The sequence below is a fragment of the Balaenoptera acutorostrata genome, chromosome 17, assembly GCF_949987535.1.
Source record: "Balaenoptera acutorostrata chromosome 17, mBalAcu1.1, whole genome shotgun sequence".
Lineage (NCBI taxonomy): Eukaryota > Metazoa > Chordata > Mammalia > Artiodactyla > Balaenopteridae > Balaenoptera > Balaenoptera acutorostrata.
In genome coordinates this window covers 376,379-481,439 of record NC_080080.1, presented here as the reverse complement: position 1 = coordinate 481,439, position 105,061 = coordinate 376,379, and the positions used below count along the sequence as shown (strand labels likewise).

Sequence of the window (105,061 nt, the reverse complement as noted above, 5' to 3'; positions counted from 1 at the left end):
CATGGGTGCAAAGCAGCCTCAGAGTCACATGGTCCCATGTAGTGGCACACAGGCAGGCACACACTCATACAGGGTCACACACAAGCGCACACAGTCACATGGCCACACGCAGTCACATGGGCACACACAGGCTCGCACACAGGCTTATGCTTCTTCAGGTCACACTTGTTTTACCACCCCAGGCTGCTGGCACTCTCAGGACCCTTGCCTGCATGCTAACAGTTGTCCTTGAATTTGGGCGCCCTTACACAAAGAGCCTCCCCCTGCCTCCAGCACTTTGGACTTCCCTGCCCACAGCCCACCTGCCCCACACCCTTCTCCCTGACCCTGGATTCAGGGAAGAAGACACTGCTGCTGCCTCGGCTGGGACCTTTGCCCTGACAGGTGGGCCGCCCCCACTGAACCACATGGCCAGTCCCTGGAGCTCATAGCACTTCCCTGATGGCCCTAGCAGGGGGTCCTGGAGGTGTAGCCAAAGAAGAGAAGAGGGCTCTGAAGCAGGCTCAGTTTTCTGAGTGTGGGTTTGCATGCATCGCTAAGTCCTGTCATGTCAGCAGGTGTCCATGCTGTGTTGGTCAGGGTGTGGGTCAGTGTGTACCTTCAAGTACCTCCTGTTCCTGACCCCTGTTCCCCACATTCTCTCCTGCATTGACACTCTTCCTGCCCAGCCTTGGCTCCGTTCTGGCCTACCTCTGCCTTCCCCTCTCCCTACCCCCCATCTCCATCCCCTCCAAGTCCCGCTCCAGCCACTGCCTCCTGCTGGTTCTGGTTCCCTCGGGTCTATTTCCTGGGGCTCCTGCTCCCTGCAGCCCCACACTCTGGCCCTCTACCCTTTCCGGCCCTGCCCTGGGCCCCTCGCCGCCCCCAGCCTCATCCCAGCTCACACCTTTCTCCTGCAGTCGCTCGCCGAGGTCGCTTCGGGGCGCGCCCGTAGGAGCTCTCGAGGTCTGCCGAGGAGAACGTGTCAAGTTTGACCTTCTTGACCAGGAAGGATCTGGGCATGATTCCTGCGGGCTCCGGCGCTGTGGGCCTGCGGAGCCGGGACGCGGGGGGGCTGCGGCCGCGGCGGGGCCCCGTCACCATCCGAGGAGCGGCGGAAGCAGCGCGGGTCCCCACTCTGGCCTTTGGATGCCGCCGCACGAGTGCCGTCCTCTCTTCTGCCCGCCTGTCCTGCGTTTCCTCCTCTGCTCCTCCGGATCCCTCTTCGTCTCCTTCCTTCCTTCTCTCTCTTCTTCTATTCTCTTCTCCTCTCTTCTCCTCTTCTCTTCTCTCTTCTCTTCCTTCCTTCCTTCCTTTCCTCCTCTGGTCCCGGCTTCCCAGCCCGCAGTGCCGCCCCTGGACAGGCGGGGGAGGAGGCTGGGAGGGCGGGGAGGGGGGGAGCGGCTCCGTCCCGGGCCCGGAGGCTGCGAGTGGGTGCAGGGCTGGCCCGGCTCCGCGGCCCCCTTCCCCTCCCCCCCGCCACCGCGGCGGAGCCTCAGTCAGCGACCCCCCATGCCCCCGGAGGTGGCGGCGCCGGGCCCGGAGAACGGGGCGGCGGCGGGAGTGCCGGCAGCTTCAGCACCGCGGCCAGCGCCGGCCCGGCCAGCACCTCGGCCAGCGACCGGGCGGGTAAAGCCGGCGCGAGCTGCGAGGGGCGGGCCGCGGGGGCTCGGCCGCCGGGCGGGGGTCCTCGGCGGGGGTCTCTGGGAGGCTTGCTTTATTGTTCTGCAGCCGGAGCGAGCGGCGGCGGCGGCGGCGGCGGGCGGCGGGCGGCGGGCGGCGGGCGGGGGTCCTCGGGGGGAGGGGTGCGCTGGGAGGGCGGGCCGAGGGAAGGTGGGAGGGAGGGACGGGGGCTCCGGGGGCGGGGCTCGGCCCTCCGACAGTTCCTGGGCCCGGCCTCCTGCACCCGCGGCCGCCTCTGCCTGCGGCCCGGCCCAGCCTCCGGCTTTTAAAGCCCAGGAGCTGCGGGAGGGGGTGGGAGGAGTTGGGGAGAGAGGACGGCGGAAATGGCTGCGCTGGACCGGGCCCCCGCCAGGATCTCCTGGGAGGGGTCTTGGGGATGCCGCGGCCCCGCTTGTGTGGAGTTCCCCCGAGAGACTCCAGGAACGGAGGCCCAGCTGTCCGCAGCATTGTGGGGCGTGGGGGGAGAGGTGGAAACAGGCCTGGGACCCACGAGCCCGGACTTGGGATCTTTGGGGGAGGAACGCAGGGCGGACCCCAGAATGGTCCGGCCAGTCTAGCTCTCGGGTGTGGAGGCGAGGGATCTGCGGGGGCAGGTGGGGGAGGCGGGAGGCGAAGGAGCGAATGCTGAGGCAGCGAAAGTGCAGTGTGGAAGTGCTGCGCGCGCCCTGTGCCGCAGTGGCTCCCTGCCACTCGGTCACCCGGGCTGACCCCGCGCCCGCTGGAGAGGCCTCCTCCACCCCCGCCTTCCTCCCAAGGGGCGGAGGTCGAGCGCAGCGGCGACGCAGCGAGCGGGATGTGAAGGGGGAGAGGGGCTGCTTTGCCCTTGCTCCAGAAATTCGGTTTCACTGGTGGTTTTCCGCCCTCCCGCGCGCCTGCAGCTCCTCCACGCGGCCCCGCAACCAGGCGGATAACCCTTCCCCCGGCCGCCCGCCCCGAGTTTGCAGCCCCCATGACGTCAGGCCCAGCAGCCAATGGCTGGCGCCGGGGTGCGGGGAGTTCCGGGCCGCACAATGGCCGCGCGCGAGGACATATGTCCCCAATTAGGGCCCGGCGCCGCCATTGTCCCCTCAGCCTCCCCCGCCCGGAGGTTCGGGTCTCCACGCTCCGAGCGCTCCCCAACGCGGCCCTCCGTCTCTGGGGACCAAGGTCGCAGGGGTGGCTTCGGGAGTATCCGGGCGCGTCCGAGCCGGGAGCGCGTGCGCCCCCGTCGCAGAGAGCGGTGACCTTGTGCGGGGCGGCACGGCGGTCCCGCGGACACCTGCCGGGAGCGCGCGGCGGGAGGGCCGCACCGGGGGCGCGCGTTCGGGGGCGTGCCGGGCGTGCTGAGCTCAGCGCCCCGCCGCCTGCCCGGCTCTCCGGTTCCTCCCGCATCTCAGCCCAGGAGCCGAGTGAGCGTGGCTGTGAGCGGGCCAGCCCGGCGCGGGGGCGCGGCGGAGACCACAGGCCCGCTTTGTGGCGGCGGCCCAGGCCGCGGCAGTGGCGGGATATTCATCTTGCGTGGCAGTTGCTCCCAAGGGGCGGGGGCGGGGCGCGGCTGCCCCCTTATCGCAGAGCCGCAGCCGGCGGGGCCCGCAGTGGGGGCGGGGACGGGGATCCCCCTCGGCCGAGCCGGCCGAGCCGCTTGTCCCTGCCCCCTCCCAGGGGGGCCAGGCAGAGGCGCAGCCGGAGGCGCGGGCCCAATTAGCATTTTGATTGCGGGACTGGGGGGCCCATCTGGACCGAGGCCTAATTACCGGGCTAACCCTCGGGGCGCCAGCGGGACGGGCCAGGCGCACTCCCTCCACCCTGGGCTCCCCGCCTCCCGCACAGTCCGCCCCAATACTGCTCTCGGACCGTGTCCCTGTCCCCCTCCGTTATCCCAGTCGCCCTGTCGCTCTGTCCGTGTACTTTTGCTCCTCCACCCCTTCCCTCATTCTTCCACTCCCCTACCCCGTCCTTTGTCCCTCCCTCTGCACCTGTTTCCTCAGTCCCATTCCTCCATCGCCCCTCGCTTTTCCCACATTTCTGTTCCTTCATCCAGCTTCTCGATCTTCCATTCCTGGCTCGCTGTCCCAGTCCCTGCCTGTCTGTCAATTTCCCCGTCCCCGAGGCTCCCAACCCTCTTGACCGACCGGGCGTCAGAGCACCGACACATGTGTCCTACGGCCCGGGCGCTCCCGAGGGGATCATTTAGGCCGCCCTCGCTCGCACTCGCTCGGGGTAGAGCCTGCAGCCCCTCGGGGCGCCCAGCGGGGAGGGGCAGCTGGACCTAGGCCTTGGCCATCAGTCCGAAAAGGCCAGGTTGCTGAGCACACATGCGGCTCGGAAGCAATTACTTAGTCCTCTCCACCCCACCTCCTTTCAAGCACCCTGAGGTCGAGGTCACTGTGTTGCAGGAAAGGGGACGCCTCCCAGGGCCTGAGAGCGGGCTCTTGTCTAACACTCAGAAATGAACTGTCCTAGGAGACACACGTGCTGACAAAGCAAGAGACTTTATTGGGAAGGGGCGCCGGGCGGAGAGCAGGAGAGTGAGGGACCCCAGGAGGACTGGTCTGCCGCGTGGTTCACAGTCTTGGGTTTTATGGTGATGGGGTTACTTTCTGCGTTACTTTCTGGCTGATCATTTTGACTCAGGGAACTTTCTGGTGGCACATGCAACCGCTCAGCCAAGATGGATTCCAGCGAGGAGGATTCTGGGAGGTTGGTAGGACATGTGGACTGGCGTCTCCTCTCTCCTTTTGACCTTTCCTGTATTCTTCCGGTCAGTGGTGGCTTGTTAGTTCCTGGTGTTCCTTACCAGGATCTCCTGTCGTAAAATAACTCATGCAAACTGTTACTGTCTTTGCCTGGCCAGGGCAGGCGGTTTCAGTCAGTGTTTCCCCTAACAACTCCCCCCTGAGAGACTTTGTACTCAAGATACTTCTTGGGAATTGGGGCAGAGCTCTCTTTCTTCTGTAACTACTTCCTGCTGAGAGTGGGCATAGTCCTGCCTCATAGAGTAGAAGTCTCTCTCCACCTGATCAAAATTTGGGGTGAGGGCTGCAGGATGTGTGACTTTCAGCAATACAAGGACTTGTCTGAAATCACACCCATAGTGTCACCTAGTTATTTCCTTGGATGTCTGAACCATAGCTACTCCATTTTGACTTTTTTTTTTTAATCCATTTTGACTTTTAATTGTAATTTTCTCCTTACTAGCCAAAGCAGATGTCACCATTAATGATGTTAGTGTTTCTCTAGGTATGAGAAGATGCAAGAGTTTGGACTCATAAAATCTTCTCCTGAAAATATCTCACTATCTGAAAGCCTGTCCTGCCAGGTTTTCTCAGAGCACAGAGTGCCTCATTCCTGATCTCCAGCCTGAATTCCTTTCAGGGGGTGTTGAAGCTCAGTGGCTGTAGTGGCCATTGACTTAATTCTTGCAGAGGCAGACGGCAATTTTCAGTTGGCAGAGCCCCTTCAGGGTCATAAATTTCAGCATGGTTTGGGGGGCATTTCGTGACCATTTCATCCCACGGTGCTAGGAATGCTTATTCCCAGATCCGGTGAAGATTTCACTGACAGGCCACTCAGTGTGCTGTTATTATTGGACTAGGCCTTACGAGTAGCCAAAAAGTCTCTGGACCACCTGTCTAGTCTAGTCTCTTATGGTGCAGGACAATATTTCCTCTTGTTGCTTCTTCCCATATCTAGACTTACACTATTACCGTCATTGATCTTATGTGGAACTATATATTATCATTTTGTCAGAGGCTCAGTCACACATTTGGTAATGCAAGAAACAACAATTTTGTAAAACAGGCAATATACAAAAATTATATAGCTAGCAGATTAGTAAGGTCATAAGCAAGAATATAAGTCAAGAACTTCCATCAGGTGCAGCCCAGTATATCCCAGGTCGTCTGACTCAGCCTGTTCTGTACCAGTCCTTATCTTTAAGGGAAGTTATATATTGGCATTGTCCATAAGGCACCCAGGACAGTTTCCTAGTGTTACTAGACTGATTATCCTTCGTATGATTTAATTGTTCCCAACATAGAGAAGCCTTTAAACTTAAATTACCATAGCCTGGTGTTAGCTACATAAATCCATCCCATGATTGTGGGAGGTCTTATTCCTTGGCTGAAACTGCTTGTTGCTCTGATTGAGCTTGAGTAATAGAAGAAAACTCATGTTTATGGCCAGGGTCAGAGCAGGCATTATTAATTGGCCAGGTGAAGGGATTCTACCTAGTAATATCAATAGTTACCTGAACATGACTATAATTTTTCTTCTAAAGTAAATGTCCGGGCTTCCCTGGTGGCGCAGTGGTTAAGAATCCGCCTGCCAATTCAGGGGACATGGGTTCGAGCCCTGGTCTGGGAAGATCCCACATGCCGTAGAGCAAATAAGCCCATGTGCCACAACTACTGAGCTACTGAGCCTGCACTCTAGAGCCCGCAAGCCACAACTACTGAGCCCCTGTGCCACAACTACTGAAGGCCACGCGCCTAGAGCCCGTGCTCCGCAACAAGAGAAGCCACTGCAATGAGAAGCCTGCGCACCGCAACAAAGAGTAGCCCCCGCTCACCACAACCAGAGAAAAGCCTGCACACAGCAACGAAGACCCCCACGCAGCCAAAAATAAAAATAAATAAAAATAAAATAAAATAAATTTTTAAAAATTAAAAAAAAAATAAAGTAAATTTCCTCAGGGCCAACCAATGGTCCTTGGAGTGGAGAAATTCACTAAGGTAACCCAGAAGTACTAGACACAGGTAATTGGTCACAAACCCAACAATTGGACTGATTTTTAAAGCTAGCATAGGATCGTGCCCATGATAGGAAAACATTTGATTCATATCCAAGGGTCCAAGAAGTCAGGAAAACATTATAAATGATCATACGAGTCAGGTCAAGGATTTTGGGCAATCTGTCTACTTCTGATGTTGTCTTCTTGTCCTAGCGTGAGTGTAGTTTCTCCTCTGAGCATTGTTTTAAGGTGAGTTTGAGGTCAGCCGTCCTCTCTATAGGCCAGTCCAGTGCAGGGACCCTTTATGAGTGGAAATTAATCGGAGTCAATTCCCTTCAGTTTCACTGTGCATGAGCTAGTTAAGAGTACCTGCTAAGGGTCCTTCCGTCCAGGTTGGAGATAGTTTTTTAAATTATGTCTTTTCCAGTATGCATAATCCCCCAGTTGCAGGTCGTGGTGCATCTGCTCTTCATCCAACGATAGATTACTGAGATATGCTTCAGAAACAAACTTAGAGTGTCCTTCAATTAAATTTTACATTAATATAACCTAACAGCAAAGAACTATCTGGGAGGTGAGTCTTAGTAAATACAGATCTCCATTAACAAAACTGGGATTTAACATTCATTGAAACATAATCTTTTTCTCTCTAAAATTACCCTGTTTTCTACCAAATGTAACCAAATTCAGACTAATTTGTTTGCAGAATAAGTCTGGTCTCAATACTTGGCCTGATGATTTATATAACTGTAATTGATCACATAGACTTGCTGAAATTTTTATAAGGAGTCTCAGACTGGACTTTTAAAAGACCTCTCAGGGCTAGGAAAGTCATGCCAAGGGCTTATCACAGATTTTTGCCTAACAAATATAGGTGAATTCCTCCCTTTTCGAGGTCTCCAAAATACCTTGGGATTTCTGTACCTGCTAGTGAGGTAGCCTTCCTAATTTATCTGACAAAGCTGCTGGGAACCTAAGAGTTTCCAATCTCTGGAGGGAGCAGATAGAGAGAAAAAGATAAATGTTTCAATTCTGCTTACAAAAGTATAATTTACCAAATTTCTGTAAGTCATAATGAGTTTGAGGGGAAGGTTTCTGTATACCTGGAAAACACAGATTTAAACCAGTAATTTTTCAGATAAAAACCATAAAAATTAAACCATATTCACCAGTTCACTCAGTTCCATGTAACTAATCCTTTTCGTTAACAGCTTTATGAAGCCATCAGGTTTTTCATTAGAATTCTTCAATTTCTTACCCAGTTCAGCATTATGGTCTGAAAGTCAGAAACCTGTATTTATCCAAAAGTCCTTCCTATAAATCTTCTTGAAGAGGAAGCATTTTTGCAAAGGCATTCGAGTGAAACCGTAACTGTCTATAATGACAAAAGACTTAAGAAGGCACGTTTAAATCTGATTACAATGCAATTGACAAAGAAACTTGGTTACTGCTGTGACATACAACACTTTAGGATAATAACTAGAATGATGACTGGTAACATTTTACCAGGACATATCAGAATTTTAGGAACTGCCTATAATGTCTAGGATATCTATATTAGTAACATTTACCATACAATATAACCTAAGAAGATTTATTACTCATTTGACAATACTTCCCATGTAACTTAACATACCAGATGAACTTAATTAGTTTAATATTTTTCTTTGGGATGTTTCAAGGGCCCTTTGAAGCATCCCAAAGTTAGCTAGAGGTAAAAAAAGGACTTCATTAGAATTTGATTTAGGAAGTTTTGTCAAAAAAAAATTAAAAAGGGTTTAGAACACTCAGTCACAAAGGATGAAAGGTCACTGTGAAACAATAGTTATTCTCTTAGCCAAAGTAACAATAAAGATTTCAAAGGCAAATACAGAACAGATCACTTAAAAGGTAAAGAAACTTGAAATCTGTTATCAAACGCAGTTCAACATTTTAAGAAATCTTGTCCTCTTAAGAGAGAGAAAAGCCAAATTCAAGTTTTGCACCCACTTACATTTAAAATTCATTTACTCAATTTATTTTAAACTTAGTCAATCCTGACCATGCACAGAACTCTTTTCTTGGGGTCCACTTTCCACAAAGCTTTTTACCACTTTCTGTGTCTATCACTTTATTTTCCCATCCAGAAACAGCTACCTGTAAGTCAGACCTACTTCCTTTTCCCTTAATAAAATGCAATTCCATTCCTCATCCCTTCTTTACTAAAAACACACATCCTATTTTCCTTAAGCAACCATGAACTATCCTTTATATCAACACTCTGTAGATTGGTAAACATAAATCCCAATAATTTCTTGAAAAATGTGCTTTCTTATAGAAAATTTCTCAGTGTGGCACTAAACGTATCTATTGATAGTCCTAAACTTTCTGTTTCTCTGTAAAAGAAAGCCAATGTTCAGTAATTAATGTTTCAGTATCTTATTTTATTCCTAAAAAGTTCATCCAAAGCTCTTATCTCATTGGAATTTTCTTTCCTTAAAAGTTTCTTCACATTGAGTTACTTTCCTTGCTGACAAATTTGCAACACATATAATAAGAACTTTTTTTTTAATGATGTTGATGTTAGTATGTATGTATGTATTTATTTATTTAGCTGTTTGTTTATTTATTTATGGCTGTGTTGGGTCTTCGTTTCTGTGCGAGGGCTTTCTCTAGTTGCGGCAAGTGGGGGCCACTCTTCATCGCGGTGCGCGGGCCTCTCACCATCGCGGCCTCTCTTGTCGCGGAGCACAGGCTCCAGACGCGCAGGCTCAGTAGTTGTGGCTCACGGGCCTAGTTGCTCCGCAGCATGTGGGATCTTCCCAGACCAGGGCTCGAACCCGTGTCCCCTGCATTGGCAGGCAGATTCTCAACCACTGCGCCACCAGGGAAGCCCAATAAGATCTTATTTAACTCCTATTAAACCTAGGTGCAATAAAAGTATTATACTTAATGTTGGTAACGCTAAAGACATGTCTATATTAATTAGATCAACAAACTTAAACATTAACACCAGGTATTAATTTAATACTGAATATTTCCCAGTTCAGTTACCTTAATTTCTCTTGTGTTTAGAATTGTTTGATTTGTAAGCTCTTACTTTTCTTTTTTTTTTTTTTTTTTTCCTTACTTTTCTTTAAGCCAATTAAATAGAGCTCATTTACAAATTAACCTCAGCAATATTATCCAAAGACAGAGACACACACTGAGACATACATATATCCAGCCAGATACAATGAGAAATCTAGCTTCATTTTCTAAACTTAGTCATGAATCAGATATCACAATATAAAATTCACTAGTTTATAAATAACAGTTGGAATAAGTAAAATTTTTAAAGGCTTCTTCCCGTTTTTCCCTTGACCTCAGGACTTAGAGATGGTCTAGATAAGATAAGTGTTCCTGAGAGCCCTGGTCTCGAGGCACAGGGAGAGAAAATCAAGTTCTCCTAGTAGGATGTGTTCCCTCAGACTCAGAATTCTGAAAAGACGTCTGATCAAGCTTTTTTTACTAAATGTATATGCAAAAAGAACCAGTTTTGGAACCAGTTTTCAAGAGTTTTACCTAAACCAACTTTCTCTGGAGTCTAAACAATATGGTGGCCACACAAGGTTATCCCATTTCACAAGGCAGAATGGCCATCACACATCACAGCACAGAACACAAAGTATAAACCACACACAGGCCCGGCCATTCTAATCAGACACTCCCTTAAATACAAGATTGAAGACTCTCAGAAAACCTCCTGTGGAGACACAGAACTTCAGATCCGAGTACTAACAGAGTAAATGGAAATATCTCCGCTCTTCAAAGATTTCAAAGGGAGGAAAGGAGGCCAGGTTGAAAGAGGAGGGGAAGGAGGGGGGACAAAAGGGGTGGCCTTACAGACGTCTCCTGCCACCTGCAGACATCCAAGCATTACGGGACTTTTCCCTGGGCTTCCAGGAAGGGAAGACGGGAACTTGGCCCTACCCGAAACGAGAGACCAGACCACACCAGAGCCAGAATTCGAGTTCTCTGCCCACCAGAGGTGATCGGGCTCCGACATTCAGATCAGGCTGAGGCCCCTCAACCAGACTCCTGCGTCCAGGACCAGGACAGAAGGAAAAAGGGTAGGATAGGAGGGGTTGAAAGAGGAAAGAGAGGGGGTAGGGGAAAGAGGTCAGTAAGGTCTGTTGCTCCTTACCCGGTCGGAGCACTCTGGCCAGTAGTCCGCATCAGGAGGAGACCAGGAACAAAAGGGTCCCAGTTGCGGCCGCTGGGTCTGGTCCATCTGCAGGCGAGCTGGTCCCCGAGTACCCCGAGTGGTCAGGATGTCAGTCGTAGCGAAGAAGGGATCCCACCAGAGTTGCCATTTGTTGCAGGAAGGGGGACCCCTCCCAGGGCCCGAGAGCGGGCTCTTGTCTAACACTCAGAAATGAACTGTCCGAGGAGACACACGTGCTGACAGAGCAAGAGACTTTATTGGGAAGGGCCGCCCAGGTGGGGAGCAGGAGGGTAACGGACCCCAGGAGGACTGGTCTGCCATGTGGCTCGCAGTCTTGGGTTTTATGGTGATGGGGTTACTTTCTGGGTTGTTTCTGGCCAATCATTCTGACTCAGGGAACTTTCTGGTGTCACATGCAACCGCTCAGCCAAGATGGATTCCAGCGAGGAGGATTCTGGGAGGTTGGTAGGACACGTGGACTGGCGTCTCCTCTCTCCTTTTAAACTTTCCTGTATTCTTCCGGTTGGTGGTGGCTTGTTAGTTCCGTGTTCCTTACCAGGATCTCCTGTTATAAAATAACTCATGCAAACTGTTACTGTTTTTGCCTGGCCAGGGCAGGCGGTTTCAGTCAGTGTTTCCCCTAACAACCGTGCTCCATGGTGGGGTCCAGCTAGGACAGGCTGGGAAAGGACAGCTGGAGATACTAGCCCCTTTGGAAAGTTTCAGCCCTCTTGCACCGGAGGCCACCATGAGTCTCTCCCACTGAGAGCTGAGGTATAGGGGGCTTTGTTGCAGGAGAGGAGAGTGGGTCCCAAGGCAAGGCCACTTTGGCCTCCAGCGGACCCAGTGGGTTGCAGGGCACTGCAGCACTCGAGGCCCTTGCAGGGACCGTACCCCGAAGAGCCTCTTGGCCTCAGGGCCTCTGTCCACCAGCCCCACCCTGCCCAGTTTCACACTGCAGCAGCTGGGCCCAGCCCCTTATCCATGTCGAACGGGAAGGATTTGGTGTTGGTTCTATGTTGCTCTGCCTTCCTCTGCTTCTGTGTGTGCCACTTCCAGGCCTGGCAGGTCTCATGTTACTGAAGAGCCAGACTTTAAGCGGGGACTCCCAGTGTTGTATCCCTAGCACCGTGCCCCGAGCAGAGCCAGGAGCCCTGTGTGTGCCCACCCATGGGCCCGTGGTCACCTTCTCACCCCCCTCTGCCCTACTCTCTGCCCCAGTGGGTGTATCTGGAACCACTTCTGCCTTCACCCCACTAACCTATATTGAACGTCAATCTGTGCTCTGAAGCAGGGGCAGCAGGCACTGATCTCTGTGCTCCTAGAGCCCACAGTGCAGCCCAGGAAACAGAGGCGAACCAGTGAAAGCTTGGACGATGAGAGCAGGACGGGGAAGGACTGGGAGGAGACAAGCAGTGGAGGGCTACTGAGACTGAATAGTACTGGGGGAAACAACCCGTGCAAAGGTCCTGAGGCCACAGTGGGAGGAGTGTGGGCAGAAACCCTAGGCCAGAGAAGGGCAGGTGCATGAGGGAGAGCAGTAACAAGTTGAAGACGGAGAGGAAGGGGGCAGAGACTAAGCCTGTGAGGTGGTTATGGGCTTTGGCCTCTATTCCAGAGGTGATGGGATTCTGTGTCTTTCAGGAACAGCAGGGAGGCCAGTGAGGGTAAGCAGAGGGGTTGAGTTTATCCAGGTGAGCTACTACTGAGAGAGGCATGTGAATCAAGGGGCGTGCAAGGGAGGGGTGGCAGTGATTGTGGAATCTAAACCAGATGAGGAGAGGGTGAGGACACATCATCCTGGGGCTCTGGGGCGCTGGAGTCAGCAGCGAGCTGGGAGGGGTGATGGGCAGGGAACCGGGTGTTGAACCGAGATGCCGGGGCAGGGTTGGGGGGTTACTGGAGGTGACAGGGTCCAGGGTGTCATTGAGGCAGAGGATGAGGTCACTGGCAGGAAGAAGAGGTCAACACCGAGGGGCAGGGAGTTGAAGGGTGGTCCACGGGAATATCGAGACCACCAGGAATTCAGGCCTGATGCAGCGATGCGGCGACGCCCTCGGCAAGGGCTGGGGTGGGTGGTCGGTGTGGCCGATGGACGATGGACGCGTCAGGACTCTTAGGGGGAGGAGGGGGAAGGGGCTGCAGGCTGCAGCAGGAAGAGGGGTCGTGGCACTTCCAGGCCTGGGGGCGAGGTGGGGAGAGAAAAAGCAGCCCCCGGAGAAGGCTGGCGGGAAGGGGGCAGGGTGGAGGGGCCGCGGTCTGGGGGAGAGCAAAGGCTGAGTGACGGGGCTGAGAGCATGGGGGGTTGCTGGAGCCTGGCCCCGGGGGAGGGTGTCAGGACTGGGGGGCTTTACTCCTAAACAAGTGCTGTGTGCTGGGAGGGGCTCATGGGAACAAGGGCTTGAGGCAGACCTGCTGGGGCGGGAGGTCAGAGCCGCAGCAGGGAGGCCAGACCACGAGGCAACTGAAACCGGCTGCCTGAAAAAGACCAGGAAAAACAAAGGGTGAACATCAAGGTAGTAGAAAACGAGTGCAGTAAATATAGCAATGGTTACTATTCTGATAGCAGGAACAAGTAGTATTAGGTGAACTTGTACAGAACGGAAATGCTGATACTCCCAAGGGGTTAACAGGAGATTTACTACACAAGAAATGAGGCCTTGCCAGAAAAGTCATGCAAATTAAATAATGAAAATGTAAATTCAGGGTTTTCGGGGTTTTTTTTACATTTTATTATAGAAAATATCAGACATGCACAAAAGTGTAGAGAGTCAGACCATGTGACTGTCACCACCACCACCTAAGACCAGTTCATGGCCAGACTGGTTTCCTTTTTGCCCTCCCCCCATCACAAAGCGCCACTCTTCTCTTAGGAGCTAAACAAAGACAGCAGAGCAGGTGGCCTGGCTGTGGTGTGAGGCAGCCCCAGCCTCCTGCTCTGAGCCCGGCCAGCCCTACCTGGGGGCGCCTGAGGTATGACTGGGGGGGCCCTGCCCCCTTCTGGTTTGGGGCAGGGTGTCCCCTTAGCCTCCTGCGTCCAGGGTCTCCAGCTGGCTCTCTGAGAGGCCAGCTGCCCCAAAGTGGCCCAGATCCCTCCTCAGTCCAAGGGATCCAACTGCCCGACTTGCTCACAGCCTTGGTCTCATTCAGCCTGAGCCTGAGCTGGAACTCCCATAGGCTTCAGACACCTCCGTGTTCCCCGTGTCAACACAGGCGTCTGCCCTATCCAGACACAGGCCACTAGTGTCCCCTACAGGACTGTTCTTTGGGGACTTTTAAAGGAGACACGGTGGGGGGGGGGCAGGAGGGTGAGCTCTGGGGAGGAGGAGGAAGGGGGGAGAAGGTGACCAGAGGGACGGCAGGGCAGGGCTGCCTGGGCCACCAAGGGGTAGGCTCTGGCAGCAGGCAGTGGACTGCCATCCCTCTGACGCTCCACAGAAGCTTGGCATGTGGTGGCCTGGCAGTCCCGCACTTCCTGATACAGTGTGGCCCTCCGTACCCTCACTTCCCTGACCTCTCCATGGGGTTGCCACTTTCATTCAACCTTTCCTCTGGAACATCACGCCCCCACGGCTCCCTCCCCAACACCCCCATCCCAGCTCTGCCCCAGAGAGAGGACCATGCTCACTACATCCTCTCTGCTGTCCGTCCACCGTCCACCTTCTCACTCTCACAGCAGCCTGGCCCCCTGAGGACCACACTTCCTCAGCAAGGGCAGCGGGTCATTCTTCTAAACACTAGCTGGCTTACTTCCCGTCCCGTTGCCACTCCTAGGACTTTTCTCTGTGGTGCACACGTGACGCATTGCCCTGATTGTCTTCCCAGGAAGGACTCTGGCCCCATTGCCTGCAGGCGACACCTTCAGCTGTCAGAGGCTCCAGGGGTTGCCCCTGGCCTCATGTCCCAGCCCCTCTGGTCACCAGAGCTGTATGCTCTAGGGCTGCCCTCTGTATGGGCTGCAAGGGTCCTTCTGTTGTGGCAGGGCCTGCTACGGTGGGCACATTGGTAGATGGGGCTGGCCCCTGGCCCAGTTGGCTGCCAGACCTTGCCTCATGCAGAGGGTGCAGGCTCACTGGTGGGTGGGGCTGGCTGTGGGGCACAGGGGATCCCAGGTCTGGTGCCAACCTGCTGGTGGGTGGGGCTGGATCCCTACACAGCTGGCTGTTCAGCCTACTGGCTGGTGGGCAGGTAAGCCCCCGGCATTAATAGGCCAGAGGGAGGACTTCAGAGTGGTGCTTGTCAGTACCTGTGTCCTTGTTGTAGAATGAGCTCCCCAGAATGGCTGCCACCAGCATCTATGTCCCCAGGGGGAATCCCAGTGGTCTCCTGACTCTCCAGTATGCTAAGATGAGCAAATGGGTCTAATTAAGGCTCCTTTCAAATAACTGCCTCTGCATTGGGTCTTGGAGCATGTGCGATTTTGTGCACAGCTGTTAGTAGTGGAGACTGTTTCCTACAGCCCTCTGGCTCTCTCATATGAAAGCCCCACTGGTCTTCAAAGCCAGCCATCTTGGTGGCTCATCTTCCTGGTGCAGAACCCCCGTGCTGGGGAGCCTGATGTGGGGCTCAGGCCCTTTATTACTTGGGGACAATCTCTGCAATTGTGATTATCCTTCCATGTGTGGGTCGCCCACCTCGGAGTGTGGGTCTTGACTATACTGTATCTCTGCCCCACGTACCCATCTTGTTGTGGTTCCTTCTTTATATCTTTAGTTGTAGATCTTTTCTGCTAGTCTTCAGGTCATTCTCATCAATAGCTGCCCTGTAAATAGTTGGAATTTTGGTGCGCCTGAGGGAGGAGGTGAGCTCGGGTTCTTCCTGCTCTGCCATCTTGGCCACACCCCCTCTGTCTACACAAGATGATTCTTATATTGCATTGGCTAGGATTTAGTCTCAAGCAATTATCTATCTGAACCAGAGTCTGAGAAATGCAGTCCTTATTCTATGGGATCATATGCCTAGCTAAACACCAGGGGGCTCTTTTCTAAAGAACAAGTGGAGGATGGGCAAGAGATCCTGCTCCCCATCCCAACTGTGTCCCCAATCCCCTCCTCTCTGCCCAACCAAGAATGTTTTTCCGGCAAATGTCCCTTGTCACCTGCTTCCTAATAAACATCTCTCGGTTGGGCCATTCCCACTTGCAGAGCAATATGCCTTTAAAAGTGTACAAGGAGGGGGGTTTCCCTGGTGGTGCAGTGGTTGAGAATCCGCCTGCCAATGCAGGGGACACGGGTTCGAGCCCTGGTCTGGGAAGATCCCACATGCCGCGGAGCAACTGGGTCCGTGAGCCACAACTACTGAGCCTGCGTGTCTGGAGCCTGTGCTCCGCAACAAGAGAGGCCGTGACAGTGAGAGGCCCACGCACAGCGATGAAGAGTGGCCCCCGCTTGCCACAACTAGAGAAAGCCCTCGCACAGAAACAAAGACCCAACACAGCCATAAATAAATAAATAAATAAATTTATAAAAAAAAAAAAAAGTGTACAAGAAGGGACTTCTCTGGTGGTCCAGTGGTTAAGACTCAGCACTCCCAATACAGGGGGCTCGGGTTCAATCCCTGGTCAGGGAACTAGATCCTGCATGCTGCAACTAAAGATCCTGCACGCTGCAAGAAAGATCTCGCACGTGGCAACAAAGATCCTGCATGCAGCAACCAAGACCTGGTGCAGCTTAATTAATTAATTAATTAATTATAAAAATGAAGGGCTTCGCTGGTGGCGCAGTGGTTAAAAATCCACCTGCCAATGCAAGGGACACGGCTTCGAGCCCTGGTCTGGGAAGATCCCACATACCACGAAGCAACTAAGCCCATGTGCCACAACTACTGAGCCTGCGAGCCACAACTCCTGAGCCCGTGTGCCACAATTACTGAAGCCTGCACGCCTAGAGCCCGTGCTCTGCAACAAGAGAAGCCACCGCAGTGAGAAGCCCGCACACCGCAACGAAGAGTAGCCCTCACTTGCCGCAACTAGAGAAAGCCCGCACGCAGCAACGAAAACCCAACGCAGCCAAAAATAATTAATTAATTAATTTTTTAAAAACTAGTGAACAAGACCTCCCTCCCATACGCAGCCTTCTTGCCTCTCTGCCCGTGGCAGTGACACTCCCTGTGTGACCTCTCCCTGCCTCCCTCCTCCCTCCTCATCCTACCCACCCCCACCCCCACCCCCACTCCTGCAGTGCTGCTCAGCCCCCTCCCTGAGGCTGTTCCTGGGGGGTCCTCCCACCCCTGGTGAGCCCTCATCTCAGTGGACATGGGTTTCGCCCCTTCCCTCTCCAATTGTCTTGTCCCTCTCCCTCTGTGGGCCTGTTCTCTGCCCATCCTTTGTGTGTCAGGTGCCAGGGTTCCATCCTCAGGGTCTTGCCCTTCTCTAACCACTGTTCTGCCAGGGAACATAAGGGCCTTGGCCTGAGGCACCTCCTGCGGGATGATGGCTATAGATCTATGCTTCCTGCTCCTCTCCTTTCTCCCCTGGGCCTCCCTGCCTTCTCAAATCTGCCCTAGCTCAGAACCCCTGATTCCTCGATCTCTCCTCCCCATGATCCCCCAGCACCAATGCCCAGGCCAGAAACCCTGTAGTCCTTTCCAGCCTGCGTCCAGCCTGCCAGCAAATCCTGTCCGCTGTGCCCTCAAAAGGGAGCTCAGACCTGCCCATGATCCTCTCTGTTCCCCTCTGCCCCATCAGGGTCCCAGCTGCCCTTCCTTCCTTGCACAGTGCCTGCAACCTCCCAGCCCTTCCCCACTCCCTCCTCGGATTGTAGTGCATCTGTGCTTACAACTCCCAAGCGGTTTCCCGCTCCCTGGTCCTCTTCCTCTGCTCGGCCCATCTCCTTGTGGCTTCTCCATCACGTCCAGCTCAGTCCTGCATCGCACCCTCACACACAGGAAGCATCGCCCTGCTTCCCAGAAATCTCTCCCCCTAGACCTCATTATGACCTCGGCTCCTCGTATCAGCTCAAATGCTGAATCCTTGGAAAGCCCTGACCCCCTAGCTGGAGGGACCCCACACCCTTCCAGCCACTTTGCCAGCAAAGAAGTCAGCACTTCAATCTGGGTCACCCTTAGGTCATCAGCTCCAGGAGGGCAGAGGCCTTGCCTGCCTTGCCTGCCTGGCTGGAACCGAAGCCCACCCTGAAGCCTTGCTGACCGACCGAGCAGCCTCCTGGAGCCCAAGCGGCTGGCGTGCCCTTCCAACTCCTGCCTACGCCCAACAGGCAGCCTGGCCACTCCTCACCTCCCCCCGCTGCACTGACCCCCAACCTATCCCAGGCCCTCCACTGCCGGGTTCTGCCCGCCCCCTTGAGCCCTTCCCCTGGTAGAAGCTGGGCACTGTCACTCTGAGGACAACTTGGGCCCCATCTTCCGAGGAGCAGGGACCCCTGCCCTTGTGCCATGAGCAACAGTTGCTCCCTGGGATTGCCTAAAGCAGTCCCCGCAGCCTCTGGACCCTGCTCCAACCGTGAGTGACGATGAGCCAGGGCTCCAGGCAGGGCCAGCGTCACGGGCATGTGACCTGAGCAGTTGCACTGGGCCCCAAGGTCCGAGAACCTGCACTTGGTTTAATGTTCTAGTGCTGCCATCTGGAAATTCTTAACACCTTTTTAACAAGGACCTCTGCATTTTCAGTTTGCATGGGGCCCTGCAAATTATGCAGCTGGTCCTGGTTCCAGGGACACTCAGCTGATACAATGCACAAAGACCTGGGTCGTGAGCATGGCCCTGAGGAAAAATGCTGACGGGGAGACCCAGGTGCCTTCTCTGCTCCCACAGCAGCTTCCAGCACCCAGGAAGCAAGAACACCCGCTGGACAGGGAACATGGGACTGGGGTTCCAGCAGGCAGGCAGGAGCACGCTCTAGGGATATGGTGGGTCTACTCCCCTGCAGGCCTTGAGCTCTGGCCTAGAGCTCCGCAGGAGCAACTCCACTAGTGTCCAGTGCGGGATCCACCCCTAGGCACAGTGCTGGACCTTCGGCGGTGCCCCCATCCCATTGCTGATTGGACTAGGACAGCACCTGACCCAGCCTGGACCAATCAGATTCTGACTCCTGGATTCTGCTCATTGGTCAGCACTTCTGAAGCCTGGCAGGACCAGTTCAGTGCTACTGACCAAGAGAGGCAGTGTGTCCCACACGTGTTCTAGAGGCCTGGCTACTAGTCACCCTCAGTCCCACTGCGACCCCCATCTTCCAACCCAAACTCCGGGATTGCGCCCTGAAAGGTTCCCTGAGGCCCTGCGAGGTGTGCACCACGGGAGGGCCCTGGGGCGGCAGCCCCCACCGCGCGGAGGAAATGAGCAGGCTTGAAGCAGGAGGTCGCTTTATTGAGAAGGCCAGTGGTCGGGTGGAGGTGGGAGATTGGAGGGGAAGGGAGAATGCAGTCCCGGGGTGGGGGAGGGGTGGGCGCCAGCTGGCAGCATCACAGGTCCTGGGCGGACTGAGAGTTCCGCTTGTCCTAGGCACCGGTCTCGCACAGCAGGATGCCCGGGCTGACGGCGGCCCCCGGCGGCCAGTGGCGGACCACGTGCCGGTACGACGTGGCCAGGCAGTCGAAGTAGTTAATGTTGAGCTTCCGGGCAATATGACGGCCGAGGTATTCCATTTGCTGTGCGAGCGGGTGGTGGTCAGCTCTTGCCCGAACAAGAGCTGCGCCGGAGGCGTCCCCTCCCCTTGGCCAGACCGCACCTCCAGCCCTGCCCGTCAGCCCCGGCGCCCTCTCCGCCGGCTCCCAGCTTGAGGGCCTGGGCCAGGACCCCGTTGTATGAACTCTCCACCTGCGAAATGGCCCTGTCTTAAGACCCTAAACAGTGGCTGGCGTCATGTTGAACCAAGGAGGGGAAGGGAGCGTGTCTGGAACCCCATGGTGGGCTGGGCGGGACCCACCTCGTAGCGCTCCGACAGCTGCACCAGCACCAGCGGCTCCAGCTTGTGGCCGCACAGAACCAGCTGGAAGAAGCACCTTCCGTAGGCTGGCAAGGGGCAAGCCGCTCAGCCCCAGGTCTCTGGAGAGCCGGGGGCGGGGGCTCCGGGGGCGGGGGCTTGGGCCAGTTGTCCGCTCCACCCCTCTCCACATGGCTTCCCCTTCCCCTGCACGCCATCCCCCAGTCCGCGGCCCGCCCCGTGCGTCACCGTCGGAGCTGAGCGCCATGCGCACGTAGACCAGGTGCATGGGGCCCTGACACACGGTGCGGCCCTGGATGGAGAAGTGGTACACGCCGCGCACGTGGTTCAGCACCAGGCGGCGCCGCGGCAGCGACGAGATCATGAGCCACAGGCCCACGCCCACGCCGTAGGCTGGGACGCCCCAAGTCTCCTGCTTCTGCACCTGTGGGCGCCGCGGGGACTTCCTGAGCCGCCGCGGGACCCGGGGGCGGGGCACCGAGTGGGGGTCCGGCCCCCAGGGTAGGGAGGCCGTGGGGGGCGGGCCCAGGAGCTCAGACCTCGCTCACAAGCCCGAAGCTGACGAGGAAGAAGCAGACGATGAAGAGCAGCGTCCCCTTCCACAGCGTGTCCAGGTAGTACTCGAGCACGAAGACTGGGGGCGGCGCGGCGGGGGCGCGTGAGGATACCGGGCCCCTGCTTGCAGCCCGAGGTGGAAGTGCCAGGGCTTGGGCCCGGAACAGCCCGCCGCCCGCAGGGCCCGGGGCCGCCGTCCGGGCCCAGCCGGCGGTTCCAGCGCCCACGCAGGCCGCCCACGCAGGCCGCAGCCGGCCCGGCCCCGCCCCGTTCAGATTCCAGTCCCCGCCCCGCGTCCCCGCTCCGCCGGGTTCTGGTCCCCTCGCAACTGAGTGTCGCCCTCACCGTTGGGCTGCTGCTGCGTGAACGGGTAGAAACTGTTGTTCTTGAGGCGCTTGGCCAGGTTGCGCTCGGTGCAGAAGAGTCCTTGGGCCCAGAGCTGGAAGGGCTTGCTGCCGGAGGTCGCAGGCAGGCCGCTGAGCCGGCCCTTGGGGGCCTGGGTCGGGTACAGACCGTCAGTTGTGCGGCTCGTCCGTTGCCACTGCCCACTGCCCACTGCTCACAGCCACATTCATACCTGGGAGAATAAAGCCCTCAGGGTTGCGGTCCAGGAAGGAGCAGTTCTCAGGCGAAAGCGGGGGAGCGACACCAAGTGGCGGTCTAGGCTGGGCTACGCCGGGTTCTAGAAGCTCTGGGCGGCGGGTTCTAGAAGGGACCGTCCTGTTGATCATCCCTTCTCCAGGGAGTCGCCCGGCCCGGCCCTGCGGTGGGCGTGCACTTCCCCGCTAGGCCCCACCCCACTGGAGGCCCCCTGTACAGCCTGGTTCACAGTCCTCACCTGAAGGGTGGGGTAGTGGGACATCCCAGGCCTGAGCTGGAGAGGAATCTGTAGGCAGGTGCCCCACCACGAGCCCCGTGGCTGAGCGTGGCCTCCTCTTCTCCATTGCCGCGTCTGCCCGGGTCGGAGCCTCATATACAATCACAGACAGCTCGCCTTAGTGTCCCTGAGGGTGGAAAGCACCCCCACAAACACACTCACTCACTCACACTCACACTCAGTCCAAGATTTGAGCCCAGGATTGAGCAGAAAAGGCACGGCCACAGGCTGACTCAGGAGCCCTGGGGGGGGCTGCCCCCAACGCCACAACACACAGGTTCTGGGCCAGTTCTAGCCCCAAGTAGTTCCCTCAGAGACAACCCCTAGCCTCTCACTGGGATCCCAAAGACCACACACGAGTTCCTAAAAATGTTTTATTGTAACAAAATGCTCAAACATCCAAAAATGGGAAAGGGGTCAGGGCAGGGCTGGCTGGCTGGAGCTGCCTAGCTGGGAGGCGGGGGGCAGGCTGGTGAGCAGCTGCTGCAGACACCGCTGGACTTCCTCTGGGCCCCTGTAGGCCCGCTTCAGGCCCCGGGGAAGGCAGCGGCAGGACTCCAGGTTGAGGTACAGCAGACCTGGGCAGTTGCTGATCACAGAGCTGTGGGAGCAGTGCAGGCCATGGGAGGCTGAGCCACTGGCCCCAAGAAGACCCAGGCACAGCATGGCTGAGCCAGTCTAAGGAGCCCTCTCTACCCTTGCACCGCAGCTGGCTTTGCCACCTACAGCCATCAAGGCCCAAGCCCAGTACCCTTGGTGTCCCTAAGGCCAACCCCAAGCAGGGGCTGGGCCAGTATGGGCTCCGTTTTCAGACCCCTGGAGCTGGCAAGTCAGGCAGGACAGGGGATCAAGCCATACTGGCTCCAAGGACCTGGCGGGGGTGGGGATGCTGACCTGACCGTGCCTGGTGTGACCCGGGTGCCCCGGAGGTTGAGGGAGCACAGTGCCAGGTGCGAGCCCCCAGGGGTGCCTGAGAAGGCAGCTAAGGCCTGTTCCAGGTCCTTCTCGCTGAAGCCCTGGCCACTCAAGTCCAGCTCCTGCAGAGTGTGGCACCACTTCTGCGTTAACAGAAGGCTGCCCTCCTTGGCTAGAGTCAGCCGGTCCGACATGCCATACAGGCCCAAGTGAAGCTGCTCCAGCTCTGGAGGTGAGAGGAATGGGCATGAGCTGTGGGGTGGGCAAGAATCCCCACCTCCCACCTGCCCAGCCACCACCCGGGCAGTGCTGACCCTGACATGGCAGATCATGCAGGCCAGCAGGTGTGATTCGAGCACAGCCACGGAGATCCAGCAAGCGCAGGTGAGGGGAGCCGTGGAGCAGGCGGTCCAGGACCTCGTTGCTCACAAAGTTGCAGGTGGAGCTGGCGAGGCAGAGCTCCTCGAGGCGGGGGAAGCCCGGGCCGGGAGTCATCGCCCGCCCGGAAGGCTTGGGCAGCCACGTCAGGTTCAGCAGCCGCAGCACCTGGGAGCAAGGCCCGGGCTGCAGGTGGGGAGGGGGGTGACCGGTGAAAGAGGTGGGGCGGCAGGTACCTGCAGCTGGGGGCAGCCTTTCTGCAGGGCCTCGACGGGCAGCTGGAGGGGAGTGCTGTTGTGGTTGAGGCCAGTGCTCACCTCCAGGAGCTGGAGCTGCGGGCAGCAGCTGCCCTGGAGAGGTGGCGGAGAACACAGGGTCGGAGGCCTGGCAGTCCCTGGCTCGGCACCCAGCTCTGCTCCTGCCCATCCGTGACCAACCTACCAGCAGTGCACCCAAGACAGCTGTCGTCTGGGAGCTGTAGGTCAGCCACAGCTTCCGCATTCGGGGCCCCGCCTCCTCCAAGAAGCTTACCACAGCCGTGGACTCCACCTGGAGACCCAGCACGGAGGCACCGGTCAACTCAGCCCAGGCTTCCTTGGGGCCCCTGGGGACTCCGGGGCTCACCATGGAGTGCTGTATGTCCAGGCTGTGGAGCTGGGGGCAGGCTTTGGCTAGCATGATCAGAGTGTCAGGGGTCACACCGTGACAATCGGAAAGCTTGAGGAAGGTGAGCCGGGGACAGGACTCGCTAACCAGCTGTGGAAGACAGAGAGGCAGTTGGGGTTGGGGGAGGGCAGGCTGTGGTCCACAAGGGAAAGAGACCAAAGGCTGGTGCCAACCGCACTTTACTGCCTCAGCAATGGTCTCCTTTCTGGCCACGCCAGGCCTGGGTGCTCCCACCTCTCACACCTCCCTGCTGGAAGACACGCCAGGAAAAGAGAACCAAGCAGGCATCTTCATGGGGCATCGTTGGGCCCCACGGTACCTGACTCACTCCCTGGAAGTACTGGGTAACCCCAGAGTGTCATGGCTGGCGTGCAGGGCAGCCTCGAGCTCTCACCTTCAACACAGGGTGTACCTGGGACTTCCAGTGGATGAGAGTCAGCCTCTGGAGCTGTGAGAACCTGGGCCGACAGCAGAGGCAGAGCTGCACAGTGTTCCCACGCTGCCCCTTCTGCCAGCCTTCTCCCCACCCATCAGCTTCGTGCAGGGATGCAGGAGGGGGCCTGGGGCTTATCACACAGCACACAAATGGAGTGAGGGGATAAGAAACAAATGGAACTGCTCACCGACTGGGCATAAGCCACTCCAGGGAAGCAAGGAGCTTCTTCTCAGTCTTGGTCCCACTCTTGGCGGGGCGGCCAGCCAGCGGGGGTGACAGGGTGAGAGTGTGCCAGAGCGCGGGCTGGGAGGCGGCCTCGTGCCAGCGGCGGCACACGCGTGCAGCCCTGGGAGAAAACCTCTGCTGAGGGGCCGGGCCATTTGTGGTCGATCGCTATGGGGTTTTGTAAGAGGAGGGACCTGCCCCCCGCCAACTCTCACAACGCTGCGGACCCCTCAGTTCAAAGTCGGGCCCCTGGGGTTCCAACTGGACGCCCTGAGAGACTGCGCTCTCTGGGACGCGTGTGTGGGCGCTCAGCCACCCGCTGAGTGCCTAAGAGGTCAGCCTGAGACCCGGCGCTGTACGCGATGGTCCTGGGGTACCTGCCAAGGAAGGGTATAGGCCCATCCGCCGCCACCAGCAGCCCGAAAATCTGCAGCAGGATTTCCAAGGGAATGCGGTCGCCCCAACCCGGGTCGGGCTCCTGCTGCGGTGCGGGCGCGGGTGCGGGTGCGGGTGCGGTCCTGGGCTTGGCCTTGGCCTCAGCGGCGCGGGCCCCGCGGAGCCGCAGCAGCTGAGCACGGCGGGAGGCGCGCCTCTGCGCGCGGGGGCGGGCGGGCCCCGGGCCTGGCAACACCAGCAGCATGCTGTCCGACTGCAGCAGGTGGTAACCGGAGCCGCTCGGCGCCAGCCGATCCCACCACCAGTCTTCCGCCGAGCGGCTCCGCGCCCCGGCCAGCGGCAAGATCCGGACCCTTTGCCGGGCCCGCCGGCGGGCCACAACCGGCGCCATAGCCACTCGCTGCGTTCCGAGTTCCGCCCAGGGAGAGCGGAAAAGGCGGCTCCTGTGGCGGAAGGGGTGGGGCCGGCGGAGGCGCGGCTTGCCTCGGGGGGCGGGGTCAGGGCCACGGGCAGGCCCTCCCGGCCTCCGAACTCCCCACTCGATTTCCGGAGCGGGATATCAGGCGCTGGGGCGCGTCGGCGGGTGGTTTCTCCGAGTCCCGGCGGGTGAGTTGGAGTCCTCGCTCCCTCTCGGCTGCGTTTTCCGGCCCCACCGGTTCTGGGCTGGAGCCTCGACCCTGGGCCGGAGGCGGCGCCCTCGAAGTGTGGCGGGACGGCCGGTCGCCAGGTCAGGGAGCGCGCGGGTTCAGGACCGGGAGGCGCAGGCAGCCCAGAGCACCGGTCGGCTCTCCGCCCCCCCGCTGACGCAGCGAGGGGCGGTGCCCGCCGCGGCCACACCCCCAGCCCCGACTTGGCTTCGCTGTCCGGGGTCTCGCAGAAGCCGCAGAGGTGTGCTTGGCGCCTGAGAGGTGGACCTGTCTAGGAGTCCTTGTCCCGTATCCGTGGGGGTGAGTGCTCTGGCGGCCTCGGTGACTCACACCCGAAGATCATCTCCCTCTTTCGTCATCCTTCCCTGGGCTTCGGCGCCTTCTTGCTTCCCTGCTTGCCGGCCTTTGCTGTGTCGTGATCCCGGCACACGCTGCCTGTGTGCTTGGTCCCTTCTCCTCCCCATCCCCCACCCCCGGCATCCCCCCAGCTTCCCTGGTCTTGGCCGTCTGGTCCTCTCCTGACAATGGTTCTGTGTCTCTCCCTTGTAATTCTGCATGCATGTCTCTTTCCTTCAAGCTAGATGAAGTCTTCAGTTCCCGGAGGAGCTGAAGCGTCTTTTTTGGACCTAGGTGGGGAAAGAAGAGCTGGCTGTGACCTTTGCCCTGTCTTGGAGGCTCCAGCCTTGGGCTAAATGGCAGCACCCCCGCTGGGCCGTCTGGTGCTGACCCACGTGCTGGTAGCCCTCTTTGGCATGGGCTCATGGGCTACCATCAACGGAATCTGGGTGGAGCTGCCTGTGGTGGTGAAAGACCTCCCCGAGGGTGAGTCGATGTGGGCAGGGGGCGAGGCTGCGTGCTGGGGAGATGGGCTGCAGCTGCTCTCTGGTCCTGCGCATCCTGCCCCTGACACGGCTGCCTCCTTTTTTCCCTTGCAGGTTGGAGTCTCCCCTCCTACCTCTCTGTGCTTGTGGCGTTGGGGAACCTGGGTCTGCTGGTGGTGACCCTGTGGAGGCGGCTGGCCCCGGACAAGGGCGAGCGGGCCCCCATCCAAGTGGTGCAGGCGCTGAGCGTGGTGGGCACGGCCCTGTTGGCCCCTCTGTGGCCCCACGTGGCGACAGTGGCGGGGCAGGAGCACTCCGTGGCCTTCCTTGCTCTCTCCTTCGTGCTGGCGCTGGCCTGTTGTGCTTCGAATGTCACTTTCCTGCCCTTCCTGAGCCGCTTGCCGCCTTCCTTCTTGCGGTCCTTCTTCCTGGGTCAGGGCCTCAGTGCCCTGCTGCCCTGTGTGCTGGCCCTAGTGCAGGGTGTGGGTCGCCTCGAGTGCCCACCAACCCCCACCAATGGCACTCCTGGGCCCCCCATTGACTTCCCAGAGCGTTTTCCTGCCAGCACTTTTTTTGGAGTCTTGTCCGCCTTATTAGTCGTTTCAGCTGCCGCCTTTCAGGGTCTTCTGGTGCTATTGCCGTCACCACCGTCTGTACCTACAGGAGGCCCAGGGCCTGGCCTGCAGGTGGGAGCCCCAGCAGTGGAGGAAGAGGAAGAGGCCTCACCCCTGCAGGAGTCTTCCAGCAAGGCGGCAGGCACCACCCGCAGCCCAGAACCTGTGGCCCATCGGCTGCTCTCCACCCGTGGTGTCTGCCTGCTGGGCCTGCTGGCCGTCACCAACGCTCTGACCAATGGCGTGTTGCCTGCTGTGCAGAGCTATTCCTGCTTGCCCTATGGGCGCCCAGCCTACCACTTGGCTGTGGTGCTGGGCAGTGCCGCCAATCCCCTCGCCTGCTTCCTGGCCATGGGTGTTCTATGCAGGTATATGCAGGCAGCCCAGGCCACTCAGGGTGGGACTTAGGGGTGAGAGCCTGGGCCTGGCTCAGGCCTGGCTCAGAGCCTGGGCCTGAGCCCTGAGTTTTTGCTCACCCCTGGCAGGTCCCTGGCAGGGCTGGGCAGTCTCTCCTTGCTGGGCATGCTCTTTGGGGCCTACTTGATGGCGCTGGCAATCCTGAGCCCCTGCCCACCTCTGGTGGGCACCTCTGCAGGGGTGGTCCTTGTGGTAAGTATGTCGGGGGACAGTGAAGCAAAGAGGGTGGCAGTAGGGAGGGGGTTCGCCCTAGAGCAGGGGCATCTCACGCTCAGCCTGCTACTGTGTCCACCTTCCCAGGTGGTGTCGTGGGTTCTGTGTCTCGGCGTGTTCTCATACGTGAAGGTGGCTTCCAGCTCCCTGCTGCATGGGGGCGGCCAGCAGTCGTTGCTGGCAGCTGGCGTGGCCATCCAGGTGGGCTCTCTGCTCGGCGCCATGGCCATGTTCCCTCCCACCAGCATCTACCATGTGTTCCGCAGCGGGAAGGACTGTGTGGACCCCTGTGGCCCCTAAGCCTGAGCAGGTGGGGACTCCGCTCCACTCCACTTGTCTTCAGGTTGGGGTTGCCACAGTGCCTGCGTGCCCACAGCCCAGGGAGGCCCACCCCACAAGCACCTTGCTCACGGATGCCTGCGTACTCCCCCGGAGAACCTGGCACTGCGGGCCAGGGTTGGGACCACAGAGCAGGCTCAGAGCCAGGGCTCGGCTGGGGATGTGGATTTGGCCCAGGCCCAGGGCCTGTGTGGGATTTGTACAATAAAGCATGTTTATTCCATGAGTTGGAGCTAATCCCAGGAACAACTCTTGCTGTGTAGATAGACCTCCTCTGAGCTAGAGCGGTAGCCTGACCTGTCCCACTCCCTGGGGCACTCTCACAGATCCGGGGGGTTACGGAACCTGCTCCTAAACCCAGATACACATACAAAACTGCCCGGAGGGAGGGTGACGGCCAGCCCCCGGAGCCTGGAGTGTAGGCCAAGGACCCACACAGGCTACGGCAGTCGGAGGTGGTGTGGTGGGCCGAGCCAGCCAGGCACGAGGGTCAGGCCGCATGGGCTGCCGCGTAGTCGCTGCCTTTGTGGCCTGGGTCTGGCACACTTACCCGCTGCTTTATGGGAGGATCCTACCGGGGGATTTGTGCCAGGGGCTTGTTGCCAGGTCCTGGCACAGAAAGGGCTCAGCGAGTGGGACTTAGAAGAGATTGGGGTGTGAGGGTCCAGCCAATCTTGGGATTCTTCTGCCCAAGGACGTGGTCCCCTCCTCCAAACCACCAGCCTCGTTTGTAGCTCCAGTGATCAAACCTGCAAAGGCCCCAAACCCTTTAGTCACACAGATGCGACAGTGGCTGCCTTCTCCTGGGGCTGCTGGCAGATGGCCCTGGCTCTGAGCAGCCCATGCTCTGTCCCCACCCTGGGACAGCAGTCCAGGCCTTTGCTTGTTGGTGTCTGCAGGGAGCTCAGCACCAAACAGGCTGTCCTGCACCGGGGGCCCCCACGCACGGGGCTGCTGGGGACTGGAGTGCGCCCGAGCCAGGAGGGCCGGGAGGGTCTGAGGGGATTCAGACGGAGGCTGCCGCGGGGCCGGGGCCTGGGCTTCTGTTGCCTCATCTGTGCCTCCTGGGCAGGTGGGGAGCAGAGGCCTGGGGGGGACACAGGCTCCCCGGGGGGCAGGACACCTGAGCCGTGAGCCGGTGTGTCTGGCGTGGTACTGAGAGCCCATCCTCACAGACAAGGTGCCCTGCTTCCACAGAGGGCCCTGCAGCCCCCAGGGGCCGGGCGTGGGCAGTGGTCGGAGCGGCTCCTGCCCTGCCGGCCAGCCCTCTCCGGATGCCCTTTCTAAGCTTCTGAAGCCTGTCCTTGACTCGAGCTGCGCGGAGCCTTCTCAAGGTCTTCCTCCCCGGCCTGGTCCTGCCAGGACGGCTGAGCTGAGGGACTTCCTGGCGGGAGGGAGAGATCCCCAGGCCTTGACCCGCCATCAGGCATGTGGTGGGACCAGGCTCCCACGTGGCCCAGACACAGCCCAGCCCTTAAGGCAGAACGCCACCGCCCTCCAGGGTGCTAACCACCCGGGCCCCTGGCCTGATAGGGCTGGGGAGGGGGCGCCGGCAGGCGGGTGTGAGCTGTGGAAGCCACCCCTGGAGAGTCGGAGGGGGGAGGCCGAGGGCGTGACGGGGGTGGTGCGGCCCCCGGCCTCCGCCTGCCCTCCCCTCGCCTCTGACGCTGCCCTCACCCCGCCCCTGCCCACCCTGGGGCCGGAGGCTGGGGGAGCCCCTCCCAGTTCCTTCCTGCCTCCCCTCACGCTGGGCATCCGTGGGGCCTCCCTGCCGGCGTGTGTCTGCGCCACGTGCGCCAGGCGCCAGGGCCCCGGGAAGCAAGGCACAGTCTCCCGAAGCAGGTGGGTGGCCTTGAGCCCCGGAGGCCAGGACTGCAGGGGTGGCTTGAGGGAGCCCCTGCCCTTTGGCGTCTCCAGGGCGTCCGGTCAGCTCCCCGAAGGGGACAAGGCGGGAGCCCAAACAACCAGGGGAGGAAGACGCCTCGGGGCCACGTCCTGGAGAGCCGCTCGGCACACCCTTCCCGTCGCGGCATCCAGGCGTGCGGCCAGTGGCCGGGAAGCAGGGCGGCCCACCACGCCAGCCCCTCAGAGCTGAGCGTCCCCCCAGGGCCCTATCCGGGCACCCACGCCTCCAGCTGGACGGCAGGTGGCCAGCCGCTCAAGCTCACAGCCCTGCCCAGAGGGTCTCTCAGGCCCGGGGCGGTGAGGAACTTGAAGGAGACCCCAGAAGGGAGGCGGTGTCCAAGGCAGGACTGAAGGCACCGTCCCCTGTGTGAGAACAGAGCTGAGCCACGGGCCCTCTGTGGTCTGTGGCTCAGGTTCTCTCGAAACCAGAGAAGAGCCAGCCACGGTGTGTCCTACCACACCAGCCCCTCCGCGGGTGTGCGGCCGCTCCCCCAAGGCGGAGAGGGGCGAGGCTCACCGGCTCTGGTAGAGCAGGTAGAGGTGGGGCCTTCACCTTCCTTCAGTCCTGGGTTCGTCAGCCCACCGGGGTCCCTAGGCAGGTGTGGGTTCCGACGCGAGCATGAGTGTGACAACACCTGGGTGAGGGGAAGGTCACACCCCTCATCTGCGCCAGCTCAGAGGCCCACTGCCTGACTTGGGGACAAGGGATGAGTCTTTTCAGGGGCTCCCTCCCCTCCATGGATTCAGAGGGATCTCCTCGCTTCCGTGGGGAATGGGGCCAGTGGATGGGAGTGTGGGAGTGACTGGGCCTCTGGTGAGGGAGCGGGTGCAGGTCATCAGCAATTCCAGAATCGGCCACTCTCGGACCAGGCCCACACTGTCTTGGGGTGCTGCCCACCTAAGTGGGGCCACGTGCTCTCCACTGCACTTTGCAGGGGCTCAGAGGCCCCTGTCGTTCTAGTGGGCTGTCAGTCCCAGGCCCCTGCCTTCCACCGTTTGGCTGGGTGGGTGCCCCGGCTAATCCAGCTGTGGTGCCCATCCTCCTGCCCGTGGTGATGGAACTGGGAGCCCTGGCCCTGTGGAGCAAGTCAGGATCCAATAGAGATTTGTCTCGGCGGTGTCAGTCATCCCAAGAGCTATAAAAAATACCCAAACTACTCAGGGTGCACACCAGAGAATGAAGGCATCCCAGAGGCAAGCAGAGCGAGGGGGAGCTATAAAAAATACCCAAACTACTCAGGGTGCACACCAGAGAATGAAGGCATCCCAGAGGCAAGCAGAGCGAGGGGTGGAGAGAGGCAGAACTCCGAGAGCACTCTGGGATCTCCTGGATCCAGCTGTACCCGAAACTAAACCCCTTGGACTTGCAAGTTATGTGGGCCCACAGTTTCTTGCTTAAGTTGAGTTGGTTCTTGTCTGTCACAGCTGCAGGCGTTGTGAAATCCTCTTTCGTCTTCTCTCTGAAGCATTTAGGACTGTTCAGACTTTGCACGCACAGCACTGGTTAATCTTTCCTTGCCTGGGGGAGAGTCGGTCATTCTCTTGGAGACTCTCCCTGTCGTACTCCCCATGACCCTTCCGTCTCCCAGGCCCCCACCTCCAGCTCCTGAGCAGGGTGCTTCCCTGACCCACTTCCAATCTGCGTAGAAGAGTCTCCTGGACGTCTGACCCTCTCAGAAAACCTCAAGCCAGGCCAGCGGGGGAAGAAGGCAGGACCTTCCTCGGCAGGACCACCCAGGAGGAGGTAGGTTTCTGTCTGCGTAACTGTATGAGCTAAATGAAAGGCAGGTGGCAAACCAGCCTGGAAATTCCCCTCGTTTTGCAAGAGAGGCAGGAAAGCCGAGCTCTTTAGAAAGCAGATTGCAAAAGATTCCCTACCTGATCCCTCGTTGACACCCCCGAGCCAGCCCTTGATATTCCCTTTGAAAAACATTCTGTGGACAGCACCCTCTGAGAGCGCTGAGCCGGAGCACTGAGCGGGTACGTGTTGTGGCTGGGAGACCAGGGCGCCAATTCTCTAAAGGCAAGTCGTGGGGAAGGCAGCTCCGCAGCGCCCCGCCCCCCCACTGCCGGTGTCCATGCCGCCCATGCCCCCCGCTACCCCACCCCCACGCTGACTTAAGCCAGAGGGATGCGAAGAGATGCTGAGGCCAGGGTGCTCGGGCTCCAGGGCCAGTTAGCACGCGGCCTTGAACATCCAGAGAGGAAAAGCAGGCAGATCCACAAACGAAGGTGTCTGCTCTCTATTGCACTGCAGGTCCTGGCAAGGGTAATTAGGCAGGAAGAAGAAATAAAAGGCATCCAGATTGGAAAAGGAGTAAAACTATCTCTATTCTCAGATGATGTGATTTTTTTTTTAACTGATTTTCTTTTTCTTTTTCTTTTTTTTATATTTATTTATTTATTTGGCTGCACCGGGTCTTAGTTGTGGCACGCGAACTCTTAGTTTCGGCACATGGGATCTAGTTCCCTGACCAGGGATCGAACCTGGGCCCCCTGCATTCATTGGGAGGGCGGAGTCTTAGGCACTGAACCACCAGGGAAGTTCCTCAGATGACACAATTCTATGTTTAGAAACTCATAAGGAGGGACTTCCCCAGTGGCGCAGTGGTTAAGACTCCACATGCCCAGTGCAGGGGACCCAGGTTCGATCCCTGGTCAAGGAACGAGATCCCACACTCACACCACAACTAAGAGTTTGCATGCCACAACTAAGGAGCCCATGTGCCGCAACTAAGGAGCCTACTTGCCTCAACTAAGACCCAGCAGAACCAAATAAATAAATAAATAAATAAATAAATGTTTTAGAAAAGGAAAGAAAGAAACTCATAAGGAATCCACAAAAAACTATCAGGACTAAAAAATTCAACCAAATTTTGCAGATTACAACATCGATATACAGAAATCAGTTGTATCTTTATATACTAGAAGCAAAAAATCTGAAAATGAAATTAAGAAAAAATTTTCATTTACAATAGCATCAAAAGAATAAAATACTTAGAAATAAGTTTAACAAAAGAAAAGCAAGCCTTTTACATGGAAAACTACAAAACTGTTGAAAAAAATTAAAGATGCGAGTAAATATTCATGGATCAGAAGACTTAGGTTGTTAATGTGGCAGAACTCTGCGCACTGATCCAGAGATTCAAGTGATGCCTATCAAATTCCAGCTGGCCTTTTGCAAAAGCTTAACAAACGAATCCTAATATTCATAACAAAATGCAGGAGACCCAGAATAGCCAAAACAATCCTTTTTTTTTTTGACCACGCTGCTTTTGGGATCTTAGTTCCCCAACGAGGGATTGAACCCGGGCCCTCGGCAGTGAAAGCGCTGAGTCCTAACCACTGGACCGCCAGTTCCCCAAAACAATCTTTAAAAAGAATAAAATTGGCTACAAAGCTACAGTAATCAAGACAGACACATAGATCAGTGGAACAGAATAGAGAGCCCAGAAATAAACCCACACACTTATGGTCAATTAATCTACAACAAAAGAGGTGAGAATATACAAAGGGGAAAAGACAGCCTCTTCAATACATGGTGTTGGGAAAACTGGACAGCTACATGCATAAGAATTACACTGGACTACTTCCTCACACCATATACAAAAATAAACTAAAAATGGATTAAAGACTTACATGTAAGACCTGAAGCCATAAATCTCCTAGAAGAAAACATTGGCAGTACACTCTTTGTCATCAGTCTTAGCAATTTTTTTTTTTTTTTGGCTATGTCTCCTCAGGCAAGAGAAACAAAAGCAAAAATAAATAAATGGGACTACATCAACCTAAAAAGTTGTTGCACTTTTATTTGATAGTAAAGGAAACTATCAACAAAATGAAAAAGCAGCCTATTGAATGGAAGAAGATATGTGCAAAGGTTATATCCAACAAGGGATTAATATCCAAAATATTCAAAGAACTCATATGATGCAACCTCAGGAAAACAAACAACCCAGTTAAAAAAATGGGTAGGGGCTTCCCTGGTGGCGCAGTGGTTGAGAATCTGCCTGCCAATGCAGGGGACGCGGGTTCGAGCCCTGGTCTGGGAAGATCCCACATGCCGCGGAGCAACTGGGCCCGTGAGCCACAACTACTGAGCCTGCGCGTCTGGAGCCTGTGCTCCGCAACAGGAGAGGCCGCGATAGTGAGAGGCCCGCGCACCGCAATGAAGAGTGGCCCCCGCTCGCCGCAACTAGAGAAAGCCCTCGCACAGAAACGGAGACCCAACACAGCCAAAAAATAAAATAAAATAAATTTATTTAAAAAAATGGGTAGAAGACCTAAATAGACATTTTTCTAAAGAAGACATACATCCAGCCAGCAGACGCGTGAAAAGATGCTCAGCATCATTAATCATAAGAGAAATGCAAATCAAAACCACAATGAGATAGCACCTCACACCTGTCAGAATGGCTATCATAAAAAGGCAACAAATAACAAGTGTTGGTGAGGATGTGGAGAAAAGCAAATCCTCGTGCACTGTTGGTGGGAGTGTAGATTGGTTCAGCCACTATGGGAAACAGTATGGAGGTTCCTCAAAAAATTAAAATAGAGCTACCATATGATCCAGCAATTTCACTTCTGAGTATTTGTCTGAAAAAAACAATACTAATTAGAAAAGATATATGCACCCCTATGTTTATTACAGCATTATTTACGATAGCCAAGATATGGAAACAACCTATCGGCAGATGAATGGATAAAGAAGATGTGCTACATATATACAATGGAGTATTAGCCATAGAAAAGAATGAAATCTTGCCATTTGTGACAACATGGATGGATTTTTTTTTTTTTCTTTTTTTGCTGTGTTGGGTCTTCGTTGCTGCGTGCGGGCTTTCTCTAGTTGCAGCGAGCGGGGGCTACTCTTCATTGCAGTGTGTGGGCTTATTGTGGTGGCTCCTCTTGTTGTGGGGCACGGGCTCTAGGCGCATGGGCTTCAGTAGTTGCAGCACGCGGACTCAGTAGTTGCGGCACATGGGCCCTGGAGGGCACGGGCTTCAGTGGTTGTGGCACATGGGCTCAGTAGTTGTGGCTCGTGGCCTCTAGAACGAGGCTCAACAGTTGTGGCTCATGGGCTTAGTTGCTCCGCGGCATGTGGGATCTTCCCAGACCAGGGCTCGAACCCGTGTCCCTTGCATTGGCAGGCGGATTCTTAACCACTGCGTCACCAGGGAAGTCCCGACTTTTTTTTTTTGTTTTTAGATTTTATTATTTTGGGCTGTGTTGAGTCTTAATTGCGGCACGCGGGATCTTCGTTGAGGCATGTGAGATCTTTTGTTGCGGCATGCAGGCTTCTCTCTAGTTGTGGCGTGCGGGTTTTCTCTCTCTAGTTGTGGCGCATGGGGTCCAGGGAGCATGGGCTCTCTAGTTGAGGCGGGCAAGCTCAGTAATTGTGGCACGTGGGCTTAGTTGCCCCACGGCATGTGGGATCTTAGTTCCCTGACCAGGGATCGAACCCACGTCCCCTGCATTGCAAGGTGGATTCCTTACCACTGGACCACCAGGGAAGTCCCAACATGGATGGACTTAGAGGTTATTATGCTGAGTGGAATAAGTCAGACAGTGAAAGACAAATACTGTGCGATTTCACTTATATGTGGAATAAAAAGCAAAACAAACGAACAAACATATCGAAGCAGAAACAGACTCATAGATGCAGAGAACAAACTGGTGGTGGCCAGAGAGGAGAGGGGTGGGGGATGAGTGAAATAGGTGAGGGAGATTAAGAGGTACAAACGTCCAGTTACAAAATAAATGAGTCACAGGTATGAAATATACAGTGTTGGGAATATAGTCAATAATATTGTAATAACTTTGTGTGGTGATGAAACGGAGCACGACCCTATGGTCCTTGCCCCCTGTGTCCTCAGCCTGCCTTTTGTCTGTGGAAAAACTTTAGCCAAAGAATAAGTTTAATCAGAGAGAAGTGAGAAAATGCAGAAAAAAAGGAAACAGTCAAAGGAGACCAAATAATAATAGTTTAGTCATTAAGCAGAGTCAAATTCCTGTAGTTCCTTCTCAAGGGCTATAGATCATATTCTGAGCCGTATCCTGTGAGCTGTCTTGTTGATACTGAAACCCCCGCCAGGTGGAAGAAGTTAACTGCATGATGACCAGGCTGTAGCCATGACAGAAGCTGCCTCAATTCCAAGAACTGGCCTCAAAGAAAAGGGAACAAACAGACCCTGGAACTGAAGATTAACTGTACTTAAAACAATCAAGATGATGCTGGTCAGACCACCAAAGACCAATTTCAAGATGACTGTCAGAGTTGACTGTGCTGTTTCTACACGTAGCCCCCTCCGTCTGTCTATAAAAGCTCTTGCCCCCGATTGCGGGGGGCGGGGGCAGTTGACCTTTGGACAGGTGTCACCCCCCCACCAGTTGCTGGCATCCAAAATAAAGAAACTTTCCTTTCCACAACGTTGCCTCTTTATTGGCTTTTGAGCAGGGTGCAGCTGGACCCCACTTTCGGTTACAGTGACCAATGGTAACTAGACTTATCTTGGGGATCATTTTGTAATGTATAGAAATACTGAATCACTATGTTGTTCACCTGGAACTAACCTAGTGTTGTAGGTCAATTATACATCAAAACCAAACTCACAAGACGGGAATAAAGACACAGACCTACTAGAGAATGGACTTGAGGATATGGGGAGGGGGTGGGGTGAGATGTGACAGGGTAAGAGAGTGTCATGGACATATATACACTACCAAATGTAAAATAGATAGCTAGTGGGAAGCAGCCGCATAGCACAGGGAGATCAGCTCGGTGCTTTGTGACCACCTAGAGGGGTGGGATGGGGAGGGTGGGAGGGAGGGAGATGCAAGAGGGAAGAGAAATGGGAACATATTGTATATGTATAACTGATTCACTTTGTTATAAAGCAGATGCTAACACACTATTGTAAGGCAATTATACTTCAATAAAGATGTTTGAAAAAAAAAAAAAAACCAAACTCATAGGAAAAGATCAGATTTGTGGTCACCAGAGGCAAGGGGTGGGGGGAGGGGGAATTGGATGAAGGTGGTCAAAAGGTACAAACTTCCAGTTATAAGTACTAGGGATGTAATGTACAACATGATTAATATAATTAACTGCTGAATGTTATATATGAAAGTTGTTAAGAGTAAATCCTAAGAGTTCTCAGTATAAGGAAAAAAACTTTTTTTCCTTTTTTTATTTTGTATCTATGTGAGATGATGGATGTTCAATAAACGTAGTGCGGTCATCATTTCACGTTGTATGAGAGTCTAATCATTATGCTGCACTCCTTACACTTACACAGTGCAAACATCAATTACATCTCAATAAAACCGGAAGAAAAGAAGAGCATTTGCTTTCAAAGCATATATGTATGTATGATAATATAAAAATATGTGGTCATATATCTCATATATAGAGATGCAATAAAATATGAAACGCACCAAAAAAAAAAAAGAAAAAAGTTGGAGGAATCTCTCACAGTTCCCAATTACAAAACTTATTACAAAGCTACGCTAATTGAGGCAAGGTGTTGCTGGATGTTCAAGACACATGGATCAATGGAATAGAATCACGGGTTCAGGATGAAACTCTTACATTTATGGTTAATGGGTTTTTGGCAAGGTGCCAAGACAATTCAATGTTGAAAGAATAATCTTTTATACAACTGAATATCCACATGCAAAAGAATGATGTTTGACCCCTACATCACACCATATACAAAAATTAACTCAAAAGTGGATCATAGACAAATTTAAGAGTTAAAACTATGAAATTCTTGGAAATTTAGGATTTCCAAGAATAGGATTTCCAAAACATAGGATTAAATCTTAACAATCTAAAAGCATAAGCAACAAAAGGAAAACTAGATAAATTGGACTTTATCAAAGTTAAAGACTTCTGTGCTTCAAAGGACATTATCAGGAAACTGAAAGGACAATCCATGGAATGGGGGAAAATGTTTGCAAATCATCTATCTGATAAGGGACTTGTATCCAGAATATATAAAGCACTCTTATAGCTTTACAATAAAGTGACAAATAACCCAATTAAAAATGGGCAAAATATTGAGTAGACATTTTGTAACCGAGCAGGACCCTACAGGATCTTCTTGGAACAGACCCCCGCCACACACACACACTTATGTCCTCTGCCTGCCTCTTGTCTGTAGAAAAACTTTAGCCTCCTAATCCTTCCCTGAGTTCTAAAGAGTAAATTTAATCAGAGAAGTGATAAAATGCAGAAAGAAAGGAAAACAGTCAAGCAAGACAATAATAGTTTAGCCATTAAAGTCAAGGACCTTTAGTTCCTCCTCAAGGGCTAGAGAGACTATTCTGAGCCATGTCCTTGAGCTGATCTGCAGATGCTGAAACCCACACCAACTGGAAGAAGTTAACTGTCTGCTGCCCACAAGCCCGTAGACCTCAGACCGGTTGGAACCAGAAAGTTGATGATGTTGACTCCCAGTTACCTCACCACTAGCCAATCAGGAGAATGTCCACAGCTGACCAGTCACCACACAACCCTGTCCCTCACCCTGTTTTTAAAAACCTTTCCCTGAAAACCTTCGGGGAGTTTGGGCCTTTTAAGCACTAGCTGCCTGGACTCTTTGCTTGGCGCCTGCATGAACTCTTTGTCTAAGTTTTTTAAAAATTGGTTTTACTGGGGACTTCCCTGGCAGTCCAGTGGTTGAGACTCCGCGCTTCCGATGCAGGGGGTGTGGGTTCGATCCCTGGTCAGGGAACTAAGATTGCATGTGCCACACAGCCAAAAACATTTTTTTAATTTGTTTTACTATCTTTGCATGTCACAGAAACAACCAATTTTTTTGGTCAGTTGCATCATTCTTATTTTGACTCTCATCAGACCTCTTACATTTGAAAATGTTAGGTAGTAAATTAGCCACACCCACTGAGTCTCTCATCTTTTGTTTCACCTGAGGCTCTGCCATCAGCCACAGGAGGGAGACTGAGCCTTCAATGGAGGATAGCCCCAGAGTCCCTGAGAAAAGATTGGGACCATGTCCTTCAAACTATTGACCTATCTGAGGATGGACATTCGGATGGCCTTTGGATACCTCGAGGTGGGTTCCCCATTTCCAGCCTCTCATGGAGAAGAAGCCCATGCCTTGGACTGCTCACCCCAAACCCAGCTAACCAGAAACTGACAAGACAGCATGAGCAGGTGAGGGAAATCCTTCCGTGGTCATTTGCCTGAACACCATTGATGTTGTTTCAATGCTCTGTTTCCTGGTATTAAAAAACAAAAATTCAGGGGCTTCCCTGGTGGCGCAGTGGTTGAGAATCTGCCTGCCAATGCAGGGGACGCGGGTTCGAGCCCTGGTCTGGGAAGATCCCACATGCCGCAGAGCAACTAAGCCCGTGAGCCACAATTACTGAGCCTGCGCATCTGGAGCCTGTGCTCCGCGACAAGAGAGGCCGCGATAGTGAGAGGCCCGCGCACCGCGATGAAGAGTGGCCCCCGCTTGCCACAACTAGAGAAAGCTCTCGCATAGAAACGAAGACCCAACACAGCCATAAATAAATAAATAAATAAAATTTTAAAAAAAATTTGAAAAAAACACAAAAACAATAATTCAACCAGCTAAAATTTGAAGGTCTAATTGGTGTTACTGACCAATTAACAAATTGGGCAGCATGCCATCCAGCAAGTATAGGGGAGTTCCAAAGGGCTCCAGAAAGGGGAAGATTTTTAAAAGCAAGACAAAAAACTCATAAACAAAAAAGACGATGGCAGGCTTAGGTCACCCACTTATGGGGGATAGAAGGGGTCATTGTGGCAGATGACTTCCTCTTCCTCTGTGGGTGGAGAGGGCCCATGTGGCAGGTAACCTCATTGGTGCCGACCAGAGAATTCCTGACTGACCAGTTAAGACTGCATTTCTGGGGGAGGTTGAAGCTTCAGTGAGGGTTGGTGTTAAGCCCTGGTTTAGTGGCCTGGCCGAGCATAAGTGATTCCCTTTGGGGGCTGTGGCTTTCTTTTTAACACTGGGTACATAAAGAAGCCCTTTCTCTCTCCTCAAGCTATCTGTAGCCCACAGTCATTTAGTAGACTCTTCTTGTAAACTGAAACGCAGCCTTTTAAAATGACACCTGCGGGCTTCCCTGGTGATGCAGTGGTTAAGAATCCGCCTGCCAATGCAGGGGACACGGGTTCGAGCCCTGGTCAGGGAAGATCCCACATGCCGCGGAGCAACTAAGCCCGTGTGCCACAACTACTGAGCCTGCGTGCCACAACTACTGAAGCCTGTGCGCCTAGAGCCCGTGCTCCGCAACAGGAGAGGCCACCGCAATGAGAGGCCAGCGCACCTCAACAAAGAGTAGCCCCCGCTCGCCACAGCTAGAGAAAGCCCGCACACAGCAACAAAGACCCAACGCAGCCAAAAATAAATAAATAAAATATATTAAAAAAAAACAAAAACAAAATAAGCAATACAGAAATGTCTTACTTAAAAAAAAAAAAAAAAGTATCTTGCTGGTATCTCCAATGTTGTTTAGAGCATGCCCTTCCGGGTTATCTGATTCTGACTTCATCAGATCCCTGCCTTTCACTGTCTGTGAGCTATTTTACAGCTCTATAAATTGCCAGTGACCAACAGCAATGAAAATACTTCCTTTTTATAGACATGCAAATACATTTGGTCCAGTAGAGTTTCACTTGTATTTTTCCTGTGAAAAAAGCCAATCGCCATCTATTTTAAAGTTTATTTTAGCATTCCTTTACTCCATATAAATTTGTGGTTTTCGAACCTCTTTTTTTGAATTTGTAACCCCTTTCCTGGTTCTCTCATTAGTTAATGAGTTAAGTAAACCTTTGACACACTGTACTAGTTTTCTAGGACTGTTGGAACAAATTACCACAAATCTGGTGTCTTAAAACAACAGAAATTTATTCTATCACAGTGCTAGAGGTCAGAAGTCTGGAATCAAGATGTTGGCAGGGTTGGTTCCTTCTGAGGGCTGTCGGGAGGATCTGTTCCAGGCTCCCGTCCAGCTTCTGGTGGTGTCAGCCAACCTCGGTGTCCCTTGGCTTGTGGCCACATCCGCAATCTTTGCCTCTGTCTTCACATGGACTTTTCCTCTGTGTCTCAGATCTCCTCCCTTCTCATGTAAGTACACCAGTCATTGGATTTAGAGCCCGTCCTCATTCACGATGATCTCAACTAGGGAGCCTTAACTTAATTACATCTGTAACAACCCTATTTCCAAAGAAAGTCACATCACAGATTCCAGAGGTTAGAACTTGGACAAACCTTTTGGGGGAATGTTGTTCCCATCATGTCTGTGTGTCATGCTTCTTAATATACACCTGCACTCTTTTTCTTTAAGAGCAGCTTGAAGATTCAAGGCCCTGGAAACACAGGGTGCTGGGAGATTGCGCAGATATGCTTGGGGGTGGGGGACCCACTGGGGGGTACTGGAGGAGACTGTGTCTGGGGTGTGAGTGGAACGGGAGTGGTGGTCACTACGGGAAGGTTTCCTTGGTGCTCCTGGGGCCCAGCAGTCCCAGTCTGAGGGAACTGACCCCATACAGCATACACCAGGGGTGGGGTACCCCCGATTCAGTCCAGGGGCTTGTGTCCTGCCATGCAGAGGGAGGACCTGCAGCCCTCAGCCCTGGTGGGAGCCCAGGCCAGTACCAGGGTCCTTTGATGTGGAAATAGGTCAGAGTTCATTCCTTTGTTCATCTGGGGACTGGGAAACAGCTATAAACCCTCCTCCCCCCCCCCATTCCCAGCCCCAGGGCAGCTGATGGCCCAGGCTTCCAGTGCCATCTGTACCTGAGTACCCAGTCAGCTCATCCTGCTACCTTGTACCTTGCTTTTGTCCCTTCTCAGATGTCCTGGAGGCATTCCCGTGTCAGCTACACCTACCCTATCTCCTGGAACTGGTTCATTAAATGTTATGGGGTTAGGTGGGGAGGTCAAATGTGTACAATGGGAACTTTCCTGAAAGCCTGGCCCTGGGAGGGGCTCCAGATCCACTCTGTCAGGCCCTGGCCTGGACACTAGGACACAGCAGTGAAGACGAGAGGCCACACCCCTGTCCTCCTGGCAAGGCAGGCAAAAAATCAGTGAGGACAGCCATCTGTATTCAGCCAGGGTATGGAGCCCAGCATTTGTTCCACTGGGGACAATGGGAACGAGGTGATTCGGGACACTGAGGTACATTGTAGCAGAAGAGAAGGAAGGAGGCACAGGCCTGCCTGGGCCCAGGGATACCCAAACGAGCAGGCACCATTGGGAGGAGGAGCCATGTGAGAGGGGGAGGGATCATGTGGGAGGGGAGGGGCCCCGTGGGAGAGGGAGGGGCCACGTGGGAGGAGAAGGGGCTGACAGGAGAGCCGCTAGGTGGGACCAGACTTCAAGGAGAAAACTTCCTGAGGCATCAGTGTGAAGGTGGGGTCCTAGTATGTGTGGGGTAGGGGACACGAGGCCCAGGGCATCCACTGCAGAATGGCTAGGCCACAGGAGCACTGGGGCCAGACCCCTCTCCCCGACCCCAAGGGTGTGAGCTTCGCCGAGGTTAGCACGTGGCTGGCTGGTGGATCTGCCCTTGAAGAAGTTATGCGGAGTGGGAGCAGGGGCTGGTGGAACCGCGGAAAGGGGGCTGTGACGGCCAGAGGAGAGAACCTGAGCGAGTGGGTGCTACCTGTCAGGGTGACGGGGAAGCAGGCGAGGGGAGGGAAGAGAAGATTTGGCATCAGCTGGGAGGGCCATTGAGCAGAGAGGACGGGTCCTGCCCTCCCAGAGGGCGGCAGGAGAGGAGGGGCGGGAGAGGCTGTCAGGGCAGTGAGGGAGGCAGAAGCTTTCTCCGCGGGCCTTGCCTCCCCTGTGTTCACTGTTCACGGCGTGGTTACTGAGTGTCCACCTCCCCGGCCGCCCACCCGCACACAGCAGGTGCTCGCATCAGTGGCTTAGATCCAGGTGAACAGCAGGCATTGCATGGATAGGGAGCTCTATTAGCTTGTGAGTTATGACCTCATTTTGCAGCAAGGAAAATGAGGCTTGAGCAGTTAGAGAGGTTCACCCTAATCCGTGGCACGGAAGTGCTGGGCCGGACTGGCCGTCCCCCACCCCTCCCCAGGTCCAGCTCCAGCCCTCGGCGCTGACCTCCTAGTGTGGTCCCTTCTCTCTCTCAGCTTCCGCCCGTTCTGTGAGCTCCTGGGCAACAGGTGAGCTGACCTCCCCGAGCCTCAGCTTCTATCAGGGGGTCGAAAAGACACCAGCGGCAGGAACCGATGGCGTGCCTGCCGGAGGGACTCACCGCGGTCCTCAGCCTTCACGAGGGCCGGTCCTTGCCCTAAAGCTAGGTCGCCGGGGGCCGCCAGGGGGTGCTGCTCGGCCGCGGCCGCGGGCCCGCTCGGGGCGTGGCCTCCGGTTCCCGCCCACTGGGGCGGTGCGCGCGTGCGCACTGCGCCCCGCCCGCAGGGACTGCTGGGCCGGCGACACGAGCGTGCGGCGAGCGGGAGTGGAGTTTCGGTCCCGAAGATGTGGAGACCTGTGAGCCCCCTGCGCGCCCGCGCCCCTCCCGCGGCCCGGCCGGGACCCGCAGGGCCCCGAGACCCTGCCCCCAGAGATCCTCTCGCCCTGCAGGGACCCTCAGGGCTCTAGAAGGAGCCCGTCACAGCGCTCAGGCGCCCTGTCCTTCGGGCCCCCACTTCAGCCCCCAGGCCCTGTGGGGAGATGCCGGGAGCCACTTAGGGGCCCACTGGAGAGGCTGCCTTCCCGACGCACCCCACAGCCTCCCTTCTCCTCAGAAGCACGTTCTCCGTGGTGGAGCCTTGTCTCAGAGGCGGCCTCTCCAAAGCCTCTCCATCCCCGCGAGGGATGACCCTCTAGTCCCCTCACGGGCGCCCCTCCCCAGGGAGACACTCTGTCCCGAGGCGACTGCCCAGCGCCTGACCCCTCCTCCCGCCCCGTGTCTCCCTTAGACTCGTCGCTGCTGCAGATTCTGCCAGAATCCCAGACCGGATCCCCCGTCTTTCCTTTTACCTGCTCCCTTGGGCACCCTTTTCGCCTGGTCACCAACCCCCCCGCCCTGGGTCATCCTGGGCTGACAGCTGCCCCCCTGCTTCTGGGGAGACAGAGGACTTTGGGGGCTGGGAGGGGCGGCAGGTGGGCTGACAGCTGCCCCAGCCCGGCGCAGAGCCACCTCTCCTCCCACCCTGTCTCCGAAAGCCCCTCCTCTCAGGCCTTCCTAGGCTTCTGCCTGGCCCTGGGCTGCCCTCCCAACTCACGCTTCTTTTGATCCTGAACGTGGCAGCTGACTTTCCAGTCTTTTTCCTGGTCGGGCCTCCCCGTTTTATTGCGTCTCTGCAGTTTGGCTTAGCACCTTTCAAACCGGCTGTCATAGTCACTGACCCAGGTCTCAGCCACTCCCTCCCCAGGAATCTAGCCCTTTTCTCCTGCGGTTGGTTTACAGCTGAAGAGACTGAGGGGGGCTCATCAGCGTTTTCAAATTGGAATTTTCTGTAGACGTTGTCTTTTTCTAATAAGCCTAGCCTTGTGGGTTTAGGTATTAATACAGATAAACGTCCATTGCCTTTTGTGGCTTGCAGTGAACGGCTCCGTCACATAGGGGTGTTTTATGGGCTGAGATGGTGAAGCAGTCTGAGGGTCAGGCAGAGAGACACTGAGTTGGTCTTTTATAGTTTATTTATTTATCTTTGTATAGTTTATAAAGCTGCTTCACACAGTCAGGTCACTCAGTCCTCCAGGCAGCTTTAGCCCCTGATGAGGTGCTCATGACCAGTAAGTGGAGCGGGGCCCAGTAGCCTTCGAAGTCCTGACTGGTGTTGAGAGGGTCACAGACCCTTGGAAAAGAAAAGGACGGGGCATTCATGGTCATCTCCACCACCTCTTCTGGGCCCAGATTGCCAGTCTCTCTCTTCCTAACCATGAGAACGTTTCTGTGCTTTGGTTTCCTCTCCTGGTATGAGCGTAGGGCTGTTGACCTCACCATTAAACTGGCCAGGTTCTTGTCACCTCTTTGTAGTTTCTCTGTTTCAGGCCTCAGGAGACTCAGCAGTTGCTTCTTACTGCTGGGGGCCGGTTTATCCTGCAGTGACCTTTCACCTTCCTTCTAATCGGCTGTGTCTAATCAATAGGGTGTTAGAAAAACAGGCAGCTCGGCTTGTGCCTAAAACACGAGCGCTGTGTTAGAGTGCACACAAAGTCTGTGAGGGTTGTAGTATCCACCTGAGTGTTACTGCTCAAGCTCTTTTTGCTGCTTTGCAGATTGTTAGCTGAGCTCCAGATGAGCGCTCTGTTTCTGCTGACAGGCCGTGCAGGCACTCTGAAGGAAGCACTAGAGGCTGCGGTAGAGGAGGCCCATCTCGTCCTGTCCCAGCTGGGAGGCTTTTGGAGTGAGAGGGGTGCTGGGACAACCAGTGTAAGCCAGGACCGCCCCAGGAAAGCCGCGTGCGTGGTCATCCTGGTGAGAAGGCACGGTGTGCAGGAGCGTGTCCTGGGGACCCAAAGCCCTCTCTATACATGTTTCCTGCTGCGCTCTGGTGCCTGAGCTCTGGGTGTGGTTTGGGTTACATGGGATGTGGTGGAAATTGTGCCGGACTGGTTCTTGGAAGGTCTGGCTGCGGGCTCTGCCCCACGTTTATAGCTACATGACCTCGTTGGGCTTCAGGGATGTCTCCTATGTGATGGGGACATTCGGGGAGTCGCTGGGCATCCCAGCTGGAATGAGCCAGGCACACTGGGGGCTCTGGGGGCGCTCTGGCGTCGTCAGCAGGAGGCCTCATCCTTGGAGGCCGGCCCAGGGCCAGGCTGCGGTCGGGGCTGGGGCTGTCTCTCGCCTGACCGTGGCCTTCGCCCTGTTGCTCAGTGACATCCTCGCTTGGGCCATGTGGGGTTCTGGCTCATTCACCGTTTATCTTAATTCAGCGAGCATTCATGGAGTTTCTGCTTTATCTTAGAAAGCACAGGGCTAGTCGGAGCACAGACATGATTGGTGGGCCCTTGTCAGGCTGGTGGGGAGAGAGACGGCCAACTACCAGGCACAGTCCTGCGTGATAAGGACAGTGGGAGAGGGATGGGGGGGGTGGTAACCGTGGTGAATCAGGGTGGGGGAAGGGCCTTCTAGGCAGAAGGGCAGCCTGGAGAGCAGGCCTGGGCCAGGCTCTGCGCGGCTATCCGAGGTCTGCCAGAGGGATGTTTATCCCAGGAGAGGGAGTGAGGAGTCAGCGCTGGGAATGATGAGCTGCAGCCAGAGCTCCTGCTGCACTGCTGGCTCCTCAGAGAACAACAGAAAACTGTTACGGGGACTGTGGTGAGGGGCGGTTACTTCTCTGGCCGTGCCCCCTCTGCTTCGGCCGTGTGTGCGGAGGCTGTGGGCTCTGGTCCTCAGCTTCCCTCCCAGAGCCCCTGCTGGTGGGGGACAGCGGTTAGGGGGCTGCGGGCGCAGCTGGGGCCTCGTGCCTTGAATGATTCAGGTTCAGCATCCTCTCGTAAAAGAACTGTATGTTTTAATGTGATCATGATGTGTAAACTTATCTGTCAGCTAGGTGACTTGACTTTCCTCACCAGACCCTTCCTACTAATGGCTCAGGGGACAGTGGGCTCCGCCCTGTGGCTGTCAGGACCTGCCACCTGGGGAAGGAAAGGGTGACGACTGGGGAAGCGGTTTGACTTGGGCTCCACCCCCAGATTCGCCAGGCGTTTCTGCTGTGGACCATGTGAGGAAATATGTGTGAAACTCCCACCGTCAGAAATGCCCACCTTTTGTTGAACACCTGTTAGGTGCCAGACCCTGAGCAAGGTACTTTATTTCTACCATGTTTCACCTTTACAGCCTGGCAAGGTGTCAGCGGGGAGTCGCCCCCAGGCAGAGGGTAAAGGTTGGTGAGGCGGGCAGGCTGGGCCTGTGTTGCTGCAGCGCAGCGCTCGGCCCTCGTGGGCTCTGCCCCGCTGCGCGGCACCCCGTCAGCACGAGGGAGCTGAGTTATGTGCCGTCTGTACGCCGTTCTGTGCCATTCCACTGGGGTCGCCAGAAAGCCGGCTGGGGCTGCGCACACTTCTCCTCTGGGCTGTCCTCATCGTGTGCCCCTCAGGGTCTCCCTGATGGACTCTGGTCCTTCCCCAGGGGGCAGGGCTTGGAGGATGAGCCCTCTCTCAGGGGCGCTCTCCTTGCCCGCAGTCTTCTGCTGCTTCTAAGTCAGACATACGCAGACCATGCGTGCGGGGCCTCTGGGGGAGGAGGTGTGGTGCTGGGTTCAGCCGCGGGCTTGGAGCAGCTGTGCCGGGCTCTGGGTGTGGCAGCCCCTGCCAGCCCTCGCCTCAGTGTTGGCGCCCGCAGCCTCTTGACTCTGCCCCTCCAGGTCGTTGGCACGTTGGCTAGAATAACTCATGGATCTGTCCTTTCTTTCCTTCTGAATGTTAACATCTCAGGATAATCATTATCAGTCAGCTTTGGCCATTTTCCTTCCCTGTTTCAGGGTGCAGTCCCCATGGGACTTTGCAGCGAGGCCCACTCTGGTGCCCGGCCGCCCCGGTAGCTGAGCGTTTCTTCATATCTGTATATAATCCACTCCAAGCTTTTCATAAGTTGGTCCCTGACTCATGATGGTTTGACTTACGATTTTTCAACTTTATGATGCTGCAAAAGTGATACACATTCAGGAGAAACCATGCTTCGAGTTTTGAATGTTGATCTTTTCCTGGACCAGCGATGCAGGGCGGACACTCTCTCCTGATGCTGGGCCGCGCCCCAGCAGCCCCGAGGTCACGGGGGTGCACAGCCTGTCAGGGTGCCCTGACAGCCGTTCTGTATTCGCTTTCAATCAATTACATGAGATAATCCACATTTTAGTATAAAACAGGCTTTGTGCTAGATGGTTTCGCCCACTTGTAGGCTAATGTGAGTGTTGTGAGCACGTTTCAGGAAAGCCAGGCTAAGCTGTGACCTTCGGTAGGTTCAGTGTATTAAATGCATTTTCGACTTATGATATTCTCAACTTACAATGGGTTTAACCCTAACCCTAACCCCATCGTAAGTCGAGGAGGATCTGTAGTCTCTCTTCTGGGCTAAACAAACCCTTTTTTCCTTCTGAAAAAGCAGGGGGCAGCTGACGATCTTTCAATATAAATAGTTTAGTTCAGCCCAGCAAATACGTCCTTCTTGTTAGGTGGGGTGGTCTGCAGAGCAAGGGGGGCAGGGTTGTTGGGAGGAGGGTTAGGGCATTGGGGACCAGCGGGCAGCTTAGTGCAGTGAGGAGGGCCTGGCGGCAGGTAGCCTCAGCGTGTGCCTCCGCCTGCCCTGCACGCTGGGCTGGGCGTTGCTCGAGGGCTTTGCAGGTGTGTCAGCTCACTCACCCTCACTTCAGCAGTACAGCAGTCCCCACCTTACAGACAGGGAAACCGAGGCACGGAGGGAAGGCACTTACCCACGCCGCATGGCTGGTAAGTGCTGGAGCCCAGATTCCAACTCCAGCCCCGGAAGTCTGGCTCCAGGTTCTACTTGAGTCTCTGGGGCGGGGCCTTCCAGTGCCTGGTGTTGAGTGGTGTCCCTGGCCTGTACCCCCTCAATGCCAGGAGCACCCCTCCCCCGAATTGTGACGACTAGGAGTGTCTCCAGACAGGGCCGGGTCTGCCTGTCCTGCACCAGCTACCTCGCCTTCCCCATGCCGCCTTCCTGACTGGACTCTGAGAGTATAGCAGACGCATTGCACCTTTGGCCATGAAAACATTTACACATGGGACAAGCTGACAGCGTGGTCCCAGAGAGTTCATTACCCAGATGCCACCACCTAGATCGACCCATTATTAACATCTTGCCCTAGTGGATCTATTTCTATTTGAAAATATATATTTTGTTGTCATTAGATCATTTGAAAGTAAGTCACAGACATTTTGACACATGATCTCTGAATACTTCAGTGTGCATCCCCTAAACAAGGATATTATGTAACCACAGTAACCGTCATGCCTAAAAATCCTAATTTTTGTGCTCCCTGGTGTCTGGGGTCCCTCAGATGTTTCATAGGTGCTTTCTTTAAGATTGAGGTTTAGTCAGGGTTCATGCTTTGCACTTGGTGCAAAGTCCTCCCACGTTTTTTCTCGTGACTTTTTTTTCTACCTTCTAAGGAAAAATTGCAAATATTTACAGAAGTAGAGAGAACTGATAAATGACGGTGCCGGGCACCAGTAGTTCTCAAGGCGTGGATGCTAATGGCTTTCTGGAGAGAGACACCCCACGCTCGGGAATTCTCAGGGTCACTGATAACGAACGAGAAGCCCCAAGGCTGGCAGTTGCTGGCTGTTGTCATTTCTTATTCCGTGGGCTTGTAATCTCGCTGAGAAGACCAGAATCGCAGCAGAACGCTCGCTGGCCAGAGGAGCAGGCAGCTGGTGTGCGGGGTGTCCCGGCTTCGCCTCGCCGTCTTGCACGCCGGCCCTGGACCTACCCCACCCCCCACCGCCGCCCCCAGGCCACAGCTCCGCCTCGGGCTCCAGCCCCCCCTTGGTGGGTATGTGGCCCGGCCTCCTCCCAGGCTGACCACTCCAGCGCACGCCCCCTCCCTGCATGAAAACCCTGGGATCCCCCCCCGCCCCCGCTACAGCTCACTTTGCTGCCCACCCTCTTCTATCTGGGCGCCCCTCCCCACCTCTGACATGGGCCTGTCTCCTCCCCAGCAACGCCCTTACTCTCCTGGCTCCCTCTGCCCCAGCGTCCGGGTGGAGACCCACTTGCTGCCAGGCCGCGGGATCCCCGACGCCCTCTCACCTGGTGTGGCCCCCGTGTGCGGTGCGCGGGCCCCCCACCACTGGGGTCTGGCCTGGGACACAGCCAGGGCTGTGGGCTCCAAGAGTGGGGCCGGGCGGGCCTGCTGGAGACGGGGCCAGAGCCGGAGGAGGGCAGCAGGGGTGCGGGCAGGAGGGCTCTGGCTGTGGTCCTCGGTCGCACGTGGCCCCTCACAGGCAGGGTGTGTTTGGTGGGCGTGTGCGGTCGCAGACGCGGACTCGGGTGAGGGGCACAGGGAGAGGTCTGCACACCTCGCAGAGAGCAGGCGGGGCTGCCTGCGGGGGAGGCCCGGTGTGCGGGCGGGCGGGCCTCCCCTCCTCCCACGCCTGCTGGCACCACAAACCCTTGTCATCCGTGTCATCCGTGAGGTGGGAGGTGACGGGGGCCCCGCCTGCAGCCACCGTGTGTGCCACGCCCCAGGCCAGGTCGGGTCGCGCGGGCCAGGTAGGGGGGCGGCGGGGTGGACAGCGGGCTGGGCCGCCCTCTGGCACAGAAAGCCTGGGGCTCTGCATGCCCGAGTCTGCCCGCCACTGCCTCTCTTGCCTTTGCGGGGTTTTCCTTGAGGATCTGCACTTGCTGTGTGTGGCCTTGTGGAGTGGAACTTTCTGTCCTGTTCTCCTCTTGGGACGGTAGGTCATGGACCTTTTCCTTTGACTTTTGTGTTGTTTTGCATCCTTGAAATTGTCTTCAGGGCTGTGTGCTTTGGCCAGAAAGTGGTTGGAAAGTCAGTTCTCTATTTGGCCCATAATAATAATAATAATGTTCATAATAATAGTGTTAACATCTGTGTTGTGGGCTATGACTTACTTTGCACAATCTTTTTTTTCCCTAAAAACTGAGAATTTAGAGTTGGGGCATCTGTGGTTGAGGAGCTCTTTAAGGTCTTATTCAAATAAGATTGGGAGACCAAGGCTGCCAGTGAGCGTAGGAGAGCCACGATGTTTCTTCCGTGGCCCCTGAGACAGGGCAGCATGTTGGCCTGTGTCCCTGGCACTTTGCTTCCCTACCTGTCCCTCGGCTGTGGCACCTCCAGCCTTCGCCTCCCTCCTCCAGGCAGACGCTTTCCAGGTCTGACCGCTGGGGGCTCAGCAAGCACAGGTTCCTTGTGCCCTCGCTTGCCTTCGGAGCAGGCACCACCCCAAGGCCCTCTGCCTCCTTTCCGATCGTGTGGTGAAGCATTCTCGACCCTTCCTTGGGAGGCCGCTGGTCTCAGCAGCGGGAAATAGGAAACGAGGGCTCTCAGGGCCCAGCAGAGTGTTAGGGGCAGGGACCGAGGGGCATTGCCAGTGGCCTGTGGAGGGGCTTCCGAGGGGGACGCCCCGTGTGCAGATGCACGTAGCCTTCCCTTCCCTCGCGTGGTACTTGGCCCTCAGCCTTGCTCTTAACCCGGCGGAGTCTCTGCCTCCCCGTGTCAGACACGCGAGGGCCCAGGAAGCACCAGCGCGCTTCAGTGACGTGTCGGGGAGTGTGGGGAGCTCCTGCCTGTGTAAGGCTGGGGCGCACGTTCCCATGTCAGGGGGCGTGGGGAGCCCCTGCCTGTGTAAGGCCGGGGGGCGCGTTCCCATGTCGGGGGGCGTGGGGAGCCCCTGCCTGTGTAAGGCCGGGGGGCGCGTTCCCGCCGCCAACCCCGTGCCCCCTGCTCACTTCGCAGCCCCAGCTCTGCCGCTTCCACTTGGCCCTGCTGCAGGGCAGGCCGAAGCCCTGGCCATCCCCCACTGCCTTCTTCAGGAGAAACCTCGGGGCACCGCCTGCAAGGTGGTGAGTTGGCCACGGGCACCCTCCAGGGCACGTGCCCCTCGTCAGGCAGGGGCGGCCTCCGCTGGGGGACCGTGCCTTCTCTGTACGCCGCCCGCAAGACGGGACGCGCCTGCTCCCATGGGCGGTGCACCGGCTGCCCCGCCGCCAGGGTCCTGGCCTGGGACTCGGCCGGGGCTGTGGGCTCAGAGAGTGGGGGAGGGCGGGCCAGAGCAAGAGCGGGGAGCAAGGGGTTGGAGGGCCGAGTGGGCAGTGGGCAGGATGGAGCCCGCTTGGAGCCCTGGGGTCTGGGGGTCTGTGGGGCTCAGGCGAGGTGACTCGGACCCGGAGGTCACAGAGCACTGCGGTGACCACACAGGCGTCCGGAGTCGGTGCTGCCTGCCGAGGTCCTGGTGAGGCTGCAGCGGCCGTGGGCTGGGCCTGGAGAGCCAAGGCCGGAGGGGCCGGGGCAGACGGGAAGTAACCCAGGCCATGCGCCTGTCGTCTTCCAGGCCCTCGAGACCGCAGCCCCTGTGGAAGAAGGCACTCTCCGCCACAGTGCTGGGGGTGCCCCTGCTCTTCGGGGCGAGGTACCTCACGGCTGAGCCACAGGAGAGGAGGCGGATGCGGCTTGTGGTGGACGGCGTCGGGCGCTTCAGCAGGTAGGGGGCCGGCAAGGGGGCGGCTTCTCCCCGCTGCGTCCCATCCTCAGGCGTGCGGGGCCTTGTGCGGGGGCTGGGAGGGGCAGCAGGGTTTTGCTGGGAACTCTGAAGCTGCCTTCCAGGGATCTCTTGTGCTGCCCGGTGGGGCAGCCGAGCGCCGCGGGGCCCACGCCATCCACGCTGGGCACGGCCTCCACAGACCCCACCTCAGGCCTCTGCCTCATCTCCCTTCGGGCCGCCCCAGCACTCCCAAGGAGAGTTGGCATCCAGACGGAGAGTTTGGGGCTCACGGGGGAGGACTGCCTCTCGCCTCCACTCCCAGTGTCCTGGACTAGCGACGGGCCTTGTTGGTCATTGGCGTCCAGGGCGCCTTAAGCTGCAGGGTCTCTCGTACTCCTGTATCTCCCGGGGCAGGTTTCTGGGGGTGTGGGGCGGTCTTCCCATTGGAGCAGCTTGGACAGGCATTCCTGCTCCAGTCAGATCCAGGAATTCCTACAGCCACAGGGTCTTGAGAGCCAGCTCTTGGCATTGAGTGAAACTTCAGCTTACCCAAACCCATGGTTGGACTGGGGGTGCACGATTGCCTGGGGAGGGGCCTCACATGAGACCTTGGTTGAGGAGGCCGCTGCAGGTGTCCTGCTCTGCCAGCTCTGAGCTCCTGCTGCCCTTTGGGAGCCTGGGTCGGTTTCCCAGGGCAGGCTCAGGATGTCAAGGACTTGGGGCCCTTGGCCGAAGCTTTGTTGAAATTTACCCCAGTGGCAGCCATAGGTGGGCAGATGGCCAAACGCTTTACCTCATTCCATCTTCAGGAAGAAACAAGGCGCTCTGTCCTCAGCTCGCTGGCAGCGGCTGCACCCACGCCATCTTCCAGGGTGGTTGTTTGATGGGTTTGCCTGGAGCTCCTAGTTGCCCTCCTGGGCAGGTTCTAGGCAGTGGCCTCTGTGTTCTGCAGGGTTTCCCAGTCTCCACAGCCTACAGATTGATGAGGGCAGAGCCTGGGGTTGGCTCTCCTGTGGCTTTCCACCATGAGGGACCGCACAGGAGCGGAGGGGACTGTCCCCAAGCAGCCTGGCTCTGAAGATCACACTGAGCAGGTCTGGGCCATCTCACCTGCTGCTGCATACACGCTGCTGTTTCCCAGCATTAGATACCCCGTGGCAGACTCGATATACCCCTGCCTTCTCCACTTCCCTCCTGAAAAGGGTATTTTCACAGCTTGCTTTCAGAGACTGAGCTAGAACTATTTTCCCAACAATCTGTGTGATCTCGTCAGCTCTCAGCCCTAACAGTTGCCAGGACAGGCAGGCCTGACGGAGCATCCCTGGCTGGGCGCAGGGTGACCACGGGGCCTCTGGAGACCTCGGGGCCCACAGCGCGTCCTGGGTAACAGGGCAACGTACGTGCAGGAGCCCAAGGAAGGAGCGTGGGTGGTGAGTAATTCAGGACCAGCTCGCCCGAGGGCAGCGGGGCTCATCCTGCTGTGGGAGGGGAGACCAGAACGTACCGCATGCGCCCAGGCTCACTCGCAGGGGCTGGGGTGGTGGAGGGTGGCATCGGGGTCCATTTCTGCCCCCACCACTTACTTAATTTTAACTTTTAAAAATCCTGTGGGCTTTTGACACAATTTCAAATGTCCAAAGAAGTTGGACTGATAACATAAAAGAACTTTTTTCTTTTTGAAACATGGACAAATAAGTTGTCAACATGCCCCATTACCCCGAAACCTTGAGTTATTTCCTAAACAAGGACATTCTCCTCCACAGCCGCCATCGGGAAACTGATACATTGTGACCCTCTAACCCTCAGACCCTGTGTTACCAGGTGCCCCAGTAACAACCTTTTCAGCACAAGGATCCCACCTGGGCCCATGTCTGGTCTCCAGCCTGGAAGAGTCCTCATTGTCTCCTCAGCTCTCATGGCTAAACTCGAGGTCAGGGCATGGCCCCCCAGACCCCCGCTTGCCCAGGGCATCTGACACCAGCTGCAGGTTCCAGCGTCCCCATGGGTTCCCTCACCTCAAACCACTGGCTACAAATTGGGGGGTCCCCACAGACTCCCTCAGTTTTGATAGTTCCCTAGGGCAACTCAGGAAATACTGTATTTATGATTATGGTGTTATTATAGCAGAAAGATAAAGTCGGAATCAGCAAAAGGAAGAGATGAGGTCTGGGAGGGTCCTAGCCTCAGAACTTCCATGTCCTCAGACACATCCCCCGCCTCTCATCCCCCTGTGACAGTACACGTGGGTCACCCCCAAGCTTTGGTGTCCAGAGTTTCATCTCATGGCCCTGCTTGATTGAAGACCCCGAACTCTAATCCCGTGGTTGTCCTTTCTGGCTGTCAGAGCCCCTCACTGGTGCGAACCGTCAAGGCTGTTATTGCGGCTCAGATGCTGCCATCGCTCAGGAAATCTCATGGGTTTAGAGGCACCTCCCAGGAGCTGGGTGACGTTAATTCTTCGTCACATGATGACCTTGACATATTTGTGGGCAGATAGGCCATAATACTGTACAACAGGGGTCAGCAAACTCTGGCCCTGTGCCAAATACAAGGGTCGGAGGCGCTGCCTGTTGTGTAAAGAGAGCTCCTGGGAGCGGCGGCCACGCCCCCCTCACCCTCCTGAGGCTGCCCCTAAGACCCAAAGTATTTATTGTCTAACGTTTCCAAGAAAAACTTGGCCGAGCCCTGATGTGGGTTTGTCTGATGTTTACTCCCAGTTTGTCCCATTGTTTCGCTCTTTGCTTCCCTTGTCCTTTGATGTGGGTGCCTGTGCCCCTCGCCCCTCCGTCGCTAGCTTAGCACCCCCGGTACTTCTTGGGTGAACTCATTCCTACCGGCTCAGCCGTCCCATCCACCCTGAGGGCTTGTGTTCTACCATAAGGGAAAACTCTGTCCTCCCACGTGTTCCTTCCTCTTGCTTGCATCAGTCTGGACGGGGACGTTTTACTCCAAGGGCTGCTCTCACTCAGCGTCAGTGCTGTGTTGTTGCTGAGACTGGGTTTGGCTCATAGGAGGAGCCCCTCCACCTGGCTTTTAGGACCCTTCTCTCACTTTTTTTATTTAATATTTAAAAAAATATTAAATATTTAATATTAAATATTAAATATTTATTTAGGCTGCACCGGGTCTTAGTTGCAGCACACAGGATCTTTAGGTGCGGCACACAGACTCTTAGCTGTGGCATGCACGCGGGATCTAGTTCCCTGACCAGGGATGGAACCCGGGCCCCCTGCATTGGGAGCGTGGAGTCTTAACCGCTGCAGCACCAGGGAAGTCCCCCTCACCCTTCTCTCTTTTTAAAAAAATTTATTTATTTTTGGCTGTGTTGGGTCTTCATTGCTGTGCGCGGGCTTTTCTATAGTTGCAGCAAGCGGGGGCTACTCTTCGTTGCGCTGTGCGGGCTTCTCATTGCGGTGGCTTCTCGTTGCGGAGCACAGGCTCTAGGCGCGTGGGTTCAGTAGTTGCAGCACGTGGGCTCAGTAGTTGTGGCTCGCGGGCTCTAGAGTGCCGGCTCAGTAGTTGTGGCACACGGGCTTAGTTGCTCCGCGGCATGTGGGATCTTCCCAGACCAGGGCTCGAACCCGTGTCCCCTGCATTGGCAGGCGGATTCTTAACCGCTGAGCCACCAGGGAAGCCCCTGACCCTTCTCTTTTAATCTCCAGCATCTGACTGTAAATTGTTTCAAACGTACAGCAGAGCTGGTGAGTCTGGCTTTTATCAATAGCATCTCGGAACCCTTCCAACGCCCTCCGTCCTTTGAGCATTTTACTCCTGCTGGCAGCACAGTCACTCCAGGCTCAGCCTTGGAAGCAGCCTGTCTCCCCATGGTTCTTCGGGATGGAGCAGGGGCTCAGGGGCCACGGTGAGGACGCCGGTGTGCTCGCCGCTCTGGGCTGTGTCTGCCCCAGGCTCCTCCATGGACAAGGGCTGCGGGCGTGCGCGCGTGTGTGGCTGTGAACACACACGCCCAGGGCCATATGTTTGCTTCTGTAGCCAGCCATCGACGGCAAACCCGCTGTTCCATTTCCCACACGGGTCATTCTGGTTTTCTCCCTTTCTGTGTCTGTAACTCCTTCTCCAACTGGGAGAAGTCCGGCTCCCCTTGTCCCTAATTTACTGACTTATTAGCTAGGCCACCCCGAGTATAGCCATCACCCCACCGCCCTCACCTGAACCCCTACCCTCACCCCTGTGCAGACCTCACATTAGCTTTTGGATGAATTATTCAGGAAGGAGGGCAGCTCCTCTTTGGGTCTCGGGGAGCTCAGAGAAATCCTGTCTCCTTGCTCACCCTGCCTCACAGACAGCCCTGTTTGCTTCCTGTGTCAGGCTGGGGTGGGTGGGACAGACCCGGTTCCTGGCACTCAGTCTGGGCTGACCTCATTGCTCTAAGACACCGGTCTCCACGGCTGCTGGGAGGGCAGGAAGCCTGTGCAGGATCTGGCAGCCTCTTCCTTCCCACCTTTTCATCCTGGCCCCTCGTGGCAGAGGGGCTGGAACAGGACATGCTGGGGCGGGCGGAGGCTCGGCCTGCACCAGGGCCCCGAGAAGCAGGAGCCCCACACCCTGCTCATGACGGTTTGAGGGGCTGGGGTCTGCGGCACTGGAGGCCTGGATTCTGGTCCTGGATCCTCCCCTCTCCAGACCCAGGGCTGCCTTGTCCATAGCCTGGGGCGTGGGAGTGAGCGAGGACCCCTGCGCACACCAGAAGGCCTGGGCCTGCGGGCCTGCCCGGGGCGTGCCCTCAGCCGGGAGAGCAGGCCCCAGCTCCGGCGTTTGAGCCCCAGGGGCTCGTGTCCACTCCAGTCGGGGTGCAGAGGAGACAGGACCAGTGGTGCAGGGGGCGCCTGAGTGAGGGCATGTCCGCAGACGGAGCAGCCATTGCAGCTGTGCGAGCTCGTGGATGGATTTTCATGTGTAGCAAGTGTTATCAAAGAATGAAAAGAGCACGCCTGCTTGTTAGGGCCCGAGGCCCCCGTTCCTGTCCCAGGCGCCCCCGGGTGCACGTTCAGGGGCTGAGGGGTGGTGTGGATGCAGGCTGCCCAGCCCACAGCCCAGCGGCTGAGACTGACCTGCTGGCCACGCAGTCCCGAGAGCCCAGCAGCCCTGCCAGGTGCTCACAGTGGTCCGGGGTGCTGGCAGGCATCTGAGGCGAGTGCCCGCTGGGGCTGAGGGCAGCCTCTGCCCACAGGTCTTTGAGGGTCGGCCTGCAGATCTCCCTGGACTACTGGTGGTGCACAAATGTCGTCCTGCGAGGGGTGGAGGAGGTTTGTTCCTGCGTCCTGGCCTGGCTGGGCCTGGCCTGTGGCCTGCGGGGATGGGGGTGCCCAGGTGGAGGTGCCCGCCCGCCCCCATCCCTTCCCTCTATACCTATGGTCAGAACAGCCCGGGGTACTTGGAGGTGATGTCTGCATGTCACCAGCGGGCGGCCGACGCCCTGGTGGCTGGGGCCATCAGCAACGGGGGCCTCTACGTGAAGCTGGGCCAGGGGCTGTGCTCCTTCAACCACCTGCTGCCCCCCGAGTACATCAAGACACTGCGGGTGCTGGAGGACCGGGCTCTCACGCAGGGCTTCCGGGAGGTGAGCCCTTCTCGCGGGAGCGCGGAGGCGGGGAGCGGCCGCACACTGCTCCAAGCCACGCCCCCACCCCGCCCCCCACCCCACCCCCCTGTCCTGCCAGGTGGACGAGCTGTTCCTCGAAGACTTCCGGGCCCTGCCCCACGAGCTCTTCCAGGAGTTTGACTACCAGCCCATCGCGGCGGCAAGCCTGGCCCAGGTGCACCGCGCCAGGCTGCACGACGGCACTGTGGTGGCCGTGAAGGTACGCGGGGCGCCGCGGGGCGCCGCGGGGGGCACCCGGGCGCCGGTGGCCAGTCCTCCCTGCAGCCTCCCGTGCAGGTGCAGTACATCGACCTGCGGGACCGCTTCGAGGGCGACATCTACACCCTGGAGCTCCTGCTGCAGCTCGTTGAGCTCATGCACCCCAGCTTCGGCTTCAGCTGGGTCCTCCAGGTACCCGTGGGGGCCCGAGGGGGCCGGGGGTGGGCCGCCTCCTGAGCTGGACCTCCAGCTGCCCATGTGGCCCCCAGGACCTGAAGGGGACCCTGGCCCAGGAGCTGGACTTTGAGAACGAGGGCCGCAATGCCGAGCGCTGTGCACGGGAGCTGCAGCACTTCCGCTATGTCGTGGTGCCACGCGTACACTGGGATGTGTCCAGCAAGGTGGGCTGGGTCCCTTCCTGGGCGGGGGTGTGCAGGCCTGCTGAGCTGAGGCGCCTGTCCTCTCCCAGCGCGTGCTGACGGCGGAATTCTGTGAGGGCTGCAAGGTCAACGACGTGGAGGCCATCAAGACCATGGGGCTGGCGGTGCGGGATGTGAGTGCCGTGTGCCCGGGGCGGGCGAGGGTACATGTGCCGTGGGCCCAGAACGATGGCCTGTGGCCTGTCCTCTCCCCAGATAGCGGAGAAACTGATCAAGGCCTTTGCCGAGCAGATATTTTACACAGGCTTCGTCCACTCTGACCCCCACCCTGGCAATGGTAGGAGAAGGCCTGAGGGGGTGGGAGTCGGGTCTGGGCTCAGGGTGGGGCGGTGTGAGACGGCACGCCCTGTCCCTAGTTCTGGTGCGGAAAGGCCCCGATGGGAAGGGACAGCTGGTGCTGCTGGACCATGGGCTGTACCAGTTCCTGGATGAGAAGTAAGCTGGGGGTGCGGGGGCTGGGTGGGCAACCCTGCCCCGCGGGCCGGCCTTCCCCCACCCCCCGCTCATTGCTGGGCCCCCCAGGGACCGGTCAGCCCTGTGCCAGCTGTGGCGGGCCATCATCCTGAGGGACGAGGCTGCCATGAAGGCGCACGCAGCTGCGCTCGGGGTGCAAGGTGAGGCCGGGGTGTGGGTGCGAGGCGGGGAGGGCGCACAGCCCTGGCTCAGGCCCCCCCAGACTACTTCCTGTTCTCCGAGGTGCTCATGCAGCGGCCTGTGCGCCTGCGGCAGCTGTGGCACTCGCGCCTGCTGAGCCGTGAGGAGGCGGCCTACATGCAGGACATGGCGCGGGAGCACTTCGAGGAGGTCATGGCCGTGCTCAAGGCCCTGCCACGGCCCATGCTGCTTGTGCTGCGCAACCTCAACACCGTGCGCGCCATCAACACCGCCCTGGGCGCCCCAGTGGACCGCTACTTCCTCATGGCCAAGAGGTGGGGCCCCGGGCCCCCCCACCCCAGCCCCGCGCAGCAGGAGGGGCGGGGCCGGGACCAGGAGGGGCGGGGCCAGGAGGCGGGGCTGACCGCCGGTCGGTGGTCTCCGTGCAGCGCAGTCCGGGGCTGGAGCCGCCTGGCGGGCGCCACGTGCCAGAACGTCTATGGCGCCAGCCTCCTGCGCCACATCAGGGTCATCTGGGAGTCGTTCAAGTTTGAAGTGGCCCTGAGGTGAGCAGGCGCGCGGGGTCCGAAGGGCGGGTAGCCAGGGCCCGCCCCCCACCAACCTGCAACGCCTTGACTCCCCCACCCCAGGATGGAGACCCTGTCGATGCGGATCACCGCCCTCCTGGTCCGAGTCCTGGTCCACCTGGGCCTCGTGCCCAAGACCAAGGGGCTGTACGAGTTCCTGGAGACCTAGGGCCCCCCGCACGAGGATCACAGAGCTCGCGCCACCGCAGGCTGACGGGCCGGCCAGGGCCAAGGCACAGATGCCTAAGAAAGACCTGGGGGCACTGGAGTGACTGTGGCCTGGAGTCGGGCCTGCAATGACCACACGCTCTTCTCAAATCAAATGTTTTTCATCGTGTTTTGTACAAAAGGGGGGTGGGGGAAGTGGCATTATCCAGGGGTCTAGAAGTGGGCAGTGACTCGGTCCGTCTCCAACAGGTCGTCCAGGATCTGCGGGGAGAGAGGTGGGTGAGGGCAGGGGGCAGGAGTTGGGGGGTGGCTGGGGGCACGTGGAGGGGCAGGGCGGCTCACGATGTCGGGCGTGGTGCCAATCTTCTTGGCCAGCTCCCCGCGCTCCATGGTGCTCAGGTACAGGTAGCGGTTGAGCAGCTCCCCATCCAGGACGTTGCGCACCGCATTCTGTAGGACGCGCCGGTCCACGTGCAGCATCCTGGGGGTAGGCACGGAGGCAGTGAAGAGTCGGGACAGATGCGGGGTGCTGGGACAGGGGGGCGGGGGGCGGCAGGCTCACCGGAAGGCACGCGGGTTGAGGCCGGCATGGTGGGGCAGCATGGTGGTCAGTGCGTTCTGCAGCATCAGCAGCCGCCGGTAGGTCTTCTCCTGCATGGGCAGCAGGAGGCCAATGCCGCCGTCCAGTGTGGCTAAAGCAGACACGGCATGAGCCCCGTGGAGCCCCACCATACCCCACTGCCACCTTGACCCACTCTGCCCCACACTCACCAAACCACGTGATGTGCTTGTTCTCCCACACAACGGACTTCTTGCTGGGCCCTTCGGCAGCCCCCCGGCAGGGGGTCCTCCAGAACGTGTTCACGTGGGCGCCCACGTGGAAGTCTGCCCGGCGCAGCAGCCGCATGCCCCCGAAGCTCTCCTTGGCTGGGCCAGAGGGACCTCAGGTCACTGCCTGCCCGGCCCCATGCCCGACCCCCTGCCCAGGAGAGGGTGGAGGGAGCACTCACCCTCTGGCAGGTACATGTAGACCATGAGGTTGCGGTCACGGTCGGACACTAGGGAACAGAGCCCACGGTCAGCCCCAGCCCCAGCGAGGTCCCGGGGCCCCCAGCCCCCGCGCTCACCCAGGAAGCCCAGCTGGGCATTGTCCACCATGAAGTCCACGCTGTACACTTCCAGGGGCTTGGCGTCCTGAGGACGGGAGGGGAGGGGAGAGGGGGACGGACGTCAGGGTGGGCCTGGGGCAGCACCCACCCACCTGCTGTGCAGCCCAGCCCCTCGGTACCCGGGACACAAGGCTCAGCGTCTTGCTCTCCTCCTGGTAGCGCAGCAGCGAGATGCTCTTCATGACGTCCGCGGCCAGGATGAAGTTCTTGACGCTGATCATCTGGTGGATGTAGAGTTGTGTGTCGATGAAGGCCATGCCTGTCAGCTCGCTGGCCCGCAGGCTCCACAGGAAGATCTGGGGGGTGGGAGGGGTGGGTGGTGAGTGGTGGGCAGTGAGTGGTGGGCGCTGGGGTGGGCGGAGAGGGGCACACCTTCTGGCCGATGGCTGACACCAGGTGGCCATTGCAGTGGCACAGGGCGGTCACGGGCCCCTTCTGCTCCTTCTCGTACAAGACCTTGAACTTGTTCTTGGTCAGGGGCTGGCCGGGCTCGGGCACCACCTCGATCACGTCCATGATCAGGATCTGTCAGGGAAGGCGGGATCTGTCAGAGGGGTGATTCACAGAGGATGCGTGCAGGCCACTGGGCACTGCCTGCCTCCCACCCCCTGCCGGCCACTTACCCGCCCTCGGCAAGTGACCTCCTCCCCTTGCATGAGGCAGGTCCCGGCGGCTACGTAGCCCTTGAGGCCCGACACGGTTTCCTCACTGCGCAGTGACACCGTCTTCATGCAGGTCACATGCTCCCACTCCTCCAGCTCGATCCTGCATCAGCCCAGGTCAGGACACCAGCCCAGGCCAGGACACCAGCCCAGGCCAGCCACCAGCCCTGACCTGGGCCCAGCCTCACCTGGCGTTGGGGATGGCCTCCCAGCTGACCGGGGAGATGAGCTGGATGGAGAAGGCCTCCTGCTGAGGGTGGATGTAACGGTCATCTGCACGGACAAAGGGATGACAGTCAGGGAGGGTGGCCCCGAGAACGGGCCCAGCCTGGGGCACCTCGCACCTCTCTCAATGGTCTCAAACTCCTTCTCCTCGCCCGTCATGCGCGGGATGCGGGTGCACGGCGTGTTGGTGCTGGTGGCAACAGCATACACCTGGGGGGGCGGGTGGAGGGTGTCACATGCCAGAGGCCGGGCCCCCAGGCCCCAAAGGTCCCTGGCGTGGTGGGGCAGGGGGCGGTGTCAGACCTTGGACTCCACATGGTAGGCCACATAGTGGGCCGTGCAGCGCAGTGGGATCTTCCTGACAGGCCACGGGGCATCGTAGGACAAGTAGGCAGGCAAGACACTGATCCTCAGCTCGCCCTGGGTGGGGCAGGGGGTTAGCGAGGGCTGGCACTCCCCAAAGGCCAAGCTGATGAACCCAGGCCTCCAAGGGCTCCCTTGGGTCAGCCCTCAGCTCTGCTGGAATGGGTGGCGAGGGACCGCAGCGTCCAGGCAAGGCCTTGAAGAGACCATGGCCCACTGTCCTGTGCTTCATGGGCTTCCCATCCCTTCAGGCAAGCTCACCCAGAGCTGGGACACTGGCCACAGCTGTGGTCTAGGCCGGGACAAGGGAGGAGCCAGGCTCAGGGGGTGCTGGAGGCCGCAGGCAAAGGGTGGGCGGCACACACACAGGCCACGCCAGGGTCTGCACAAACAAGCACGGCTGCCCCGCCGGGGCCCTGAGCCGGTTTCCTCCGCCCACGGTTGTAAGCGCGCCAGCACCTACAGAGCACCTACCACGTCACCATCACTGAGTCCTCGGAGTGCTGACACCTTGGTGACAGGTGAGGAAACTCAGGTTCAGAGAGGGTGAGCATCTCACCCAGTCACACAGCTTCTAAGGGGCAGAGCTGGGGTCCAAGCCAGCAGAGCAGTGACTGGACCCTGGTTGCCCAGGCGGGTGCCCTTGTGGGCCACAGCCTCCAGTCCCGACTTCCCCAACTCGGCCTTGGCTCCCACCACCCTCTGGACACCCCCTGACTCTCCATTCCAGGGTGCCCCCATCCCGAGCCACTGAGGGCCTCTTTTCTGGGGCCCCAGCACCTGGTCCTGCTTGGGCAGCATCGGCGAGTGTCAGAGAGCCAGGCTGGGCCGCATGGGGCCTCCCTACCTGTCTGTTGAAGTACAGGAAGCCGCGGGGGCAGTTGACGTTGTGGAATGGGGCGAAGGAGTCAATGGGGCCATCGATGCCCATGGGGTGCAGCCGCAGGGCCCCCCGGCCAGTCACCAGGAGCCAGTGGGGCGAGGGGCCGCAGATGAACACCTGGGGGCAGGCAGCGTGAGGAGGCTGCTGGGGCCGGAGCCCTGTCGGCCCCAGCCCAGGCTCCCTTGGAGCCGCCAGCCTACCCCAGAGTAGCCATAGATGTCCTCAAAGTAGCGGAACCGCGCCACACGGCCTCGGGCCCCAGCGCCCTCCTCAGCGCTGCCACCTTCTGCCTTCTTCTTGGACGGCTTTGGCTTCTTCTCTCGGAAGTTGATGCCGTGCGGGACCTGGGGGGGCACTGCTGCTGTGAGGGCCAGGCCCCGCCCCCGCCCCCGCTCCACATCCTCCCCACACCCAGCACGGCCCAGACACTGCACCTTCTTGAAGCGAACTTTGAGGTTCCCCTGGCCGAGCTGTGAGTCGTGGGGGAAGGCCTCATAAACGAGCAGCTCCTGGTCCACGTGCACCTGGGGGCATGCGGGGCGTCAGGGGGCGGGGGCTGTGCAGAGCCCAGGGGCGGGCAGGGCCACACTCACCAGCAAGTAGGGCCTGCGCTGGCGGCTCCCCAGCGCCACCAGCAGCACCTCCTTGACGAGGGGCAGCTCGCCCTGGCGCGTGGCCTCCTCCTTCCGGGCCTCGCCCTGGGTGGTGGGCTGACCAAAGGAGCTGTCCACCAGGACCCGCTGCCCCACAGGGAAGTTCTTCACCAGGAACACCAGCCGCCAGTCGGGGAGCTGGTAGATCTGCGGGGACAGCGGCAGTTAGCCGGGTGGGGCGGGGCACAAGCGGGGGACGGGGGCCACGCTGGACACGGGGTGCCACCCACCTCCATGGTTCCGTTCTCCCGCACCAGCAGGCACCAGTGGGTGGGCTCAGCCCGGAAGGGGGTGGGGTCCCGGTCGGCGGGGGGCTGGCTGCTCCTGCGGGCCTCCTCCTTGCTGGGGCTGAAGAGGGAGCCCGAGTCCCCGTAAAGCATCTCCTCCTCGTCGTCCACCGTGGGGCTGGGGGCCAGCAGACACGTCAGTCACAGGCAGCCTGCCCCAGGGACCCCAGTCCCAGCCTGCAGCCCAGGCCCACACACACCTGGTCTCTGAGCCCTGACACTCGGCCTCTGAGCCGCTGCGGCCGCCCATCTCGTCGCGGGCCCCGCCCAGGCGGCTCTCGGTGGTGAACATGCCGCTGACGTCCCGGTACACGCAGAGCGTAATCACCTTGGACTGCTGCGGGGATAGGGGGGCTCAGTGGGGGGGCGGGGGGGGTCAGCAGGCCCCAGGGACGGAGGAGGGAGCCTACGTGGTGCAGCGGGGGCTTGTGCAGCGCCAGGCGGTGGTGGCGGCCCCCATACGAGTCACTCTTGAGCAGGAACATGGTGATGTGACCCTCGGCACTCATGATGACCACGCAGGGGTCGGCCACGGCGCACTGCACGATGGGGGAGCCCAGGTCCACGGGGATGAAGTGCAGCTGGTTCACTGCGGACACAGGCTGGTCAGCAAAGGGCAGTCGGCACGCACTAGCCCTGGACCCCATCCCGCCTGCCCGCGTGGCCCGGCCCACCTCCTTCCAACAGGCGGATGCCGAGTGGCGACACTTGCACGATGTAGCGATTGTCCCCGATGTTGCCAGCAAAGACTGTGGGGCCCTGCGTGGCAAAGCCGCTGGTGTCCAGCTCCATGATCTCCTGCCCCGTCTGTAGGATCTGTGGGTGACGGTGGGTGACGGTGGGTGAGGTGCACCCCCCACCAGCGGCCCCCCCCCGCCCCAGGCTGCTGGGTGGGCCCCATCACCATGGTGGAGTCTTCCCGGCTCAGGATAAGGAACCCGTGTCTCCGCCCATCGTCATCTGCTTCGGGGGCGCTGGGCTCCTGCTCCGCCCCCTCCCCCTTAGTGGTCTCCTCCTGTGAAGGCAGAAGGAGAGCAGGAATCCCACCGCCCAGCCCCAGGTGCTTGGAGCACCGAACCAGAGCAAGCCCGTGGCCAAGCCCGCCTGAGCTGCACGGCAGAGCCCGGTGCTGGGACCGGCGGCCTCCGGGCCACCCACACACGGGCCAGGTGGGCAGCAGCACTGCGCCCCCGCACCGCCCAGGCCTCGCCAACCTGGGGCGCACCTACCTGCTCCTTACGCACAGGGGCGATGACTGTCCACATGTCATAGCAGCCAGGAAGCTCAAAGGTGGTCACCACCTGGGGCCGGATGCTCTTCTGGAAGGACACGAGGGGTATCAGCAAGCGCACCCGGGCCCCGCCAGGAGGCGCCACCCCTGCCCCCCACACACCTGCAGCACCGACAGGGCCCCGTTCTTCCCGTAGCCGGAGCACACCACGATCTCCAGGTCTGGCTCGGGACTGTTCTGAAACTGCATGGGGGGAAGGGGGGTGAGGACGGCACCTCCCTGCTGTGCAACCGGCCCCCCGCCACCTCGCCCCCGACTGGGCACCTCTTCAGAGAGGAAGGCGGGCTCGCCCATGGCGGCGTTGGCACAGGGTCCGATGTTGAGGATGCTGTCACACACCTGCGGGCAGGCGGGCAGGTGGGCACGAGGGCAGGCGGGGAGGAGGGCAGGAGGGCAGGCGGGCAGGCGGGCACGAGGGCAGGCGGGGAGGAGGGCAGGAGGGCAGGCGGGGAGGAGGGCAGGCGGGCAGGCGGGGAGGAGGGCAGGAGGGCAGGCGGGCAGGCGGGCACGAGGGCAGGCGGGGAGGAGGGCAGGAGGGCAGGCGGGCACGAGGGCAGGCGGGGAGGAGGGCAGGAGGGCAGGCGGGCAGGCGGGCACGAGGGCAGGCGGGGAGGAGGGCAGGAGGGCAGGCGGGCACAAGGGCAGGCGGGGAGGAGGGGAGGAGGGCAGGAGGGCAGGAGGGCAGGTGGGCAGGTGGGCACGAGGGCAGGCAGGGAGGAGGGCAGGCGGGCACGAGGGCAGGCGGGGAGGAGGGCAGGCGGGCAGGCGGGCACGAGGGCAGGAGGGCAGGAGGGCAGGCGGGCGGCGACCCCCCTACGCCCAGCCTCACCTCAAAGGAGTAAGTGGCCAGCTGCGTACCGGACTGAGCCTCGCTGCCGTACACCTCGATCTCGTCCACCTCGTCCTGCGGCGCTGACTTGCCCCCTACAGCATGCGGAAAGGCCACCTGAGCCCACCTGGCTGCCCAGTCCAGCCCCCGCCCTCGGCCCTCACCTGACGGCCCTCACCTGACCAGCCGGCTGTGGCGTCCACGCGCTTCTTCTTGGAGGGCGGCTCCTCCTGTGAGGCAGGTGGGGCGGTGAGCAGCCCCCCGAGGCCGCCCCGCACGGGAGGGCAGCGTCCCACTGGCCCCGCACCCACCTTGTCGGCAACCTCTCGGGCGGTGCCGGCCAGGGGCTCCTGCAGCTTTTCCGTGTACTTGAGGAGCAGGGAGTTGCCCAGGCGAGAGCCAAGGAACAGATATCCGGGCTCCATGGTGACCATCTGAAGGCAGGACGGGGGTGAGGGCGGGGCCCAGCCCGGACCCGGGGCCCCCCCCCCGAGACCCCACTCACGCTCGTGGTGAGGACGCTGGCGGCGGCCTTGTCGAAGTGGAAGGCGCGGACGCTGCGCATGCCGTCCGTGATGAGTGTCAGCACGTAGCTGCCGGGAGGTGCACGCTGAGCTGGCGCGGGGGGACCACACCACCCGCCGGAGAGTTCGGGGCTCCCTGGAGGGGGAGACTCACATCTCGCCGCCCTTGAGGGAGATGACCATCTTGTCGTAGGAGATGAAGGCTGCCTGGGCACAGTCCAGGGTGATCCGCACGCCCTCCTGGGTGCCTGTGGTGGGGAGTCAGCTGGACCCGGCAGCCACCCGCCCCTCCCCCTGCCCCCGCCCCTCGGCCCCGTCACCCTGACACTCACGCAGGGGGAAGGCAGTGGTGCCGGTGGTGAGGCTGTTGAGGGCCACGCCGTAGGGGGGGACGCTCTGGTTCAGGTATAGCAGCGAGTTGACAGCAAAGACCACCACCCCGCCTGGAGGTGGACACGCTGGTGGGTGGGGCCCAGTGCCCTCCGTACCCACCCCCTCCAAGCAGCCCCACCTCACCTATGGGCTTGGGCACGGCAAGGGCCTGGGTGCAGTCAAAAGGCAGGCTGGTGAGGGACCAGATGACGGGGTGGACCTTCTGCGTGATGTTCAGCGAAATGGCCACGATGGAGCACGTGTCCTGCCGCACAGCCACCCGCCTGGGACCACGACAGCGGGTCAGCCAGGGAGCCAGTCACAGCACGTCAGTCCCCAGTCCCGCGCCACTGAGACTCGCCCGGCCCCTCCCTCCCTCCCTCCCCCGGGGCGGGCCTCTCTCCGGGTCAGGGCCACAGCCATGGCCACAGCAGCGCAGGGCCTCACCCAGGCCAGGTCTGGTTGGGCTCAAACAGGATGAGCAGGGTGGGCTCGTAGTAGCCGTGCAGGAACTGCAGGTCGACAATGTTGAGAAGCTTCTCGTCCAGGGCCCTCACGTCAATGATGTAGCTGGGCAGGAAGCTGGACCTCTGCCTGGGGGCAAAGGGCTTCAGATGGGGAGGGGCACGGGGAGGGGAACCCGGGCTCGGCAGCGCCTCCCCTCCCCTGCCCGGGCACTCACCCCTCACCCACGAGCCCCTCGTGCTCCTCGGCCAGGCTCTCCCTGCGGAAGGGCAGGACCACCAGCCGCGTGCCGTAGATGAGCATGGCCGCGCAGCGCCCGTCGGGGTCCACGCGCACCCGCGGCGTGTGCACGTTCTGCACGAAGCCGTCCTGCGGGGGAGGGGCATCAGGCAGGCCCTGGCAGGGGACCCCACGGGGAGGCAGGGGGCGGGACAGGGGGCGGGGCTAGGCCTACCCGCAGCTCAGGCTCCTCAAAGTAGTGCAGAGACAGGGTCTTGAGGTCGTGGGTGCCCGGGTCGTATTCCACCACCGACAGCTGGGGGCGGCAGGTCAGCACTGGGCCCGCCCACCGCAGCCCCACCGCCCCGCCCCGCTCCCGCCTGCCCCTCCCCCGCCCCCGCTTCCCACTCCCACCTTGGCATCCTTGAAGCTCAGGAGGAGGGCATCCCTCTTGGCGCCCGCCAGCTGCACGCTGGCCATGGACATGACGTTGCCGAAGAAAGAGAAGGAAGCCACCAGCTCCAGCTTTTCCCGGTGCTCCCGGTGCGCCTTCCCCTCTGCGGAGAGCCAGTGGGTAGGGATCTGGGCCCCGTGCCCCGGCCGCCAACCCCCAGGTGCACGGCCAGGCAGCCACCCTGCGCTCACTCACCCGCGCTCCTGTCATTCTTGGTCGGCACCTGTAGGAGGGAGGAGGGAGGGCAGTGAGGGGCGCACCTCATGGAGGGACAGGAGAAGACCACCCAAGGCCGGCCCTGCAGCCAGGAGCCCCACGGGGCTCGCGACCAGACACTGCTGGAGACGGCCGTGCCCACAGACTCACACTGGCATCTGGGGTCCCCAGCCCGCCCCAGGGCTCCTCCTCAGGAAGCTCCCCACCCAGCTTCCCCAGCAGCCGTCCCGACACGGGACGCTCAGGGTCAAAGGATGGACAGCACTCTCTGTGCACCCCCAAACCACCCCAGACTCACCCTGGGCCCGGCCATGGCTGCCACCAGCTGCCAATGACACGTGATTGCTATGAAAAAGGAACCCCGGCTCTGCTGACATGCCGGGCTCACCCCTGAGCCCGAACTGGGCGTGACGGTGACCCCAACACGGGGCTATGGCCCTCGCCCCATCTGTGTCCTACCGACTACCTTCCCCAGGGCAGGAGGGTGTCTGCAAGTGAGCCTGGCGACATTTGAAAGGATACTACACCACAACCAAGTTGCTATTCCAGGCATGCAAAGTCAGTTTACCACAAAAATGCCCATCGCTACAATCTACCAAAGTCTCAAAATTAAGGAGGAAAATCATGTATTGTTTTCAATGGATATGAAAAACATTTAATAAAATTTAGACCCATTCATGATAGAAATTCTTACTAACCCAAGAATACAACTTCCTTAATCAAATAAAGGTCATCCACAGTAAATCTATAACAAGTGTCGCACGTGAACTACAATGTGAAAGTCGCCCTTCAGATGAGGACTAGGCCAGGACACCCTCTCCCCTCGCCAGACACAAGGTCAAGACACAGAGACCAACTGCAATTCTGTACAGACGCAAGACACAGAGTAAAAATGTAAATCCATTTTAAGAGACGTAGGGACATAATCAAATTGTCTAACACACCACTGGCAACACAGAAGGACGGAGGGAGGAAAAGGACAGAACCCATAACTGAAGAAATGACCAAAAATATTCCAATAAGAAGCATCGGCCTACAGATTCAAGGTCAGCCAGCAAGTCCCGAAGCAGGGTAAATACAAAGAAGCACATCGCAGTTGAAAGATAGGAAACCAAAGACAAAGACAAGTATCATAAAAGTGGTCAGAGCCAAAAAGAGACAACACCTTCATAAAAACTGATATTCAGGGACTTCCCTGGTGGTCCAGTGGTTAAGACCCCGCACTCCCAATGCAGGGGGCCCTGGTTCGATCCCTGGTCGGGGAACTAAGGTCCCACACGCATGCCACAACTAAGAAGCCCGCATGCCGCAACGAAGATCCCACGTGCCGCAAGTAAGACCCAGTGCAGCCAAAATAAATAAACAAATAAATAAATAATTTAAAAAACAAACTGATTCTCAACAGAAACTACAGAAGCCAGTGCTTTGAAGTGATGAAAGAAAGAAGTCAACCTAGAATTCTAAACCCAATGAAAATATCCCTCAAAAGGGAAGTTGAAATAAAAACGTTTTCAGAAAAACAAAAGTGGAACAAGTTCACTGACAGCAGAAACACTCTTCAAGGATTACTAATGGAAGGTCTTCTGGCTGAAGACCCCAGAGGATAAAAAAAGACTACAACCTACTGAATAGAATAAGAATCCATGAGCTTGTGGTGTTATAAAGAAAGGAATGAGTACGGGGAGAAAGGAAAGCCCACCAAGAAGGCGGCAGAGAGGGCGGGGTCAGGAGAAGCACCCCAGTGCTGTCACCATCACCACGGGTGCTGACAAACACAATCGCTGCTGCTGAAACTGGAAGAGGAAGGTGTGAGCAGTAAGACGGCACGGATGGCCTCAAAGTCCCAACATCCCAGTGGGAAAGCTGGCGGGCTGCTCACCCCACCAAGCCACCTACACCAGCACCCAGTGACTGCACCAAGGAGCACCACAGGACACGCTGGCCAGATGTGACCAGGCCTGAACTACACCAGCACCAGCGTCCTGGTTCAGACCACTGGCCCGTCGTTCTGCAGAGACTTTGGTACTGTCTGAGCGCACGCGACACGCTGACCTCCAGGAGCCAAGGGGTCCCTGCCTGCAACATCTCCTCCAGGTCCAGGAAAAAGAGACAGACATACGGCGCAATGTTCACCTTCGGGACTCTGGGTGAGCGTCCACAGGAAATCTTTGTGCTTTTGCAACTTTTCTGGGTCTGAAATTATGTGACACCGAAGTGCTAACAACAACAGTCATGTCCTGCAGAGCTTCTAACCGATGCAGGAGCAAAACCTGCGACAACAGGACAAAGCGCGGGGGTCAAGAGGATAAAGGGTTACAAGGACTCTGTGCTGTGTGGGGAAGCTCAGTGGAGCCAGATTGTAATAAACCACAGAGACTGGTTGTGGCCTCAAAGGTAGCTAATTAGAAAATAATGCGGGCTTCCCTGGTGGTGCAGTGGTTGGGAGTCCGCCTGCCAGTGCAGGGGACACAGGGTCGAGCCCTGGGCCGGGAAGATCCCACATGCCGCGGAGCAACCAAGCCCGTGCGCCACAACTACTGAGCCTGTGCTCTAGAGCCCACGAGCCACAACTACTGAGCCCGTGTGCCACAACTACTGAAGCCTGTGTGCCTAGAGCCCGTGCTCCGCAACAAGAGAAGCCACCACAATGAGAAGCCCGCGCACCGTAACAAAGAGTAGCCCCCGCTCGCCACAACCAGAGAAAGCACACGCGCAGCAACGAAGGCCCAACACGGCCAAAAATAAATAAAATGTAAATTAATTTTTTTAGAAATTCTTAAAAATAAATAAAATTATACATTCTTGATTTTTGGCTCTCCCATGTAAATCTGAGAATCAAGATTATGAAATCTAACAAGAAATCTTATGGCAACTTTGAGAAAAAGGACACGATTTTTGGATTCATTTGGAGAGGGTATGGCATCTCTACAATATTGAGACTTCCCATCCATGGTACATTTTCTATTTACTTGAGACTATCCTTAATTTCAAGAAAGTGCTATCCACTTCCTTTCCTCCCGGAGGTCACAGCTGCCCGGCCCTGCAAAGCAGCAAGACCCGCCGCTCCCGCAGCTGCCGGGGGTCTGCTTCCCCCAGGACTGAGGGACTAGGCACACGCCCCAGCCCCACCATCTGCTCCCCACTCTCTCCTTCCCTCCTGTCACCACGGCAGCCCCTGCGCTTGCACTTGATTCCTTGGGGCAGACTAAAGACAGCCTCCAGAGGGGGCTCACCACCCCCTCTTGAATCCGGGCCGGGGGTGGTGCTCTGAAGGACAGTCAGTGACAAAAGGGACGCTGCGCCCCCAGGGTCTGGCCCTGGCCACGACTGGCCGCTTCCCTCAACGTAAGAAGCTCAACTACCTCAAGGCCGCCTGCCACGAAAACCAAGCCAGCCACGTGGAGAGAAAGGGGAGAGACATGCCCTTCAAGTCACCCAGACAAGACCCAGACCTCCCAGAGCAGAGGCCAGGCGTCCCCACGGTCCCTGCTGTGCCACCCTGGTGACAGTGCCGTCTGAAGCTCCAGGGCAGGCTGTCCCGCAGCAGTGCCCAGGCTGATCCCCAACACGCTCACCCACCCGAGGACTCCACCCCAGCCCGCACTCCATCTCCGGCTGCCACACACTCCACTCTCTGGTGTAAGAGTTGGCAAACTTTCCTATGAAGGGCCGGGGAGCAAGTATCTGACTCAGGCTTTGCAGCTGCATCTGGTCTGTCAAGGATCTTCTGTGGAATTGTTTACAGCCCTTCAGAGGCGTGCAAGCTCCCTTGGATCTTGGTGGGCTGAGAGTGGGCTGTGCCGGGGGCCCCGCACAGGTGGCTCCTTCCCTTCGGAGCAAAATGTGCCGTCTCACTCCCCTTAAAAAATCCTGCCCTTCCTACCAGTTCCTGCTCCATTTCTTCTCCTCCCTTCGCGCAAACCTCTCCCAGGGAGCTGTCTCGGTCCACTGGTACCGGCCCTCCTCCTGCACCAGGCTCTTGGCCTCACTGGCCCACACCCCTGCCTGCCACCAGACTTCCTCGTCGGGGTCACCAGGGGCCTCCAGGCCTCAGGACCCACCTGAGGCTCAGAAACATGGGACCCAGCATCAGGTCCCCAGATGCTGCCCTCCCTCGGCCGCCAGAACACTCTCTGGCTTGGCTGCCACCTCCCTGGCCATGCGGCTCCCGACTCGTCCACGGCTTCTTCTCTTCTTCCTACCCCCTGATGCTGGGGCGCCCCAGGGGCCATCTTTGGGGTGATCGCAACCTGCTGCTACCGCGTCTAAACACCACCCACAGGCTGCAGACCCCGCCTCCAGCTCCAGCCCCCAACCCCTCCTGGACATCGCCTCAGGCTGTGGAGTGAGCACCTCGAAGTGCCGGTGGTGGCCCCAGCAGCTCCCTGCGCTGGGAGGTCCACGTGGCCCTGACCACTTCTAGTTCAGGTTACAAAAGACACGCGGCTTCCAACCCTGGGGGCTGAGTCGTCCTGGGGGGGGGCTGTGTGTGGTGAGCAGCCCTGTGGAGAGGCCGCACGGTGAGGAGCCGACGACTCGAAAGAAAGCAGAAACCACAACCCCAGTGGGTCCTTCAGAGGACGGCGACCCCAGCCGAAGTCTCACTGCAGCCTCAAGAGACCCTGTTGGGGCCACTCCCGGCTTCCCGACCCGAGATCCCGCGAGGCAGTGCCCGCTGTTTCACGCTGCTGAGCTTTGGGGCATCTTGTGATGCAGCAACAAGTAACTCCTACGATGTCCAAAATGAGCTCCTGACCCCAGTGCCCACGCCCTCCCCGCAGCCTTCTCCCTTCTCAGGCGCCGGCAACTCTGCACTGCAGGTGCTCAGACCGCAATTCCGACCCAGGCAAAGCCTCGACCCTGAAGAGCCTCGGCATCGCCCTGGGCTCCTCTCCCCTGCCCACCGCACATCCCCACATCCACATCCCCACAACCGTCCATCCTGACCCAAGCGCCTCCTGCCACCTCTAGCACCTGCTGCTCCTCCGCACAGCGGCCACAGCGACCCTGGGAGACACCGTCTGGTCAGCTCGCTCCTCTGCCCAAACCTTAATTCCCCATCTGCCTCAAGTCACCACTCAGTTCCCACAATGGCCCAGAAGGCTGCGGTGCCAATGCCCCGACCCCGGCCCGTCACCCCTCTGACCCTCTGCTCTCACCTGCTCACTCCTCCCTCCCTCTCCGCCGCTGGGCTGGTCCGGGAACACATGCCCCTACTGCCCTGGGACCTTCGGCTCTGCCTGGAAGCTCTTCTCCCCACACCATCCCCCTCGCCCACTCAAATCTCACCTGCCCAAGGAGGGGAGCTTTAGACCACGCCTGGCTCCATCCCATCCTGTTGGTGGGCGCAGGCACTTTCGCCTCCAGCATGTGACGTGCTGGCAGCGTGTGGTCCGCCCCCCCAACCAGAACCAGAGCGCCACCACGGTGGCGGTGCTCTGAGGCAGCGCTCACCAACCCCTCCCAAGATGCTGTGAACCCATTTGTAAAACACGTAACAATGTAAAAACTTCCAGTCTGTCTCTGAAAGTTGACTGAAAACCAGTCTCAGATTTAGTAAGCAAAGGTCCTCCTGTTCAGTGCGGAACCATATATATTTATTTGCAAAATTTCTTTTTCAGTTTTGACTGAAATGTTGACAAAAGCCAAACACTGACCTCAAAACTGCTGTATCGCAAAAGCTTAAACTAAGATTTTTTAACGACACGTATTCAGTCGCAAAGCTCTCACATCCTTCTATATTTTGCTTGCTTTGTCACGTGTGAATTAGCACAGCAGTACACACGTTTAACACAAAACAAACACCCACGTCCTGAGGTAGGTGCCCAGGAAGGCGGCATCCTCCTGGCTGCCCTCTGGCCCTGTCCACCTGCTGCACCGCGGACGACAACCCCTCGCACCCCACCTCCACTCTGCACCCCAGTACAACCCCTCACCCCCTCCCCACCCTCAATTACTTCTGGCCTGCGCACAGGCCTTCCTTCTGCCTGGAACCTACCCCCTCCCCATCCTTGCGCCTGGCTCTTACTCCCGGCTCCTACTCCCCCTTCAAGAACAGATGAGAAGCCGCCTCTTGCAAGAAGTCCCCCTGGACCAAACCTCACACCTCCGGCAACCAAAGTATCTCCTCTACTGATGGGTTCATCACACTTTACCGACCCCCGACCCACACCTACACCCAGCCTTGTTCTCTTTGCCAGGAAAGTTCTTCCCCCAACAAACTCCTACTCTGCCTAAAGGAGGCTCCTCTGATCACTCATTCTCTCCTCCATTTCCTCAGCTGCCCCTTCTGCAGGCTGCAGTGTGTCTACAGGTGTGTCCGCACGTGTGCATTTGGTCAGCGGGTGTCCTCCTGCCCCAAGTTTTTGCAGGTTTTGTTCACTACTGCATCGCTACCACCTAGCACACAGCAGGTGTTCATGTAATTTGCTAAAAACACGAAAGAGCAAATGAGAAGCGCAGGGCAAGCCTCCGAGCCCGCCAGGAGTGGAAAGAGGTCGAGGAACGCGGCAGCGAAGAGAACAGGCTCTGGACACAACCAACCACGGGGCCCGTCTGTCCTGTCTCTACCGGGCAACCCTCGCCGCGTGGCGCTGCGGCTGGAGCGGGCCTACCTACCTCGGCGTCGCGGTTGAGGCGGTACACGTAGAGCTGCGAGGTCCCGGCCACCACGAGGTTGCGCTCGCTGTTGTTAAAAAAGTTGCAATACATCGAGAACTCGAGGCCGGTGGGCGGATGCGCCTGTTTGTATACGGCGTACATGGCGCCGAGCCCGGGCTGCACAGGGCCGGAAGGCGACAGGATGAGTCGGGCCGCCGGCGCACGACCACAGGACCGCCCGCCCGCCGGCCGCCCACCTAGCAGTTGGAGCCGGGTGGCGGGGGACCCGTACGGCAGTGAACACGGCCCGGCAGGACCCGGAAGCTGCGCGCCGAGGTTCCGTGTTTCTGCGCTTGCGCAGCGCCGCCAAGGCGCAGCTGCCGCGGGGGCGACAGCGGCCCCTGGTGGTCTGGGGCGGCCTCGAGGCTCCGCCTCCGGAGCCCCGAAAATCGAGCTCTCTCGAGATCCAGGGTCCCACTGCGGGCGAACGCAGGAGCGTGTTGGAAGCCGGACGGGGGCTGAGGCGGCTCAGGGCCGCCGGCCAGGGCCCTGCCCGCCCCAGGACCCCAGAATGGGGTCACCGCTGAGGGTCTCGCCCGCAGAAAGAGGCGAGGTCTTAGGCGCCCTGCCGGGTGCCGAAGCTCAGCCAGGCGAGCCTCGCAGTGTGGAGGCCGGGAGGGCAGAGACCCCCGGACGTAAACACTCGCCAAATTACGCCCCGGCAGGTGCCGCTAGTGCGGCGGACGCCCGACTAGTCCAGGGAGGGCTTCCTGGAGATGCCGTGTCCCGTCCCTGCTCAGTGTTCCCCCGCAGAGCGACCCCCCCGCCCCCACCAAAACACGCGCACTCACGGCGCACGGCCCTGACTGGCACTGGCGGTCGCGTAGCTGCTGGTGGTCCCGCCGGCCCCTCTACGAGCCCCTCCCCGCAGAACGGCGCTTTTCGCGCCTCGTGCCCACTGCTCCCTCCCGAGGCCTGGCACAGTTGCCCACTTCAAGAGCCCTGGAGCCAGGACCATGCACAGCTAAGCAGTCCTCTCCTCACTTGGCAGGGACTCGCCCTAGGTACCCGCGAACAGGTCTGGGATTTAGAAACAATTTTTTTTTTTTTTTTTTTTGGCCGCCCCGCGCAGCTTGCGGGATCTTAATCCCCCGACCAGGGATCAACCCGTGCCCCCTGCAGTGGGAGCGCGGAGTCCTAACCCCTGGACCGCCAGGGAATTCTCAAGAAACGGAATCTTGGGAAATAAAACAAGAAAGTATAGTCACACCCGAGAAAATGGCATAGAAATATGTGTTCATGTTGCATCCAGATCCGCTCACTTGCTCATTTCAGCAACAAGGCTTCAAATCTGGACCCTTGAGCGGTGGACAAAGGGGTCACTTGGATGCCTGGGCAGGTGTGTGACCCCTAAGTCGCAGCAAACCCCTTTAAAAGTCATAACAAAACTGAACCCTGAAAAGAGGGGTGGGCTGGGGCAGAGCTTACCCTGGGCAGGAGAGAACACACGGAGCCCATTTCTCTAGGAGCCCCGCGCCCTTTCCTAGAATTCCTGCGATGTGTAACTGTGTCACCCGAGCCTTTGTGGGGAGCCTGCCTCCCAGACTTGCTATTTTATATAATGTATTTATATATATTTGTGGATGTGATAGAAGTCTTGGGGGAGTGGGGGCCAACTGCTACTCTCCCCACTCAAGCCCCTTCTTGCTGTAGCAAAATAAGCCCCCTCTTCCCCTTTTCCCTTCAGGCCTTCTATTAATACATAGCCCCCTGGCAGGCTGGTTTAAGGCAGTCTGAGTATTGGGGTCAGGTACCAATGAAGAATCACGACTTATCTCGCTCCCTTGTAAACAATTATTTGAGTTTTCGTCCTAGTGCAATTACTTTATCCCTCGATTTTTGAGAAACTGGTCCTTTTGTCATTTGTCATGTTTCCCTCCCTCCAAATCTTGATCTGGGAATAGCAGAGATATGTCCCCCGCCACACCCCCCACCCCTGCCCAACATAAAAGTGGTACCCGTTTGTCTCCATACAGAGCAGGGGCTTCTGCTTCTGTTCTGGTCTTGACCCCAGAGACTTACCTTCCTCTGGCTGACCATTTTTAAAATAATCTGAATTTACACTCAGAGATATTCAGCCTGTCAGCTCCCCTTTTAAAAAATCAAAGATATGCTTTCATCTCAGTGAGAGCATGTCTCCAAGCAAAGGCTCCTCTATTCCGGTCATCCTGAACCAGGTGGGTGACTGTTTCAGAGGTTTTCTCTTTTGCCCAAACTCCACCTAATAAAGTTCTGATAGCATGAAAAAAAAAAAAAAAAGTCATAACAAAAACTGTAGCCAGAGCCACCCTGAGGATGTACCAGAGGAGGGAGCAGGGGCAGAGCTGGGGCTGTGGCCAGAACACTTAACTCTCCTCGTCCAAGTCAGATGGGCATAGTCATGGCACCCACAGCGCAGGGCATCTGTGATGGATAAACAGGTCAGTGGCCACAGAGCCCTCAGACTCGAGCCTGGCATGTGGCAAGTGCCCTGACACAGGAATGAGAGTTTGTCTGTGGGAGAGAGGTGGTCGGTGCAGAGAGAGGCAGGGATGCTGAAGGAGCACAGTGCTGGGAGAGCAGCAGCGGGCAGGGCGCAGCTCCATTCCAGGCAGACAGGAGGAGAAGGGGGGCAGAGGGGCTGGGAGGTTGTGGGGCTGCCAGCAGGAAAGCAGATGTGGGCCTGCCTGGTGGACGTACTTCTTCAATGGGAAATTTAAGGAGGCTGTCAGTGGAAGTGGGGGCTCAAAGTTGCTCGAGAGGGACGGTGATGGGCTGGAGGATGGTGCAAGGCTGGGGGGTGGGAGGGGTGATGGGGCGGCCAGTACAGGAAGCCAGTAGAAGCTCACATAACAGATTCTTCCCTAGAGACTTCAGAGGAGCACAGCCTGCTGACCCCTTGATTTCAGACTTCTGCCTCCAGAACTCTGAGAAAATAAATTTCTGACGTCCTAAGGCACCCAGTGTGTGGTGGGCTGTGCTACAGCCCTAGGAAACTACCACGAGGGGACTCTGAGGATGGACACTTCTGCTGAGGACAGTGGAGCAGAACAGTAGAGGCCTGGGCCTCACTGAGAGTTGCCAGACACTCTGGTCTGATTATCTCCAGGCCCATTTTTCATGAGAGAGAAACAAGCCCTCATCTATGTAAGTGCTGCTGCTTGTTTTGTTTTTTCTGCTACAAGCAAACACATTTGATTCCTGATTGGACCCCAGGTCCTACCTGCGGCCCACAGACCCTGGCCGATTTCTCTGGCTTTGCTTCCCATGCATTACAGATGAGGGGACTGAGGCTGGCTACCTGGAGGTCCCTGAGCTCAGCTAACCTGGCTCCTCATCAGGCACCAGGCACTGCTGTGGGGAGAGATACTGCCCCACCTGTCGACCTTTCTTGGTGGGAGACCCTTCCCTCCCAGCGAGGTGAGCAGGCTGGGCTCCAAGGACAAGAGTGTCTTTATTGAAGATGGGTGCCGGGGCTCTCCGGGTGGCTGCGGTTTTTAAGGGCTGAGATAGTGCAGGGCCAGGAGCCAGAGTCAAGGGCCGAGACTGGGGCAGAGGCTATCAGAGGGTGATATTATCCTCATACAGCGACAACAGCAGCAGGACGGTCCAGCCGCCCAGCAGGCCCACGTTGTGCAGCAGGAAGAGGAGCCAGGGCCGCCGGTCCCGCACGTTCAGCATGGCCGGGAGCTGAGGAGGAGGTGGGCCCTGGGTCAGAAGTGAGCTGAGTTCCTGCTCAGCTCCCGCCCACGGCAGTCCCCTCCCGCACTCCGCGCTGACCATGTCGCAGAGCGCCACGTAGAGGAAGAGGCCAGTTGCTACCGCCAGGATCCAGGTCTCGCCGTCTTCGCCGACGCGTACAGCGAGCGCCACGTAGAGGCCGATGAAGGCCGTGAGCCCCGAGGCCAAGTTCAGCAGCAGCGCCCGGCGCACCGACAGCCCCGCGTGCAGCAGGGCCGCGAAGTCCCCTGGGGCGGGCGGGGCGGGGTCAGGCCTAGAGCCCCGCCCACCCCGGCAGACCTCGCCCCGCTCCGATAGTCCCTCCCAACTGTCCCGCCAACCAACCAACCGCACCCCAGGCAGGCCACGCCCACTACGGGCAGGCCCCGCCCCCGCCCCGTTGGAACCTCTCGCGGCTCACCCAGCTCGTGCGGCACCTCGTGGCAGAACACGGCCAGCGAGGTGGCCAGCCCCGTCTTCCAGGAGGACGAGAAGGCGGCGCCCACGGCCAGACCGTCGGCGAAGTTGTGCACGGCGTCTCCCAGCGTGATCACGTAGGGCAGCAGTCTCAGCTCTGCGGGCGCGGCCGGCGTGGGTGGGCATCTGCCTCGCACCTCCTCGCCCCCGCCCCCCCGCGCCTGTGCCGCGCACCGAACCCCTGGCACCCAGTGCTTCCGGGGCCTCCCTCAGGGCTCACCTGGGCTCAATCTCCGGGGCTCCGGGCTCAGCAGTTCGGGGCTCTCCTCCGCCACCTGTTGGGGGGGGGGGATGCGGTCCGCGTAGATGAGCCTCTGGGCCGGGAGGAGAGGAGGGGCTCGCAGAGCTAGGTCCTCAGCTCAGGCCAAGGGCAGAAGCCTTGGCGTGGGGGCTGGGAGTGCAGACAGGGCTCCGCGTGGGGTAGGGACGTCCGGCCAGAGCCAGCTCACCAGGTCTGCGCGCGAGCCCTCGTGGGGCTGCTTGGGAGGCCGGAGATCGCTCGGCGCTAGCTGCAGGGACACGCCATGGCTGTGGCCGCCGTGACTGTGTCCGTGGCTGCAGGGCCCGTCCTTTCGGTCCTGCGGGGACAGCGGCTCAGGGTCCACCACGCCTCCCCCCCTCCTCCCCACACCGCGTCCAGCCCCCATGCACCTGACCTCCGGGTCCAGGGGTAGCAAGAGGTTGAAGAGGCTCTCGAACAGGAAGAAGGCATAGAGACCACCCAGCGCAGCTAGGAGGCGCCAGGTGGGCTGCAAGCCAAGGCCTTCGCCATCATGTGAGTGCAGCCCCAGCACCTGGGTGGGCAGAGGGCACTGGGCCAGTTGCCCCAGGGCCTCCTCCCCCCAGACAAGGAGATAGGGGTTAGGGGTCAGGGAAGGGTCCCAGGAGGGTGTGCCTGGAAGGAAGGCTGGGTAGGGGAGTCCCTGGTGGGGGAGGGAGGGTCCTGGTGGGCAGGGGGCCAACCTGAGGCGTCAAGTGCAGAAGCGCGTCGCCTGTGAGCGCGCCTACAGCCATGCTCAGGAAGGTCTGGATGATGTAGTGGGTAGCAGTGCTGCATTTGGCACAGGTGAGGAGCGAGAGCCCGAAAATGGAGCTGAGGCAGATGAGCAGCGTAGCCAGTGAGCCATATAGGTACCCTGGTGGGGGGGGGGGACACAGTGAGAGCCTCCCTCTCAGCCTCAGCCCCCGACCCCTGCTTCCCAGGGAAGGGTGTCCAGGTGGGGTCCAGGAGTGAGCAAGACCCGCCAGGGCTGCTCACGCTAGCCCTCCGGCCTCAAAACTCCATCCTCTTCCCTTTCAGGCCCCCATATTCCCTGCTACCCCTCTACGCCAATGGCTCTTTCTCCTGCCAGCCCTGGCCCAGCTCTCCCCACCCCTCCCAAACCCAGCGGCCACTTCCTCCTCCCTTTTCGGTCCCACCTCCATGCTGCCAGCCCCCTGGGCACAGCCAGGCACAGCTGGGGAGGTGGGCACTCACTCTCCACCTGGCTGAGCTGGTCCTGGGTGGGCTGCTCAGGCTGGGGGCTGCAGGCCCCACTCAGTTGCTGCTGGAGCAGGGCAGGGCTCAGTTGGGCCCAGGCCTCTGGTGTCACCCCAGCCTGCTCAGACAGCCCATACACAGCCATCACATCTCCAGCACTCAGGCATACCTGGGGGGTGACAGGCCTGGGGGTCAGGGACCTGAGCAGACTAGTGGGACCCCACCTCTCTCCAGGACTAGGGCGCATGGGCTGCTCACTGTGTCCCACATGCTGGAGCTGCTGTTAGGGGTGGCAAGGGGCACAGGGCCCTGGCGGTTGGCCCCCTCTCCCAGATGACCGTGATCACTGTGGTCACCATGGGTCTCGGTCGCTCCGCCCACCCCCAGGCGCTGCATCAAGGCCTCCAGCTCTGGCAGGGAGGACAGAGTGACAAAGTTTGTGTGGGCTGCAGCCCTGCGCTCCCCAGGGGCACCGATGCTGGGGTTCAGGGCACTCCCTGCCCAGCGGCCCAGCTCAGGCCTCACCATCCAGTGTGATGTTGGGGTTCTCGCTGCTGTGCTGCCGGAACACGAAGTCCACGAAGTACTGAGGGGTCGGCAGGGCTCGGAAGCAGGACCCGTTCCTGACGTGGTCCAGCAGGGCAGCCAGCACTGGGCCAGGGCTGCCGGGAGACCCCACCCCCGCCGCTTCCTCCAACAGCTGAGGCAGGTCTACACAGGCCTGGGGAGGAGCTGGACCTCAGCCTCACTGGCAACGTGGACTTCCTGGCCTCTAGCTCTGCCATTGCCCCTGGTGCCCCCTGGACTCCAGTGACCCTGGACCAGCCTCCTGGGAGCACCACTTCTTCCTGTTCACGTAAGACCTGGGCTGGGCCCCTCCCCTGCTTGGGGCCCCTCCCTGGTACCACAGGCCTCCCCCTTCCTGGCCCAGCGGGTCCAGGCCCCCACCTTCCCCCCAGCGTTCCTCCCTGTAGCCCCAGGAGCTTTCTCAGACCCCGTCCAGGGTCAGGGCCCCTCCTGGGGCCCCTGCAGCCCTGCCCGACTCAGTGGTGAGCGTCCATTTGTGATTCCCCCAGCCCAGACTCCCCAAAGTGCCCAGAAAGGCGTCAAGGCCCAACCCCCTAAGGGGTCCCCGTCCCCTCAATCCCTCTTGGCTCCTCCTCACCCACCGCCCCCCCGGCCAGCCCGCCCGAGCCCCCACCTCCGCAGAAGTGGGCCGGCCAGCGGCCTGGGCCTGAATCTTCTGCAGCAGCCGGGTCAGGCCTGGGGTCAGGGCCTCAGGGCTCTCGAGCAGGGCCAGGAGCTGGTCGGCGCGGGAGGCCCAGCGGCCAGCCCGGACATCCGCACAGGTGCCCTCCGGGTTGCTGAGGTAGAGGGCGGCGGCGGCACTGAGGCGGGCGATGTGCCTGGGCTCCAGGGCTGGACCGGAGCGGAGCCCTGGCTTCTCAGGCCTGCCCAGGGCCAGGGCGTCTTCCACAGACAGGCACTGTGGGCAGAGACAGGTGGGCAGGGGCCAGGTATCTGTGGCCCAGGAGCCGCCCCCTTCCCTGCGGGGGCCTCACACAAGGACCACCGTCCTCTCCATCCCTCTCACAGCGATACCCCTCCATCACCTGCTCACTCACATACTCTCCCCACCATCCCCCCCCATGACAGGACTGCGCCTGCACGCGCGTACACACACACACACACACACACACACACACACACACACACACACACACACACACACACACACACACACACACACACACACACACACACACACACACACACACACACGGGGCCCGCCACCTCAGGGTGATTTCTTCCTGGAACCACTGCCACTTTGCTGGCCTGGGGGCTGACGGGGTGGGGGTGGGGCAGCCCTGGGGTCCCGGAGCCGCGGGTCCCTACACGCCACCGCCCCACCAACAGGGAGGGCAGGAGGGTCTGAATGCGGAGTGGGGAAAGGTGGGCTCGGGCCTGCAGGCAGGGCCCAGGCGCCAGGCCACTGCACTCGGCCCGCCTCCTGGAGTTTGCCCGAGCCCTTTGCCGCCGGCCCTCGGGGTGGAGCGGCGGGCTGGGGCTGGGGCCGGGGGACCCGTCGGGTGGGGCCGTTACCTTTCCACACGGCCCGTCGGCGCAGTGCACACGGGCCGCTAGTGTATTTAACAGGCTGCCCAGCGCCGTGCGGTCCAGAACACCTTGGCCTGAGGACAGCAGGGTCAGCAGACGGGCAGGTGGGGTCGCCGTCCCGGTCAACGCCAGCGCGGCCAGCAAGGCCAGCAGCAGCCCTGGCTTGGGCCCGGCCGGGCCGACCAAGCTGCGGCCCCCAGGTGCTCTGAGTTCCAGGGAGGCCATGGTCGCCTGGGTGGCTGTGGGCCGCATGGGCTGCCTGGTGCCGGGCTGGGCTGGGACCCGCCCGCCCCGGCGAGGCTCTCCAGGCATTTCCTGCGGGGCCCTGTGATTGGCTGCTGGAGGTGTCGCAGGTTAACCATTCCAGGTCCTCCCTGAGCGAGGTGCTGCTGCCCGCGGGGGGCGAGCCCGGGCTGGGCCCACTGAGCTGTGGCCCCGGGCCACCCCCTCTGCTCCCGCAAGGATCTTGTTACCGGTGTGCCCGACGCACAGTGAGGCCAAACAAACCGAAACGTCCGAGTCTGGAGCAGAGAAGGGTTTACTGGGGGGCCGAGCAAGGAGAACGGGTGGCTCGTGCTTAAAAACCCTGAACTCCCCGATGGTTTCTGGGGAGTCTTTAATAGGCAAACTTTGGGGTGAGGGCAGCAGGGCATGTGACTTTCTCCTGAGTGGTTGGTGGGGAGGTGGCGGCGGTGCTGTGGGGTCCCAGCTGGTAGTCGCCATCCTCCACCTGGGTGGGGGCCTTCGTTCTGGCAGAAGAGCTGCAAGGGGAGCCAGGACCTTGCCCCAAGGCTGTAGTTTCTTGACTGCCCCTCCTTTGTTTCCGCATCCCCTCCCTTCCCTGATTAGCAACGGTTTGAACCTGCCCTTTGGAACTCAGGAAAGGTCTTAGGGGGCTGAATGAAGCCCATTTCCTACAAACAAGAAACGGGGGACAAGGGAAGGATTTGTACTCAGGAGGCCCCCCCGGGTCCTGCTCAGTTTCAATCCCCCCCCTTTTTTTGGTGCTCCTCAGTCTTGAGAGGAACAGGTGTCGGACAAGACAGGGAATAAGGTTTGCATAGAGAGGCTACGCAGGAACTTGGCAGAGGAACTCGGTTTTAGGGGAACTCCGTTTCAGTGTGGGTGTTGCTTCCCGGGGCCCTGTCTCTGAGAGCTGCCCTCAAGCCAAGGGGGCCTGGCGCAGAGGTTCCAAGACACCACTGCAGGCCCGGTCCCCACATCCCACCTGAAAGCCCCCATACAGCCCCGCCCCACTCCCCTCCCTGCAGCATCCCCAGCAGGGCCCCCCCGCCGCCTGGCTCGGGCAGCTTAGACACCCCCAGAGCCTTCGAGGGCCTCCCTGGGGGTGGGGTCCTGAGCTGCAATGGAATTCTGTGTTGAAATTCTTGCAGGCTGGAATCCGAGGGAATTGAGATAAGGTGCTGGCTGAGTCATGTGCCCCTCTCCAAACCCTCCAGGGAAAACTCCCCAGGAAATGGCCAAAGCCCCACACAAACAAGAGCAAAAAGGAGGCTGGGCCCTCTGCCCATACCCCCTGGCTCACCAGCCAGTGAGGGGCTCCTGGGCCCTGAGGGCAGCAGGAAGCAGGAAGTGGGCGCTAGGCTCCGGGAGAGGGGCAGAACTGTGGCCCCCAGCCCTGCCCCTCCCTGCTGGCTCCCGCTCCGGCCTTTGAACTTCTAGGCCTCATCTCTGCCTAGTTGGCAGTCTGGGGAAAGGGGCAGACCCCAGGGAGCTAGCCAACACCCCAGTCTCGGGGCAGCCTTGCCTTCTAGAGGGAGTGTGTGGGTGGCCCCTTCCACACCTGGTTGGACCGACTGCTGACCCTGACCCTGTCCCTAGGGGGCGTGGTTGGGGTGGGGGAGGAGAGGCTCCAGGGGACCTGGGAGCTCAGGCCCCAGGACTCTGTCCCCATCATCCTGTGCCACCCAGGGCAGGGCCTCAGGCTGAGGACGGTGTCCTGGGCCCGAGTTCAGGTGTAGTTCCTGCTCTCCCACCCACACACGTGCTGGATGGCACTGCAGTGTGACCTCGGTGGGTCCTAAGGGGGTACCAGGCAAGGGGAGGGGATGGGAAGAGTCTGCCAGGGGTTCAGATGACTCCTGGACCCCTGAGTCAATGAGGAGGGAAGCTGGAAAGATTTGGGCTACCCCCCCCACCCCAGTTGTTGGGCCCAAACTGGCCTTTTTCCTGCCCCCCCCTTGTCAGGGCCGGGGGCTGGTGGGAGCTGAGCCTGGGACCAAGCTGCTGCCTCAGGTCACCCACTGCTCGAGGCCTGGTTGGCTTCAGGGAAAAGGTCTCAGCCCGGCCGCTCAGGTTCCCCTGGTGGAGGCCTGGCGCACAGCTGGCATGCCCTCGGGCCTCAGCACCCCTCTGCGTGGGCCCCCGTTTCCCTGCTTCATGTCCCCCCAACCACTTACCCATGCCCTCCCTTCCCAGCCCAGAGCAGCCAGAGTGTGTCACCAACTCCCCTGCACATCTGCCTGTCCCCCGCCAGCGCTGGGCTTATCCCCAGGCCCCTCCTGCATCAGGCCATCATCCAGCAAGCGCCAGACACCCACATTCATTGCAGGATATTCACAGAAGCCCAAGATGGAAGCAGCCCAAGGGCCCATCAGTGGCTGAACAGATAAACAAAATATGGTCTAGACATACCACGGAATATTATTCAGACATGAAAAAGAAGGAAATCCTGTCTCATGCTAAAACATGGATGAACCTTGAGGGCATTATGCTAAGCGAAATAAGCCAGTCACAAAAGAACAAATTCTGTATGATTCCATTCATACTTCCGAGGTTTTGGGGGTCGCCAGAATCCAGGGGTAGAAGGCAGAATGGTTGGTGCCAGGGGCTGGGCGGGACAGGGAGCTGTTTAACGGGGACAGTTTTAGTTTAGGAAGATGAGAAGGGTCCTGGAGACAGGTGGTGGCAATGAATGCACGACGTGGTTAATGCACCTAATGCCGCTGAACTTAGAAATGTGTCAGGTGGCCAACTTTATGTTTTACGTATTTCATTGCAATAAAAAATCAAAAATAATTAATAAAAAATTAAAATAGACCCCAACAACCCTCCCTGGCCCTTTGCCCCCTCAGCTCCCTGGACAGCAGGTCGTGGGGACTCAGGCACTGGTGGCCTCTCCCAGGCTCCACTGAAGCCTCACCCCAGCCCACACTGTTGTCAGAGTCACCGAGAGCCCCGCGGGCCAGACTCGGCAGGGCTCTTCCTCGGCTCGGTCCGCCCTGGAGCTCACTGTCCTCCACACCTGGGCCTCTGGTCTCCTCCCCGGGCCCCGGTCACCCCTTCTCCAGCTCCTGCATTGACGCGGCGCCAGTCCTGCGCCTCGGGTAGAATTCCTGGCACCCGTGACAGCGTGCCTTCACCCTTGTCTCTGGAACCCCACCCTCTGGTGTGCAGCCTCGCACCTGACAGCTCCCCTTGCCCATCTGAGAGCCAAGGCCAGCTCCGCCTGTGCACACAGGGCCCCTCCTCCCCAGGCGTCCACATTTCAGTCGGAGCTCCTCCACCCCTCCAGGTGCTCAGGCTCGAGCCTGGGTGCAACCCCGGAGTTCTCATTCCACCGCTGCATCCAGCAAAGACTGTGGGCGCCACACACAGCACGGTCCACACCCAGAACCTGACGGTCTCTCCCCCTCACTTGCTGACTCTGCTCTTCCCTCCTAACACCCAAGGGAGATGAGGGCCTCTGCTCTTGAGTCCCTCACTGGCACCCGGGGCTCCTGGGTACAACCCCAAGTCCTCACCCGCCTTCCAGCCCTGTTTCCCACCCGGCTCCCCACACCCTTCCTCCTTCCCCAGGGAGCCCTGCTCACTTCTACTGGACCCGCTGTTCAGTGCTGAGAGCGGTTCCTGGCCACCCCATGTGCAACGGCACCTCCTCATTGGCAGCCTTGGACCTCCTCCATCACCACTCGAAATGCCACACACTTTATTTGCTTGCCTCTAGAAGCCAGATACAAAGCAGCACCACTAAGAGAGAGAAAATGCTACAATGAAACTCTGGCATGTCCCTTATCCCAACGCCACAGCTGCTAAAACTGGAACCAACCCACCTTGGAACCCAGAGCCCTGGTCTCTGGTTTGCTGCTTGCTGTCTGCCCCAGAGGATGAGGACGCGGACGTGAACACTGTGGGGCCAGGCAGCTTCCAGCCCTGACGGCACAAGGCCTTGGAGCAGGCGTGGTGAACACTAGTAAAGGATCTGGCGTTGCTTCCCCACCAGGCTTTGGGCAAGGCCAGCTCTGGGGCTCCTGTGGCATCTGCCGGCTGGGCCTTGCTCCCGGGTGAGGGACACCCTTGGCGGCAGGCAGAAGGACAAGCTGTGCTATTGTGAGCTATCAACCGGGGCTCCTGTGAGCTACCGCACAAGGATGGGCCCTGCTGCAAAGGTGTCAGGCTCTGCGCCAACCTGGCCAGCTGGGCTGCCACGCTGCCTAAAGCTCTCAGCTGAGGGGTGGGGGAAGGTGTGGCAGGCAGATGCAAGCCTACCTGGCCTGGGGGGAGGCGCACCCCTGCTGGCTTGCCAGGCGGTGCCCACCAGGGAAGCCGCTGCCTCTAAAGTGCCACTGAGGCTCTTCCCTGATGAATGGGCTGCGTGCTCCCGAGGCCCAGAGGGCAGACAAACAGGCAGGGTGGGCCTGGGTGGGGCAGGGGCGCCCACAGCAGCAGGGAGATCAGAAAGCATCTTTATTGGCGGAGCGGGCTCCAGGCCACTGTGCACAGCAAAACGTGTGCTGACGTCGGGGGAAACGGGACTATGGCAGAAGGTGGGGGTAGGGAGGCTGGGCTCAGGCGTGCAGGAAGCGGTTGAAGGCGTTGTAGGCTGACTCCAGGTCGAAGAGCATCTGGCGCACCTGGGAGTCGTCCAGCTCGTCTGAGGCTGACATGCCGCTCAAGGTCTGCAGCCTGTGGGGCACAGAGCACAGAGCTGGGCTGGGGCGGGGGGCGGCTATGGGGCTGGGACGGACGGGGCGGCTCAGCAGGTAACACACTCACCACTGGCTGACCGTCTGGCGGCCCTCGAAGTCAGGGGGCAGGTGGCTCATGCGGTGCATGGTCTCCATCAGCTCCCGCAGGTCGGGCTGGATCTGCGGAAACACCACCCGCTGGGACACCGACCCCGCTTCCCCTGCCCCCACCCCCGACCGCCCGGGAGCCGCACCTCGTCCATGGCCCGGATCTCCAGGCGCAGCTTGTCCATGACTGTGATGAAGAGCTGGCGGCAATTGTGTGTGTGAGATGACGTGGGCCCCCGGCAAAGACCCCCGCCAGCCTGGTCCTCTGCAGGGTTGGGCCCGGGGCAGCACCAGCCAGCCCTCGCCCTCCTCAGCCTCGGCCGTGGGGTCACGTGGGCCCTAACCTTGACCCTGCACCTCAGGAGCTGTCAGTGGGTGGGAGCCCTGAGCACATCCCACGTGGGCCTTGGGATGGGCGGGGCCTCAGGGGGTTTCCCGGAAGCTGCCCAGGAGGACTGCCCCCCCCGCCCCCCCCACCCCCCTCCAGCTACTCTGTGCACCGCGGGGCTGTGGGCACGTGGCCCTCCCGCCTCCGCACCGAGACGACGTCGGCAATGCAGCGATTCAGGTTGCCCTTGTCGTCCTTGATGGTGATGGGCCGGTCCTCCTTGATCCTCTCCATGGCAAGCGGGCAGTCCAGCTGAGGGAGGGCACACGGTGCTGGGCCTCACGGGGCAGCCCAGCCCCAGCCCAATGGCCCCCATGCCCACGCCCGCCCCGGCCCCTCAGGGTGGAGGGGCCGCTCACTCACGCGGAATTTGCGGCAGAATTCATCGATGGAGCTGACCTCTGACCCCTGCACCTGCCGGAAGGCAGCTTTGTACTGGACCAGGAGCCGGGAGCAGGCCGCAGTGTACCTGGGGGGAAGGGTCAGGCTGCCGCCCTCAGCGCCAGGCCAGCGCCGCCTGGCACATGCTGCTTATCCTCGCCCCTTCCAGACAAGTGGCAGCTCGCACGGAGGGCTGGGTGAAGGGCCAGGGACTGGCCATCGAGGGCCGAGCCTTCCCACTTGGTTTATACAAAAAAAGAACTCTGGAAGGTGGCGGGAGGTGGTAATGGCCAAAATACGGCTCCCACACGGACCTGGCCTGGACTGTGCAGCCTGGCCCCCAGCCCAGCACCAGGCAGAGGCCCAGCGAGACCCCTCGTGCCCGCTCCTCGGGCCGTGTTGGCTGTGCCTCCACGTCGACAGCTCGTGGTTCTATGGGGGAGGGGCTGCTGCACCGAACAAAGGCCCCACGTACCTCCTGGCTGCCAGGCCTGGCCAGTGGCACCCCACAGACTGACTGCCTGTGCCACCCTGCTCGCCTTCTATGCCTTTGCACTGATGAGACCCCAGGTAGCAAAGCTGGGGCAGAATCCTGAAGCCAGGCCGCTGGGCTCCCCTCTCCCCAGAATGCTGGGCTACTGCCGCCAGGACGTCCCTGCCTGAGACGGCACCAAGGCCACCAGCACCCAGGGGACCCTCCTTGCGCTGGGTGGGCCTCAGACCCCCGCCCTTGCTCCTTACTGGGCACCCCAGCCCTGGAGGGCAGAAACAAGCTTCCAGGTATGGGTCGGTGGTGCAGGGAAGCGGGCTCTCACTCGTTGGGGCTGACGCAGTCCTTGATGTATGCCTTCTCCAGGGCCTGCATCGTCTTCACAACTGCAAACAGCTCCGCCATGTTGTCATACCTGAGGGGGCGCCTCCTTCAGCCGCGGCCGCCAAGGCAGGGAAGCCGGGGTCCCGGAGCCTAGGGTGCCAGTCCTACCCCAGGTGCCGCCGAGGCAGAGCTCCGTGTCTGGCTGCCCCTCTCACCCCACCCCTGGCAGAGGCTTCTTGGGACCCGTTTCCCTGGGCCGACCCCATGTCCTTCTGACCCTCAGTATGGGGGAGGCAGGCAGCGTGGGTGCTGGACTCACTTCTCCCGCTCACGGGCATTCTTGTACAGCTTCACTTCCTGTTAGGGAGACAGGGCAGAGGGTCGGCCAGCAGCGCCACAGTGGCTGCGGGGCCCCGGCGAGGACCACGCGGACAAGGACTATTGGCCAACGCCGCTAGGTGGGTGCCCGCCACTCACCTCATACAGCTCCGGCTTGTTTCCAGGGGCTGCGACAGAACAGGCAGATAGCTGGCAGGCTGCTTACGAAGGTCACCCTGGCAAGCTTGTCCACCGCCCTGGCCCAGCCCCATCTCAGCACCCCTCCCAAGGCCTCCCCCGGGCTATGTCCCAAAGGGAGCTGGGGGAATTTCAATCTCGGCATCCCCATCAGTTAGTTTGTGGGGTGACCTGAGCAGAGGGCATGCCTCTGGGTCCAGGGGGCTGCACGCCAGGGCTGGTCCTCCATTCCACCTGTTTCTGGGCTACCTTGCTTACGATGCAGTGATGGGCACACACGTTTGTCACACGCTTTGTAATCTATTCCCTGGCTTGGGGACTGTGGGATACCCAAGACCCCCTGAGGTTCCAGCCACACTAAAGCTGTCATCTCTGCGCCCAGCTGACCCCACCTGGAGGAGGTCTCTGGGCCCCTGGCCACTACCTGAGGTCTTGCGGGGGCGGACACTTATAGACCTCCCAAATGCTCCGGCCACCACTCCCATCAGCCTCTGCCGCAGAGGCTGAAAGCCTAGGCCCTCTGGGTCCCGGGGCCCAGCTTGGGCCACACTCACCTCCCATGCCAGGAGTGGCTGGGATCCCGTGAAACATCCTGCAGGCTCAGGTGGCCACAGTACAGAGACCTAGGGAGCAGAGCCAGTGCTGACGCAAAGGTGACCCCCTAACACCCCTGAGGGCTGGGCCTCATGAAGAGCTTCCCCATCCTCAGCAATGAACACACAGGGTGCTGTGCACCGTGCTGGGAACACCGAGCCACCCTGGAGGCTGCCGGCAGGAAGCAGGTGCAGGTGAGCATCTCAGGAGTGAGCAAGGGCCGGATGGCAGAGGGGGTGGGTGGGGGAGGGAGGGGTGCCCTGGAGCATGGTCAGGGCAGCTTGCTCTGAGTCAGGTGGCCAGGAGAGGAAGGGGCTGCAACTATCAGATGAATGACCTGGGTGAGTTTGGGCAGAGAGAACAGCACATACGATAGCACGTATAATGTGAGGTCTTTACGCAGGAATGAATTTAGAAAAACAGACAAGCGTGGGGCGGGGGCGGGGGGGACGGTGAGCTTTCTGAGTGAGGGGCGTCCTAGGGGGTGAGGGGCGTCCTAAGGATGAGGACAGAGAGGCAGGGGGATCAAAGGGCACAGATCTCACAGGCCAGGAGAAGGAGTCTGGGTTTATCCTGGCACAGCCAGAGGGAACTACTGGAAGACTGAAGAAAGTCCTTCCGGCTCCAGGTGGGCGGCGGGCTGAGCCGACCGTGGAAGCAGGATCGCTTGCCCACTCCGGAAGTTGATGCGGTGACTGGGGCCATGTCCTGACGTGCTTTGGAGATGGACCCACCAGACCCAATGGAGAATTTGAAAAGGGGTAAAAATTAAAAAGGACTCAAGAATGACACCCTTATTTCTGGACCCGTGGCACCATGACAGTGAGGTGAACTGAGATGGAGAAAGTGAACAAAGTAGGTGTGGAGGGCAGGCTGGTGTGCAGGAAAGCGCTGCGATTGATCTGTTGGCTTTGAGAGGCTCCGCAGACATCCGAGGAAGCTGCTGAGGCGGCTGGAGATCAGGGGAGAGGCCGGGGCTGGCAGGGCTGAGCCAGTGGCAATGAGGGGATGGATGGCGTCCCACAGGAGATGGCTAAGGGCGAACCAAGGTAGAAAGGAAAGCAGCCCACGTTGAGCCCCGGGCACCCCGGCGTGCGGAGGCTGGGCAGAGGGAAGGCGGGATCAGGGCTGGGAAAGGCCAAGGTTGTACAAGTTAAGCAGCAGGGGAGCGGGGGCGAGGCCGAGAAGGCCGACGCAATTACGAGAGCCCGCGGGGGTGGGGTGGGGACACGGATACCACTGAGCCACCCTCCCGCCGCATCAGAAAGGAGGCGCAACGGAGAGAAGGAATAAACGGATCGTCTGTGGCTCTACAGCGGGATTCCACGCAGCCACGAAAACGGACGTCCACGGCCACAAGCGAATACTCGGCTGAACCTCACCAACCTGCCCCGACCCAGAACGGCGAGCTTCTAGAGAAAGCCCAATGAGCGCGGTGGGCGATCGGGCGGGCCGGGTGCGGGGCGCATAGGCCGCGGGAACCTTCGGGCCCGGCGGTCTGAGCGCCGCGCTCGGAGGCGCCAGTCCCGGGGAAACGGCTCTGGAGCCCTGGGGGGAGGCAGGAGAGCCGGGCACCGGGAGAGGGGACCACAAGACGGAGAGCGAGGAGGAGCACGGGCGCGGAGTGCCCTCCGCGGCACAGCGACAACCCCGGGCCTCAGCCAGGGCCGCCTTTCCCGCCCGCCCCCGGCCTGGAGTACCTGGGAGGCCTTGCGGATCCCGGAAATGGCGCGGGGGCGGAGCGCTCCCTGACGTCTTCGCTTGTGCGCGGGCCCCGATGTCTGCGCCTGCGCGCGGGGCCGGTCCGTCTGGGCTTCTGGCTACTTCCCCGCAACCCCGCGCTGGGGCCGGGCCGGGCCGGGCCGGGCCGGGCCGGGGGTAACACTCTGCGGGTCTGATCCAGCCATGCCTGATAGGAACCGGAAGAGGTAACGAAGGGAGAAGGCTTTGCCTTCACCTGTAGGGCCTCTAAGTGGCCGGATCTGTCCTGGAAACTGTGCCCCACAGGGTTAACAGAAATTGATAACAGAAATCCTTGAGGTTGTCTTTACAGCTTCGTTAAAAACTCCTCCACAAACAACAAGGACCTACTGTACCGCACAGGGAACTATATTCGGTATCTTTTAATAACCTATAATGGACAAGAATCTGAAAAACAACATATATACAAAACATATATACAAAACTGAGCTGAATTGCCTTGCTGTACACTTGAAACTAACACAACGTTGCAAATTAAGTGTACTTCAATGAAAAAAAGCCCTCCGCTTGTAACCTGCCTTCACTGACCAAGCTCGCCTTTAATTGTTGATACAAAAACGTGCATGTCCTGAAAAATAAGATGTTTGCTCTGAGTTGTTTTCCAGGAACTTGGAGTCACCTGTGTCCAGTCTGAGCTCAAGCCAGTTAAGACTGGTTGGGACCACCAACCCTAAAACTGGGCCTGCACAGGGGTCCAGTGAATGACCTTTTGACATCAGAGGGCCCAAGCCCCCACCCTCAGATCATGTACCATTTTTTAACATGGGTCCCACGAGGAAGCGGGTAATTCAGACACACCTCTGCCCAACACAGATTATGTCACCTTTTTCCTACCTCCAATCTCCTTTCCCCATGCTTAAGATCACCCTGCCTTTTTTTTTTCCTTTCTTTTTTGGCCACACAGCTTGTAGGAATTTAGTTCCCCGAACATGGAACCAGGCCCAGGCTGTCGGCAGTGAAAGTGTTGGAGTCCTAATCACTGGACTGCCAGGGAACTCCCCCAACCTGCTTCTTCATCCCGTAAATACCCTACGCCCCTACTTTGGGGAGGCCAGTCTGAGATCCGTCCTCCTGTCCCCTCACTTGGCTGCCTGTGAATAAACCCTCTCTCTGCTGGTTGTGGCTCACTGCTTATTGGGGAGGGAGGCCTCATTCCAGAGCGCTCTGACAGCACAGTGAACCCCTCCGAAGGCCACAGCAGGGAGGGAGGCGGCAGCAGCGGCTTCCTTTATTAGAGGCTTGGGCGGGTGGGGAGGGCGGGGCATGGCTCAGCCAGTCAGAGGTGCCTGAAGAAGAGCTTGGGTCCCCGGTCCAGCGTGCATGCTTTGGGGCCCAGCTGGCTGGGCAGCAGCTGATGCAGGGCATCCCGGTCCTCAGCAGAGAGACGTCTGCTGCACAGCTGCAGCTCCCGCAGCTGCACCGTTAAGTTGTCCCAGAGGCGCAGGCCCAGGGGGCCCTGGACAGCACAGCCTGCAGAGGGAAGGCAGGAGTAGGCCTCAGGCTATGGCCGGGGGCCCGCGGGAACCAGTGGTGTTCGTAGAGGGGGGCCCTGTGGGGCTTTTCTCTTTACCACTTCCTCTGAGGCCCCAAGGGCTGCAGCGAGGGGCATGAGCAAAGGCCAGCAGAGGCCCGATAATTCTCTAGGAAGGAGTGTGCTCTCCCAGGCCTAGTGTGCCCAGGACTGTGGACTCCCTTCCCAGCCAGTGGTCGGGCACGAGGGAGGTTGGCTAAAGTAAACACCGCATTCACATCTGTGCCTCTGCCATTGTCTGACGATGCCTGGGTCTCTCCCTCTGTAAAATAGACCCAAAGGGCTACCTGTGAGTCTCAAGACACTGAGCTACAAGGCTCAATCCTCAGAGAGACCAGAGAATACCCAGCAGGCTCACGACCCCAGGGAGCTTGGTGAGAGGGTGCAGGTGCCAAGAAGCCAGGTGTGTGGGGAGCAGCCCCTCAGCTGAGCGCAGGTCTCCTACCAGCCCACCTTCAGGGGGGCCTTCCTGGAGGAGCCAGGCTGGCCCTGTGGGCCCGTGGGCGAGGAGCAGGAAGAACCCCGGGGTCCCCTGTGTGTAGACCCACTCCCAGCCCTAGTTCTTCTAGAGGGCAAAGCCTGCTCCGTCCTGCCCTGGGCCCCAGCAGGATGTACCAGGCTGCTGGGTGGCCAGTTCACCCAACGCACCTCCCTGGGGTCCTTCTCAAGACAGCTCTGGTAGGGTCCTGCACCGGGGCGTGGCCAGAGAAACCAGCTCAGTCAGGCCATAGGCCTGGACGGTAGGGTCAGGGCAGCCTTGGCCAGGAAGCGGGAGGGTCTCTCAGAGGCAGGTATTGCCACCCTAGCCCGACGTCCCTCCCTCTGGACAACAGGAACGAGAAAGTCCCTGTGGCAGTGGGTCCCCCGGCCATGGTCTCGAGGGTCAGGCTGACCAGGCCAGAGGCAGAGACCCACGGTCCTTCCGCCCTACGGTTTGAGGAGCGAGGCTCACACCTGCTTCCAGTCACAATGGTCACCATCCTCCGCTGTGGCAACCCCAAGGGGCCCAGCCCACCCTTGCGGTCTGGCTGGTGGCAGTGACGGCCCCTTCAGAGGAGGCACCTGGGCCTAAGGCAGGTCCTCGAGGAGGAAGCTGGGTCACCAGCTCCGGTGTGGCAGGTATAGCCACCATACCCAGAGCTCACCTGACAGGCCAAGGAAGCTGAGGCCTTGGGGCCGCCCTTGGAGGGCAGACAGGAGCTCCTCCAGGCCAGCACAGCTGATCTTGGGGTTGGCAGACAGGTCCAGCGAAGCCAGCGAGGGGCAGAGAGGCAGACATCTGAGACAGGGAAGAAGCCCGGGGGTCGGCTTCCATCACGAGGGGAAGCTGCCCCAGGTGACCCCAAGGCTCGGGGAGCTGCAGGCCAGGCCCACGGGCTTTGCCCCCAGCCAGGCACGGGTGCCTCACACTCCCGCGAGCCAGCTGAGGCTGGAGGGCCGCAGAAGCAGTGGCCCTTGCCTGGGCTGCTGGACAAAGGGTGACAGGAGAGGACACACCAGAGGGAAAGAGTCTCGAGAGCTATGGGAGCATGAAGAGAGACACGAGGGCCAGCCAGGAAGCAGGCTAGTGGCTGGCGGCCAGGTCTCGGGGCACGCCGGGGCAAGGAGCCCCAGCTTCCCCGGGCTCCTGGACCCTGAGATCAGAACCCCTGCAGGATGGTGGTGGCACAAGCTGGCTGGCATTACCTGCTCAGATCTCTCACGGCCTCATCGCCCAGGTGGTTTGCCGACAGGCCCAGGTGCTCCAGGGCGCAGCCTTCCTAGACAGCGGAGGCCCAAGGGGAGCTGGCCTGAGTGGGGGACCTGCCCTCCCTGCCTCCCTGGATCCCAGGTGTCCTTCCTGCTGGCCAGGAATTCACGGCCTGAGGCAGGCAGGCCCACAGAAAGCTTTCCCCGCCCCTGTTTTTTCCAAACGTGCAAGCCTCTTCCCAGCACCACCCGCCAATCCTGGGTGGCCCAAGGTGCCTCTGGCTTAGTGTCCCTCCTTGACCGCATACCTTGGTCAGGTAGCTGACCACGGGCTCCATGAGGCCTGGGTCACTCTTGCTGGCGGCCACAGAGCCCAGCTCCAGGCGCAGGAGGGTGCAAGCTGGCAGGCTCCGCAGGGCCTGGGCCAGGGCGGAGGTGCCCAGGCCGTTGTAAGACAGGGACAGTGTCTTCAGGCACTTGGCGCCTGTACCAAGGGCCAGAGCCTCTGTCAGCCCCGCGTGCTGCCGCCGCCCCCAGCCCTACCGCACAGTCCTGGGCCCAGAACCCTCGTGACCCTCGGGAAGCCGTACTCGTCCCTGAGGTTTGGTGTGCAGGGAAACTGGGGTGGCTCTGGCCCAGTGTCTCCCAGTGGGGAGGGGGAAGAACTGGACTCCTGAGCCCAGCTTCTTCCCACCATTTCTGGGTCCTCTACCTGCCCCTACTGACAACAGGATGGCCCCAGGTGACCCGAGACAGGCCCTAGGCTGGGACACCCACATGTGGTGTGGTGGGGCGGGGCGGGGAGCACTCCATCTGCCACCCCAGTCCCAGACCCCTCCTCCCGTGCCGCTGTGCTCATAGCTCTGTGGAAAGCCCCCCAGAGGACCCCAGTTCCCAGCTTCTCAGCGCTGGGACGGCGGGTCTCTGCAGCCCCAGTGGGCTTGTGGCGGAATCGCCTCCGGCAAACGGGATGCTCAGACCTGGTGAGAGCCGTGGGGCTGGGGCTCTGGCCTGCAGCGTAGCTGGGACTGGGGCTGCGTCCTGAGGGGGCCGCCCAGGCCAGGCAAGCACCCGGCGTCCCTCTGAGCCCAGACAGGTCCAGCACCTGCACGTGCGCCTACGTGCTCCCGGAAGCCGGGCTCGTGCCCTAGCGGTCCTCGTGCTCGAGTGGGGCCAGGGAGTGGACGTGCCCGGCAGCTCACCTTGGAAGGCGCTGCCCAGGGCCGCCTGGTGGTTCAGGAAGAAGCTGGGGCCAAAGCCACAGGCCTGGAGGTGCAGGGTGCTGAGCAAGGGGCAGGCCCGTAGGATGGAGGCCAGGGCCTGGCCACAGCCATCCCCGAGCGGGTTCATGCTTAAGTCCAGTTCTTCCAAGTTCTGTGGAGACATGGGTTCCCCAGAGGATCTGGTCTGGGCCACCCGGAGCTGGGTGCCGGCCAGCACTCTCAACCGCGCCTTCCCACCCAGGGATGGGCTAGATATGGACGTTCAGACGCTGCCCTGGTACCTGCCCACTGTTCCCCACGCCTCTACCTGCAAGGCGGACTGCCCCAGGAGGCCCGCAGCAAGCTGGCACAGGCCTTCAGGGCCCAGGTGGTTGGAGGAGAGGTCAAGGAGGGTCAGGCCGGGCACGGTGTCCAGGGCGGCCAGCAGCTCGGCAACACATCCATCCCCCAGCCGGTTCCCGGCCAGGCGCAGCTCCCGGAGCACCGAGTGCAGCTTCAGGGCCCGCAGCAGCGGCGTAAGCTGGGCCTGGCGCAGCGCCAGGGAGCAGGCGCTGAACGCGGGGCCCGAGCCCTGACGCTCCGTCGCCTGCAGCACCTGCTGGTGCTCCCCTGGAGGGGGACGTGGCGTCACGAGGACCACAGCCTGCCCTGTGCGTCACCAGAGGCAAACCAGGCAGCCCCTCCTCACCCACGAGCCCTGGCGCAGCCACCAGAGGCCTGTGGACCCCGTGGCCCAGGAGGCACGCCACAGACGGTGGGTGGTGCTCATCTACCTCCAGACGGGGCCAATCTCCCCCCCTCCCCACTACCTACACACAGGGCCACTAGGTAGGGGAGGAAAAGCCGAGAACAGGTGTGGCGGGAAGGGACCCTGGTGAACACCTGGGGTCCTGGGAGTCGAGGCCCGCAGACCGGGGAGTGGCACGGGCAGGTGGAGCCCGCACACCCAGCCCTCTGCCCAGGCCACCGCCGCAGGGCCCCCTGGGCCCTTACCTTGCTCCAGGCTCTGGCAGGCCCGGCGGTAGCGGTCCGTCAGCGGGGGAAGGTCCCACGAAGTCACCTCAGCCAACACCTGGAAAGCACCAGCGGTGTGCAGCCCCCGGCACGCAGTGCTGGAGAACACCCCGAGCTCAGGGCCCGGCCCTGCCACTCACCTCCTCATTGCTCTGCAGCACGTCGGAGATGGGGTCCTGTGGGGCCAGCAGGGCCCCCTCTTTCTGTAGGGAGAGCCGAGGCAGCAGCCCAGAGGCCTGGTAGTAACGCTGGGCAGCCTGCTCAGCCAGCCAGGCCACGGAGTGGGTCTCCCTGCTGCGGGGACAGAGGGCGAGCTGAGTCCCGGACCTGGCCAGGTTCCTGCACACGCTGAGGAGAGGCCCCGGGGTCCTGCCCTCCCAGCTTGGCGTCCACAGCTCCCTCGTCTGGCTCCTTCCTCTCCCCCTGCCCCTACGTGTGACATGCCAGTGCCCCGTGCACACGTGCAGCGCCTCTGGGCCGTTTCTAGGGACGCAGGGCCTCCCCGAGCCTGTGTCTGCCATCACCTCCCCCAGCTACCAGCCCCCCAGAGGTGGGGTATAAAACCAGATGGATTCTCAACGCACATCGCACGCCATCTACAGCCATGAGGGCCCTCTGCTGCCCCTGCGCACCATCCCCCGGCCCAGAACCCGCAGAGGCGCAGAGGGAGCCAGGGGTTGGGAGAAGACAGGTGACACCTTACCTGTGTGGAACGGGGATGAGGAAAAGATTATCCTGAACACGAACTCGAACTCGGATGGGAGGGAGCAGCGCCTGACCCTAGCAGGTGCGGGCAGGGAAGAACAGCCCGAGTCAGGAGAGACGGAGGCCCCCGCCCACTACCCCCAACCACCCCAGCCTGGGCGGCAGCTCTGCTCCAGGCTTGCACACCCACCAGGGGCTGGCCTGCTGCAGGGTTTCCCCCAGTGGGCCCCAAGGCCCTGGGGACATAAGGGCTCCGCGCGGGCTCTGCGGCTGAGCTGCAGGCTGCATCTGCTCTGACCACTGCACTCCACCTCTTGAGACAGGACAGCCGGCTCTGCCTGGCCCGGGCCCGAGGCCTGATGGCACTCGCGTCACTGCCTGACCCCGAGGCACTGTGTCTGCTGCCACCCGCACTGCTCCGGGGGCGGGGCGGGTGGCTGCCCCGGTGACCGCGGGCCAGCGGCAAGTCCTCTTCCAGCCAGTCCCCGGCCAAGCACTCCTCCTTAGGCAGGAGCGCCGCCCAGGGGGTGGGGGCCTCGCCGGGGCCTCGAGGGGGGCTGGGGCCCAGGCGGCAGCTCTGGGCACTGCCCGCACTGCCGACGGCCGCCCGGGAGGCTGCCTCCCCGTCCCTGGCAGGGCCGGGCATCCGGGCCGTGGCGGGCAGTGATGGGCCAGAGTGCCGGAGCCTCTTCTGGGTTGGCTGGGGCGGGCCTGGGCTGTCCTCCCCCTCCGAGCTGCTACTGCTGGCCAGCTTGTGCCTGCTCCTCCAAGGCCTGGCCGCCGCTGGCACCGCCAGCCCCTGGGAGACCCTGGCACTGGCCTGACAGGCTTCTGGGGGTCCTGGGCTGGGACTTGAGGGAGGAGAGGTCTCAGGGTCAAAAAGATGGTTACTTGGGAGGGTCGGGGGAGCCAGGGAGCTGTGGGGAGCTGCGGAGAGATCGAATCTATTGTGAGGCAGTGCCCGGCACCATCCCCGCCACCCAGGGCCCCGGGGACTCTCAGGCTGAGGAGCGAGGTGTCCCTAGGGGCAGAGGCGGTCCCTGCGTGCCTTGGCCCGAAGAGGCCGCCTGGAGCAGCGTCTCCATGGCAGCAGCCTTCTCTCGCGTCTCGCCATCCAGATCCTTGCAGTACAGCTTCACCCACTGCTGCAGCGTCTCCAGCGGGCTGCGGCCCTGTGGGGTACCCAGCTGAGCAGGGCTGGCAGCAGCAGTACCACCAACCGCGCGCGGCCCACGCCTGCCTGGCCTGCGTCTCTGCTCACCTTCCTGGTTCGGAGGGTGACCGACGCTCCTCGCTCAATGAGCAGCTGGGCCACCTCAAAGTGGCCACAGTTGAGGGCGTCGTGCAGGGGAGTGATACCCTCACAGCCCTGGCCACCTGAGTCATCCACCGCGGCCCCATGGTCCAGCAGGAAACGGACGATGTCTGTGGACAGGGGGTATGAGCCAGCTCCCGGGCCCTTCCTTGGAAGGGACCCTTTCCCTCTCCCTGTTGTATGCTAGCACCCCCCGGTCCCACACTCACCCAGATGCCCGTAGTTGCAGGCCTCATGCAGGGGTGTCCAACCACAGTAGTCCCGAGGGTTCAGGGGGTGGCCCTGTGACAAAGAACGGGAAGGAGCCTGGCCCCGAGTACCCCACAGCCTGGCCTTGCCCTGGGGCTCTGAAGCCTGAGGAGGGCCCCCGGGGCCCACCCCCGAGCCTGGCCCTGGCCCAGGTCACACCAGAGTGAGGGAGACACTCCCCACCACAAGTACAGAGTCCCCAGTGCTGGCTCCGGCCCCTGCGCCCTGCCCTGGCCCCTGGGGAGACAGTACCCCAGCGAGAGCCCCTGCTATGGCCACAGGGTGACGGGGGTGGGGCAGCGTGCCCACCTGCCTCACGAGGTCCTGGACGCGGCCCAGCTGGCCCTCTATGCAGGCTCGGTGCAGCAGGGTCTCCCCGACGTCGTTGCGCCGGTTCCACTGTGGGCACAGTCGCCCCGTGGGGGCGTAGGCGTGAGGGGACAGGGCGGCACTGGCGCGCAGAGGAGGGCGCCACACCCACTCAGCCGCTGTCCTCACCTTGCTCACCCTCCGCTGGCCCAGGCAGCCCCGAAGCTCCTCCTCCTCCTCCAACCGCTGGGACCCGTCAGCTTCATCCTCTGGAACGGAACCAGGCCCGCCAGCCCAGCTGAGCCTAGCCCCCTGCCCCGAGCTCTCCTGCGCCCAGGAGACGGCCCTGTGGGTCAGCCTCCCCCGCGCCAGACCTCTGCCGTCTCTTTCCTGGCAAGCATCCTTGTCGGGCCAAGTCAGGCCCAGGGTGGACACAGCTCGGCCCTGGAGCCCAGGCGTCCTCCGCCTGCATGAGTCCCGCTGCCTCTGCCTTCTGCCGCCTGCTCTCGGCCCAACCCCGCTCCTCGCCCCTGCTCCCTCCTGCACCTCCGGCCCTTCCTGGCACCTCCTTCTCCTCCGTGGGTAACTGCCTATGGAGAGCATCGCCTGAAGTTCTCCTTTTGGGTGCTCTCTCCCCGCCCCTCCTGCGGACCCTCCCCCACACCTATACACGAGCCACGCCCAGCTCGGCACCCGCCTAAGGCAAGGCTGAAACTTCCCGGAGGTTCTGGAGGCCCCTCGAGTTCAAAACTGAAGCCACTCCGGGACCGTGCAGCCAGGAGCCAGCTGACTCCTGAAGCCCACCCACTGGCCCGCTGCCTAAGCCGGCTTCCGCCACAGCTCACCCTCACGGCTGCCCCACGGAGCTGAGCACGCTGGCCTCAGGGGAACCTGCGCGGGCCCTCGAGGGTCTCGGGACCCGCTTGGCTCCTCTGCCCGCTTGTGGTGCATTTCCCCAGGTCTGCCCCGAGCCACCTCCCCTGCAGACGCCCGCCAGCTTCCCGGCACCGGCTGTGCCCGGCTCCCTGCACCCACCCCCTCCTCCATCCTCCTCCACCCGTCTCACCTGCGCCAGCTGCCCACCCCGCGCTGGGCTGTTCCCTCCCATCATGAGCCTGTGAGCAGGACCCACCGGCCCCGGCCCCGCGCAGGCGTCAGGGAGGGAATGCCGGGGCCGCCGGCACAGCGTCCAAGCCTCACCGCTCTCTGAGAGCTCCACCTCGATGGCCTCCAGGGCGGCGGCGTCCCCCTCGTCTTCCTCGTCTTCCTCGTCCCCCTCCTCCTCCTCACCTTCAGCCGGCCTCAGCTCCTGCAGCCTGGCTTCAGTGCCAGGGGCCTCCTGAGGCTGCAGCCTCAGCTGCACCGCGTGGAGGTGCCGTAAGACCTGCCTCTGAGGAGCAGGGGACACCCAGCTCAGGGCCAGAGCAGAGACAGGGACGGGGGACAGGGGGACAGACAGGCTGCGGGGAAGCTGTATGTGGGGATCCCAGCATGGGCGGGCTCCCACACCTGCAGCCGCGGCTGCTGAGCTTGCTGGGCACAGCTGAGAGCCTTCTGGAAGCACGGCGCCAGCACCTCGTAGGCGTCACCGGCGTCCTCGCGGGACAGCGCGATGTTCAACCAGGTCTTGGCCTCCTGGAGGAGGAGGCATGAACTCGGTGGCGGCTGCCCCCGCACCCAGCTGGCCCCGGCTCCCCATGGCTGCCCACACGAGACAGGAGGACGACAGCCCTCCCGTGCCCACCCCCGAGGGCAGCAGTCCTGGGACAGAGCCCCGGGCAGGGCAGGGCGCCGTGACCCCTCACCTCCAGGGCGCTGCCGTCCCGCAGCCTCAGCTCCTCTTCATAGTGGCGCACGGCCTGGCGGTGCTCCTTCATGTCCCCCAGGGTGGCAGCCAGGGACACGTGGATGACGGCCAGCTCAGGCCCCGGCCTGTTTAGCAGCTCCGCCAACTGCAGCTGGGAAAGCGGCAACAGCGAGGCCAGGGCTGCGCCACACCCCGCAGCCCGCAGCCCCGGCACCCTCACCCCCCCCCCCCCAGCCCGGGCACGCACCTGCTTCTGGTAGGCCGCAGCGGCCTTGGGGAAGTCGCCCGCCTTGGAGAACAGGTCCCCCAGCTGCTCGCAGATGCCCACGGCGCCCCGCGGGTCGCTCTCCTCAGCCTCCTCCAGCTCCTGCTGCAGGCGGACCACCGCCAGCACTGCCAGAAAGAGCCTGGTGCAGGGGCGGCACAGCCTGGGGCCTGACCCCGTGCCCTTAAGCAGCCAGCCACCTGCCAGAGCCTCCGCTCACCCCCTGGTAAGGGGGGTGGTAGGAGGAACTACTTCGGGGGGTCGCAGCAAGAGTAGAAGAACCAACTAACGACAAGTCAGGACAGGGGCTGGTCCGCAGCATGGGGTGGGGCCCTGCTGACCGCCACTTATCAGTCCTGCTAGGCCACACGCACCGTCCACACTCCCACCCCGTTAGGCGGGGCGGATTTTCTCTCGAGTTTGCCAACGAAGCTGGCTGGTGCATAGACACTAGCCTCCTGACCACCCTGGGTGACACTCTGTGCGTAGCTCAGAGAAAAATGAGGCCCCTCCCAACAAGAAGTGGGGGGAGACGGGTGCCTTACTGACGCTGCCACCTCCCAAAGAACACACGCCCAGGCCTCCTCTGCTGAAGGACAGGAGCCCTCCCTACCCCTTCTCAGGGGGTTCAGCCCCCCCATCCCCTCCTAGACTCACCATACTTGAGGGTCCGGCAGACCAGTGCCTTCTGCAAAGGCTTCTGGGAACCAAGCCGATAGGCCTTCTTCAAGGCTCTCTTGGCGGCCAAAAAATCCCCTAGGTCTTGGAGGACCTGGAGGGCAAGGGAAGGTGAGGCCCGCAGGCTCCTGAAGGCCCAAGCCCACCCGGGAGCAGGGCCCGGAGCCACTGAGAAGCAGCACCTGCGAGAGGAGCAGGCAGCACTCGCTCTCCAGGGAGCCCTGCTTCAGGATGCGCGCGCACTTCCGCGCCCCCTCCAGGCAGCGCATGGCCTGAGAGTGCTGCCCCCGCCGCCAGTGGATGGCGCCCAGGTTGTAGCGGGCGCGAAACAGGTCCTCGTACAGGTGGTTCTGCCTGTGGGTGGGGACAGGAGCTCAGTGCCCGGGGCACTGCCGCTTAGGGCCAACACGGCAAGCGCCCACCGATGCCACTTAGGGTTCCGGCCCCCACAGAGCCAAGGCTGCCCCTCTGCTAACAGGAAACTGACTGGGCGGAGGGGTGAGGTCAGCCCGGCTGCCCTCTCGGGAGGACCCTGGGAGCAGCCCAGGCCCCAGCCGCTCCCTCCTGGGGCCGAGCGGGGCCTTACTCGGCAAGGAAGATGCTCTTGGTGAAGTAGGCGTGGCACAGCGCCGCCTGCTGAAGGCTGTCGCAGGTGAGGCCCACGTTGAGGTAAAGTCGGGTCCTCATCTCACTCAGCTCTCGCTTGGCCAGTGAGCCTGGAAGACGCCCCTCCAGACACTCAGTGCCCTACCCCCACTTGGGATCTCCAGCCCTGGGCCCTGGCCAGCCTCTCCTGGACCCCTCCTCCCGCCTCTCACTGTAGGTGCCAGGGGTTCTGCTGCAGGTAGAGCGGAGTGAGAAAGAGCAAAGGCAGCCGGACCCGAGATCGTGAGGAGCACAGGCTCTGCGGGGCGGGGGGGGGGGGGGGGGGGGGGAGGCGGCTGGGGGAGGGCTGCTGCTTCTGAGAACTGATCTCAACCTCACAAAGGGAGGGCCCAGGCAGGTAGACCCACCACACGGGCAGGGCGGGCAACGGGGCTGTAGCCTCTTCTCCCTGCAGAGCTCAGGAGGCAGAAGGCGGGGAGGGCCAGTCTCCAAGGGCAGTTACCCTGCAGCTTCTCGTCCACGATAGCCAGGCTTTTCTCGAAGGCTCCCTGTGCCTGCAGCAAGGCATCCTGTGACTGGTGGTGGTCATAGACGTCCAGGTGGGTGCGGCCAATGGTGGCCCAGGCCCTCTGCTGCTCAACGTGGTTGGACAAGGAACATGCCAGCTCCAGGTAGCGGTGTTGGTGCTGGAGCACAGAAGAATGGCCACTGTGAGCCAACCCCACGTCAAGCAAACCCCATGTGTCCCCCAAGCCCCCACAGAGCAGGCCAAAGCCAGGCTGCAACACCCCACTTTCTCTATGCCAAGGACTGCCTGTGGGGACGGTGGCACCACACTCGGACCAGCCAAAGTCACTGGGGGACAGACACTGGCCGGTAGTTAGCTGGGCGGTGGCAGCCCCAGAAGCCGGGGCCAGGGCAGTTCTGTGTGGACAGAGGGCCTGGACCCCCACTGTGGCACACCCACCCAAGGACCAGGCTACCAGGGCCCGGTGCAGGGCTCTCTGAAGGTGAGGCCCCATCGCAGCGTGTCCCCCTCTCCCCTCCAGCCAGAGGCCTGGACGGCAGAGACCGGGCCTCCCTTCTCGAAAACGGACCCCCGGGAGATGAGAGCCCAGGAGAGCTGGGTGTGGCCAGCGTGGGGGTCCACGTCGCGGCCTCCTCCCACCTGCAGGGCAGCCGAGTAGTCCTCCATCTCCGCCAGCCTCTCTCCGATCTTGCGGTGGGCCACGGCGCAGCCCAGGGGGTCGTTGGCCGTCTCCAGAAGCTGCAGCTCTTGCTGGTGCTCTCGCAGGGCCTCCGCGTAGCAGCCTGGGCCGGCGGGGCAGGCTTCAGTCTGGCCGGGCAGTGGGCCAGGGACCGCGAGGGCCAGTGGGGCAGCGGCCGGTCGGCACTCAGGAAGGGCACCCCCCCCCGCCCGCCCGCCCGCCCCCCGGGTCCTCCCGGCTCCCCGCTCCCAGGCCCGGACTCCACCCCACGCACCATGGCTGGCCAGGAGCTCCCCCAGCTGGTGGCAGACGGCTGCCTCCTCCCGCAGCTGCCCGCTCCTCTGGGCCTTAGCCTTGGCCTTGCTCAACTCTGCAGAAAGAAGGACGAGGGAGGCGTGGGTGCTGAGCCTCTCCGCCCGGGAGGGCCAGGCCCGCCCCCGGCCCCCGCGTTCGGGCGCTAGTCCCTGGACTCACGGCGAAGCTCGCGGTCCAAGCTCATACTCCGGTCGCCGTGCCGGGGGTTCCGGACTTCCCGCGCTCTAGCGCCGCCACGGCAGCCCCACCCCCCCAGGCCCAGCGCGCAGGCCCAGTCCTGGCGCGGAGTATCCCGGGAAGTGTAGTCCACCCGCCCGACGCATCCTGGTAGTTGTAGTAGGGCTGGCGCCGGGGCCGGAAGAGCGGCGGGCGCCTCCATGGACTCCTGGGTCTTCCCCTCGAGCTGAGCCCCGCCCCCCTGCCCCGCCCCGCCCCGCCCCGCCCCGCCCCGCATCCCGCATCCCGCATCCCGCATCCCGCATCCCGCATCCCGCATCCCGCATCCGCCCTTGGGGTGGGGTCTCCTGGGCTCCCTCCGCGTGCTGCCGCATCCCGCACACAAGCAAACCTACCCACCCACGCTACTTGGCCTGAGGAACGGACTGCCCTCGCGTGGGAGGAGAGGAAGGCCTCGGAGACCACGGGCACTTGAGCACTCAGATTTGTGGGCATGATCAGAGGCGCCCCCGCAGAACCTGCGGATCAGCCTTGAACGCGCCACAGTCGTCACACGTGGGGACTCCGACCCCCATTGCTACCGGCGGGAGGGGGGTTGTGTGTTTCAAAAAGAACCGAGCGCGGTCCTGCTTCCTCAGTGTGCCCGCCAGTTTTGTATTCCTGGAAAACTCAGCGTGCGCTCGTTAAAACTGTAAAATCGTCTTGTGCTGAGAGGTAAAGGGAGCAGGATCCGGGCTCGGAGCGCTGTGACCAACCTCTCAGCTGCAGAAGATCAGGGGTGTGGGGAGCCTGGGGA

The 105,061-nt window shown here is 59.9% G+C and overlaps 8 protein-coding genes across 40 annotated transcripts; 2 read left to right on the top strand and 6 right to left on the bottom strand.

The window, feature by feature from the left end:
* Positions 1–18,860: 18,860 nt before the first annotated feature.
* TMEM249 (transmembrane protein 249) lies at positions 18,861–20,957 on the bottom strand. Its single transcript, XM_057532405.1, has 6 exons — positions 20,852–20,957; positions 20,359–20,568; positions 19,998–20,092; positions 19,687–19,882; positions 19,441–19,526; positions 18,861–19,162 (listed from the first exon to the last, which is right to left on the bottom strand). Exons 1-6 carry the CDS (start codon positions 20,955–20,957, stop codon positions 19,013–19,015), a joined length of 843 nt encoding a protein of 280 aa, XP_057388388.1. The 3' UTR covers positions 18,861–19,012.
* FBXL6 (F-box and leucine rich repeat protein 6) lies at positions 18,861–24,411 on the bottom strand. Of its 14 annotated transcripts, none has more exons than XM_057532059.1 (10): positions 23,888–24,411; positions 23,473–23,631; positions 23,244–23,307; positions 22,808–22,939; positions 22,625–22,732; positions 22,420–22,533; positions 22,120–22,351; positions 21,785–22,031; positions 20,852–21,491; positions 18,861–20,590 (listed from the first exon to the last, which is right to left on the bottom strand). In XM_057532059.1, the coding sequence occupies exons 1-9, from the start codon at positions 24,295–24,297 to the stop codon at positions 21,308–21,310; spliced, it is 1,650 nt and encodes a 549-aa protein (XP_057388042.1). In that variant the 5' UTR covers positions 24,298–24,411; the 3' UTR covers positions 18,861–20,590; positions 20,852–21,307. The 14 variants fall into 14 exon arrangements, with proteins under 14 accessions (XP_057388042.1, XP_057388043.1, XP_057388037.1 ...); XM_057532060.1 differs by having other exon boundaries at positions 22,420–22,620; positions 22,715–22,732; XM_057532054.1 differs by having other exon boundaries at positions 22,625–22,939.
* SLC52A2 (solute carrier family 52 member 2) lies at positions 24,398–35,639 on the top strand. 5 transcript variants are annotated; one of them, XR_449714.3, is made up of 7 exons: positions 24,717–24,853; positions 25,184–25,375; positions 25,489–26,356; positions 26,474–26,597; positions 26,706–26,928; positions 30,452–30,606; positions 34,957–35,638. XR_449714.3 is itself a non-coding variant. In XM_007166846.3 (5 exons), the coding sequence occupies exons 2-5, from the start codon at positions 25,246–25,248 to the stop codon at positions 26,916–26,918; spliced, it is 1,335 nt and encodes a 444-aa protein (XP_007166908.2). In that variant the 5' UTR covers positions 24,398–24,512; positions 25,184–25,245; the 3' UTR covers positions 26,919–27,183. The 5 variants fall into 5 exon arrangements, 3 of the variants coding, with proteins under 3 accessions (XP_007166908.2, XP_057388049.1, XP_007166907.2); XR_449715.3 differs by lacking the exon at positions 26,706–26,928 and having other exon boundaries at positions 34,957–35,639; XM_007166846.3 differs by lacking the exons at positions 24,717–24,853; positions 30,452–30,606; positions 34,957–35,638 and adding an exon at positions 24,398–24,512 and having other exon boundaries at positions 26,706–27,183.
* A 6,657-nt stretch (positions 35,640–42,296) lies between these two features.
* Positions 42,297–58,787, top strand: ADCK5 (aarF domain containing kinase 5). Of its 10 annotated transcripts, none has more exons than XM_028169161.2 (15): positions 42,297–42,379; positions 50,284–50,390; positions 50,879–51,028; positions 56,220–56,295; positions 56,409–56,609; positions 56,710–56,850; positions 56,928–57,041; positions 57,119–57,250; positions 57,319–57,402; positions 57,485–57,566; positions 57,646–57,724; positions 57,812–57,903; positions 57,966–58,218; positions 58,338–58,449; positions 58,534–58,787. In XM_028169161.2, exons 1-14 carry the CDS (start codon positions 42,368–42,370, stop codon positions 58,435–58,437), a joined length of 1,623 nt encoding a protein of 540 aa, XP_028024962.1. In that variant the 5' UTR covers positions 42,297–42,367; the 3' UTR covers positions 58,438–58,449; positions 58,534–58,787. The 10 variants fall into 10 exon arrangements, with proteins under 10 accessions (XP_028024962.1, XP_007166894.2, XP_057387929.1 ...); XM_007166832.2 differs by having other exon boundaries at positions 58,333–58,449; XM_057531946.1 differs by having other exon boundaries at positions 57,966–58,449.
* Position 58,788: 1 nt separating this feature from the next.
* Positions 58,789–74,185, bottom strand: CPSF1 (cleavage and polyadenylation specific factor 1). 2 transcript variants are annotated; one of them, XM_057531944.1, is made up of 37 exons: positions 73,869–74,185; positions 67,230–67,257; positions 66,995–67,137; positions 66,816–66,896; positions 66,579–66,730; positions 66,344–66,490; positions 66,041–66,180; positions 65,857–65,967; positions 65,679–65,772; positions 65,506–65,593; positions 65,312–65,434; positions 65,179–65,230; positions 65,001–65,095; positions 64,436–64,510; positions 64,274–64,354; positions 64,110–64,199; positions 63,785–63,895; positions 63,555–63,696; positions 63,291–63,469; positions 63,081–63,217; positions 62,824–62,998; positions 62,534–62,740; positions 62,375–62,464; positions 62,141–62,284; positions 61,905–62,057; positions 60,998–61,114; positions 60,814–60,904; positions 60,658–60,742; positions 60,431–60,572; positions 60,180–60,332; positions 59,927–60,103; positions 59,766–59,832; positions 59,649–59,696; positions 59,410–59,565; positions 59,201–59,330; positions 58,981–59,119; positions 58,789–58,899 (listed from the first exon to the last, which is right to left on the bottom strand). In XM_057531944.1, the coding sequence occupies exons 1-37, from the start codon at positions 74,010–74,012 to the stop codon at positions 58,852–58,854; spliced, it is 4,335 nt and encodes a 1,444-aa protein (XP_057387927.1). In that variant the 5' UTR covers positions 74,013–74,185; the 3' UTR covers positions 58,789–58,851. The 2 variants fall into 2 exon arrangements, with proteins under 2 accessions (XP_057387927.1, XP_057387928.1); XM_057531945.1 differs by having other exon boundaries at positions 63,081–63,214.
* A 3,139-nt stretch (positions 74,186–77,324) lies between these two features.
* Positions 77,325–82,054, bottom strand: SLC39A4 (solute carrier family 39 member 4). 2 transcript variants are annotated; one of them, XM_057532143.1, is made up of 12 exons: positions 81,670–82,046; positions 80,768–81,052; positions 80,092–80,287; positions 79,825–79,976; positions 79,564–79,735; positions 79,050–79,222; positions 78,743–78,880; positions 78,536–78,664; positions 78,307–78,361; positions 78,031–78,183; positions 77,670–77,857; positions 77,325–77,579 (listed from the first exon to the last, which is right to left on the bottom strand). In XM_057532143.1, the coding sequence occupies exons 1-12, from the start codon at positions 81,994–81,996 to the stop codon at positions 77,451–77,453; spliced, it is 2,097 nt and encodes a 698-aa protein (XP_057388126.1). In that variant the 5' UTR covers positions 81,997–82,046; the 3' UTR covers positions 77,325–77,450. The 2 variants fall into 2 exon arrangements, with proteins under 2 accessions (XP_057388126.1, XP_057388127.1); XM_057532144.1 differs by lacking the exons at positions 79,564–79,735; positions 79,825–79,976 and having other exon boundaries at positions 81,670–82,054.
* Positions 82,055–86,374: 4,320 nt separating this feature from the next.
* Positions 86,375–91,244, bottom strand: VPS28 (VPS28 subunit of ESCRT-I). 4 transcript variants are annotated; one of them, XM_007166827.3, is made up of 10 exons: positions 91,114–91,244; positions 89,374–89,442; positions 88,781–88,809; positions 88,623–88,660; positions 88,305–88,394; positions 87,472–87,577; positions 87,259–87,360; positions 86,867–86,920; positions 86,701–86,792; positions 86,375–86,610 (listed from the first exon to the last, which is right to left on the bottom strand). In XM_007166827.3, exons 2-10 carry the CDS (start codon positions 89,408–89,410, stop codon positions 86,493–86,495), a joined length of 666 nt encoding a protein of 221 aa, XP_007166889.1. In that variant the 5' UTR covers positions 89,411–89,442; positions 91,114–91,244; the 3' UTR covers positions 86,375–86,492. The 4 variants fall into 4 exon arrangements, with proteins under 4 accessions (XP_007166889.1, XP_007166890.1, XP_057388030.1 ...); XM_007166828.2 differs by lacking the exon at positions 91,114–91,244 and adding an exon at positions 90,800–91,107; XM_057532047.1 differs by lacking the exon at positions 88,305–88,394.
* A 74-nt stretch (positions 91,245–91,318) lies between these two features.
* TONSL (tonsoku like, DNA repair protein) lies at positions 91,319–104,359 on the bottom strand. Of its 2 annotated transcripts, XM_007166825.2 has the most exons (26): positions 104,248–104,359; positions 104,048–104,143; positions 103,734–103,876; positions 103,068–103,251; positions 102,546–102,675; positions 102,142–102,313; positions 101,939–102,053; positions 101,264–101,409; positions 101,015–101,167; positions 100,719–100,844; positions 100,410–100,599; positions 99,399–99,478; positions 99,210–99,299; positions 98,861–98,933; positions 98,598–98,761; positions 98,385–98,508; positions 97,527–98,263; positions 97,335–97,411; positions 96,772–96,925; positions 96,611–96,689; positions 95,925–96,226; positions 95,597–95,768; positions 94,703–94,878; positions 94,392–94,465; positions 93,851–93,984; positions 91,319–92,644 (listed from the first exon to the last, which is right to left on the bottom strand). In XM_007166825.2, the coding sequence occupies exons 1-26, from the start codon at positions 104,270–104,272 to the stop codon at positions 92,451–92,453; spliced, it is 4,110 nt and encodes a 1,369-aa protein (XP_007166887.2). In that variant the 5' UTR covers positions 104,273–104,359; the 3' UTR covers positions 91,319–92,450. The 2 variants fall into 2 exon arrangements, 1 of the variants encoding a protein (XP_007166887.2); XR_009005791.1 differs by lacking the exons at positions 91,319–92,644; positions 95,925–96,226 and having other exon boundaries at positions 93,922–93,984.
* Between the last annotated feature and the right edge of the window lie 702 nt (positions 104,360–105,061).

What these genes read in the sequence shown, in the direction of transcription:
- SLC52A2 (XM_007166846.3), top strand. Translation starts at nt 25,246, where the DNA reads ATGGCAGCACCCCCGCTGGGCCGTCTGGTGCTGACCCACGTGCTGGTA. An exon ending in GGTGAAAGACCTCCCCGAGG is followed by an intron (nt 25,376 to 25,488) that starts GTGAGTCGATGT and finishes TTTCCCTTGCAG; the next exon opens with GTTGGAGTCTCCCCTCCTAC. An exon ending in GCCATGGGTGTTCTATGCAG is followed by an intron (nt 26,357 to 26,473) that starts GTATATGCAGGC and finishes CACCCCTGGCAG; the next exon opens with GTCCCTGGCAGGGCTGGGCA.
- SLC39A4 (XM_057532143.1), bottom strand. Translation starts at nt 81,996, where the DNA reads ATGCCTGGAGAGCCTCGCCGGGGCGGGCGGGTCCCAGCCCAGCCCGGC. An exon ending in CCGACGGGCCGTGTGGAAAG is followed by an intron (nt 81,053 to 81,669) that starts GTAACGGCCCCA and finishes CTCTGCCCACAG; the next exon opens with TGCCTGTCTGTGGAAGACGC. An exon ending in TTCTGCACTTGACGCCTCAG is followed by an intron (nt 78,881 to 79,049) that starts GTTGGCCCCCTG and finishes CTGCCCACCCAG; the next exon opens with GTGCTGGGGCTGCACTCACA.
- TONSL (XM_007166825.2), bottom strand. Translation starts at nt 104,272, where the DNA reads ATGAGCTTGGACCGCGAGCTTCGCC. An exon ending in AAGAGCATCTTCCTTGCCGA is followed by an intron (nt 102,314 to 102,545) that starts GTAAGGCCCCGC and finishes CCCCACCCACAG; the next exon opens with GCAGAACCACCTGTACGAGG. An exon ending in GCCGTGAGAGATCTGAGCAG is followed by an intron (nt 93,985 to 94,391) that starts GTAATGCCAGCC and finishes TCCCTGTCTCAG; the next exon opens with ATGTCTGCCTCTCTGCCCCT.
- CPSF1 (XM_057531944.1), bottom strand. Translation starts at nt 74,012, where the DNA reads ATGTACGCCGTATACAAACAGGCGCATCCGCCCACCGGCCTCGAGTTC. An exon ending in CCCGAGAGGTTGCCGACAAG is followed by an intron (nt 65,231 to 65,311) that starts GTGGGTGCGGGG and finishes CCTGCCTCACAG; the next exon opens with GAGGAGCCGCCCTCCAAGAA. An exon ending in CTACATGTACCTGCCAGAGG is followed by an intron (nt 59,566 to 59,648) that starts GTGAGTGCTCCC and finishes CCTCTGGCCCAG; the next exon opens with CCAAGGAGAGCTTCGGGGGC.
- FBXL6 (XM_057532051.1), bottom strand. Translation starts at nt 24,297, where the DNA reads ATGGCGCCGGTTGTGGCCCGCCGGCGGGCCCGGCAAAGGGTCCGGATC. An exon ending in CCTATACCCTTCCTTGGCAG is followed by an intron (nt 23,632 to 23,887) that starts GTACCCCAGGAC and finishes GTTTTCTCCCAG; the next exon opens with GGCTGCACGCGTGTGCCGCC. An exon ending in AGGTACACCCTGTGTTGAAG is followed by an intron (nt 22,940 to 23,243) that starts GTGAGAGCTCGA and finishes TGTCTTCCACAG; the next exon opens with CTGGTTAGCGAGTCCTGTCC.
- TMEM249 (XM_057532405.1), bottom strand. Translation starts at nt 20,957, where the DNA reads ATGGAGAAGAGGAGGCCACGCTCAGCCACGGGGCTCGTGGTGGGGCAC. An exon ending in CCCACTACCCCACCCTTCAG is followed by an intron (nt 20,569 to 20,851) that starts GTGAGGACTGTG and finishes GGCTGTGAGCAG; the next exon opens with TGGGCAGTGGGCAGTGGCAA. An exon ending in GCTTCGGGCTTGTGAGCGAG is followed by an intron (nt 19,883 to 19,997) that starts GTCTGAGCTCCT and finishes CGGCGCCCACAG; the next exon opens with GTGCAGAAGCAGGAGACTTG.
- VPS28 (XM_007166827.3), bottom strand. Translation starts at nt 89,410, where the DNA reads ATGTTTCACGGGATCCCAGCCACTCCTGGCATGGGAG. An exon ending in ACAAGCCGGAGCTGTATGAG is followed by an intron (nt 88,661 to 88,780) that starts GTGAGTGGCGGG and finishes TCTCCCTAACAG; the next exon opens with GAAGTGAAGCTGTACAAGAA. An exon ending in AATGCCCGTGAGCGGGAGAA is followed by an intron (nt 88,395 to 88,622) that starts GTGAGTCCAGCA and finishes GCGCCCCCTCAG; the next exon opens with GTATGACAACATGGCGGAGC.
- ADCK5 (XM_057531946.1), top strand. An exon ending in TCCTGCGAGGGGTGGAGGAG is followed by an intron (nt 56,296 to 56,408) that starts GTTTGTTCCTGC and finishes ACCTATGGTCAG; the next exon opens with AACAGCCCGGGGTACTTGGA. An exon ending in GCTTCAGCTGGGTCCTCCAG is followed by an intron (nt 57,042 to 57,118) that starts GTACCCGTGGGG and finishes TGTGGCCCCCAG; the next exon opens with GACCTGAAGGGGACCCTGGC.